The 132118-nt window shown below is 53.0% G+C and overlaps 11 protein-coding genes across 16 annotated transcripts; 5 read left to right on the top strand and 6 right to left on the bottom strand.

The window, feature by feature from the left end:
- The first annotated feature begins 7212 nt into the window (after positions 1-7212).
- ADIPOQ (adiponectin, C1Q and collagen domain containing) lies at positions 7213-11953 on the top strand. The gene is made up of 3 exons (XM_010716497.4): positions 7213-7852; positions 10096-10318; positions 10741-11953. Exons 2-3 carry the CDS (start codon positions 10105-10107, stop codon positions 11265-11267), a joined length of 741 nt encoding a protein of 246 aa, XP_010714799.1. The 5' UTR covers positions 7213-7852; positions 10096-10104; the 3' UTR covers positions 11268-11953.
- A 4779-nt stretch (positions 11954-16732) lies between these two features.
- Positions 16733-18022, bottom strand: COPS9 (COP9 signalosome subunit 9). The gene is made up of 3 exons (XM_003209045.5): positions 17875-18022; positions 17722-17794; positions 16733-17078 (listed from the first exon to the last, which is right to left on the bottom strand). Exons 1-3 carry the CDS (start codon positions 17935-17937, stop codon positions 17041-17043), a joined length of 174 nt encoding a protein of 57 aa, XP_003209093.1. The 5' UTR covers positions 17938-18022; the 3' UTR covers positions 16733-17040.
- Positions 18023-18584: 562 nt separating this feature from the next.
- On the bottom strand, positions 18585-21043 carry OTOS (otospiralin). Its single transcript, XM_031555132.2, has 3 exons — positions 20861-21043; positions 20525-20551; positions 18585-18879 (listed from the first exon to the last, which is right to left on the bottom strand). Exons 1-3 carry the CDS (start codon positions 20910-20912, stop codon positions 18701-18703), a joined length of 258 nt encoding a protein of 85 aa, XP_031410992.1. The 5' UTR covers positions 20913-21043; the 3' UTR covers positions 18585-18700.
- Positions 21044-25369: 4326 nt separating this feature from the next.
- On the top strand, positions 25370-27387 carry PRR19 (proline rich 19). The gene is made up of 5 exons (XM_085233200.1): positions 25370-25383; positions 25578-26733; positions 26850-26912; positions 26984-27226; positions 27322-27387. Exons 1-5 carry the CDS (start codon positions 25370-25372, stop codon positions 27385-27387), a joined length of 1542 nt encoding a protein of 513 aa, XP_085089326.1.
- A 2540-nt stretch (positions 27388-29927) lies between these two features.
- TRPM2 (transient receptor potential cation channel subfamily M member 2) lies at positions 29928-43895 on the top strand. Of its 2 annotated transcripts, XM_010716498.4 has the most exons (33): positions 29928-30179; positions 30722-30967; positions 31180-31265; positions 31713-31881; positions 32361-32541; positions 32731-32897; positions 33187-33367; positions 33484-33545; positions 33932-34132; positions 34359-34461; positions 34657-34778; positions 35157-35507; positions 35965-36102; positions 36453-36582; positions 36777-36922; positions 37078-37190; positions 37309-37522; positions 37768-37886; positions 38190-38322; positions 38434-38605; positions 39090-39273; positions 39414-39595; positions 39688-39820; positions 40024-40111; positions 40363-40450; positions 40596-40744; positions 41102-41178; positions 41285-41386; positions 41614-41700; positions 41813-41918; positions 42137-42238; positions 42319-42435; positions 42856-43895. In XM_010716498.4, the coding sequence occupies exons 2-33, from the start codon at positions 30773-30775 to the stop codon at positions 42979-42981; spliced, it is 4524 nt and encodes a 1507-aa protein (XP_010714800.2). In that variant the 5' UTR covers positions 29928-30179; positions 30722-30772; the 3' UTR covers positions 42982-43895. The 2 variants fall into 2 exon arrangements, with proteins under 2 accessions (XP_010714800.2, XP_019474534.2); XM_019618989.3 differs by lacking the exons at positions 29928-30179; positions 30722-30967; positions 31713-31881 and having other exon boundaries at positions 31177-31265.
- A 1049-nt stretch (positions 43896-44944) lies between these two features.
- On the bottom strand, positions 44945-57124 carry TSPEAR (thrombospondin type laminin G domain and EAR repeats). Its single transcript, XM_085232528.1, is given in 13 exon segments — positions 44945-45796; positions 46064-46165; positions 46422-46609; positions 47099-47328; positions 47569-47755; positions 48558-48667; positions 48670-48789; positions 49217-49348; positions 49657-49813; positions 50221-50311; positions 50389-50627; positions 50714-50934; positions 52048-57124. Coding segments are annotated over 13 exon segments (2013 nt in total). The 5' UTR covers positions 52130-57124; the 3' UTR covers positions 44945-45642.
- Positions 57125-57274: 150 nt separating this feature from the next.
- On the bottom strand, positions 57275-74091 carry UBE2G2 (ubiquitin conjugating enzyme E2 G2). 2 transcript variants are annotated; one of them, XM_085232530.1, is made up of 7 exons: positions 73901-74040; positions 71505-71583; positions 68708-68743; positions 68572-68617; positions 62976-63094; positions 60977-61117; positions 57275-59224 (listed from the first exon to the last, which is right to left on the bottom strand). In XM_085232530.1, exons 4-7 carry the CDS (start codon positions 68610-68612, stop codon positions 59112-59114), a joined length of 414 nt encoding a protein of 137 aa, XP_085088656.1. In that variant the 5' UTR covers positions 68613-68617; positions 68708-68743; positions 71505-71583; positions 73901-74040; the 3' UTR covers positions 57275-59111. The 2 variants fall into 2 exon arrangements, with proteins under 2 accessions (XP_085088656.1, XP_085088655.1); XM_085232529.1 differs by lacking the exon at positions 71505-71583 and having other exon boundaries at positions 73901-74091.
- A 98-nt stretch (positions 74092-74189) lies between these two features.
- On the bottom strand, positions 74190-76502 carry LOC146543610 (small ubiquitin-related modifier 3). Its single transcript, XM_085232531.1, has 4 exons — positions 76280-76502; positions 76025-76153; positions 75307-75378; positions 74190-74885 (listed from the first exon to the last, which is right to left on the bottom strand). The coding sequence occupies exons 1-4, from the start codon at positions 76298-76300 to the stop codon at positions 74823-74825; spliced, it is 285 nt and encodes a 94-aa protein (XP_085088657.1). The 5' UTR covers positions 76301-76502; the 3' UTR covers positions 74190-74822.
- A 488-nt stretch (positions 76503-76990) lies between these two features.
- On the bottom strand, positions 76991-82697 carry PTTG1IP (PTTG1 interacting protein). The gene is made up of 7 exons (XM_085232848.1): positions 82523-82697; positions 81167-81219; positions 79895-80003; positions 78943-79045; positions 78770-78835; positions 78400-78446; positions 76991-77702 (listed from the first exon to the last, which is right to left on the bottom strand). The coding sequence occupies exons 1-7, from the start codon at positions 82617-82619 to the stop codon at positions 77659-77661; spliced, it is 519 nt and encodes a 172-aa protein (XP_085088974.1). The 5' UTR covers positions 82620-82697; the 3' UTR covers positions 76991-77658.
- A 6416-nt stretch (positions 82698-89113) lies between these two features.
- Positions 89114-109222, top strand: DGKG (diacylglycerol kinase gamma). Of its 3 annotated transcripts, none has more exons than XM_085232845.1 (26): positions 89114-89459; positions 92677-92927; positions 95314-95390; positions 96226-96382; positions 96490-96552; positions 96858-97097; positions 97510-97680; positions 98179-98228; positions 98308-98382; positions 98459-98578; positions 99110-99227; positions 99319-99407; positions 99507-99623; positions 99697-99795; positions 99906-100019; positions 100095-100168; positions 100294-100368; positions 100466-100551; positions 100688-100777; positions 100969-101129; positions 101860-101924; positions 102202-102292; positions 105015-105216; positions 106334-106454; positions 106538-106598; positions 106718-109222. In XM_085232845.1, exons 2-26 carry the CDS (start codon positions 92861-92863, stop codon positions 106814-106816), a joined length of 2682 nt encoding a protein of 893 aa, XP_085088971.1. In that variant the 5' UTR covers positions 89114-89459; positions 92677-92860; the 3' UTR covers positions 106817-109222. The 3 variants fall into 3 exon arrangements, with proteins under 3 accessions (XP_085088971.1, XP_085088972.1, XP_085088973.1); XM_085232846.1 differs by having other exon boundaries at positions 89114-89475; XM_085232847.1 differs by lacking the exon at positions 96858-97097 and having other exon boundaries at positions 89115-89459.
- Positions 109223-111067: 1845 nt separating this feature from the next.
- On the top strand, positions 111068-121703 carry ETV5 (ETS variant transcription factor 5). 2 transcript variants are annotated; one of them, XM_085232873.1, is made up of 13 exons: positions 111068-111216; positions 111686-111821; positions 112076-112163; positions 112275-112322; positions 112432-112482; positions 116322-116451; positions 116762-117040; positions 117962-118221; positions 118673-118732; positions 119037-119105; positions 119217-119386; positions 119732-119833; positions 119953-121703. In XM_085232873.1, the coding sequence occupies exons 2-13, from the start codon at positions 111777-111779 to the stop codon at positions 120172-120174; spliced, it is 1524 nt and encodes a 507-aa protein (XP_085088999.1). In that variant the 5' UTR covers positions 111068-111216; positions 111686-111776; the 3' UTR covers positions 120175-121703. The 2 variants fall into 2 exon arrangements, with proteins under 2 accessions (XP_085088999.1, XP_085089000.1); XM_085232874.1 differs by lacking the exon at positions 118673-118732.
- Positions 121704-132118: the final 10415 nt, after the last annotated feature.

Raw genomic sequence — 132118 nt, 5'->3', positions numbered from 1 at the left:
CAGCAACAGCCGTGGGAAGGGATCTGTAATCCCTGCTGGCACCCAGCATATACCCAGCAACAACTAGGAAGGTTCAGTTGTCTCGAATTGCACTTGCAGACAACATTACAAATGCAAGTCTACACACAGCCCCAGCTAAATAAAAAATAAAAGGCAGATCCCTTTTTTTGCTGGAAAATTCTGTGTCACCAGGTTGCAGCACGAGGAAGAAAAATCTCACTTGAGGCCAGGATTCTGCCTAGGGAAGGGCTCAGCACTGAGCCTGTTGGCCAGATTTTCCTCACCTTCTGCCTGCACAGGTGGTGGGTGCAGGCTGGCACCTTGCTTCTGTCAGCTCCTGGAGCAGAACGAGGGCTGGCACTGGGCTTGCTAGCAGCTCAGCAGAGCAGTGCATTCATCAGCAGGCAGCTGAGAGCAGCCCAGCCTTGCTTCTCATGCCATGCTTCAGTTCACGTAAAACCAGCACACATCCAGCTGCAGCCATCATTTCCTTTGTTGTCTTCACACAGGTGAGTGTCCACATCTAGACAATTAACACCCAGACAATCCTTGTGAATGGCATCCCAACAGAGTGATGTATGGTGTCGCTGGTTTTGGTTCCTTGCAAGTAGAAAATGGGAGAAGAGGAACCTGTATATTTTAAAGCCTAACAAAACCGGACTATATGAATGACTTATCTCCCCAAGCTCCTTGTGATCACCTTGCTTAAGGCCAGAAAAGTCCATCAGCCCTGATAACCTAGCAAATAAGGACATCCTCTTCTGCTGAAAAGAAGGCAGCTCTTGGAGTCCCACAGGCTGCACCACAGCATGTAGGGAACATGAGGCCTTTGCTGTTGTTACAGAACCTGCCAGCAGCTGAAAGCCTCTTTGTAGGGAGGTTAAGTTTACAGTGTAACTGAAACATCTTTAAATATCTGCAGCAGCAGCATCTTGCTGGAAGAAAAGTCCAGTCCTGTCCACACTGCAAGCTGTAAAGTGGCTGGAGTAACACTGAGCACAGCTCGGGCGTTCCTGGGCGAGCTGTCAGGAGCACGCAGGGACAGGGAGGATGTACCTCTCCATGAGGTTATGGCTCTGTGCCATAACACAAAGGGCTCACCGAAGGATTAGTGGGGCTGTCAGCACTGCCACCGACCTATGAAATCCTGAAAGCACAAACAGAAAGCAATGATGTAACACAGTCAGGAAAACATAGAATTTCAACACAGAAAGTGCCTCCCGCAGAAAGAGGGAAGAAACAGCAGCCACAGCATCACTTTACCTGCAGCTGGTGCATGTGTGTGCAGAGATGTAGGAGTCTGGCTGAGCTGATCGGATGCAGGGAGGCTGAGAAACCTCTCAAGACATCACATCTAATATTGCAGCTCCTTCCTTCCCCATTGCTATCACCCTGCCCTCCCTGCCTAGGGATGCCAGCACTGCCTCCATCCATGCCCAGTCTCCTACCAGCCCTCTCCTTACTTTCAAGAAACGAAGTGATTGCTTACCTCCCTTTTCAGTGAACTAGAAACAGGCCAACAGACTTCAAAAGGCTGAGGTATATGCCATTCCTCTGTGTTTCCACAAAATGCATCTTTTTGCAGCTTTTCCTTCTATTTACAGCACAGGCAGAACTGGGTGGGACCATGCACTTGGGAAGCAAATCCTCAGGCATGGATGACCAGCATAATTCCAGCTGAACTGGGTCCACTGCAACTGCAGGCACACAACAAAATTGCTGATGACACACAGGGATGTCACGTCACTCCATGACTCCTTCGTTCCAGGCTTAGAAATGTAACAGGAATGAAGGCATTGCTAGAACATGGGAAAAAACAGCAGGAGTCATGCAGGGGGCTTAGGGTAAGGGTGGGAAGGCAGGGTGACACCATAGCAGTGGAAGAGGGCAGGGAAGTGTTTGCAAAACCCAAACCGAGCAAAAAGCAGGAAGCTGTGAGAAGGAGCATGCAAGTGATGGCAACAAGGCTAAACCAGCATCCTACCTGCAGGCTGCCGGATCTGCAAGAAGCAAGGCTGGTTTCACAAGTGTGAAAATAACTACAGAGTTTTGCTGTGGAGGAACTGGGCGGTGTGGTGACCCCTCATTGGGGCGTGCCAGGCTCCGCTCTGCAGCCTGCAGGGCAGGCAGAGGGGAACATCTCCTGTAGCTGCCTGCAGCACTGGGGGTGGGAGGTGGGTGCCAGGAGATGGGTGCCCAGCTGTCCTCAGTGACACAGGGAGGTTGTGAGCCCCGTCTTGCCCCTCTCATATGCACACACTGAGAAACAGAACCTGAAGAAAGGGTTGAAATATGTGGCTCAAAGATAAGGATCCTTCCCCCTGTGTTCAGAGCAAGCAAGTATGCAAAACAGAAAATGTCCCCATACTTAGCACAGACGTGTCTGTGGTGACAGGTGGGAGCTTTGCTCTGGGAGTTGGGAGCAGGGCACAGGGGACACCACCACCCTGAAGTTCCTGTTGGGGAGACCAGAGTGGCAGCAAGCTATGGTGGGACAGAACCAAAACCCCAAATGGTTTGCAGAAGCAGCTTTGGGATGTGCAGATGCAGATGAGCTGCAGCTCAGACCACTTCCTACCCACGCTCCTTGGCCACATCTTTTCCCCAGTGGTTCTTAGCCCACCTGTTTTTAAATTCTCATCATACATAAGGCTCTGTAAAATAATCTGTGCTGGCATCTAACACTGGAAGTGGAAAATGCAACCCAGATGTTTCTTGGTTCGTGTTCTGCTCGAGATGGGCTGCAAATAACATATTATGAACATGCAGAAGGAAGGGGGAAAAAGCCACCAGGTGAGCAGCATAGGAGAGCAAGATGAACAACGAGCAAATCTAGAGAAGCTCTGTGAAAGAAACAGAAGAGAGAAAGAAGAGCATTCCTTTAGGTCAGTGCCTTGGGGCAGCGGCAGGGCTGCTGGGCAGCACCATGGCAAACAGATGCAGAAAACGACCAAGACAAGTCAATTATTTCTAGAGGCAGTGGAAAAGACACCACACACCGAGAGGAAGGTGGAAAGCCCTCAAACAAAAGAGATGACAGAGCTACTGTGCACAGAAGTGGCCTGATTATCTCTGATAAACATATGTTGACGCTTGCAGGCTCATCACAAACTAGAGCAGCTTGCAGAGCTGTGAGCGATGATCGGTGGCGTTGCAGCTGGGTGACAGTATTTGCAGACACAGAGCCAAGCGGCAGCACACACAGCCATGGGAGACAGGTTGTGCCCCAGCCACTGAGCCCCTAGTAACTGAGCAAGCACAAGTCAGAAAAGGAAGTGTTTGGGGGGATTTTTCAGCTGTGCGTAGCCATCTGAAAAAAGAAACAACTCAGATTTTTTTTTTTTATTTATTTTTTTCCCTCTCTTTGCTATTTGGAGAACGTCTGTGTCGTTTGAGAAGAGGCACAGCAGGGAGCTAGCACGTGCTTTGCCAAAGCAGAGAGAAAGAACAGTCTCTATTAAAGTCACTACTCTCACAGGGTATCTAAATATAAAAAGAGGTGAATTTATACCATTGAACATAATCCACAGAAAACAGCACAGCGAGGAGGCTGCGGGCAGCGTGCCGACATGCAAACCATATTAAAATCCTATAAAGGAGCACCGGAAAGCACGCCTTCCTGCAGAGAAGCCTTCAGCCTTGCGGGGTCTCCCTCTGAGCACGGATGCAGGGCTGAGCCCAGATAGGCTGCGCTGAGGCTCCCAGCATTGGCCTCCCTGTGGCCAAGCACCACGCCATGATGCAGGGAAAAACACCTTGGAAAAGAGCCTCTACCTGAGCACTGCGGTGCTCACTGTGCTCTGAATACACCCACCCCAGATCCTACAAAGTCTGCTGCTGTTTGTGCAGTGGTCATACTCTGCTCAGCCTTCCCAGCCTGTGCTGGCATCTAACACTGGAAGTGGAAAATGCAACCCAGATGTTTCTTGGTTCATGTTCTGCTCGAGATGGGCTGCAAATAACATATTATGAACATGCAGAAGGAAGGGGGAAAAACCCACCAGGTGAGCAGCATAGGAGAGCAAGATGAACAACGAGCAAATCTAGAGAAGCTCTGTGAAAGAAAGAGAAGAGAGATCCCAGGGATTGCTCAGTGCCTTGGGGCTCAGTGGCTGGGGCACAACCTGTCTCCCATGGCTGTGTGTGCTGCCGCTTGGCTCTGTGTCTGCAAATATTGTCACCCAGCTGCAACGCCACCGATCATCGCTCACAGCTCTTCCCACAGTGGGGCTGGAAGCCAGCAGGTGCTTTCCAAACCAGCAGAACGCAAAGCACTGGGATAGCCCAGAGCAACTCGTTACAGGCTAGTCACACAATTGTCTTCCTTGTGAAAAGGAGGCAAGGTCTGCAGCAGGAACAAAGTAATTCGATTCCAGGAAAAATAGAACAATTTACTGCTAAAGCCAGTCAAAGAGCGGTTTTGGCTTGCTTGAGTCAGGAGAACAAGCACTTATAAAAATTAATAATTAAAGACATCATAGGCCTTGCTTTAGCCCTGCAGCAACCATAAATGCTTTCTCCTGAGCATAAACACCCCACCAAAAGCGTCATGGATGCAGCAGCCTGTACAACTTCCTGAGGAGCTTTGTGCTGATTTACACCCTGAAAAGCCCAAAGCAAAAACATACAGCTCTCATTTCTGATCAGCTTTACAGCTCCGTGATGAAATATGCATCGCTCATACTCCACAATAATACCAGCCACCCGCCCTACCACCATGTACCACGGTACACGCGTCAGCACATGAGGGGTGACACAGCAGTGATATGCAGAAAAGTGCCAGAGAAAAGGGAACAGAAGAGGTGAAGGATTTATGCCCAGTCTCTAATCCCAATGTTACCCGAGGCAGTCTAAGTGGAAAGAGTCACTGCACTGATGCAAAACAAGCTCAAACCTGTGCCAGAAGCACAGCAAGGAATCTTGCTGTGTGAGCCAGCGCGGAGCAGCACTGGGACCCTGCTCGCTGTGATGCTCCACCACCCTGCCACCTCATGGAAAAAAGCTGACATCCTGTTTCCATTGGCAAGCCTAGCCTGAAGCTGTTCCAGTGACTTCTCCCAGGTTTGACACATCAGTCCCAAAATGGAGCCAAACACAAGGAAGCTGGGTGCAGATGGATTTCTGCCCTGAAATCCCACCTGCTGCCCAGAAGCGCTGCCCTGGGGGAGAGCTGCAACTCCCTCGTGCCTCCCTTCGTCAGAGCTCCCAGGGATGCTCACTGGTGCCTGCAAACTGCCCTGCAGCACCCTGCCAAAAAAGCATGCTGTAAAACCTCATTGATCGTGCTGCAGAGAGCAGCAAATGTATGGCACAGGGCACCGGAGCCTGCAGCCCTGGGTCAATACCTGAGCAAATGGAAAAACGATGGTGGCCAAAAATGACTCCTGCACATTTACACAACAGGAAGAAAAGAGATAGGAGGATGTGATCTTGCAGGAAGGACTGCATGGGGATGGCTGAGTTGTTGGCAGGCACCACCAGCAGCTGCCCCAGCATTCCCACCGAAACTACATCCCCACCAAACCACCCATGTCCATGGCCACCCTCCAGCCCTTTACCTTCCCCACCTGACCCCACACAGAGCTAAGCAAAGCCCCTCACTCTGGCACTGCCAAAGCCAAGCACATAGGATCCAGGCCACTCTTAGCTCCATTTATTGTTCAAAACTCACAGCTAGCTGGGCAACAAGGAAATTCACATCTGCAGAAAAAGCTGTTCTTCTCCATGCTTATGTTAGTCAGAAATCACTCATGAATAAATAATTTGTCTGCTCTTAACCACGTGTTTGAGTGGATACAGATAGGCCTCAGGCTGCAGGATAACCTGCTGCCAGGGGTGGCAGCTCTCACTGCATCTTAGAACCATTATCCAGACTGGAAAAGACCCCTCAGAGCCCCAAGTCTAACCCAAGTCCAACCCCAGCCCACCCCACCATGCCCACTGACCACAACCCTAAGTGCCACATCTCCACAGCTCTGGAACACCTTCAGGGACAGTGATCCCACCTCTCTGGGCAGCTGTGTCAATGCCTCACCACTCATTGCAGCAGGATGGACAAATCCTGGTTTGGGCTGGGAGTGTTTTGGGGGCAGTGCTGCACACCAGATCTCTGAGTTTGTCTTCTGCTCCCTGCCCTGTTGCTCCCTGCCACAGAACAAATCCTGGACATGACTGGGCCGTGCTGAAAGGAGCAGTACCTGGCTCAGCTGCCAGCCTGCACGGAAGCGGGTAGGAGCTGGCAGGGTCTGAACAAACACATCTCAATGTCCCTTTTTGGCATGAGAAACACCAATGTGCCAACGGCCCTTGCCAGGAGCCAAGCAGCACTCCACGGGGCTGGGAAAGTTTGTCTGTGATCCCCAAGGAGGGGGACACACTGTTGCCAGAGCCCGGCAGGAGTGCCCCTGCCCAAACTACCTGTTGCAGCATGGGATGGGCTGACAGATTGGCATCCGTGCTCCTGCACAGTGCTCCACTCGTCCACAGTGCACGGGCTGCACCAAAATAGCATTTTACAGCCTGTCAGCCTGCCTGTAGGATGACATAAACAGCGTTTGCTGTTTTTAGCAAAGCAAGGGCTGTTGTCTCTTGTACGTGCTGTATCCAGGGTGGTGGGGAAGACGAGGGCACAGGGCAAGGCAGCTCGGAGCAGGCGTCCCTGGGGCACAGTGCTCAGTCCTTGAGCTGCAGCAGTGCAGACCGTGCCAAGCCTGGCTGATAATGAGCATCCTGCTTCACTTTTGTAGGTGGCTAAATATAACTCCAAGCTTATTTTTAATTCAAAGGAGAAACTCCAGTCTACTGTCCATCATTGCTGGCTGGGATTGGATCTAAGAGAGCAAGCGAGGCCAGGCTGAGCGTGAGGCTGATGAAGGCTGGAAGCTGAAATCTGCCTAGATCCCAGTCAGGGAGAGTCAGCTAATCTCCAACCAGTTCTATGCTCTGTGGTACTGGATGAGAGAGGACTGATTTGAATCTTCACCCTGCCTGGAAAAATTACTGTCAAGTAAAAAAAAAGTTCAAATTCTTCAAATGCTGGACCAACAGCTCAACCAAAATAGGGAAGAAAGCAAACAAGCAGTTCAATGACGGCTCCGCCCTGTTTCACCCTATTCCTTAACACTACAATTCCTTTCCCTAGCTGAATCCCATGCTTATACATCAGAAAGTCATTTATTACACACATCCTTGCCTTCCCCCAGACAGCCAGCTTTCAGATTGCCACGAGCCCTGCCGCGTGCAGGAGGCAGCCTGTTTGCCCAGCTCTGGCTGCAGTGCAGCTCTGCCAGCACTGCCCCGTCCCAGCAATTCCCTTCTTTGGTGCAGCAGCAGTTCCAGCTGCTGAAAGGAGAAGAACAAACTTCTCACACAGTGATTCATTTATGAACACACTGGAACAAAAAAAAAAATCATGCACATTTGAATGTGTTAATACAAGCCTGTAAACGCCCTTTCTCCATCAGCTGCAGAAAAGTCTTCCAAGTTACCCAGAGCAGTGGCTGTTCACAGGCACCTGGAACAGTTGAGCCTCAGACAAACCAGCTTTCAGGCACTGACTTCCCCAAAACATCACTCCTCCTTGCTTTCCCTGGAAATTCCCAAACTGCTCTTTCTCTTCTTATGGATACTTCCACAAGCTGACACTTTGAACTGGATATTGTAAGTGATCCCAAAAACAAGTGACAGCTGGAAAAGTTAATGGGAAGACCCAACTGTTAAGGCAGCGTGTGCAACAGCAAATGGAAAATAGAGGATCTTAACGAACAGCTCATCGTGCCCTTAGGGACAGTGCTGTGCTGTCCGGACTCCATTCCTAAGGAGACTGCAGCAACAGCCAGGACTCCGAGGAGCGGTAAGCAGGACTTTTCTCCCCTCTTCCTAAATGCTGCCTTTGCTCTTCTTTTCGGCTGAAGCACACGCAAACTTTCCCCCATCACATGAAGATTCCTCTCTGAGCCTTATTCTCAGAAGAGATAACGATCATCTTAATCCGAGAACTGCTCATCTCCCTTATGCTCATCACACTCTTGTTTCCAGAGCCACTGTTTGCAGATCCAAACTCCTCAACCAAAAGCAGTCAGGAACGGCAGCACACAAATGCATAGCCCTGGTGGAGCTACTGCAGGGGCACTTCTGGAGCCAGTTCTTTCCGCATGGAGCCCCAGCAGCACTGGCTTTGCTCCTTGGCACAAAGCTGTGCTACCCAGGGCTGAGCCCCAGAGCAATTCAGCGCTGTGACAGCGGCAAGGAGCGTGCTGCCCGTGCTGCCTGCAGGCACTGCTAAAGGAGCACATGGCTCCAATAGCCCAGCTAACGCCCTTTGAGGGAGCCAGAGGAGATGGAAATGGCATTTTTTGAACCACTTTGTGTAGAGAGTTTGTGCATGTATATGTCTGCATTAAACTTCAATTCTGAATGGTGTTGTTCTTCCACGTGATATTCTGATTTCTGCTGCTAAATGAACACGCTTCCAATAATGCATGTGAGCTTTAATTCTCCTGGCAGTCCCTGTATTTACTGAGCGCTACCAAATCTTCTGAGTTTACCTGTTACTTCTCTGAAAAGGCACCAATGACATTTACATGCCAAAGAATTGCCGTTTCCCAAACAAGAAGAATAGCAGTGAGGAGCACATGGAGCTGGGTAGGGTCCCAAGAGTTGTGTGTCCTGCTCAGCACAGTTCCGTACAGCAAATCAGCCATCCTGCAGTGCACCCAAATATGCACACTCCACCTTGATCCCCAGGGTGCCTGTGGGATGTATGTGCATCTCATCCACTCGCTCCTAAGCTGCAGGTTGTGGTCTCTGGACTGATCCAGGCACAGCACTCTCAGCACCAGAAGTGCCCCCAGAGGGGCCTTGTCCCACCACGGAGTGCCAGAGCCCAACAGCTGGGAGGGCTCCAGGCTGTGTGTGCTTAGCTCCCTGTGCAGGGCACTGCCCACCCAGGTCACTGTGCAGAGCTCTGAAGCTTTCCTGAAAGCCCCGTCACATCCAGAAACAAAACTCATGGTAACCTCTTTGCAATTCAACTTGCATTGAAGCTGCTATGCCATAGATGAGAAACTACTGAAAATATGACATTTAAGTGGTTCACAAAAGAAAAACAAAATCTCTGCAACAGAGTTGCTCTGAAATTCTATCTCTCTCAAAAATTAGAGAGCTAGGGCACTCTAGTGGCCATGCTGTAATTCACATTTCTTCCTCAGCATGCCACTCCCCATAACAGGCTGCTTCTTATTTCAGAGAATAAGTCCTGCATGGGGAGCAGGACAATACAACAATGAGATGTAGATATCCATTTCCTGAATGCCTGATCTAAAGCATGTGAAGGTCCCATCAGTTTCTGAGAGCCTTGGGACAATCTGTCAGGCTGAACACGGTGTGTTTCCCACACCTCCAGTTCTAGACAAACGTGCTCTGATGAGCAGAGCAGCTCAGTTAAAGAAGAGTATGACTCTGTGGTACCCAGAAGCAGTGCAAGATGCGGTCATGCAATCCAAAAACACAATTAACACAATTCAGGTGGAAAAATAACAACAGCATCATAACTCAATACAATCAAAAAAAGGAAGTTTGCATTACTCTGGGGTTAGCATGCTGTAGGTACAGTGACAAAACAACCCATCAGCAACAAAGCTTTTGAGATTTGAATGCAAATCTGTGCTCCCAACCAACTGTTCAGTCAGCCAGGTGGAAGATCAAGCACATCGCTGCTAACTGAGAAGAGCTCTGCACAAAAACCACCCCCAGACATCCCCAAACCCGCCAGCTTAGTTCTGAGTTCCCACCATGCCAGTGCAGCACAGTCAGTGAGCACCTAAGAGCAGCTCTCCAGCTCGCTTGTCTGCATGCTGGCTTTGCTACAGGGCCAACATCCTCACTGCTATTAAGGCCCCATCCTAGCTCTGCTAACTGGATGTGACACCACAGAAAGGCCACTGAGGTACACAGAATTAATTTCCTTCAGATGTGTTGATTCAAACTGTAGCCTCCTGCAGTTTGCTGGTATTCAAAGGTGGAGGTGGGGGGGGTTCATCACTTCTCCTATTTCCTTTAAAACTTTGCAGTTAACAAAACCCTTATCCACTTCAGGAAGTCACCATGAGGAGCTCAGCAGGCTTCCTTGTTTGCTCGCTGCTGCTGCTGCTGGCTTTACATGGCACAGAGGTGGCTGCCCAGGATGACCAGCCTGACCCCAAAATGTCATGCGCCAACTGGATGGGAGGAGCACCAGGACACCCTGGCCACAACGGGCTGCCAGGAAGAGATGGCAAGGATGGAAAAGATGGACAAAAGGGGGACAAAGGAGAGCCAGGTTGGTGAGGAGCTTGAGGTACACGCACGCTGGAGCACATGGGCAGTCCCAAGATGAGCCCCAGGCCCAGTACACACAACACCTGGTGGGTGCGTCCCATGAGCAGTGGCTGACCATGTCCAGATTGCTTTTGAATGCCTCCAGCAATAGAGATTACACAGCCTATGGCAAAGAGATAGGCTGATGGCTGTTTTTTCAATTAACAATTGTTCCCCAGACACACAGCTACCAGCAGCTTGGCACACCTGGGGGATGTGGTGTCCCACACCATGGGGCACAGATGTCACCCAGCCTGCCCACAGGGGAAAGACTGGGCTCCATGCTGCTTGGCAGCTCGTGATGCCACGGGCCACTCTGCAATTCTGGCACCAGGGTAGCAGAAAAGGGCAAACACAGATTCCAATCCAAATTCTGATCCCCAGGTCTACAAGGTGCCAGAGGTGACACAGGTGAAAAGGGTGCCACAGGTGCAGAAGGACCGAGAGGATTTCCAGGACACATGGGGATGAAGGGGCAGAAGGGTGAAAGCGCCTACGTGTACCGCTCCGCCTTCAGCGTGGGGCTGACGGAGCGAGCCCCCCACCCCAACGTCCCCATCCGCTTCACCAAGATCTTCTACAACGAGCAGAACCACTACGACAGCAGCACCGGCAAGTTCCTCTGCAGCATCCCCGGCACGTACTTCTTCGCCTACCACCTGACGGTCTACACGACCGACGTCAAGGTCAGCCTCTACAAGAAGGACAAGGCAGTGATCTTCACCTACGACCAGTTCCAGAAGGACAACGTTGACCAAGCGAGCGGCTCCGTCTTGCTGCACCTCAGCTCGGGGGACGAGGTCTGGCTCCAGGTGTACGGGGAGGGCGACAACAACGGGGTCTATGCCGACAACATCAATGATTCCACTTTCATGGGCTTCCTCCTGTACCCTGACATGGATGACCATTAGAGCAGGGGGGCTACACGGGAGGGGACAAGGCCGCTTAACCCCACATGCCTTCTGGGGCACCGGCACTACAGCTGCACTCGAGTTACCAGAAAATTCCCCTGACCACGCGGGGACCACCGTTGCCCAGGGTGGACCCCATCTCCCCTGAAATCACTGACCTGACACACAGGTGACTTCCGTGGGACAAGAGTTCACTCCTACCTCTGCTCTTGCTCTCCTGATGGAAACCGGGGCCCCAAGTCAAACACCACTCCGGCCACATCATGAAACGGTCGCTCTCAAGATGGGCCGGCCTTGTTTTTAAATTTAAGGCTGATTTTCATATATGTTCAATATCACATTCTACCTTACCCCTTTTTGACACTTGAATCCAGTTGACACAACAGTACCTGTATCAGCCAGCATTACCTCCCTGCTTGAGTACAGCTGGAGCTGCTGGCCAGGCTTTGGCCATCATCACTCCCCACCTTATCAGGGCCTCTGATCTCCACCCATGGTTTGTCCTCCCTCTTCTTTAGCCCACACCTTCCCAGGTATACAACACACAGCAGAGATAGGCATTGCTACGAGCTCAAGACAGCATTAAGGCTTTGACTAAAAATACTTCCTACAGCACCACTTCCCAAACCCCACTGGATCACCACACTGCAAAGAACATCACAATAAAGTGCTCTCTCAATACAGAACTCTCCTGTCTCTTTGTCTGTGTCCTTGGGAAGGGTTTAGAGAAAGGGGGTGGCCTCCCTTCATCAGGCAGCCCAGGAAGGAACATACACACAGTTTGGGCATGCTGAGCTCAGGCAGGTGGAAAAGAACACCAGTACTGCTGCCTGTGCACCAGCACAGCTGACAGCGCAGCCCTGTTCCTGCAGCATTCAGCTCTCAGATGTGTTCTCTGTTTGGCAGTCAGGGCATGAGGACAGCACACCAAAGATCCCTTGGCCTCCTTTTAGCAGAGAATGGCACAGCCTTTCTATACCTGCCCCCCTATCATGCAAGAAGCTCCTATAAGCGCAACAGGACGTATCACTTGGAAACTGCTTTGAACAATTTCTTTCCATGTCCCAAGGGACTTCTCCTGACTTTTCCCCGCTGGCACAGTGACAGGGACTGAAACACCTACACCAGAATTACCCTGCACTGCTCCTGGATCAGCAGCTGACTCAGCCAGCAACTGACCCCTCCGCTCCCCAAACATGACATTCTCACAGAATCACGGCTCTCAGAGCAAACACTGCAGTCACTTCCCATGAGATAACAACCAATATAATGGGTACATCAAGGCCAAAATGCTGTTGTTGCTCTGCAATTAGGGCAGGTTACTAAAAAAAGCACTCTGATTCCTTGATCTTGACAGCTGTGTTTGATTCTTCCCTCCCTGTATTGCCGCTCAATGAAAGGCAACACACTCATCCTGAATGCACAGCACTGAAAGTCACCACACTAACAGTGCAAAATAGCATGGATGCAGCTGGAGACACTGGCCAGCTTCATCCTACAGGGAGACCATCTGTGAAAGCATCCATGCCCCTTTTAGGGACAATTATAGGCTGATCCTAATTGTGCCTCAGCCCCATGTAATCATTTGTGGCAGTAATTAATTGGGATACAAATAGCAGCTGCACCAAGCCACAAAAGGCTGAAAGAGAGATAAGTGGTTTTCCTGGAAGCCCTGTTATCATATTTATTTGACAAGTATAAACGTGCTAGAGGCTTTTTGGCATGGAAGGCACAGGGATGCTAATCTGTCACTGTGCAGTAGCTAATCTGTCACTGCACTTCATGCAGGAAATGCCATCAGGTTCAGTTTTTCCTTTAGACAAAACCAATCCTGAGCACACCCAGACTGGGAGCAAGACTGCTGTGTGTTTTTGACTTGTTTATGCTAGATGTATGTGCAAGATGAAAGCGCTCAGTGCATCAAGCATTGGGATGGCAAAGCAGCAAATCCCTCCCACCACTTAGTATCCCTAGACCCACTCCAGGACACTTGTCCTGCATAACACCATTGCTCTCTGAGGAGAGCTATATGACCTCCCTACAGGTAGCTTCACTACTTGCAGGGTGTTTATCCCCATTGAAATAGAAACATGAAACACAAAACACCAACATCTGTTTCCCCTTGAGGGGCACAACAGACAATTTCAACCCACAGAAATCTGTGTAGTCCACCCAGAAAGCTGTAGGAGAGCAAAGGGCAGAGCAGGAGAGCTCACCCCAGGCTGCCCACCACATCCCTGAGGGGATCAGGACAGGAAGGATGATGGGGAATGAACACACATAGTTTTTTACATGCCAGTCACCATCCGATGACAGGAATCCCATTGCAGTGTCCTCACAGAGGCTTCTTCAGCTGGGCCAAGGGAACCAACAGCAGTGGCAGCAGCTCTTTTCTGTACCACAGATGCCTTGAACGTACCCAAGGATGTACCTGCTAGAAGCTCCAATACAATCCCTTGTTGAGAAGTATTCCCACACCCACGGCACCCAGCGTCCATGTGATTCTCAGCTCTATGTTTATCCATAGCAATATACAGACTCAGGTCTTTTCTCTCAAAAGGGGTTACATGAATTCATGTAACAAGACTAAAAAGGGTTCGTACGTACATATCACAACTGCACATAAGATAGCAGGAATACAGCTAAAATTACAGCTGACTACAAGCAAACTGAATTTTCCATAAAGAAAATATTCACCAAAGGTCCTTTCTGTTAATTTAAAAGCTTTAAAAGGCACTGCTCCTCTGCCCCTCTGCCCTTAACAGCTTGCAGGAGCTTGAGAAAAAGGTTATAATTTGGATTAGGATTCTGATTCTGCTGTTGTGTGAAGATCAATTGGATCAAATACAGAAGGCAAACAAACAAAACAGCTGGAGGTAGAAGCCTAGAATCTTCAAAACTCTTGTCTTCAAACTTACCAAGGACCATCTTACACTGCGCTGGGGCCTTTCCAAGGGGGTCCTTGTTAGCATTCATATCCCAGCCCCATCACTGATAGGGGATTTGCAGAAAACAGGGCTGCACTGCCATCTGCAAAGCACATTTTCACATGCAAAACACCAGCACATTCAGAGCAGGACAATGCCTGAAACCCCAGGGAAGGAGGAAGAACTCCATTTATTCATCTACACTGCTTCCTTCTTTGTTGAGAGATAAATACCTTCTACTTCAATTACTGAATAAAAATACTGTAAGGAAAAATCTTTCAATCCTCCAGAAATTAACAAAAAACCCCGAACAAAAATAACCAAGGAAAACCTGCTATCTCACTTGGCGTGAACTTGCCTATACTTGCTCACAAGAGCTCTGGGTTCACCCCTTAACCAGCTCAGAAACGGCTCCACAGAAGTATTACATGCAGATTAAAGCTAGTTTCTTTTAGCCTTGCTACTTCCTCTCCCTCACAATGACCAGCAGCAGCTGGTAGCTTCCAGCTAGAGGAATACCAGCCTTATCAGCCTTATGAGACCAACAAAGGAGAGGGCAGACACTTAAGTGTTTTGCAGCCTTTGCTTTCTACCTGTGCTGTGCAACCGGCTGTGCCCTTAATAATGCACTGCAGCACTCAGAACCTTGGTCTGCCACATGAGTGTACTGTCCCACTGAAGTCAATGGGACAATTCATGACACTGTATTCAGCATCTCCATAAATCCTTTCAGAGAGCAGCATTTATTTGAACACTAAGATACAAAACAGCATCCAGTGAACTTAACAGCCCTACTTACAACATAATGTTTATCAGCCTAAATATGTGCAAAACAACGCTGAGCCACTCATGCTTTAACTTAGAAAAACCCATCCTGAGTGGTGTCAATATCTACAAGAGGTACAGGAATAGAAAAAGTCACTACATTAAATGGTCCAGACAGGCAAACACTTTCATTTTTATTTGAGACTGACATCTCATATTTATCTCCCGATGACAGGCTGATTACCTGCAGACTAATTAGACTGAGAGACTTGACAAGAAACAGTTTGAAGCTCAAGGGCATTTTGTTTTTCAAATTAGCCCTTCCATTTTAATACTGTCCCAAAAGGCATCCAAAGAAATTACAGTTCCTGATGAGAATTCCTACACTTGAAGAATTCTTCAGAAAAACAAAGTTAAACACAGACTCTCCTTCCAGTCTCACTGGACAAGAGATAACTTCATACTCCAGATGACTAACAATACGTGTACCCTGGCAACCATCCCATTAAACTTGAAGACTTACTTTTTTCTTAATTTAAATTTAACAAGGCAAATGGGAGGAGGAAAAAAAAAATATAGCAAAATAGTACTCCAAGGCAACTATCCTGAAGAATCTGGGCATCAGCAGATGCATGCAGCCAAACCAGCACAAAGGGAACAGCTGTATCTTCAAGCCTTCTCCTCTCATGTGGCACTCGCTCAGAACGCAGTGTCTGTTTACTGGTAACAGCTCACTTCCCAAAGCCTTGCTCAGGGAAAGCGCAGCACCAGAGACAGGAATAATCCAAACAAAGCTGCTAACACTAAGCAGTCAACGTTTATATTGGTTTCAATGAGGAAAGCCTGAAATCCCTCCCTCTTCAAGCAAAGCAAGATCTAAAAAAGAAAAAGGAGACTGCATCCACAACCCCGTTTCCCAGAGGGTCACTTTGTAATGTCAGACACTAAGCAGAATAAATGCCAGAATGCTGCTTTAAACTGCTCTGGACGATGAAACAGAAGAGGTCGAGAAATCCACAAGAAAAAAATAAAAAGACACACAGTTCTACTTACTCATTGTGCTCCCGTTGTTGCTCCAGAGCCAGCAAATGTACAACTAAAGTAAATACTTTTAATCTCCTCTTTCTTAAGATAAAAAAAAAAAAAAGGGAAAAATATATGAAAGAGGTAAGGAAAGAGTTTCATTTTTGATTTTTTCATACAGTTTAGCACATCAATTTCACTCAGAGCATTGATAATTGTAAGTCTTTAAAGAAAGATCAGTCACGGGATTATTTCTGTGATGAGTGTACAGAATTTAGATCTTACTTTAATCCTAAACAATAGTGAGGAAAGGATTGTATTATTGACTCTGAAATAATACATTAAAAACTCCCTGATCCTTTCATCCTGAGAATCATTTTGATCACTGGAAGGTGCAATATCATACAATTACTTCTCTAAAAATGAAAGCCTGAATCAAAAAAATGCTAAAATAACTACTTTTTGTTCCTCTGCTACTTCGGCTGAAACAAAGCACTGATGGTAGCTGAACATCAATCTTGAAATCAGACAAAACCCCCAATTCTTCCTAGTGCAATGAGTCAAAGCCTATTCTGAAAAAAGTAATCATCTTAGCAGCAGATAATCCCATACTCTGAGATGAACAGAACACCTCTAGGCAGAGATATATACTGATACGTATATCAGGGTATATCAGGACATAATAACCAAAAGTAACAGTGGATGATTTCAGAAAAAAAATAATAAAAAAGAAACAACTCAGAACACAGATTTTGTTAGGCTTTTTTTGTTGGTGGTGGTTTTTCCTTGGTTTTTTTCTTTTCTTTTTTTTTTTTTTTTTGAACAGCACATCAACAAGTACAATTTTAAGACAGATCTACAAACACCTTCCTAGAAATAACAGTCCACAGTTCTCGGTTACTTTTAGCCACCTGACTTCCACATTCCCTGGGCAGCTTTAACAGTCTTCTTTTTCACCCCCTACAAAGTTTTCCTGTTCTAATCACTGTAATAAATAAAGGACACCACAGGCGATCCCAGAGAAAATTCCACATCTCAGCACAGCAGCACAACTAAGTTCACTGGATGTCATCGTCATCAAACAGATCTTCAAAATCTAATCAGAAAAACAAGACAGGGTAAAATTAACATTTGAAATCCCAGCTTCTACATATGCAAACACCACACAAGCTTTCACTGGTCTTGTTATTGAGATTAAAGACAAAGTCAAGGTGTATTATGTACATGGCAGCCACCATACCATCAGTCACTACAAATGTAACATCGAGGCAGAAGGCAGAGAGGAACAAAAGCAGACCAGAGCAGCATGCTCACTGCCACACATGAATGCAACTCATTTAACGATGCAAGTTTTGCAAATAAATTAATGAAAGCAGAGTCTTATAAAGCAGGGGGACTTAAAAAAGCACAGAGCAAGCATTGCAGTCAGTCACAACCTGCAGGCTCTGGAACTACACAGGCATTAACTGACCGCACAGGGGCTCCTGTAGAGCTCTGCCTTTACGTTCACAGCATTTAGGCACATAAGCTTTTACATTTTGCAGACATTCACATTTGCGGTTTACCGTAAAAATCCCTTTCTTAAAAGAAGTTTCATTGCCGTGAGGGTGCTTCAAGCGTTTCCCCCACAAGAAGGTCAACACAAACTACCACTACAGCAGGCAACTCGCAGCCGCCACACAACCACACGAGCACTTCTGTACATCCCACCCGCCCCGGGAGGCACGGCGGTCTCTCACCGTTGAAGAAGTCGGCGTGCACGGCCTTCTCGTTGGCGGCCAGGTCCATCAGCAGCCCCGTGCTTCCCCCTGCCTGGAACAGCAGACGCTGAGTGCCTCGAGCCCGTTCCCGGAGCCCCGCTGTCTCTATCCACCCACCCCCTCCGCTCCCACCTCGTCCAGGTCCACGTAGGGACCTGCACCCTCGGGAAACATCTCGTCCACCGCCGGCTTCATGGTGGCCCCAGAGCTCTGCCCCCCTACTTCCGGCCGCGCCGAGCCAACTTCCGGACTCAGCTTCGCCGCTCTACGCGCGCGGCGGTGCCGCCTCTCTATGGTAGCTCTGGAGGCGGAGCCACGGGGAGGCGGTCCGTGCTGAGCTCTGCACCCCGTGGTGGTATTGATACAAGTTGTGACAGCATTGTAAAGCTTGCCCTGCAGTTTGTGTAGGTAACAGGAGGGGCTGTGTCTCTGAGCCGAGGAAGTTCTGCTGAGTCTTTGCACCAAGAAAATGGGAGGCCCTGCTGGGAATCGGTCACTGAATGTGAAATTTACCTCTGGGAAACTTCTGCATACATTACACAAGTAATGCATCTAAACTGAAGATCTTTTGTGTAAGCGATGCATGACAGGAGGATAACTCCTGTGCATCCAGCTCTGATTAAAGAATGTTTGCTTTCTAATGTTCCATCTTGAGTCTTAGCTTTCTGATTGACCGATTTAGGGTAGCACTATGACTGCACATACAGCAGAGCTTGCTGTCCTGAGACATGCCCAGCAGCACGATAACGTAACGGTCAACCCAAACCTCACCATATGATCAAGGAGTTTATTGATTTTGCACAAAAGCACAGCTTGCAAAAAGAAAAGGCTAATTTACCTGCGGCTTTCTAAAGCATGTAACACTACAGAGGCCCATACACATGGCCGCAAGCTACTGAAGGGGCTGCTCCAGCAGCTGCGTGTTGGTGTGATGTCCCAGCACGATGGCGGGCAGTGCTCAGTCCTCATGTGCAGGCAGGTGGAGGCCAAGGCGGCTGCCTGTGGGCAGCTGTGCAAACAAGGCCCTGGCCAGCTCAGCAATCCTGTTGTAGGCTCCCAGTGTCCTGAAGTACTCCATGTAGGACCAGAAATCACTGGAGGAGAAGGGCCAGTATGGCATGGCCACAGGTTCTCGATCTAAAATAAATCAAGAAAAGTTATTATTACAACATGAAGTATTTCTGTTGAAAGCTTGGGCTCAATGTTTGGGGTTCCCCTCTGCTGGGCACGGGCACAGCTACTGAACCCTCCTTTTCCTTCACAGAGGGTGCAGCCACTGTCCCAACCCAGGAGCACCAGATGGGACAAGGCAGAGGGCAAGACTGAAGGGACACCAACAGCATTGCGGTGATTCAGGAATTGCCAAGGTGGCTTTAATTTCCAGAAGGTAGAGGAGTGTTTAAAAGCAAGGAGGAATGGCAATTTGAAGCCATTTTCCCTGTTGCTCTTTCACTCTACCTTCTGTGCCAAATATAAAAAATCATGTCAAAGATTAGATGAACCAAAATAAACTCTGAAAATGCCAAGAGCTGACCTGCCTTGAGCCCAAATCCAGGCCAACACAGAATCTTGTAAAACATAAACACTTGCTGCAACCACATAGTGATAAGTGTCTTTCTGTGCAACAAAGCTAAACCCAGTATTTTGATTTTAAGCCCATTTAAATAAAAGGTAATCATTCCATTCATCAGACTCAGCTTCAGAGCAGGGTCTTCAGCAAGAATTAAGAGCTGTAATCAATCTTAGTGTCAGACCTTCTTGTTGTAAATTTTGCACTGCACAGGCACAGATGGCATATAACAAACCAAACAAGCCAGCCAAATGCTGTCTGCAGAAGAGAACTGTTAGTATCAGCTGAACTTAGATTCACTTTTGCAGTCTGCTGCTTAGTCAGTGTGAATGAATACCCCAATTGTTTATAAAGAGAAGAAGACATTGATGAAGAAAATCTTATTTTAGACTGCCACACTCTTACCTAAGAGGTTGCCAAAGAAATACTTGCTGTGTGCAAATAAAACAGTTGTTCAATCCAAAAACTTTGGAAACAGAGATCATGCATTCAAAAAGGTTTTGGAGCCATAAGGAAAAAAATGGAGCATGAGGTAAAGGAGGATGCTGCTGGTTAGATGTACACCTCACTCAAACAACAACAGCAGTAATCTTGCTATATGAGTTCCTTCTATGCAACTTTGTTTTCAGAAAGAATTTTGTCACCAAACCAAGGTTAACCTACATATTCTTATCTGTAAGCCACTGTGAATATCATTAGGATGTCGAGGCTTTTTCCTAATCAAAAACAAACACTCATCCAATAGGCTAATCACCCAAAGGGACACAGCAGCAGAGAGGCTGTGCTAAAGGATTTATTCCAATATTTCTTTCATCAGATTTGTGGCAATCTGAAAATGTTAAGTTTTTTTGCAGTGCAGGACAATATTTCTTGCCAATAACTGGACAAACATCCAGTATTGCTTATCAGGACAGCCAAAATTCTCGGAAGTCTCTCGTATGATTATAAATCTGGTGCTTTCCAGTTATGGTTTCATAAAACAGATTAGTAATGACTTGACTGTAACCCCTTTGAAGGGGGTTCCTCATACTTGTTACTGTTTGGCTTTTTTCATTTTAAGATTGTAAGAGTAGAAGTTTCATCATTGGACTTAATATATTTGCTTTCCACATTTAAAAAAATTTAAAAAAAGTTCGCTCTTCTTTCAGGGAGTTACAAATGACTCTTTGAATTGTTAACGACACATAAGAAAGAAAAAGATATTCAAATTACCATCTCCTTCCAGGATTGATCGGGCATCTGTAAATAAACAAGAAAAGCATCAGTTCCAACTCTCTCACAGATGAACTTTCTGTTAACAAAAGGTTTGGTGCATAGACAAATGCTGACAACTCTTTTAAGATACGTTTAGAGCCCTCCTTATAGCCTAATATTTTTGTTTCTCCCAGTTTTGCCCATTTGTAGTCAAGAGTACTACAAATCAAACATGCCAGGAAGGAGTTGCAATTAATACACAGGCAATATCTGATACTAAATAGAAGATGCTGTTTTAGTGTGAAAATATTTTTATATTGAAAAATCAACACGAATAAATATAAGTAGTCTTACCTGTTATTATGTTCATCAGCATCCAAAAGAAAAGGAAGCCAATACATTTCATCTTTCCGGCAAGCAACTGCTTGTTTCTGAAAAATAATCTGTACAGCTGGAGATCATTAAAAGAGATGAGGAATTATGCAAAGTATATCATTTCATCTTTTATTAGAAAAATCTGTTCCAAAATAAAGGCTAATTATTACGTTAGTCACAAGATCCAATTATATTGCATTACGTTTTCTGAACTGCATCACAAGAGTATTAAAAAAAAAACTACTGAAGTATTAACTGGTATTTATTTTTAGGCGGCATAAACCCAAAAGGCTTCTCTGTACTGACACAAAATGAAGTTTTCAGAAATGCTTTAAATTGTGGTTGATTTACGTTCACTCTAGAAATTACCTCTCTTCCCCTCCCCTTTTCTTCTTCTTTCAATAGCAAAGGTCTGGAGCTCTGAGTCAGCCACAAAAATCCAAAAGGATTTCTAGTGCTGTAAAATAGCAGCACTGTGTAAGGAAGGGTGGGGGGAAAGTAGAGAAACGTCACCGAGTTAGTACACCAATCTGATTTTGTCACCTTCACATAGTCATTTTAATTGCTCACATTTGCATTATATTTCAACACTGTGCACAAAAAAAGATCTTTGAATCTACTTTAGCAATGACACTTTGATATTTTGAAAACAAATGCAGAAAATCCAAGATCAGGCTCAGATTATTACTACTTTTCCTGACCATCTGAATTTCTTTCCCTCTCTTCAGAAAAGCAAAATTTTAGAAATGTTGCTTGTGCAAATTGTGAAGAGGTTACTGAATTCCTTCTTCACAAGAACATTAAACACTAAACGCCTTCTCTGGCCTTCTCTGAATCCTTAAAACCCAGAACTTAAAATGCAATATGCACCAAGTGCCCACTGGAGACAATTAGTTTGCCTAAAACAAAAAAGCAGGTCCCTGCTGGCAGTGAGTGTATTGCAGCCTTCAGAGAGTCAGGTAAAACAAGCTCCTCTGCTCCCCATCAGCTTTCAGCTGCCTTTAGTCTGGGTGTACAAAAATCATTTATCCATTGCGATTCTAGAGGCTGCTTATTTCTGCATTTCCCTACTGCATCTGTGGCACCTGACTTTTGGTGCCTTTGCTTTACCACAGCCACTTGTCTGCTGTAGGAAGATCATGCAAGGAAAGGCTGCCTGCTCACTCAAAGGCCTGGAATGGAAAGAACCAAGTGAGTGGCCTTGCAGGAGGACCCAGCTTTGCTGGAGTTTCTTCCTATCTACGCACAGAGTTAGATAGTCCTGCCAAGAATTAATTAGAGATGTTCTGAGCAAAGGAAAATAAAGAGCGCTTTGTAGCACACTAAGCTGTGCCAACTCATGTGGAGGCTGAAAAGAAAAATATTATGAAAGCAAAACCTATTCTGTCTTCAAAAAGCCTTAATCCTCCTGTTTAATATTTCTTATTCCTGCAGGACGGGTCCCTCCATCACCCACGTACAGCCAGCAGCTCTGCCCCACTCACCTGGGTTATGGAAGCTGCTGGTGTGAGAAGGCTTGGTGGAGCCCTTTGGTGCAGCCCTGTGCTCAGGTCCACGGACCTGCACAGCTTATTTGATTATGATACACAGATAGGGCTCTGCAGGCTATGAGAAGTACATGATAACATGCTTTGGGTGACGATGAGGGAAAATAATTTTGCAACTGACATAGCCCCATCCTGCAGCTCTCCCCTGCAGCAATTAATGAGGTGCTGTGGGAGGATGACAAAGTCACTGAGGTTATCAGGGTCACTCAGGTCACAGCAGGGTCTGCTACAACACTGGATGATCCTCAGTGGTCTCACCTAACCACTGAGGCTCACACTGACATACACTGGGATGGGGCAGTGCCACACCTCCACCTTCTTTATTTTCTTATCCTTTCATAAACACAGCACTGGACTAGAGGAGAGCTGATGAACTGGAGTGAGCACTGCTCCAGGTGTTCATTGCTTAGCTCCAACGACTGTGCACACAACACAGCACATCTCCTAGGGCCAAACTAAAAGCACAGTGTGCACTGATTTGCAGCATATACCACAAGCATTCCGTATTCCCCTTTCTTTTTGCTCCAGGTCCCTTTGATCAGACTTTACCCAGAGTGCAGTCAAAGCCATGGCACTCTGCTCAGCACAAGTGATGGCACTGCTCAGTCTGCAGAGCCTTCTACTAATGGCTGCTGCCTTGGAAGTTCTCCCACTGATAGGAAATAACTGGAAGTGCCACGGTGCCCACAAATGCAGGTTTGACACAACAGTAACCACATATTCCAGTAGATACTGTAGCACTTAAGAGGGCAACTGCTGGAAGAGTTGAGCAGTTTCACTTCTAATAAGTTTGGAATAAAAATCTCTACCTTGCCAGTCAGTATTTTTAATTTTCCAGAAAGGCTCATTAGTTCCAAAGACTGTTACCAGAATTGCTGGCAGCAAGTTCTCCAAGCAACTTATTCTAAAGATGTTTTTCAGAGAAGGCCATTAATTCATCGAAGCTTGGTTACAGTGAGGAAGCTAATGGTAACGAACGCATCCCACCAACCTGTCCCCAAAGGATCCAATCAATATGTACTTTTCGTAAATAGCTCTCAAAGCCAGAAAATCCCACATGCTTCAGCCAGCTCTGTCAGAGACAGAAATCAATAGGAGCATTGAGGACATCCTCTTCAGAACAGAGGCACGCAGTGTGGGCACAGCAGTTGTTTGTACGATTTGCTCCCCAGTGGGTCCCGGAAGCACCAGTGCCAGGATCTTGCCTTCTGGTCATCTCATTTCTGAGGGGCTGATTTACAGAGCCAGCCTCCGTGGAGCAAAGCAGTTCTCCTTGTTAATTAACTAAAAAAAAAAAAAAAAAAAAGGAATTAGAAAAACCAAGTTTACAGATGCCTTTGTTTCCACAATAGCTATACTGATATTGCTATAGCTGTACTATACTATAGCTAACAGCTCTACTGGTGTTGCACAAATTCGTGTAGTCCTACAGGCACTGAAAGGAACTGTAGATTGTTTTAAGGAACAGAATACACCTTAATGTATGCAGAGCTCTGCAAGAACTTATTTCAAAACCAAATGGCATTTTCTATTCCATCTGATGTGCTTTGTCTTTGGTTTGAACAGACAAAATGTTCTCTGTAAGGCTGCAGCACTTTTGCACATCAGAAACCACCAACAGCAGTGACACAGGGAACGTCCCTGGGAAACAAGTGCTTGATTATTTCCCCCAGCAACTTTGTCCAAAAGAAATCATCAAAAGGAGATCCATGTGATCGAAATTCACTTCCTTTAGACATGAGTTGGCTTCAGTCTTCCAGGCATTCCTAGTTCCACCTTCTTTCCTTTAAGCTCTATTTTCCCTTTTCTGAGGCTCTGAGTTTTCTGACGAGGCTGGGTTACCCAACACTGTAAAACCAAGGGTGGATTAGGAAGAATCAGGTAAGGAACTTTCAGTACCAAATAGCTGAATAAAAAGATGGCCAATGAAAGTAAACAGAAAATGAGGAATTTGGAGAAATATCTCCAGTTTCACTCTAAAGACCCAGGATAATTGACCATTCCAACCCTAAAATTGGATTTGTAGTAAAATGTTGTTTATTGTTGAGACAGATGACAGCAAATCAAATAGGAAAAGAAGCATAGAGGCATAATGATGCCCCTTGGTTGAGTCCACAATTGCTCCAGCTTTAAATAGTGCATATGGATCTGCTTTCTCCATCACAGAAGGACATTATAGAACGAGAAAAGACAGAAAGAAGGGGGTCGGGGTGCTTACAGTCATGCAGTTACGGACCAGCTACAGCAGAGCAGCACCAACATAATTTCAACAAGCATTACACACCAAAGGCCTTCTAAGCAGCTTGGCCTAAGCAATTGTTTTCTGTGTTTTCCTCCAGGCCCATCCAAGCCAGTCCCATGCAGAGGTACTAGGTGGTGAGATACTGCTCACCACCTAGCCAAGAAGCCTGGAGGACTTGGGAATACATCTACTGTGCCCCCTGCATTCCTTCCAAGTCTGTAAGACAGCCAAGGGTCACAAGTTCGTCAAGAAAGAATTATTTTGTTTTTCTGACTCAAATGCTTGCTGTTTAGAAGACTGAAAGGATAAGGGCCATCAGACACCATCCCAGGATGGAACAGCAGTTGCCCACCTAACTGAGCTGAGCAATTTTCTTTGCACTAAGGAGTTGGCTGAGAAGATTCCAGGTCTTAGCTAGGGCTCATGTGCAAGCTCCAGTTAAGTTGGTCAAACCTGCTATAAAAGGTAAACAAAAGTTAACAAATCAATATCTTTAAAATAGTTTTGTTGGCTTTTACATGCTGAAATTCCTCGATGCTTCCAGTTGAACACAGAGCAGGTATTGCTAAGTAGTTCATCATTAGATGATCATGCCCTGAAGCCCACGTTCTACACGTTACATTTTGCACCTGGTTTGCATCTGAACCTGACTTTAATGCGCTCTGTGCCGGTATTGACCAGGACAGCTTTAGCAGGGCCATGGCACGGCGGCAGTAGGGCACGAGGCTCTGGCTCCCTCTGCTGCCACAAGGAGCCACAGTGAAACCAAACCCGGAACGTCGTGTCAGAGGCACTGTGTTACCCCTAGAGACCTTGTTTTCTAGCACTGACGTTCCGATGCACAGCAGAAAAATGATTTATTCCCGATTTCTGCTCTAAGGGATAAATCCCCTTTTTATCATCTCAGCCGCCGTCCTCTTTCAACCCCGCCCCGCCCCTCCAGGCCACCGCAGCCAATCCGCAGCCGCCGCCTCGGCCGGCAGCCAATCCGAGCCGTTCCCCACCCAAGCCGGCTGGTGGCGCCCAATAGCGGCGGGACGAGGAGCGCGTGCAGCCGTCCCGGCCCCGCCCACCGGGGTTGCGGCGGGAGGGCGCGGCCTGGCGGCCGTTGGCGGAGTGTGCGGGTGGCGGGTGGGGGGGGGCAGGCCCTGAGCGAGGCCTGGCGGTACCGTGGGGGGCCTGACGGGAAGCGGTGCCCCTGCGGTCACCCAGCGCCCCTTTGTTACCCCCAGGTCGCAGCCATGAGCCAGCAGCGAGGCCGAGGGCAGGCTGGGGACGCTGTCCGAGAGCTGCGGGCCGGGCCCAGCCGCGTCAAGCGCCGCAAGACCAGGGGCGAGCGCAACCGGGCCAAGTTCGGCCTCGGCGTGCGTGGTGCCAGGTGGAGGGGGGGGAGGCACCCCTGGGTCGGCCTCCCTCCGCCCCGCGCCGCCCAGCTCCCCCACAGCCCCTTGCCGCCCCCTCGGCCTGTCATCATCACCCAGCAGCGCCTCTGTCGTCCCCGGGGGCTCCTCGGCCGGGGGGTGGCCTCCATGGACATAAAGCGGTTGTTGGAGGGTGGGCAAGGGGAACGGCCCCCCCCACGACCCCCTGCTGAGGAGCTCACGGGGCCTTCGCAGTCCCCCCAGCCTGTCAAGGGGATGGAGGAGGAAGGGCAGAGATCACCCTCCCCTCCAGAAAACCCCTCAGAGAAGGCGGTTGGTGACAGAGACTCCCTCAGTGCCGTGACCTCTGCCCGGGAGCTGGCTGCCCGCCTGTGTGCCCTTCTGCCACAGCCCGCCGAGTTCAGGGGACGTGTGCTGGCAGAGGAGAGACGCCGTACATTGCTGGCCGTCCTGCTGGAGCATCACCACACCCTGCCTGACCTGGCCACTCTCCTTCCCCACAAAAGCGTGGGGGCCGCAGGGGGACTCTCCCACGTACAGCCCCCTGTGCCGCCCCCTGCCTCCCAGCCACCCCCAGGGCTTAGCACTGCTGAAGCTGACCTGCTTCCCCAGCCTGTGCAGAGCAGGGACCCAGCACTCCATCACAGCCACCCCCCCACACCCCCACAGGCCATCACTCAGGTGAGTGCCCCAGAAAACATTGTTTCCCCCAAACACCTTTTCGTCTCCTCAAAAGAGGTGATGCCTCCCCAGATAATCAACTTTTCCCTGCTGCCAAACTTGCTCTCCTCCTGCAGTCACCAACTTCTCCATCCCAATTCTCTCCTCCTGTTTTCAACACTGAGACGAAGAAGAGGCAAGTGAGTATCCAAACAGGGGTGACCCCATTCCCCATGTCAGGAGGAATTGATTTATGCTCCCCTCCCCCCAGAGCTTGTTCCCCTGGATGTCAGAGGATGAGGATGACGCACATCCTGAAAACCTAGCTCCGCAGTTCTGGGTCCGGACCCCCCCACCGCCATTCAGGCCCACCCCCCCTGCACACTCCCCCATCTCTCACCCCCGTGTAAGGCATTGCACACCCGAACCAGAGCTGCCACCCCAGCCAAGGCAGAGAAGGGACCCAGCACCGCACTACTGCCGCTGCCGTGCCCCGCTGCAAGCTGTTGCTCAGGTGAGTGCTCCAAAGAACTATTTTTCCCAAAAAACATTTGCTCTTAACCGCCCAGCTCTTTGTCCCTGCTGCCAACTGCACTTTCCCTCCCTCAGACTCCAAGCCCCCCAGCTGTCCTGCCGCCCCTGTTTTTGGTGCGCAGAGGAGGGAGAGGCAGGTGAGTTCCCAAATGGGAGTGCCCACCCTTGTCTCATCCCCAGTAAGAAAAGGGATTGATTTATGCCCCCTCTTCCCTCAGAGCTGGTTCCCCTTGATGTCGGAGGATGAAGACAATACACACCCTGAAAATTCAGCCCCGTTCTGGGTCCGGACCCCCTCACCACCACTGTTTAGAAGGCAGACCCCACCTCGCATCCCCTTGAGGGAGCCAGGCTGCACGTGTGGGGTAGCATGGGATCCCAGGGCAAGGGACATAGCTGAGGGGCATGGCCAGATCCGCCAACGGTCCCGAGTACCACAGTGTCACCGGGCGTCACAGCATCCTTTGGCAGGGCTGCAAACCCCCCCACAAACCCATCAGTGCCGTGGGAACAGGCAGACACTCCCTGCCTTGACCCGGGGGACATGCCCTTGTGCTCCCTCTCCACCACACCACCTCCACAAGCACAGCCCCTGTCTCCACAGCTGGCCACACCCCGCTTCAGACCTCCCCGTGTGCCGCTGCTTGCCCCCCACCAGCTACCGGCTGCAGGGCTACAGGGGTCCAACAGAGCCACGGCACAGGGGATGGCACTTGTCCTGCTGCCCCCGCAGTGCTGCTCCCCGCAGGGCAGGGGATGGGGACTCCAGCCCTAACGCCTGGCTCTTCCCCTGCATGTACTGAGGGCGCAGCAGTGTGGAGGAAGACTCGCTTTATTGGGGTGCCCCTCCCTGTGCTCAATAAAGGCTGTTATGCCCTATGGCTCTTTCTCTGATGTTTCCTTCTGAGGACCTCCCCAGCTCCTCCTCAGTCCACAGCACCAGCGGGTTGGGTTGTGAATATGAGATGGTGAATGTTGACACTCTAGGTTTTTTACTTTGCTGACATCTCCTAAGTGAATCTGCATGCCACCAAAAATGACACCAAAGCATTTATGTGTCAGCGTACATCTGCTGGTCAGGACTTATTTAGTGGGTTAACACCAGCTTTCCATTCCTTGGGTTTACAAGACTGACCACACATGCAGAATGCAGTGAGAACAATTCCTCTACAAAGATGTGTGTCACCTAACTCAGATTTTGGGGGCACTGGAATGTAATGCAGATGCCATGTCTGTCGCCTGATGATGAGGAGTCTGGTCAGCACCTTTGGGTTCAGGCTCACCTTAATACACCAGACTGGTGTATTGTTCCCGGGAGAAGAAAAGCTTCTTGGTGTTGTTTTTATCATTTTCCATCACATTTGCAGAGCCACGTTCCAGACTGTTAGGAATATGAGCATGAGTGAAAAGGCCTGATTTTATTACTGAAGTGATCAAGTACTATTTAAATCGAGACTGGTACTCTAGATGACTGGGCCCAGAGGGGGTCACCAGTGCACAGAGCAGGGGTTCTGCAGAGGGATGTTCCAAGCCCTGCTGCATCTGTCTCAGCTTGCCGGCCTGCACTGGCACAGCTGCTCAGACTGCGTCCAGTGCTGTGCTACTACCAGGGCCCAGCAGCTGCTGTACCAATGGCCCAGAGCCACCATCTTGTGCTGAGGACCCAACGCCGCCATCTTGTGCCTAGCACCCAGAGCCGCCATCTTGTGCCTGGAGACCTGGCCTCAGGGCAGACTCCATCCTGACACAGGGCTGGAGCCACAGCTTCAACAGAAGCAGTGGTGGAGCATTTCCACTCATGCTTCTGCAGTTCTATGGCTGTGTGTGTGGGGCACATAGCCCTTCCAGGCTCCACCACTGTACAGTGGACACAACGCAAGTCCCCACGGGACGCTGCCATCAAGGACAGCTTGTGGCAGCGCAGGGTCCTGCAGGGAGAACCAGGTGCAGGCAACCACATGCACTGCTGCACTGTGCTCTGCTCTTGAGCAGGTAGACAGGCCTCACCTCGTATTGGCAGACCTAATTTCTGTGTGATTAAATGCTTACTGATCCCCTCACAATGCCTTCTCCTGCAGTCTTTCACATGGTGTACAAGGGTTCCACGTGGGTCCCACTGGGCCACAGTGGTTTTGGCATACACAAAAATGCAATAAAAACCTTCTCCAGAGAGCCAGCCAGCTGAGGGCGGATGAACAGTTGCATTAGTGTGTAATTATTGTGCAGTCCTGGCTTCCCTTCTTTTGGCAGTGCAGCATTAATTACAACTGATCTGTAAAACATTGCACATGGATTTTATTTACTGCCTTATTAATGGCATCTGTTATTCCAGCAAATCTCAGCAGTTTGCTCTTGTTCAAGGAAATGACAAAAACCCACTGCACAGAGGGCTGATGCTAACTTACATGCTTTGGCTAGGAAGGAGCTATAGGATGTGGCCAAAACACCACATTTTCACTCGTCTGTGTGCTCTCAATGCGTTGCCCCAGCATCTCAGCCCATAGCAACATGAAGGAGTGAACACAGCTTCGGCCAGCAGATCTGAGGGCTGTGCCTGTGATGGATAACTGGCAGTATCAACCTTCCCAGCCTGCCCACGGCATGACCCAAGAGGCTGCCGGCACTGGGCTGCTGAGCGCCCCCAGACTGCAGGAGAAGCGTGACTCAGGCAGACTCAGGGCTCGCCTTTGTGCTGCAGCTTTCAGCAGAGCACAGGGACTGCTGCTGCAGCCTGATTTGCTGGGAGGCTGCCAGCCGCCCTGTCTTCTCCTCCTCTCTGCAGGCAGCTTGCAGGCAGCTCTGCCCTGTTCTCCACTCACCGCTGTGTCTCGAGCGACGAGATGACCTGCCACAGGGACGTGGCAGGCTGACATCCCCATGGCAGGCATGGAGTGGAGAAGCTGGTGATGCAGGTGGAAGATGCTGTGGGGAAGGTACGGCTTGCGTCTGTGGGGAGCAGGGAGGGGGGCTGGCATGGTCTGCAGGCAGCTTGCAGCGCCTGCATTGCATCCCTGTTCCTGCAAGGTGCTGTGACTATCCTGCTTGGGTGAGGGGTGACCCCAGGGTGAGGGGCTGCGTGCTTCCTGCAGTGTGCAGCCGAGCTGCGGGCAGGCAACCTGCACTCTGCCGTTGTCCCCAGGCCCTGAAGGACACTTTTCTGAGTGCTGCCCTGCGGGTTCCTGGCTGCTCCTCACCTGCAGCAGAGCTGAGTCTGAGGGAAGGGGACCTGAGTGCAGTGCAGCCATTATTCTGCTCCACTGCTCCTTCCTGACACCAGGAAGTCCTCCCAGCCCTTATCGTTCTGGCTGTGATGCAGGGTTCGGCTGGCAGCCAAAATCCTTGTTAAGCTCAGACCTGCTGACCCACTGCTTTGCCACCGCCTTAAAGGAGTGCTGTGCTCACTGTCTAACCGCAGCCCTTTCTGCCCCAGCACTGCCTTCAGCTCACGTGCGTCCTTTTCCTTTGCTGCATTCAGGATGGAGATGTGCAGCACCTCCCCCCTTAGGAACAGGAGAGAGGAGCAGCCATGGCGGTGCGTGGCCGGCACACCAACGTGCTCCCCTCCCAGCTGAACAAAGTGTGCCCTGAGACAGGGGACGACCCCGCCACGCACCCCAGGGAGATGAGCGACTTCGAGGTGGTCCCCAACCTCCAGCAGAGCAGCAGCAGCGTTGGCAAGAGCCAGCGGAAGGCGCATTTCTCCTCTGGCAGCAATGAGAAGGCAAGTTGGAGGTCTGGAGCTGGAATAGGTGGGAGCTGGCCATACATGGTGGGAGAATAGTTGTCCTGGGACACATCGGTGAGGAATCTCAGGCTGGGGGGAGCACTAATAAGGCCCCTAAGTATGCTCAAAGCACCAGCGTCTGGCTCCTGGTGCAAGTTCTGACCCTTTGCAGAAACAATGACCCCTCACTGCTCTTCCTCCTCCCTCAGGAAAATCTCATCTCATGGATTCCTGAAAACATCCGTAAGAAAGAGTGCACGTACTTCGTGGAAAGCTCCCAGACCTCAGACTCTGGGTAAGTCAGACTGTCTGGGGACAAAGCTACCTCACCTTTCTGTTAGGGGAACTGGTACCAAGGGAATTCACGGAGTCCTTTTTGCCTGTGTTCCTTCACCCTGCTCTGTGGCACTGCATGGTCGATAGCCAGCTTCCCAGGCAGTTATCCTTCTGATGCTTGCCATGCAGTCACTTCCATTCATACTTTATCCAGTGCAACCTTCCATTTTCTGTCATAAGCCGTCATAGATGGAAATACCAATGTTTGCTATGTTTTCTGCTAGAAAAAGCCCTTGTTTCTTCATAAGTTCTGAGCTGGAAGTCAGGTTGGGTGGGAGGTGCTGGTGCCTGTGGTGTTTTAATGATGATGCCAGCACCTCCCAGCTAGGCTGAGGCAGGTGAACCACCGGGGCTTTGCCCTTTGGGGTTGGCTCATTTTGCACAGAGCTGGTGGTGTACATTGCAGGAGGGTGGTGTGCGAGTGTGGCTACCTCAGGGAACAGCACCTGGAAGATGCTGCCAAACCTCCCCTCTTCCTGGGGAAGGAATGGGATGCCAGCAGGCACATCCAGGAAATGCCAACAGATGCCTTTGGTGACATCCATTTCACGGGCCTGGGACAGAAGACAGGAAAGGTGATTTGTTTCTCCCCTCTGTGGTACAATGGGAGTCAGTGTTCAGATCTTGCCCGGGAAGTGAAGTGCAAGTATTTCCCTCCTGATGAGAGGAGGTTAGGAAAGCATGGAAATGCTCCAAAGACAGCACTGATTCATGCACAGAAATGTGAATAGGACAACATCCCTCCTCTCTCTGAGTGCTGTACCCGGTCCCTTTCTGAAATAGTAAGACTGGTCTCCATGCTGTGAGGCCCATGCTCCAAGGCATGACTGTTCCCTGTTCAGATACTTAGGTAATCATGGGGATGCAAGCTTCTAGGGATGTGGTATGGAACAGGGTCATGCACTAAGAGCTAGGGCAGAAGCAAGAGACCTGTGCCAGGAAATGGTATGGGAGGCTCCCAGTTCTTTGCTGGGACAGGAGAAAGTCTGGTGGAGTTGCTCCGCTGCTCAGCCCAGTTCTTTCTACCCAAAATACATGTGCTCCCTTTTTACAGTATGTGCGTGTCTCCTCTGACACTCCTCCGCGGGTCATCTATCACCTCATGACACAGCACTGGGGTCTTGATGCACCCAACCTGCTCATCTCGGTCACTGGTGGAGCCAAAAACTTTGTCATGAAGCCAAGACTAAAGAACATCTTCCGGCAAGGGCTAGTCAAAGTGGCCCAGACCACTGGTAAGTCATGCTGCACTGCTCAGAAAGCCTCTCCAGTGCTGGCAGGGCTTGGTGGAAATGGCAGAGAAAATATCTTCTGGGGGATGGAGCATCTTCAAGGACTGGGTGCTCCTGCAGCCATACAGTGGGATGTTAAGAGATTGCTGTGAGCAGGGTCTCTCCATTCCCAAGCCTCTCTCTGACCTTTAGGGGCCTGGATCATCACGGGAGGGTCCCACGCTGGTGTAATGAAACAGGTGGGAGAGGCAGTACGAGACTTTGTCCTGAGCTGCAGCTACAAGGAAGGCGACATTATCACCATTGGCATTGCCACCTGGGGGACTGTGTACAACCGGGAGAGCCTCATCTGCCCTATGGTGAGCCAGGCCAGAAGGGGTGATGGTTCCAGGCTGATGCTTTCTGAAGCCCCTTATGCCCTACCCAGTACCTTGCATAGGTGTTGTGCTTCTCTTGGGAGCAGAGTAGGAAGGCGAGTGGAGCAGAGACAGGAGCGTGGGGCAAGGCTGATATGAAAACTGCAGGGATGGCTGTTCTGCCCCTGCATGCCGTCTTGCTCCCATTCCACATGCTGGTTGATTTGAGCATCTGCTGCTCCCCTTAGCCCCATCAGGCTTTGCCCAGGGTCTCTCCTTCTGTACCTTACAGGGGGGCTTTCCAGCTGAGTACGTACTGGATGAGGAGAACCAGGGCAGCCTCTCGTGCCTGGACAGCAACCACTCCCACTTCATCCTTGTGGACAATGGGACCCATGGGAGGTATGGAGTAGAAATCCCCTTGAGGACCCGGCTGGAGAAGTTCATTTCCAAACAGACCAAGGTGAAAGGAGGTAACAGCAACATATAGCCAGGCCAGAGGCAGGGGAGGGGACGAGGAATAATGGGCCATCTCAGCTGCTCAGGGGGCTCCCTGCAGGAAGGTGACCTGGGCTCTGCTTCCCTACAGGTGTTGCCATCAAAATCCCCATCGTTTGTGTGGTGCTGGAAGGAGGCCCTGGGACACTCGATGTAAGGAACTGCTCCTGGCTCCTCACAGCAGAGCCAAGAGGGGTAGTGGTGGGATGGGCTTGGATTGGGAAAGTCAGAGGACAGAGGGCAGCAGGTCTGCTCCTTGCCTAGGGATCACAGAATCATTAGGGTCAGAAAAGGCCGCTAAGATCAAGTCCAACCCTGATGCATCCCCACCGTGCCCACTAAACCATGCTACTCAGTGCCATATCTCCACAGTTCTTGAACACCTCCAGGGACAGTGACTCCACCATCCTGAGATTTCCTGATGTTGGTGGAAAATGGGAAATGCAGCTGGATAGGAGTATTGTGGTGTTGCAACAATCTCAACAGGGCTGCTGGCTGCTTGGTGATATACTAGGACCAGCTTCCTTGTTTTGTTGCAGACTATCTACAATGCCATCACCAATGGGACCCCCTGTGTGATTGTGGAAGGGTCTGGGCGTGTGGCTGATGTCATTGCACAGGTGGCTGGCCTGCCTGTGTCCAAGATAACCATCAACTTGATCCGCCAGAAGCTGAGTGTGCTTTTCCATGATACCTATGAGCAATTCACCGAGGCCCGGGTGGTGGAGTGGACCAAGAAGGTGAGCCCCTTGCAGGCAGACCTCTCCCTGAGCATGAGGTTTCTGGGGACAGCAAGGCTCCCACTGGGAGCATTTGTTCTGGTAGACCCCAAGAACAGTGTGGCACCAGCCCCAGCTGGGCTGGGAGACAGCATGGTGAGCTGCAGATGACCCAAGGAGAGCCAGGAGCTGCCCCACACAGGAGGAGATGCTGCTGCTGATTGCCTGCCCATGGCTTTCCTTGTAGATCCAAGACATAGTGCGGAGCCGGCAACTTCTGACCATTTTCAGAGAGGGCAAATATGGTCAGCAGGATGTGGATGTGGCCATCCTCCAGGCACTGTTCAAAGGTGTGGAGCTGGGGGCTGCCTGGGGGCATGAAGGAGATGGAGTGGCAGTCACAAGCTTGGCTTTGGAGTCACCAAGGGGCTCCCTAAATGCTGAGCTGACCGGGAGGAGATATTTCTCCCAAAGGACCAGGCCTCCAGGGGGGGCTTCCAGAGGGTAAACAATCCTCTGCTCTAACGTATGTACTTGGCATGCAGCATCCCGAAACCAGGACCACTTTGGTCGTGAGAACTGGGACCACCAGCTGAAGTTAGCCGTGGCCTGGAACAGGGTGGACATTGCTCGGAGTGAGATCTTCACAGACGACTATGAGTGGAAGGTAAGGCAGTACCTGTGCTGCTTGTCTGCTGCATGGCTGTGTGGGAGATACCAGGCTGGGGGCTGAGGCAAAGCTAAGGGACTTTCTCCCATTCCTGACCACAAACAACCAAAGTAGAACTGGGCTCAATTTCCTTCACTGCTTGTAACAATCCTACATAATTTTTCACAAAGGTGGTTGATATTTCATTCAAAACTGGTGTCTTCAAAAGACGATGTACCAACCCAGAGACTCTTGATACCTAGACACCTCTTGGTTGCCCTGCCCTATGGTCTGTGCCAATGCCATCGTGCCATCAAGTGGCTAAAACCATCCCCCATCTGAGCAGAATGCGAGGTGGGGCCATGGAACCCCTCACCTCTGCCTCTGGTCTGCCAGCCCACAGATCTCCACTCCGTGATGGCAGCTGCCCTAATCTCCAACAAGCCGGAGTTTGTGAAGCTATTTGTGGAACAGGGAGTGCGTCTCAAGGAGTTTGTCACTTGGGACACCCTGATTTACCTCTATGACAACATGGCCCCATCCTGCCTGTTCCACAGCAAGCTGCAGAAGATCCTCCTGGAGGAGAAGGAGCACACAGCCAGCTCCAAAATGCCACGAATCCAACTCCATCATGTCTCCCAGGTGCTGCGGGAGCTTCTGGGCCGCTCCACACAACCTCTCTACCCCAAGCCCAAGCACACGGAGCGGCCCCGGCTCTCCATCCCTGTCCCACATATCAAGTTGAATGTACGCATCTTCAGGTTACGTGGTGGCAGGGTTGTGTTCGGGAGGGGGGCACTGGCTGAAGAAACAGCTCTGGAGGTTCCAGTTAGCTCAGTGTCCTTTTGCCCACTCAAAAATCTTACTTAAAGTCCCTTAAAGCTCTTCTCAAGTCATCTGCCTCACTTTTAAGATGCAGCTCGCACTCTCCTACCTGTGCAGCACTGGGTGGTTGTGTGTCTGGTGAGCAGGATCCAGTAGGGTGCATGGGGCAGGCTTCGCACAGCCCCTATAATTATAGTCTTAGAAGGGGAGAGGCTTTTTCAGGATGAGCCCAGCCTTGGCCATTCCTCTCTGCAGCAAAGGCCCTTCCATGCTGGTGGAAGAAGGCACCCAGGGCTCAGGGAGGATTTGTGTTGAGGGGCTGTCTCCTCTAGGCAGTCTCTTGGCAGGCAAACTGGTCTGACTGTTGCATACCTCTCAGGTTCAGGGGTCAAGCCTCCGGTCCCTCTACAAACGCACCTCTGGCCGAGTCACCTTCACCATTGACCCAGTCCGTGACCTGCTCATCTGGGCCGTGGTCCAGAGCCGCAAAGAACTGGCAGAAATCATCTGGGCCCAGGTATTGCAGCCCAAACCCATTAGTCCCAGCTGTAAGGCTCAGCTGAAACCAAACCTCCAAAGCCCAAGAGGCTAGACTGCATGTGGAATCACAAACATCCCATCACCCATGGCTCCCTATTACAAGAGCAGGGCTGTCCCTGTACTCCCAATGGCACTGGGTTACCTTCTGCCCTGCACCCAGAGGGGAGGACAGCATGGCCCTTGCCAAAGCAAGTGGTCCTTCCTGAGCAGCCAGCTTGGGACATGCTCCTTCCCTCCCATGGAAACATCGATGGATGTGTCAGAACTGCCAGGGATTTGTGGGATGAGGCTCAGCATCCACACTCTCTCTGACCTCTTTTGCCCCAGAGCCAGGACTGCATGGTGGCTGCTCTGGCCTGCAGCAAGATCCTGAAGGAGCTGGCCAAGGAGGAGGAAGACACGGACACCACTGACGAAATGCTGGCCCTGGCTGAGCAATATGAGCACAAGGCAATTGGTGAGTAGGAGAGACACCAGCAACCCAGAACACTCTCATGTCCTGTCATGCTGGATGTGTCTAAAGGGTGGTGGGTACGATGGATGGTATAGAGCCATGGTGATGCTCACCTCATGCTGCAAAGCTCTTCTTGGTGCTCCTTTTGCTGAGCAATGGGCTGGCACAGAGCTCAGCCGTATCTCTCTGCTCTCCAGGTGTGTTCACAGAGTGCTATCGCAAAGACGAAGAGAGAGCCCAGAAGCTCCTTGTCCGTGTCTCTGAGGCCTGGGGGAAGACAACTTGTCTGCAGCTAGCACTGGAGGCCAAGAACATGAATTTTGTGTCCCATGGGGGTGTGCAGGTGGGTTCCCAAGGGTGGTGAAATCACTGGGGAAATCACTCATCCCTGATACCCCTGTGGAAGAAGCTCAGGCTCCATTCCCGATGAGCTGGACTTGCGAATCAGCCAGGATGCAGAGGAGGCTCCTCTAGCAGTGCTCCCCTCCCTCCTCACAGGCCTTCCTAACCAAAGTCTGGTGGGGGAAGATGTGTGTGGACAACGGGCTTTGGCGGGTGATCGTGTGCATGCTCTTCTTCCCATTCCTCTACACCAGCTTCATCACATTCAGGTACTTCTTGCAGCTGGGGCACATGCCATATGGAGGCATGTTCTGCTTCAGCTCCCTCCTCCAGCTGACTCATAAACCTCAGACAGCTGAGCCATGCCTCCATCCTCACTGCCCTCAGGGAGAAGAAGATGCAGCCCATGGGCTGCCTGACACGTTTCCGAGCCTTCTTCACAGCACCTGTCGTCATCTTCCACATGAACATCCTCTCTTACTTCACCTTCCTCTTGCTCTTCGCCTACGTCCTGATGGTCGACTTCCAGCCGTCACCGTCCTGGTGGGAGTACCTCATCTACTTCTGGCTCTTCTCCCTGGTGTGCGAAGAGATCCGCCAGGTATGGGGCAGACAGAGCAGGGCTTGGGAGGAGCTGGGAGGGGCCAGGCTGCCAGGGACCCCTCTGGTGCTCCTGGAAGGTCTTGTGCTCCTTCCATGCCCTGGCAGAAAACCCTGTAGGCAGAGGTCCCCTTCAGGTAAGCAGAAGAGTCCAGTGATGGCCAGCAGGTCTCTTCCCCTCTATAAGGCACATGAGTACCCTATAGTGCTTTAACTGGTATTCCATCCCGCTTCTTTTTCCAATAGCTCTTGCATGATCCAGATGGGCTCGGAGTCCTGAAGATGGCTTCCCTGTATTTCAAGGACTTCTGGAACAAGTTGGATGTCGGTGCCATCGTGGTGTTCATCATAGGGCTGACCTGCAGGTGAGTCTCAGTGCTCAGGGCTGAGCTGCAGGCTGCAGTGGGCCCTACACTACTTCCATAACTGTACATCTTTTTAACTCCAATTCCTTCTTCAAAGGACTGAAGATTGTCATAGCCATGTGATTAATCCTGACCGATTTACTGCTGTTTCCTGCCGCTTTTAGGGGATGTGTTTTTCATGCTGCAGCTCTCACTCAGCACTCTGGGGAAGGTCACAGATGTGCAGAAATGCATCACTGTAAAATCAGAAAAAGAACCACGCTGTTGGCACTGAGATATTCCTTTCCTCTGTTCTGTGCCCAGGCTGATTCCATCAACGCTATACCCTGGGCGCATCATACTGTCACTGGCATTTATCATTTTCTGCCTGCGCCTGATGCACATTTTCACCGTCAGCAAGACACTGGGGCCCAAGATCATCATTGTAAAGCGCATGGTGAGGGCTGCCCTGCCCTGCCCTGCCCGCAGGGGATGTGCCACCCATCTCATCCTACCCCGGAGGGCACTGTGCTCCAGGACACAATTTGTCTTCACTGTATCTTTGCAGATGAAGGATGTCTTCTTCTTCCTCTTCCTGCTGGCAGTGTGGGTGGTGTCCTTCGGGGTTGCCAAGCAGGCCATCCTGATTCACAACGAGGAACGCGTGGAATGGCTTTTCCGTGGTGTGGTCTACCACTCCTACTTGACCATCTTTGGGCAGATCCCCTCCTACATTGATGGTAAGGGATGCTGGCCTGTGACTGTGTGGCATAAGCCCGGTGACTCTGTTACAGAGCCACGGGGTGCCACGCTCGTGCAGCCACACAGTTCCTGCACAGGACTTCTCTCCATGCCATAGGGTAAGGCCAGGAGGGAGCAAAGACGAAGTGTAGGGCATGTTCAGAGTGTTGCTACCACTCCAAAGCCAGGGACTGAATCTGCCTAACCACTCAGGACAACCAGTCAAGATGTACAAAGGCACAGGAGCAGGGTACCAGCTGCCAGGAGCTGATCCAGCTCCATGTCACAGCTGTAAATTGCCAGGAGTAAGCAGAGTGCTGAGGACAGAGAGGATGATATGGAGTGGGCTTGGAAACCCTCAGCACACACCGGCTGCTCCAACCCCTGCCATGTTCTTAGTCACCTTGATATCCAAGAGCACAGCATGCTGCTTGAGACACCGAAGGGCTGGCTGCAGTGGAGCAGTGCCATGCTCTCTTGCAGGGGTGAACTTCAACATTGATCAGTGCAGCCCCAATGGGACTGACCCCTACAAGCCCAAGTGCCCAGAGACCAACGAAGACAACAAGGAGCCCATCTTCCCTGAGTGGCTGACGGTCATCTTGCTGTGCCTGTACCTGCTCTTCACCAACATCCTCCTCCTGAACCTCCTCATCGCCATGTTCAAGTGAGTCTGACCTGGAGCCCCGGTCCTGACTGTGAATCACGCTGGCTTTACTCGCAGGCTTGGCCCTGGGCAGGGCAGCAGGCAGACGAGGGGTGCCTCCTTACTCCCCTGCACAGCTGACGCCTGGGCTCTGTCCCCAGCTACACATTTCAGCAGGTCCAGCAGCACACGGACCAGATCTGGAAGTTCCAGCGGCACGACCTCATTGAGGAGTACCACGGCCGCCCACCTGCACCTCCACCCTTCATCCTCCTCAGCCACCTGCAGCTCCTGGTGCGGCGGGGGCTGCTCCGCAGGCCAGCCACGCGCCACAGGCAGCTCAGTGAGGAGCAGCCCGTCCCCTTCCTCGGCTCTCTCCCAGGGAGATGAGGTGTCTGGGGAACTGACAGCCCTGCCGTCCCCTTTCTCCTGCAGAAGAGAAGCTGGAGAAGAACGAAGAAGCCGCCCTCCTCTCCTGGGAGATGTACCTGAAGGAGAACTACCTGCAGCACCAACAGTGTCAGGAGAAGCAGAACACAGAGCAGAAGATCCGAGACATTGCACAGAGGTACCGACGCTCCTCAGACAGGGACGGCCTTCCTGTTCTGGGCAGGAAGGATTTGGGATTGGAGCTGTTGCTGCCCTCCTTGTTATGCGTACAGGGATGCTCGTGGGAATCTGTCTTTTGGAGGTGTAGGCACCCACACAGCATGGGCTGCTGAGCACCTGCAGTGGCTCCTAAGGAGGTTTTTCTCTGCACCATCCTTCCAGAGTCGATGTGCTGGCAGATTTGCTGGACATGGATCGGGTGAAGAGGACGAGTCTGGTGGAGAAGAGATTGGGTGCCCTGGAAGATCAGGTAAGGCAAAAACTGAGCAACTGCTTTGGGAGCGTGGGTTTTTCCAAGTTCATGGGTCAACTGAACCACAAGAGCAAATCTTTCTGAATCAGCTCTCTTTAAAACATTAGAGTTTCCTTGAGAAAACAATAGCCTCAAAGAGAAAAAAGCACGTGGGAAATGGAACGTTGTGGGATGAGCCTCTGTACTGTTCATCCAGCTCTTCTCGAGGGCCTGAGAGGGCCCCCCAGACCCTCACCTGTCCCACGCAGGTCCATCAGAGTGCCAAAGCCCTGAGGTGGATCATGCAGGCACTGCAGAGCAGTGGCTTCAGCTCAGAAGAGGATATGCCGCCCTTGGGTAAGCACAGCCCCAGCAGCACAGCCCAAAGGGATGCCAGGAGCAGAGACACAGCATTAGAGCTAGGCAGTCCCACGGGCCTTGTCATCAGACCCACTGAGGCTCAGCACCTGCCCTGTGAGGCCTTGGTGTCTCTGCCTTGCAGTCTCCAGCAGGACCTCAGAGAAGGAGTTGGACCTGGAGGAGAAGCCTGGAGAGAAGCAGCCCACACACCATGTGCTGGCCCGAAACCTCCTCTACCCAGGGTCCCACACCATGCGCTTCCCCGTGCCAGATGAGAAGGTGCCCTGGGAGGTAGGAGCTCAGGCGGTGGGCCTGGAGGAGGATGGGGGCTGGAGGAGGATGGGAAGTGGGAAAGGGAACAGAGCCATTATTGCGGCGAGAGGGAAAAGTATCATACTTGGGAACTGCTGTTCTCTCCAGCCCTGGGATGAGTGGCTTCTTGAAGACACTGCCAGTGCTCAGTGCTCTGGAGCTGGGTCTCCAATGCACAGAGGGTCCAGGCATGGCCAGAGACGTTTCCCTGGGAAAACACTGTGGCTGTGCTCAGTGAAACAAGACTGGGTTTCATGTGAGGATGTCTGGAGGTGTTCTGAATGGACAGGCACATCTGGGCTGCCAGTGAGGCTGACACAACCATATGCCCTGCAGGTGGATTTCCAGCTCTACGATCCTCCTGCCTATTCAGCTGACCACAGGGACACAGCTGTGCAAGACCCCTTCAGCCCGTGAGTATCTCCTGGGGGGGTCCCTCCCCATCCAGCTTTCTACCTCTGCCCCATCCTCACACATGGCACAGACTGCCCTCACTGCCGGGCTGCCTCCTGTGCCCAGCTCCTTGGAGTCTCTCCTGAAAATCAACTACAACGCCATGGACGGGCTGATCGACAGGCAGAGCTTCCACGGCCTCTACGCTGTGCAGGACGGACTGCCACTGTGAGTGCTCCCACCATGGGGAGGTGGGCGAGGGGGTGTGGGGCAGTGTCTGGGTCATTGATGAAGGTTCTGAAGAGCACCAGTCCCAACCTGTGCCCATGGCAGGGGGTTGGAACTGGATGATCTTTAAGGTCCCTTCCCACCCAACCTATTCTGTGATTCTATGAATTAGGGAGGGTGGTCCAGGGCTTTGGACAGCCTCCAGCCTGCTCACTCTCTCCCACCAGGAATCCCATGGGCAGGACGGGGCTGCGTGGTCGTGGGAGGCTGCACTGCTTTGGGCCCAACCATGCTCTGCATCCAGTTGTGACCCGGTGAGCATGTAGGGATGCCGGGGACAGAATGGAGAAGGGGGCATGAAGCCATTTCAGATCGAGGAGAAGGAGCTGAGCATGGTTTGCAGCATAATATGGGCCTCTCTCACAGCTGGAGAAGGAACCTGGATGGGTCCATTATCAGGAAGAGCCTGAAGAAGATGCTGGAGGTCCTCGTGGCCCAGTATCCCCTGTCAGACGTCTGGGCACTACCTGGGGTAAGAGCCACAGCAGAGCAGCTCCAGCCACATTCTCAAACCCATTGGCAGAGAGCTCCAGGAGCAGCAGCGGGTGATTGAGCACCGCTGAGGGCTTTTGGCAGCAGGAGGAGGGAGAGAGGCCCCGCTGCTGCCAGCTCCCCTCCACCTGAGTCTGGGGCAGCCATGGAATGAGCCATGCTGGTGGCAGCTGAGCTGTGAGAGCTGTTTGGGTGCAGGGCTCACTGGAGCCGGGTGAGACGCTGCCGCTAAAGCTCAAGTGGATCCTGCGTCGGGAGTTCTGGCCTCAGTTCCAAAACCTGCTGAAACAAGGCACCGAGGTATGGGCACACAGAGCTCTTGGTGCTCTCAGAGTGGTGCTTATGGCTCTGCTAATGCAGCAGTACTTCCCTGTGCACAGATACACAAGGGGTACCTCGACGACCCCCGCAACACAGATAACGCCTGGGTTGAGACTGTTGCCATCAGCGTGCACTTTGACAATCAGAATGATGTGGAGATGAAGCGGCTGAATTCGGTAAGAGCCTCTTGCCTCTGCAGCTCCCTGCACTGGCTCTTGGCAGACGTGGGGCAGGTAAGCTCCCCGAGCAAGGCTCCTCTGAGCAGACTGCCAGGCAGTCATCATCCCTGGAGGTGTTCCAGAACCTTGCAGATGAGGGACGTGGTCAGTGGGCATGGTGGGGTGGGCTGGGGTTGGACATGGGGATCTTAGCAGCCTTTTCTAACCGTAGTGATTCTATGAATTCCTTTGGCTCCAGCCCCAGATCTCACTGTCATCAGGAGTAAGCTTCTCCAGCTGTGTGCAGGGGAGGGGGAACACACCCTGCCCATGGGATGGCACCACAGCAGGAGCCCCAGAACCTCAGGGTGGGAGGCTAGCAGTGCTGCTGAGTGCAGCTGGCCTTGCCACAGCACACACGTAATGATCCCCTTCCAGTTCCTCCAGGGCTGCGACCCAGAGCTGTGCATCCGCTGGCAGGTGCTGGACAGGAGGATCCCACTGCACGCCAATCACAAGCAACTCCTGCAGAAAGTCTCCACGCTGTTTGGTGCCTACTACTGAGTTCTCAGGCACAGCCAAAGCTGCTGCAGCCCTGGGCCAAGATCTGGCCACGTGAGGCCATGGGCTGCCATTGGAGGCCAGGCAGCTACCACAGCCACCAGCTCACCCTTAGTCACCCACTATCCGCGTGGGCACTGTGTGTGGGCATGCAGGGCATCCATCAGGCGGTTCTGCTCCCCAGTCTCTGAGCCCCAGGAACCTCAGCACAGCTCCTGGAAGGTTGCTCAGGGTCTCTTGCAAGAAGCTGCCCTGCAAGTTGCTGTGACATCAGTCCTCATATCTTCAGCTGCCTCAGACCCAGTGATGTATTGAGCTGTGATCCAACACTTCTGAAGGTGAGAGCAGCTCTTGGCTCACACACCTATGGCTTTATACCTCCGCACAAGTCCACCCTCTCAAGTTTTTTGTGATCCTATATGTGTATGCTGAGCACTGCATCGTAGCTGATATCCTTTCCTCTGCTAAATGACATCTGCCTGCCCCACCCCCTTGTGCACATGGACAGAAAATGGCATCTTGCTAGAACACACGGGGGTCTGTCCTCTGCAAACACTGGGGCAAGTGGGGACATGAGCAAGGGCACACGTGCATCCATCTCACACATCTCTGCTCACCTTTTCTGCTGCCTGCCATAGACACAGTGAGGCACAGTGGAGATGCTTCCCAGGGCCTCTCAGTAGCTCAGAACAGCCCCATGGAGGTGGATTATGCCTAGGACTGCTTAGGGAGGAATTTCAGCTCCCCACACTCACCCCTCGGAGACACAGACACAGATACAGCCAGGGCTGTTCTCTCCCACTGGTGACCACTGCAGCACAACTGTGGCTTCACCAGTGAGGCACTGGGCTGGGAGAAGGGGGCCAGCTGGTAACGTAGTCAACGCTGCTCAATAAACAGTGTATTGAACAACTCAAGGCTGGCAGCATGTCACTGCTGTTTAAGCACAGCACCCCAATCTTATAGCACAAATCCAACCCACATGCAGATTCACCCACGTTAGGAGCTTTGGGCTTCCTGGTTCCTCCCCGCTCCCATCGCCCCTTACAGAGATACTCAGCAGCTCCTCACCAAGCTCCAGCTCTGAGTCATGCTGCTGTGCCACTCTTTGACCTTAAAAAGCCACCTCCAAATCACTGCTTGGCAAACTCCTTGGAAACGTGACTTGTACCAGCTCATGGACCAGATGGGAAAAGCAAAAGAACTCCAGGTTTTGTTATTTAAACCAGTGATGACTAAGCCAGCCGGGTGTGTGGGGAATCTGACTCACAGCATTTTTAACACTTGGGGTTGATGAGATGGGAATTCATTGCTGCTGCTCCCCAGCAGCTAATCATCACATCCCATTTTGAAGCTGGCTCTGGGATGGAGCAGAAGCTCCCAGGCTGTGCTCAACACTCCATCCTACAGCACCCTGTGTGTGTCCTGGAGGACCCTGACCTGAGCTCCATGCAAGGCATCACTGGCCCCACAGGAGGAGGATATGGTCCTGGGTGCCAATTTCTCAGTTGAGCCCTGCATATAGGAAAAGCCCTTGGGGTTTGCACTGCACTGAGAGCTGAGCTTTTAGAGGCTGATGCGGTCTGGGACCCAGGGAACCCCTCTCAGGTACCTCCTCCTCCCCTAGCTCATCCTGATCTGCAGAAGTTCCCTCCTCCAGGCTTGACCCCTTCTGCCCCTGCCATCCTGCAGCTCCAGGCTCTGCAGTCAGAGCCCCCCAGCCCCTTTGCAGGAGGTCACACTGCTCCTGGAGGGTCCAGGTTTCAGAGTTATGAGCTGGAATGCTCAGGATGCTCTGGGTTTCAGGGCATCAGCATAGGGGGAGGAGGTCCTATCCTCATGCATTCCTTGAAGCCCATGCTGGTCCAGCAGAGCCCAGGGGTGACCAAGGAGCCCTGGGGGGGGGGGGGGCATGGACCAAAGGAAGAGCCCCCGGTGCAAGCAAAGCAGCTCCAGTAGCCACAGCTTGTGGGGGGTGTAGCAGTTTATTTGAGCTCTGGTTAAGCAAAAGATGCCCCCAGATAAAGGCAAGGAAAAGCATCCCCAACCATGTGCAAAGGAGTGCACAACCAGCATCAGACTGGACAGTAGATGCTAGTGATGTGCCAACACACATCTCCAAATCCTCTGAACAAGTGCCAATGTCAGGGTGGCCTGCCCTGCCACCTGCACCATGCTGGCAGTGACACAACACCTGCCTGCCAGCTGCAGCACATATCCATGGCTTTGCACGATGCACACACATTGCTCAGCCTGCAGACACAGCCTGCAGCCAGACACAGAGTGTGGGGCAGCATCAGGCCCATGGGCCCTGGCACACCGTGGCCCCAAGCACTGGGCAACCAGAGTCAGCCTGAAGCCAGCATTTCCCCAACTTCTCATACATCATTTCCTCCCAACACCATGCACCCGATCCAGCGGCACGTTCTCTGCTCAGGCTTCTTCTCCCCTAGCTTTGCACGAGCTCCAGCCACCATAGCAGAGCTCTGGGACCCTTGGCTGGAGATGGCTGACCTGGGAGCTCCCGTCCTTCTGTCCTGTGGCACACACAGCCCCACGGATACTGCAGCTGTGCCCAGGCTCTCAGTGTGCCTCGGTCCGTCCTCACCTCAGTGGCCAGCCCACTCGCATCCTGGCAAGGAAGCTGAGTGTGCCTCAGGCACCTCAGGTGGTTTTCAGCTTGAGCACCTTGGAAAGGGGCTCCTTGGCACTGGAGTAGAGGAGATAGGAGCCCTCTGTGGTGTTAAATGCCTCCCAATCTCTGCAGCCAACAGTGGGAAGGCGGTGAGCTGCCACGAAGCCTTCATAGCCTTGCCACCTGTGTGGGAAGGATAGTCAGCTGGGGGCCTTGCACCTTCTTTCATCATCCCACGGTGGTTTGGGGGTGGGAGATGCCCTTTGTGCCTGGAAGCCTGGCAGAAGTGGGGAGCAGAAGCAGCAGGATCCCCCTGTGCCCATTCTGTGCCCTCTCCGGACCATCCCCTTGCTGTACCCATGTCCCACTACTCCCCCCAGGCACATCCCAACTCCTGGGCTGTGCCAGGTTTGGCAGAGAGCTCGCCCTGCCCCAGCCATGCAGCAGTACCTGTAGATAATGCTGTTAATGGAGAAGGTGAAGCCATCAAAGGAGTTTGCTACCACCAGAAAGTAGTCATCTCCCACTGAGAAGAACTCCCAGTCCAGGGCACTAGGGGATGAAGCAGGCAGAGGTGGGTGAGATGTGCTCAGCCCACACTGAGCTCTTGCACCTGGCCATCCCATCCCCATCTCTTGCTTTTCCAGCTCCACTGGGATCTGCTGCCCAGGACCTGTCTCCCATTGCCCTCCTCCACGTCCCTTTGCACAGGAGGTGAGCATGAACCCTCCAGGAGACCCCTGTGTATTATGGGGTGTTCAGGGGAAGGCCATGGACTGAGCAACACCCCAGCTCCTTGCACAGGTACCTGTAGGTGAGGAGGTCCTGGAATTTGACAAACATCTGGGCAGTGATGTTCAGCTCATAGATGGAGGAATTGATGGCATAGAAGTTAGAGGGCGCTGGGATCCTGCTGTCGTAGCTATGGCTGTTAGCTACAGCCAGGAAGACTCTGTCCCCAATGTGGAAGACCTCCCAGTCAGCAGCCCCAAAAGTCTGTGGAGAAAGAAGCCACCTGAGAAGCTGTCATGGAATGGGCTAGCATATGTGATGCAAGTGCTGGGAAGCAGTGGGACCTGCTGGAGGGGCAGTGGGGAGGTGACCTGCTCTTAAACCCCCCCCCCCCCAAGGAAAAAAGACTCAGAGAATTCAGAGAATCATTAAGGTTGGAAAAGACCTGTAAGATCACCTGTAAGATCTCAGTGCCAACCCACTCCACCACGCACACTGCCCGTGTCCCTTAGTGCCACATCTCCATGACTCTGGAACACCTCTATGGGCGATGACCCCACCACTTTCCAGGGCAGCTGTGCCAGTGCCTCACTGCTCTTTCTGAGAAGTTTTCCCTCATATCTAAACTCCCTTGGTCAGTCCATTGCTGCCTTTCCAGAAGTCTAAGAGGATCAGCCTCTGAAATGATTCCCTGGCTTGTCCCAGCCCAGAGGAAGAATGGAGAAGCAGCATTTGGCGGGTGGATGACCTTACCAGGATAGACTGGAAGAGCTGGAAAGAGCCACTGAGCCAGATGTAGATGTGAGAATAGATGTTTGTGGATGTGCCATTAAACGTGTTGGCCACGGCCAGGAAGGAATAAGGCCCAATAGCAAAAAATTCCCAGTCATAGGCTCCAGAGGTTGGGATTGTCTGGTTGGTTTCAAAGAGCCCCGTGGCCGGGTTCCACCTGTATATCACGCTGTCTATGTTGTGGTTATTCCCTGAAGGAGACAGAGATGTGCAATGAAGAACATCTGGTTTGCAAGAGAAACGAGACCCTGCAAGGAGTCTGACTACACAGTATTTCAGCTCTGGAGGGAGTGAGGGTGGTCCTTAGCCCTGCTTGATGTGCCTGTCCCCCAGAGGGCCCTTCTCTGGTGCGGTGGATCTGATGTCCAGCAACAGACTGGTTTAGGGCCCAGATTGGGCTTGGACTGGCTCTGAGAACAAGGGTTGGGTACCTTCTCTGTGGTTGACTACTGCAAGGAAAGCCTCTCCCTCAATGACAAACGCCTCCCAGTCCCTTGCGCTGTGCGTGGTGATCCTCTGATAGGTGACGAACTTCTCCTTCCTGTGGCTCCACTTGTATATTACAGAGAACTCCTGCCCCCTGTCATTCTGCTCAAAATTAGCCACTGCTAGGAAGATCTGAAAAAGAACAAGGCAGGACACTTCAGTTTTCTCCATTTCAGATGTGGCCCTGAGCAGCCCGCAGGCAGCACAAAGCACCCCAGGGACACAGTGGGGTCTGCAGAGACCCATGGAGATGGGGCAAGGATGAGGTTTTGCTCTCATTGGCCTCCACAGTTGCCCAAGGTTGGGCTGAGGACCAGCACTTTCATGGCAGGTGTGGCAGCAGCAGCCCACCCAAGTGTTCCAGGCAGGGTGACCACGGTGTCTTGGAGCTCAGTGGGGACAAGGATGTGTGGCTGAGTGTGTCACCATGCTGGTGACACTGGCTGGAGGGGGCAGGGGAGGTGGGCATGTGAGGGCCTGAGCCACAAAGTTTCCCATGGGGTAAAGTAGATCAAATTATGAAAATAAGAATCACAGCTATAATAACCAGAGTCATGATAATGGTGCCCTGAAAGAAAACATTTTCCAGGCCAAAAAAACTCCACTGCTTTTGACATGTTGGGCTGCTTCTTCCATGTAAAGCCCAAAAACACACTCAGAATAAGAAGGGATTTGGTTTTCTTCTTTGGAAACAAATGCAGACCCAATCCCTGACCCTGAGCATGGCCCCAGGATCCCTCCAGGTGGCTATGCTCCCTATGGGGGCTGCCAGCTCCCCCCCATTTCCTTTCCTCATGCCCTCACCCAGCGCCACTGCAGGTTTCCCAGCCCTTGGAAGCAGACAGTGCCCTGGAGGAAGCTGGGTGAGGAGAAGCTAATGTTGGGCACCTGATATTTGGTCCAGCCCTGAAATAACCTTTCCAAGCAGCCTCACCTTTTTGCCTATGGTGAAATACTTCCAGGACTGAGCTTGGTAGGTGGGGATGTTCTGGTAGAGTACAAACTTCCCATCGGTCCACTTATAGATGGCTGATCCGGGGGGCTGTGCCGGTTGGCAGTGGCTGCAAACAGTCCAACCCTCGGGATGGTGAAGACCTCAACACCCATTGTCTCAGAGTTGGTCACCAGGTCCTGGTATTCTTCCACGTAGTCCAGCCGCTGCTTGACTGGAAGACCACAAAAAGGGGTCAGGTTCAAACTCAAAAGCCCTGCAGTTGGATTTAAGCGATCCCTGTGGGTCCCTTCTAATTCAGGATAATCTATGAATGACTGGAACCCTTTTTGCAGGGCCTGGTTGCCCCGTGACTTTGTGCAGCAAGGCCACCACAGCTGGAAGGACATGGACTCACTGTTATTGCACACACTGTCGTCTCCGGTTGTGATGAGCACAGAATCACAGAAAGGCTTGGGTTGAAAGGGACCTCAAAGACCACACAGTTCCAATCCTGCTGCAGCACCCCCAGCATGTGTGGCACAGCTCTCGGTGAGCCTGGCTGTCCTGCCCCAAGGTGCTGGCAGGGTGAATCCCAGGCCCTGGAGGAACTCCCCCTGCCCCACAGAGCTGGGTGCTCACAGCATGAGGCTGATCATTACCTTCCAGCACGGAGATCCAGGCACTGCCATCACAGAGGTACAGCCCTCTCCGGGAGGCGTTGAACCAGAACTGTGCCTTCTCCTGCTTGGTGCAGGGTGGACGGGACCCCAGGGTCACCTTCATGTTGGTTCCTGGGCACAGATGGAACAAGGTGGGCACCCTTAAGATGGAGGAAGAACTGGGCATGCCACTCTGATTCTGATGGGCATCGGGGAGCAGGGGGACGGCATCCCGGCACAAAGCCAGAAACCTCGCTGCTCACACCCCCAGGAATCAGCAGTGTGAGCCCATCACTGCCAGGTTACCCAGGGACATCAAACCCCATCTCACCCGCTGGACCCAGTCCCATTCTCTCTGCAGCTGTGCCCACCACCTGCCCCGGTTCCCCCACCCTTCCTTGTCTTCCTAAGCTCAGAGCAGCCCACAGCTTCCTACTGACCATGCGGGTACTTCAGCACCTCGTTGCTCACTGCCTTCACCGGGACATCCTGGAGAACTGCAGGGATGGAGAGCGCTGTGGCTTGATGGTTCAGGGCTGTGCAGATGCGAGGGGTGGCATCGGCTCCTGGCAGCAGGACGAGCTGCCGCAGCAAGCCCTGCAGAACAGGATGGGCAGCATATCCAGTGGGACTGAGGGATGGGAGCTGCGGGAATACATCATCTGAGCTTCCCACCAGAGGCCCATTCGCTTCCTTCTCCACTGGGCTGCATTTTTCAGTTGTGTGTTAGGTACCAAAACCTCTGCCCTCGGGCAATGTAACAGCTGGCAAGGTAGTAGCATTGGCAAGGGCTGTGTGAGCCGCAGGTGACTTTCCCTGCCACCATGTTTCCCAATCACCGGTTAGGACTGGACATAACCCTTCTATCAGTAAGAACGTGCCATCAGCTGGCTCTGTGCTTCCGAGTGCCACCAGCCTAACAGAGGCGTCCCCACAGCCACGTGTGGGGTCCCTGCCCGGGGACCTCCATCCCACAGCCATCCCGATGCCCACCAGGACCCTACCGTGAAGAAGCCTTTCCTCCTCCTCCTGTTGCCCAGGTAGAAGCTGGCTCTCTTCACTGACAGAGAAGCGGGAAACGGCGTCTCGACCACCCTGCGATGGGCAGAGGGCAGCGTCACAGCAGGGTCAGAGGAGAGCCCCGTCTGCTGCATTCCCACAGCCCGACCTACACGTCCTTGGGGAGGCCGCAGTCCACCGACAGCGAGAAGGACTGTCCGGAGACGGCCAGCACCAGCGTGTGCCAGCGGCTGTCGGCCAGCGAGACATTGCGGAAGGTGACGCGGTTCTGCCAGCCGCCGGCGCGCTCCGGGCTCCAGAAGAGGAAGTGCAGCTTGCTGGGCGAGTAGCGCAGCCCCACCAGCACGCCGGGGCTCTCCTCTGCCATCAGCGTGAAGATGTACTCGTTCCTCTGCGGGAGGACACGGCACTGAGGCCGACACGCTCCACGCCCGGCCTCGTGCCCGACGCGGGGCCAGGCCCGCCGGCAGCGCTCACCTTGGTAGGGACGGCGAGCACCCGCAGGGTGACGATGATGGAGAACTCCTCGGGGAAACGGTCGCAGTGCAGGAAGAGGCGCGAGGCGGGGAAGGCCAGGGCGCGGGGCCTCGAGGCGCGGAGCTGGAGGCCGCTCAGCCCCTGCGCCTGCAGCACCCGCACGCCGCGGGCCGGCCCGCTGCTGGGGAGCAGCTCTGCCAGCACGTCCAGCGGGCGCAGCTCTGCGGGAACACGGGCGGGCAGGGTGACAGCGGCCCCAAATGCAGGCTGCCAGCCGGGCACGGGCTCTCCCGGCCCAGCCCTCGCTGCACACACGCACACATGCTTCCCTGGCAGAGCCTAAAAACCTTCATTAAGTAATTATCCCTTTTCCCAGAGGAGAAAACAACATGCGCAGCCCCGGGGCATCATCCAGATGGAAAAACTAGCACCAGGAGACAGAGCTCTGCTTGCACACATCTGGGAAGCAGCAGTCCCTGATGCGAGCCATGGCCCTATGCTCGTCACAATTCCCACTGATGGGCTTTGGGCTCCTACAGCCTGGTCTGCGTGGGCTCGGGGCAGCCAGGCAGGAGGGGCTGTGAGCGAGGCTGGCCAGCACATGTAGATGCTTTCCTGCTCAGCCTACAGTAGAGAAACTGCATTAGCAGATTGGACTCAATGAACTCCAGAGGTCCCTTCCAAACCCTATGATTCTCTGAACTAGAACCAGCTCTGGGGGAAGCACATCCTGCCTTGGGCACCTTGTTTTCAGAAAGGATCAAAATGAAATGCACGTTTCCCACTTCATCCAGCAAAAAGCACAGGCTGAGTTCAGTCCTGGGTTTGCAGAAAGGTTTCACAGCCCCAGGATGAGCCTACAAGTGGGAAGAAGGGCTGGAGCTGGGCTGGAGGCTGTGCCCACATTCAGCAGCCAAGGATGCGACCTCACCAAGGTGGTTTCCTGTTGGAATCAAAGCTGTGAGTCCCACTTTCCCTCCCACATCAGTTGTTGCTACCGATCACAGCTCCCAGTGGTTTGAAAAGCAGCTGGAAGCAGTTTCACCCTAAGACAAGCCATGAGCACACCGAACCTGGGCCCAAGCACTTAAGGAGATGGGACAGAATGTTCCAAGAGATTTTGCCACCGGGAGGATGTAGGATGCATCTTTCACCCAGAGACTCACACCACCTATGCAGCCCAGCTCCGAGCAGAGGCTGATGATTTGCCCTCGTGGGGCTCCCCGTAGAGCGTGCTTCCCAGGGTCTGCCCTGGCAGCACAGGAGTCCTGCAAGATATCCCAGCATCACCAACCTCTGCAGCTCCTGCCCGCACCGCCAGCCCCAGCTCCTACCTGTGCAGTGCTGCCAGCTCCTGCCACCCCTGCCACACGCCCACTGGAGGAGGACAGCCCAGAGCAGCAGCGGGGCCAACATGGGGCTGCCTTGGGGGTGCTCAGCCCTCTGGGTGCTCTTGCATCGTCCGTCGGAGCAGGGCTGAGGGCCGGCTCTCCCTGCCCCTGCGTGGGCACTGCCCGGCTGCAGGCTGTGCTGGGCTGGCCGCGGCACACAGACATTTAAATGGGAAGACGGCGGTGGGAGAGGAGGAGCCCCGTTCCTTCAGAGAGCTTTTATCTTGTGCCCAGCCCTCTGGAAGGCGGCTTTTGGGAGGGATTCTTTTTTTTTTTTTTTTTTTCTTTCACTTCCTTTCAGTTTCAGTGATTCATTTTTCTGAGGTCACATGGAGGAAGGCAGGACATCGGCCCCTGCCCACAGAGGCCAAGGTGAGCACCATGCTTCCCCCAAACGCACCAGGCTTTCGGCAGCAATCCCAGCCTGTACTGGGCAGATCCTCCAGTTTGCTACACCCTGCTCCAAGAGCCAGACCCTACGAGGGACATTTCCCTCCTTTGCAGGTGATGTCTGGTCACTCTGCCCACGCCCGGGGCACAGCTCCCAGCCTAGGGCTGGGCATCGCAGCTGGACCTGCTATGGGGAGGGCAGAGATGTGCCGAGTACCAGTTTAGAAATCCTCGAAGTCACAGCGCTCAAACAGGAGACAGCAGTGGAAAAACTCTCTGCGCACTGCGAGCGCTGCTTGGTTCCTCTTGCCACAAAGCAAGTCACTTCCATCCTCCGAACAATTGAAATTAGCTCCCCCCGCCCCAAAGTTTTCCTGCAAGGCAAACTGCAGAATGAAAAGCTGACGGCCAGCACAAAACGACAAATCATCAAGAAGCAAAGCAGGACTTTTCTGGAGACAAACCACCAAAGGTGCACATGCCAACACAGCCCTCGGCCCGATCCTTACAGTGACCACTGTGCCCCACAGCCCTGCAGTCACCCCACGTGGCAGTGCTGCACACGTGTGTCACGTTAGCATGGCCTGGGGAGCTGGCAGCATGTGGGGACATGCGTCAGCGGCCAGATCTGTACGTGCTGCCTGAACACCAACAGGGAAGGCTTCCCACCTGGGGACTTCTGGGGGGACTGGGGACTTCACTGGCTAAAACACCACTGGCAGCCAAGGAGGACATCAGCAGACTCAAAGTCACAGTTGCTTCTGCATCCTGCAAAAGCAGAGAGATGCAGGAATGTCAAGAGATGGGAGAACAAACCTCACGTGCTGGCCATACAGCTTGAGGTGGAAGCTGGTGAGGAGAGGGACAGCAACAGCCCCAACGGGTTTTCACTGTTCTTCAGCTTGGGAACTTGTAGGTGATGTGCCCTGGGGAACTAACCTGCGTTGCTGAACAAGGGCTTGGGAGCACCTACGCCCATGGCTGCGCTCAGCCCAAGACTTGCTCCTTGTCCCTGCAGCACTAGGAATAGGGCTGCAGAGCTGTTTCTAAGCACACATGCACATTCCTGTGCTCACAAGCAACTGAGAGAGGACAGAATGAGACAAACAGAGGAGATGTCTGCCCAGTTCCTACGGGTTGTAAATAAAACCATGTGGCAGCTCTGAACAAAACGATCCTTGGACTTCTCCCAAAAAAGCTGGGCCATCCCTGGATGAAGAAAGGTTGAGAAGCATGTCTGTGGACAGCACATTTCAAGCAGAGCTCACACGCAGAGAACAGAGCGAGAAGGACGCATGCATCACTGCAGGGGTCCTGCCCACAGCCTAACTGCTCCCTGGGTGCTCGGGAAGGACCCAGGTCCTTCCCAGGGATCATAGAGAAGCCCAGTGAGGATGGAATGCATGGGTTTGCTCCTGGCTGATGCTCCCAGCAAACATGAGAGACAAATCACCACATGGGAGCAGGCAGAAAACCCAGTGCTGGCATCCCCCTTCCTCAGCTCTGCTCTTTCTTCCGAGTCAAGATCCTTTCCCACGTTCCGTGGAGCGGCTGCGGCTCCCCAAGGCCAGCCCGCAGAAATCCCCACGCCAGTAAACCTGTCAGCAGCACCCAGCAACTGCAGCTGCCGTTAACTCCATCCCCACTTAAAAAACTTCATTCCCAGAAATTTTGGAGGGGTTCTGCCAGGAAAGTTTTGGCGAAGGGCCACGTGGATTGCAAAAGGCACCATTTTTAGGAATGCCACTGCAAAATCACAAAGCGCTCCGACTGCATGCATTGCTGCTGGCTCCCAGAAGCAATTCTGGTCCCACCTTCCCAACCTGCTGCAGCACCAGCACTCCACGGGCTTCCAGACAGAGCTAACAGCCTCCTGCCCTACATGGGAAGCTCTCGGTGTTGGCCTTGCAGCAGGCAGCCAATGGGTGACAAATGGATGGAGAAACCAAAGCAGGGAAGTCCCAGGACTTGTGCCCACATGCCCAGGATGTTCTGTGGTTCTGGGATGTTCCCTGATCCTAAATCACACCAGCCCTACCAGTAGCCGGAGATTCTCTAACCCAGGCACCAAACCTGGTCAGAGCCACTCTGCTCTGCTGCTGCAAGAAGATATCCTGCCCTGTGCCATAAAGCAACTCACGGTGCAACTGCACTGCTTTCCCCATAGACAGCTCATGTTATTGTTAGTGATGATTCAGGCTTTGTCAGCTCAAGCTGCCCATGTTTACAGACCAGTGCCGAGGCACTGCCCGACATCCAAACACACTTCTTGGAAGAAGGCTGAGGGCAGCACGGTGCAGGGGCAGCACACTCTGCCCACCCGCACAGCTCCTTCTTTTGCAGCATCCGGGGAGGGAAGGGAACAAAGAAGGAGAACAATTGCTATTGTTTCTGCAGACGTTCTCAGGGCTGGTTCCGCTGCTGCCCAGAGACGCCGGCCACACAGAGGCCCTGCTGTGCTTGGAGCTGCACTGATGGCAGCTTCCATCCCCATCCCAACCTGCTCATGGAGCTTAGCATGGAGCACCATGAACTCAAGGGCTGGGCAAGCTGGCCACCAGGCAGCATTGGTCCTGAGCTGACCCAATAGAGAAACCCTACTGGGCCATCCCCCCAGCAGCCAAGCATCCCCAAGCTATGCAGATTCTGCAGGGCCTCCTGGGGCTTGGCTGTACCCCTAGGTCCAGGAGCCTCCTGCAAGAAACGCCCAGTCCTGGAGAGCCAGAGAGCAGGGCAAGCCTTGCCCCCACATGAGATTTCACCCACCTGAAGTTGTTGTCACGCCAGCCCAAATTTGGGTTGCAATTTGCCAAATTGTTTTGGCATGGGAAAAAAAAAAAAAAACCTGCTTTGGGGCAAGACAGCTAACCTGGCCGTGGGCGGAGAGATTGCCAGCACCCGGCCCAGCATCCAAAAGCGTGGGTGCCCCACACCCCCCGGCATGCTGCATCTTGCAGCCTGCTGCTTTGAACCCACCTCCCACAGCCCCCAGCCTCTCAGCCCACAGGTGCCCGCTTCTGTGCAGCAAGGGGAGGCCGGAGCTCACGCACGGCAGCTACCCTGTAATAACCCACCGTCCGTATCATTACCATTAATTATATATTAACATACCCCATAATCTGTGTTGCTGCTGCAGTTCCATCCCAGGGTGTGAGCTGCTTTCAAAAGCCAGTCACAGTATGGGACTGAGTCAGCACAAATTGTGTCACCTGATTCAGGTAGTGGCGATGGACGCTGAGCGCCTTCATCCTGTTGGTCTGTCAGCCACGGCCTGTACTCAGAGCAACACGATGCAGTGCCCTACAAAGTGGATGGTGCATGGTCAGGAGCCCCAGGAAGAAATACTGCAGGAATTGCTCCTGCAAGCCTGCCCTCATATTAAACTGCTTATGCAAGTAAGAAGTGCTCAGTATTTAGAAGTCTTGTCACATAGTTTACATCTTATAAACAGTTAAATAACAAATACATGCTGAATCTAACACTCCGTTGTGCTCCCCTGATCTCCAGCCGAGGCCACGCTGCAGGTAGCTGTGCCTCTCTGTTCTCACGGAGGCAGAAGACACACAGCATCCTTCCCGAGACACAACACAAGTCAGGGGAAAGCAAGAACCTTCCAGAGATGCAGAGCTCCATCCTGAAGGCAGCACACCGCCTTCCTTCCATTCACATCCAGCCAAAAAAAAAAAAAAAAGCAGGAGAGCACCCTCTTGATTGCTCTGCCCTGGAGCTGCAGCCCTTTCATGTGGTTCCAACGCCTCTCCCGCAGCAGTTTGCACTTTCAAAGAACAGCGTGCATGCACACACACACACAACACAATTACTGAATGGCCTGCATCCCACTGTGTGTGTTCTGACACTGCTCCTTTTGCCAAGAAGAAAAAAAGCACACGCATGTATATGTACCCATACACAAAGGCTCTCAAAAAGACACTGCTTGCATTTTTACAGCTCTGTTGAAGCCTTTATATACAGATAGATAGATAAAAGCCTAAGGCAAATATAACCCACAGAAAGAGTTTTTGTGTCTTTTTTTTAAATCTTTAATACTTTGCTTGCACGCGTAACACCTGTAGCATTCTGACACTCCCCAAGGAATGTATTTTATAGTAACTGTTGCAGGCAGAAAAAAGGCAACGGCTCAGAAAATTATTGCTACTGGCTAGCATTACACACCTTGCTAGCGTGAGTACTCTTTCAAGGAGAGGATTAAGCTTTCAGGGGAGGCTATTGCAGCATCCAAGTGGCAGCTTTACAAGCAGGAAGGCCAGGGTGTTCCCCAGCCACAAAGAACAACTGTCTGTGCATGGAAACTCTCAGTGCAGGCTGTGCTGAGCTCTGCTTGAGAGCTCTGTTTTGGGGGCACTGTCCAATTCCTCCTGAGAATCTCCAACTAATTGTCCTTCTCCAATCTGACATCTGGTATTGGCACACTCAGGATGATACACAGCAGCTCATGATTCACCTGTTGCCATAACAAGACGTTCCTAAGCCCAGAGACTTAGATCATCACAAAACCTTTGTTAGAGGCAAACTGAGTCACATCTGCTGGCTGCCAGATTTTTAGTTTTCTTTGAAATATCAAGTGATTGCCATCACTAGAGACAAGATACTTGCCTGGAAAGACCCAGCATCTGCATCAAGTCTTTCACATCTCTAAAGCATCCCCAGAGTTTTACTTGCATTACCACAACTCTTCCACTCCATTGGCCCACAGTGAAACTGGACTCTTGACCAGCTGTTTACCCATTAAAAACACTTACTGAAATACATTAGCATATACTTATTAAAGGAAAAAACAATCACTTTATTTTCAGAATACAGACTAAATCCCACTGTAAAATAATGAGCAAACACACATGAATAAAACACTCTGCACTTAAAAAGAGCCTCACTTTGCCATGTCTGCCGAGCACAGCGTTTGCTCTGCAGTGCACACAGCTCTCCGACAGCAGCTGAGGTACTTGCAGGAGCTACACTTCATATATTACAACCCCCCAAACCACTCTCATTTTGCATATAAATGCTACATTTTCCTGTATGCCTTGAAATACTAGTTAGGTACAATACTATCTTGTCATCTCTGCTCCCACGCTACGCTGGGTCCACCTTGCACCCTCCCACCAAAGTGACAAGAATTACTTCTACAGGGGTAAGCTCAGCAATACAAACTCTGAATTTAGAGATGAGAAAGGTGGCACCCAGCAATCTACAGCCTGTGAATAAGCAGCATGTGCAGCATGATGTAAATACTGACAAGTTCAACACACACACACACGCATACAATCTCTTCCATAAAGCTTTCTGCACAGTGCAGCTCCTTCCATTCCCAAGCTTCCCCTAGAAAAACAGTCCCTCTCAAATGTAGCTCATTTAAAGGAGCCAACAAAATTTGATTTCACATGCCATCAATTGGCGCTGCTGCTTGTAATAAATTGGAGCAGATTTGGCTTTAAACAAGAGACTCACTTGCAAAGCACAAAGGTCACCGGCGGTTCCTAAGCAGCTTCACAAAGCATTGCAGACGGTCATCTCCTGCCACCAGAAGTGGCCTACAGTGCTCTGCCGTTTTAAACAAGCATCTCACCATCCTCCAGAGAACACAACTGAGGTTGCCCGCGACTCCTACTTGCAGCATTCAGCATAAAGAAGCATTGCAGTCCATTTTACAAAACTCATTGGTGGCAAAGGCTCCTTCACCTGAAAACTGGGTGACCTGGGCTGTGGTGGCGAAGGCCAGCGATGCCTCATTTTCTGAGCGTCCAAATGGCTACAGGAGAGAAGAGCTGACGTAACTGCAGAGATATCTTACATCCCCCATGGAGCAGGAACAACCTCATTGCATTTTCAGGCTGCAGATGACATGCCTAGGGCTGACAGCGAACCCTGTATGTATTTAAAAACTCAGTCTTTACATCTTGCACCTCCAATTGAATGTAAAGTTTATACTGAATGTCTTCAAGGAGCAATAAAGCAATTCTTAAGCTTTCTTCCAAGCAAACCCTAACGCAAAGGCTCAGCACAAATTCACAGTGTGATGCAGGAGTACCAGCCAGTTGCTAGCAATGACCACGTGGATCTTCAAGTTAGGTGGTGCTGAATCACTTCCTATGTTAAACCATTCTGTCTACAACCCTGTTTTATAGCTTCTCTGGTTAACCACTCTTCAAATCAATTCTGACTGCAAATGCTGTCCTTAACTTAGCTGGTATAATAAAACTAATAATTATTTTCTGCCTACTGGTGTTCCCAATGCAACGCTGCCTATACAAATGTAAAGCTAGTTCCTCCAGCAGGTGATCTAACTCAGGGCTGCTCTCCAATAGCAGATTGCAAAGTCTCCAAGCTTTCCATACCGTAAGTGAGGTAGCAAGAAAGAGCCTTTCAAACAGCACTGTTCCCATTATTTTCCCCTGCAATAAATCCCTTTCCCATACAATTTAGTGAGTAAACTAGAGGCTTCTGTGCAGCAGCGGAAGCAGAAAAGAGATGGCAAATAAATAATGAAGGATAAGAACTAGACCATGAGTTTTGCAAAGTTTTCCTTTTTGGTACCAGCACTGAGCACTGCTCTTTTTCAGGTGGAGAGAAATACAAAACATTTCAGTCTTTTTGTGAGCTTAAAGTCCAAGTGACTTCTGCACAATCTGCTTGGCAATTTTATTAAATTGTTCTCTGTCTTCCCGCCACATCTTGGAGGCATCTACATTGGCTCCACTTTCATCGTTTGGCTCTGAAACGAGAGAGATGGAAAGGTCTGTGGACAGGCAGGGGACTAAGCAACATCAGCTCATTTCTTCAGCAACGTCTCTGCCTCTTCCCTGTGGCTCTGGAGAGCCCTGTTGCTCTCCCCTGCTCGACGCCATTAAAGAAGTTATAGTTGTAGCTGCTGGACTCCCTAACAGTTCTCATTTAACTGATCACAAGAGAGCACCGCAGCAAGGTAGGCTTCAGGCAAGAAACAAGTGGCAGAGGAAGACTCCTTCACTTTGCTTTGTGGAGCTGAGCCCCAACATGCCGGCAGAGTACCACTGTGTGTCACCAGCAGTGCTGCCAAAGGTTTGTAAAACTGCACAGGGCTCCCTGCTACATATTTGTTCTGGTTCTGTGGCTTCACAAACACAAAGCCCCACAAAGCAGGCCACCCAAACAGGCTCTGCCCCTCTTCTGGATGGTTTGTTCTATTAAAAAAAAAAACAAACCAAACAACACAAAACTCATCGCAAAATGCTTTCATTTCTGCAATATCTTTCATCTGAGGATTTCAAAGTGCTTTACAAAGTACACTAACACCCTGCAACTCAAACACTTCTTTTTGTAGAGTGGTAAGCTGAGGCATGGAATTTTTCAGGTTCATGGTCAGCATGCAGCAGGACAACTGTCACAGGATCATACAAGCCACTCAAAACATACTCTACTCATTCTTCTTCCCATTCTGGTCCAAATACACAACTCTACGCTACCCTTAAAACCCAGCAGTCAGGATAGATGCACAAGACACTCTGTTTGATAAATTTGGGTTTGCTCTGTTGGCAGATCCAGGGCTGAGAGCTTGCCAGCAGCCTGGAGGAAGATAACAATTGATGTTTTACGCTAATCCCTCTAAAAGCCATGGGGAAAACAGGATCAGAAAACAAGAGAGACCAGATGATTCCCCAGTACAGCAGTCTAGGTAAGGTTGTACAACAAGCCATGTTCCTGGAGGGCACTGGGAGCCCAACGAGGCACTGGTCTCTGGACAGAATCCATCAGCAGGTTGCTATTTTGAAGCTGACAGTCACAGATAAGAATCTTTTGCGTGTTCTTTGATCAGCTTTGCTGCTTCTAAAACCTAAACCTTCATAATTCCAAACCAATTCTTGGGGACACGGTTCTGCCCTTTCAGGCAGTTAACAGCACTGTCCACAACATGCAAAATATCCGTCAGGAAGATGTGCATGAGAAATCCGATCCATAGTTCTTGTAGGATTTAAAGTAAGAAGTTGCACTGTTTTCACCACACTCTGCTTCTCAAGGAGGCTTCCTTTATATCAGAGATGGCAGAATGGGGTACATTTCCCAGGCTGCCAAACAAACAGAAATCAGGGAAACTGGCTGGGGAATAGAGGCCATGGACTCTTATCTAGCATACTGATTTATCTGCCTCATAATCCTTCAGTTGCTAAAGCCAAATCCATTACTGCTTTGTGCAAGAGCAGCTGAACTTCAGGACCCATTACCTGACCATCATCCTGTGCCTGGCTGCTGCTGACCAGAAGGAACACAGTGCAGACATCAGAAAGCTGGAAACCCGTTTACTAATTCAGTCTTCTTTTTTTCCCCCCCAATTATTTTAAGAAAATTGGTTTATTGATAAATAAATATTAGGGCTTTAAGTACTCTGATTGCTGCCAAGTAGCTTAAGTGCAAAAATGCAAGGAGAAGCATTAGCTATGTATCAAGCAGAAGCTACCTGAGCTCCTGCTAATAAAACCCCAGCCCTTACCTGCCAGCATGCTAACGACAGACAAGAGGATCTTTTCCACACTCTGCACAGGACTCCACCGCTCAGCACTGCTCTCATATCCCATGGGATCATCCCCAGGAGCGTGAAGAATAGAGATGCAAACTCTCCCATCCGGGTAAACTGTGCAAGAAGTACAGGGGATTAACTATTACTCTAAGGAAACACTTGGCCCTTCTAGATCTTTCAGGCTTTGCCTACATATGATTGATATCAACCCAGTTTAAAATTTCCTTTTGCAAAAAACCTGAAGACAAAAATCTAACAAAAACTTCTGTTAACCAAATTTACAAATCATCTTCCCCAAGGAAAGCTTGCTGGAAGCACTCAGATCACTTAGCAACCAATGAGAGTTTCCTTGGAACAAGTAAAAGCTGCAGCCTGGTAGAACAAGCCCAGCATTAGCGCACAGCCAGAGCTCCAAGTAGGTCTAGTCCTACTTCAATCTAGTCCTGCTTAAATCACAGGGTAACAGTCATACATCACTGAACGCATGCTGGAGTCCTCCATTGGACCATGACTGTAAAAAAGAATAAAGCAAACTTCTCTGCTGCTTGTGACCTTGAATTTTCATTAACGTGACCTAGCATCATGGAAATGCCCATGTGTAGCTGAGCCAGGCTGCTTGGGCCTCTAACAGCCCACCCCCTCCTGGCTATGCCAGGCTATTTCTGTGACACAACGCAGCTCCTAGCACAGATCTGCAAGCCAAGCCCAGAGCTAGAATCACAGCATACTGCATGGATGCAGATCTGCCCCACCAAGAAGTCTGGGTGAATTAGTCCAGCTGGAGCAACAAAGTGATTTGGCCATGCAGTTTCCATGTGCCAACAGCTGCTGCAGATGTCAGAACTGCAAAGGTGACTTTGAACTGCCTCAGGCACTTGTGCACAGTTCTGTGCTGTCATGTGCAAACAGATGTGCCCCCCACATGAGAACAAAAATAAGGGCTTATCTGTGGATTAAATGGGCAAGAATCTGTGTCAATAGTGCTTCGGGAAGAGAAAAGTAAAGGAACTTCAAGTCAACGCAAAATTCCTTGGAATAAGATAATAAATAAATAGCTTCCCAGCTGAGACTAAGATTTGCATTGTGCAAGTGTCGGAATGCCAGCTGAGAAGGAAACCCTAGGCAGCAGGGCAATGTTTGCTACTTATTGGTCTCAAGTGGCAGAGGCCTAATAGCTTCAAACATGGGTCCAGCTCATCAAATCTGGGTGATGACAACAATCTCATCACAATCCATGCTGATTTGGTAGATGTATTAACAATTGTACAGCAAATACCAGGACTGACTCCAGAAAGTAGCACTCTGGGTTGTAAAAAGGAGCTTTAAGGTTTTTATCAGTCCAAAGGAAAAAGTTGTACTCATTGTTACTTCAATTCCTTCTCCTTAAGTCTCAAGAGAAATAAAGCTGAGATACAGTCAGCTCTAGATTTGCAGCAAAAAGGCCAGCAAAGTCTTGAGTATTGAGGCCTACAGGTGTACCAGCTGCATGGACAGAGCACCCTGGACTTCAGAAAGATCATGCCTTTGTTTAAGGGGAAAAAAAGTCATGCTGCCAACAAAAGCTGCATCCAAACTTTGGTCAATATGAATAAATTTTCACCTGAAACAAAACTACTTAAATACAAACCACAGAGCCATACTGGAAAGAGTCTGTATTGTTTTACTAAATCTTACACTGTGTACAAAATGATTTTGTTTGTTTATCAAGTAGTTACAAGTATTCCTGGAATGATCTTCAAGGCAGTGGAACTGTTGGAATCTACTGGGCAGTTTAACATCATAAGGTATATAAGGACTAATGTGACAAAGAGAGAGATCCTCGCAAAGAGCAGCACTGCTGTGTAGCTGCTCACGCCTACTGAACAGACAGGGAGAGCACCACTCATTCCTAAGTCAGGATGCCTGCTCTCTCTCTGCAGAAGCTGCTTGTTTATGGTGTAAAAGCCCCCCGCTCCCCATGCAGCAGACTCACTGTTTGGATGGAACATCTCACACGTGAACCTCATCTTCGGAGGACTTAGTGGATAGTCAAGTGGGAAACTCAAAATAGCAGGGAAAACCCCGTACTCGAAACAGGTATCTTCAGGACCCCTAGAAAGAGACAAAAAGAGATTCACCTGAGTTACGTATATTTCTTTCACCAGCTTCTTGTCTAATGAGACATCTTAGGTTTGGATTATATCATCTACTCCAGAATACTAAGAGTTAAAACACTCTCATCCCACATCTCATAAACTTAAATCCAAATTTGGGGTTTGGGAGGGAATGGGGGAAAAAAAATAAAAAAAAAAAATCAAAGCTTGCACACTAAATTACTAGGAAGGTCACAACACGGCTTAATTAGCAGGGTGTGTCTGGCTATAATTGGAGTATCTGGCTCCAAGGCATGTTCCAGGATTTGAGTGTCTGCACGTCAAGAGAAGGCAGAGGCAGGTGTGGGACTCCCGTGTCTTTGAAGATGCTGTTAGGCTGCAGAGACAGAGATGTCAAATGCTGTAGCTCAAAAACAGCTTATAAAACCTAGGAGGATTCCAACAGCCAGCATCGAGTGCAACCGCACCATGTTTTGTAAAAATAAAAGTGCAGCCCAGGAACCAAAACTGCCAGATGCAGGACAGCCCCATGCTTTGCAGACTTCAGGCATTTAGCTTTCCCACCCTCAGATAGAGAAGAAATAACTTCATCAAGGCTCCTGCAGAAACGTTTCCTTCTTGTGTTCAGCATCCAGTTCAAAGCACAATCAGGTGAGCATACAGCTATTTTATCCTCTCTACACAAAACATTTTTGGAAGGTAAGCAAAAAAAGTTTACTTGACATGATTTATTCCAACTAGATGAACCCCCTGGAAGTTATAAAACAAACTCCATCTCCCCTGATTGGAAAGATTAGGGAACAGGCTTCGTCTCTTAACATCTCAGCCAAGGAAACCTCCTGGCTTTACTAGACAGCTTTTGAAATGAGGATTCTATTGCCTGGGAAGACCTGGGAAGAAAGATTTAGGAATATATTCGTGCCTGCACCTCCCAATCCACCAATGCAATCTCCATGCCAGAAGGAACAAAAAAATCTCAAAGCCAAATGGTCAAAACCTCCGTCCAATTCAGATTGCATTGGTAATCTACAGAAAAAGAAAAGGGAGGCAGGCAAAACCTAAAGCCCTACAGAGGGCCACTGCTAAACCCTGCAATTCAGAAGGCTTGGCTGACAGATAAACACAAGACCTCAGGTGCTTTAAACCTGAGCACTGACTCGAGGTGAGATTAGAGAAATGCAGCTATGCAGGATGAGCTAAAGCATCTCAACCATGTATGCTCCCTTTCTGTCTTTTCCTTAAATTTAGTCAGGATTCAATATTCACATCTGAGGGTAAACTGAATGCATTTTTTCACAAGTATTTTAATTCCAGCTGCATTTTCAAGGCTTATTGTTGAACTTCTAAGAGTATGTACATACAAGCATTGAAAAGCTGGTGGGTGTCTTCTGTTCTGAGAGCAAACACACAGCCTTAAGGGCTCTTCTGTCAAACAGTTAACCCAACATGCTCCATTTTAGGCCCTGCATTAAGAGAGCACACTGCTTTTGTTTCAGCCATTCATTGCTGCCAGGGTCAACTTCAAAGAAATTATTTAAGTTAATCCAAGACAGCGTTTGCAACTACAAAACACGCTGAAGACCACAACGGTTAAACTTGCTGCTTTCAGTTCTAAAAGGATTATCAGCAGGGCCAGCAAGGCAAAAAACACAGCACTTCTGCAGCCACACCACCTGCTCGGTAGGAATTTCACAGCACATCACATTTTCAGGACCTCTGTGCCTTCTGCAGGGATTTTTCCTGACCTTCTGCCTCCGATAAGGATTTCCCCAAGAAAAGCCCAGACCACAGCAGTGGCATCCTCCCCATTGAGCTAACAGGGCAGCAAACATCCCTTTTTCCCATGGGATGCCCTTCTGCAAGTTTCCTCCAGGCCCTGCACACCCAGACTGCAAGCTGTAGGGAGCTGCCAAGGGCAGCACCAAGCCCAGGAAGGACCCAAGCCATTATTAGTAATTAACATTTACTTCCCCTTAGCCCTCTTCAGTCTCAAGGATCACAAAGCTATTTCTACCTTTCTGTAGTGTAAAAATCAGCATCTAGTCAGCTGCCATAGCACTTCACCTGTGTTACTCTTGGGTGGCCAGGCCAGATGGGGCTTTGGGCAGTATGACCTGATGGGAGGACAGAGGGTTGGAACTGTATGATCTTGAAGTCCCCTTCCAATCTAAGCATTCTGCAGTTCTAGAATCATACAAGGCACTGGAACAACACTGGAACAACCAGAGCAACGTTCAGCTAGGGTCAGAGGGAACTTGTCACCTGCAAGTGAACCAACTGCCTTACATCTGACTCAGCACTGCTGCATGCATTTGTTTCTTTCCTTTCCTGTCTCGTTCCCAGCAGCTATGGCAAAGACATCGATACGAATTCCAGAAGTTAACAAAAAAGTTGTATTATTCCTGCAGTGCCTGTGCTAAACGTAACTATGCTGACACCAGAGCAGAGAAAATCATGCTAGGAGCAATTTCTGTGAGAAAGACATTAATATGAGATTAATATGAGATTAACATGAGATTCTTGATGTTATTTAGGCAAGGGAAAAAAACCCAAGCGTAGTGTCTGCCAAAATAGGAGGGAAAACTGAAGTGATAACGACAATTAATGCCATAACCATGGCTGTTAAGTACATTTGTAAGTGGTTTCTCATTTGTAAAAAGAGGGTGGAAAAAGACCAGACCCCACAGTCATCAGATGCTGAAAAGGGGAATTCCATGCTAGAGGACAAAACTTGGTCTTGAAATGTTAAATTCATGAGCTTGAATAACATAACACAGCCTGTCAGACCTCACGCAGTGTCAAGGTATTGAGCTGATAAACTCCATTGACATGCTGGGGCTATTTATCACCAGGAATGAGGTACCTGGCTGCAAAGGTTTGGTTTTTGTAAATGCTCCAAGTCAGCTACTGTTTGATGCCTTATCAGAAGGGCACACTGAACACCAGGCCGTAAGCTTTCACCATTCAGAAAAATCACCACGCTCTATTTCAACCTACAGCTCTAATCCATAAGCATAAGACCTGTCCTATCATTCAGTCACGTCAGTGCAGAATGTTTATGCTCAGCATTTATCCAGCACTGCTGCTGCAGGCAAGAACATCAGGAATACAAACAGTATTGTTACTAATTATATTAAAAAAAAGCCTTTTAAAACAATCTCTGGGCCAAGCTTCCAAGAAGTCTCTGTAACATCACCCAGCCCCCCTACAGATTGATAGATGGGCAATGTCTTTTCCTCTTAACTCTCTTTTTCTTCAATTTTGTTTGTGATGATGTACTCTAGCTTTCTAGAAAGTCTGTGGAGAGAAGAATATTTTGCTCTCTTTCCATCACTACAGCACTTATCTACGTTTTGCATTTCATCCTTCTCAAATGTAAGTCAGCCTTACTTTAATCACCTCATCTGCACTTCTTTCAGTCCCACAGTCTCACACAGCACATTTCAGATTACAAAACACTCAAGAAGATTATCACAAACATAAACAAGTCATGTAGCTGTACTCAAACATGTTTACCAATAGAGTATTGTAAAGAGATTAAAGTAACCCAACGTGCTTAGGGTAAACTTGTTTCTATTGTACCACAGCTTCAGAATTTAGCAGATCTTAAAATATGATTTTGCTATGACACACACACAATTCAGAAACTAAAAGCACCTCCGCCTCTCATTTAACGCTGACAAAGACCTGGAGCTCAACACTCAGCACTTTAAAGGGCTTTCAAGCCTGCAAGCTGATCCTCTGCTGTTTAAGAATTTATTAAGGGAAACAACAGAAAAAAGCTATTTTCTAGGTAATTACTCAAAAACAGAAGTATTCTGCGTGCCCCCCATGAAAGCCGTCATCAACCACAAAATCTCTGTTACTAGAAAGTAGTGATGGACAGGAATTTCCTTCCACATTCCAAGAGCAATAAATCCTCTGGGGTTTCTAAACACCGAGAGATGTACAGCTTTGTGAGCTGGCAGTAGGTACATCACAAAATGCATGTTTTAGAGAAGTGGTAACTGTCCCACTTACAGAAAGAAGAGTAAGATTCCATGGTTGCCTAAGGTGACAGGTTTTGACTGCAGTCATCTACCTAATTCCATGACTGGTGTTTATCTTCAGGAGACTGAGCTCCCAGGAAGGGCAACCTGTTCATCACAGAATGTCCTGCTGCAACCAGCTCTGTGTCAACCCACAAACAAACAGTGGTAATCCAAATCTCTACCAAGGATTAAAATAACTTAGAGCCTCATGCTTGCAGAAAAGCAGGATCACCCACGCAGCTCGTACAGAATAGGTAATACACTACAGCTTGATAGGAATGGCACTGTTTGTGTGCCAGCTGCTTTTCCACCCTTGGACAACACTCTCCAAGGGGTCATGCACCACGAGGAGCTGTGCTGAAAGCCTGCCCAGTGCCCAGCCCCAAACAGGGACAGCGAACACTGCTCTTACCAAAGAGCACAAGAAATGCAGTGTGGATTAGCCCTACCGACAGGTTATCAGCTGGACTGGAACTTCCTCATCTCATCGTTATGTGTCACGTGTATAAATTATCAGACCTGTTCCTTCCCCTTCAACAGCTTTGTAGAACTTTTATCTTGTAAAAATCACCACGCACCCAAAACTCCCCAAAGCAGGATATGGACAGGATGAGTAAGGCAGTAGAAGCGAGAGAGGACTTGTAAGCTGCTGGGTAAGACCTTGTCTTTTCAAGGTAACTTCAGCTGTGAACAACTGTACCCATCAGCTCAGGAACGGAGGGATGCAGCCTTGGAAGAAGTCTGTCAGCCTCCAAAACACAGCAGAGAGTGATCAGAGCTGCTCACCAGCAGAAGAGTTCTACAAGGAACCACCACACCCAACATCTTCTCAAGAGCAGCTGTTCCATGACATGTAAAGAATTTTAAAAGATTTTTAAAGTGTTGTTTTGCTGTTGTTTTTTTTTGTTTGTTTGTTTTTTAATTTCAATGCTATCTCAGATCAACCCTCTTTCAATTTTCCTACAAAAAATTTGAATAGTAAGTAAGTAAACTAATTTTAGACAATGATTTTTTTTTTCCTCCTACCACTGATGGTACATCTGGCCGTTTTGCTCCCCTTAAAACTTGAGGAAACCTGTCCTGTATTTGCAGTTGAGCAATGTTTGTGTGATCCACAAGCAATTTATGGTTTCCTGCAGTGTTTGTATACACAATATATCCAGTGGAGCCCGAATGATGACTCTTGTAAAATCTGCAAGTTACATGCCAAGAGTTTCTTATGATGACACCTGCATGATAAATCATCACTTAAGCTGCCCCGTCACAATGTTTAAATTCCAAATATAATTCCCAGTTTGAATCAGAAGTTTCCAGCCAGAGATAGGCCAAAGTCAATCTAATGCAAAACTAGGAAGATTTTTTTTTTTTAAATATTCTTGTTCTCCCAGAAAGTACTCATAGAGTACAAGTGCTGCTTTCAGAAAAAGAGGCAATATTGACTCACATAATCAGAGCTTCCCACTCAAAGAAGTTTTCTTCGTTCATAGGACCTAAGAGGAAAAAAAAACATGAAACAATGTTCAGAGCTGCCTGAAAGTAAGGCTCCAACTTCACAGTGCACAAGTTGGTTGGCATCTCACCTGCTACTATGCCTTCTGGTGGGTTCAGGGTCAGTTCTATAAAAGAAAAAGGACAAGGAATGTTAACACAGCCTAAGGAAACCACAGGAGGAATCTTCTGGCTTTGCTTTTCTGGGCAAGGTCTGACATCCAGAAGGTCAATGCAAGACAATTTTCTGAGCAAAATGATTACAGAATCATAGAATGGTTTGGGTTGGAAGGGACCCTAAACACCATCAAGTTCCACTTTCCTGCTGTGAGGGGCTGAACACAGTGCTTCAGGTGGGGCTTCAGGAGGGCAGAGAGGAGAACACCGCCCCCCCAACCTGCTGGCCATGCTGCTTTTAATGCAGCCCAGCATACAGTTGGCCTTCAGGGCTGCAAGCTCGCAGTTCCAAAACAGACCCAAGGGACAGCACATGGACATGGGGCTTCTGACCACAACAGTGAGTGCAACCATCCAGCTAACTCATCATCCACTGAGCAGTCCATCCATCACATCCATATCTCTCTGCTTTAGAGACAAGGACATTGTCTGAGGTCCCGTGCTTTTTCAAGATCTCAAAACTTGTCTCCCCAGTGCAAGAAAACTGGGAAGGAAGGCAAAAAAAATCCCTTTTCACAAGCATGGGGCACTGTGCTACTGGGTATAAGGGTATACACTCAACAAACAGGTTGTACTGCTACAGCCTATTTGCACCAACTTAGACTTCACAGCACGTCCACACAAAACCCAAAACAACACTAAAAGGTGAAGGAGCAGAAGCAAAGAGATAATGACAAGTGCCTCTGCGCTGCAGATCTAAACCATCTCGCCCCATACGGTCTGGGGAGTCCAAGTTGAAAAGAGACCAACAGCACAGCTGTGGATGCACACAGAATGCTCTGACTGACCCACCCTGGCTCTGTATAGGAAATGGATGCAATTCCCAATTCATCAGTGAACTTTTACCAGCGACTCACATCATGCAAACACCAACCACAGAGCACCACATGCATTCTGCGACCTGAAAACAAGCAGCAACGCATCACCAGGGAAGATGAAAAGTCATGAAGTGCTGAATGAGAGGCTTAACCCAATTCCTGCTAGGCTGAAAGCGAGAGCTGTGGGTAACGCTGCACAAACCAGAGCACAGATTTTTGTCTCAAAGTGATGATGGATTCAAAAGCTACTGAGATATGCTGGCAGGAAAGGCAGCAAAACCCTCCGGCTCATCAGATTGCCATCAGCTTCGGCACAGATTCAAGTTCAAAAGAAGAGCAGCAGATGGAGGTCAGTACCAGGGCTGAACACATCCTGAATACGAGAACAGGGACATTACAGAGCAGGTTTTTCCAGCTTGACAGTGGGTCTGCAGCAGCTCTGCTTGTAGATGGTTCCAGGCAGATGGAGGTGTCAAACCTGGGTGCTCCTGGAGCTGTTTGGACCCATACGGGGCTCTTTCTTTAAGAGAAAACAAACAAGACCCCTCATTTCTGCTATTTCCCACAATTTTCCCTAAAAATCCAGGGAGCTCTGATATTTCAGATCCTATGCTGATGGAGCTGGACGTACGGGCTGGCAGCTGTGCTGAGGGGTTCTGTGCAGCTCTCCAAGCAAAGCTGGGTGCTGGGAATCATGAGGCAAAACCCCAGAGCGAGAAACCTGCAAGGTGATGGAAGCTCTCTTCTTCATTTCTCCCTGCTCACCTCTCCCCTTGGACATCAGTCAGAGGTTTCCATCCTGAAGGACCAGGCAAAGCAGAAACTGGGCAGTGAACGGGTGCAGGAGCTTTGATTTGGAGGAGATATTTAGGAAGAAAGGCCTTTTATACATGGATAATCACATCCTACTGTATGGTTTGTCTAGAGCCACTCTGAAGGAAATGGGGTGCACTGCATTCAAGAGCTGCAAAGTACGAGCTGCCAGGAGCTGGCGTGGCAGCAGCTGCTTCAAGTCCCACTGCAGCTTCCAAAATAGAAATCAAAATAGGACAAACACCCAATCAGCAGAGTCCTGCTGGAGGCCTTTGAGAGGCTGGAGGATGAAAGGCAACGTGGCAAAAAGGAGAAAATGGAAATTCAGAAAAGGAATTAAAAAAAAAAAAAAGTTTTTGAAGAGGCAAACAAAGAGGCAAACAATGGAGCAGAGAGGCTCGAGGAAAAGCTGAGGCTGGCAGGTAAGGCACTGGGCATTCACACCCCAGTAAAGCTGCACTGGGGTGTCCCAGGAGCCTGGGTGGCTGCAGGCCCTCTGCCACGCACATATGGCGAGTGCATGTGGGAGCAGCCCATGGCAGGCAGCCCACCAGCTGCCTCAGAACAATGCCTCTCTTCAGCACTGGGAGCAGTTGAAGCTTTGCATCCTCCACAAGGCGTCCCATTCGATTTGCACAGCGTCGTGCTGCACACAGTCAGGGGATTTGCTTCCAAATGCAAACACAATGAAGTCCCAGCTTGCAGCAGAGGAGCTAAGCCTTGTTTTAAAGCTTCGCTTTTAAGCCGAGACCAAACGAAAGGGAAAAGCTGGCACAACCAAAGTGCAGCGCTTCTGCTGGGAACGTGGGACAGATTTGGGTGCACACAGACTCAGCGCATCCGTTTCCATTTCACTGCCCCACCCCTGCTGCTCTGCTTGATGCAGATCTGCCTTATCCAAACCTCCTGGTTTTAACCCTGTGCTGCTCCCAGTGATACCTGCCAGAGTTACAACCCACCGCTCAGTCACCTCTTTGCTTTTCTGTAAGCATAAAACCAAACACTGCACGTCCTGTGCACCTACAGCTTCGACTGAGTGCTTCCCAAGTAACCCATTTTAGATTTAAAACGCACAAGATACCTTCAAGAGCATGCAGCAAGGAAATGATAAAGGCAGAAACAGCAGGTTTCCTTCTCTTAGGTCTCGCAAGCACAAGCTCCTATTGAGAGATCAATTTTAGGCTTTATTACTATTAAATATGCTAAACTGAGATTTTAACAAACATACACACCAGCAGGAATTACATGCTTTTTTATATCTGATTTTTGAAAGCTTTATCTAGTGAGTATAAAAACACTTCAATACGTGAGACAGCAAACAGTCGTCAGCCTCCAAACATGCAAACAAAGCTCTAAATGAGGACAAAAACGAAATGAAGCTTGTTGGTGCTCACAGCCACCTTCCCTTCAGCTCCACCTGGATGGGAAAACATTGCCATTTCACAGCACTTCCCCGAAGGAAGTAATGCTTTTCTGCTCCAACAGATTGAAAGCTCTCACAGCATCAAGCATTTTTCACATACGGTAACAACAAACAGATTTAAACACGCACACACACACACAGAAAATTAACAGTCAAAACTTATTTAAAAAAAAAAAAAAAAAGCAGGAAAGGAAAGAATCTGCAATCTGGTAAACAAAACATAACCGCCAGCAAGGCACCGACTGCCAAACATCTCTATCACAACCAGAAGTACATAAAGGGAAGAGGAGAGAAAGGAGGAAGAAAACTTCAGCAGAGCAGAACAAATTCTGCAAGGCTGCAGGTTGGCAGCCTGCTGGGAAGCACTAGGGAGGGGCTGGGCTGCTTGGTGGTGAAGCTGGACAAGAGCACCCACCAAATACATAACCCCAGCCATGAAGACAGCACAGGGCCATGCAGGCGACCACAGGAACTGAAAGCTCTGCTTTACTTCTGGAATTCAGGTGTGCAGAAGGAGTACTGTGCCCTCAGTCACAGTGCATTATTTTGCCTTTCACAACACTCCATCCGACTACTGTTGGGAAAGTACTAGAGAGAGTAATAAACAAGATGGTATCTCAGGTCACGTCAAGTGCTGTATCAGGACACAGTGCAAAGAAGATTCATGCGATGCCTGCCTGTAGCATTAAGTAACATCCTTTTCAATGTTCTTTAGTTAGTTAGTATCAGTTTTCTCTTAGCAATTCATTCACGTATGGCTTTTTAGTAAGATCATGGAGCTTCTCAATAACAAAGTATCAGAAGTACGCTGGGGACAGAGGGGATTTACACAGGAGAGCAGAAAGGAGCAGAGACCAGTCCTGCCGCGGCTGGTTTTTGGGTCAGCGCTTCGAGATGACGACAGAGAAAGGTAGCGTGTCTAGGACACCATGTCAGCAGGCCAGGGCTGGCTGTCACCATCACATAGGTTAGAGCTCATGCCCTGCAGGATGCCCCACGACCAAGCATGGGGTTTTGTCTGAAAACGTGTACTCAGAAATGCTATTTGGTACAGGCTGAAACCATCCACCAAGGTAAAGTGAGAACCAGCTCCACATCCCGGAAGAGCAAACGGCCTTCATATAGCACAAAGCAGGCGGCCAGCTCTTGCGTCCAGTTCTTACAGCTCAACACCATCCTCCACTCAATAAACAGTGGATTTTCCCCTATCCTGTTGCCTTTTGTTATGTACAAAGCTAGAAAACGAAAGACTAAAACCAACTAAACAAAAAGCAAATTGCCTATCTCTCAAAAGAAAGCCACTTTTGATCAACTCATGAGCACACTTGGAAGCAGGCTGTTTGTTCTGGCAGAACCACCCTGAGAGGGCCCCATCCTTCCAGCATCGGGCACCAGCAGCTCCCGAGGTCGGCAGAGGCTCCCGGCTCCCTCTGGTGGGTGAGAGCAGCAGTGGCTCCCCTGGCCCCGCTGTCTGCTAGCCACAGCTCATCCAACTTTTACGCAAACAAGTCGAGGTCATTCCTCATTAAATTGTATTCAATTGCGTCCACCAGCTGCGCACACCTTCACCTTTTTGAGTCGTTTTGGGTTTTGTGTTAAGATGCCGGTAAGCCGCGCCCGCTGCCACGGAGCTGTGCCGTGCCCACCGCCCTGTGCTGCAGAACCTCTCCCTGCCCCCAGCCGCCCCTCCCCAACGCAGCTCCACGCCGTTCCCTCAGCACGCAGCTCAGCGCTGCCCGTCCGCTCCCTGTGAGGAGCCGCAGCCGCCACGAGGCTCCGCTCGGCTCCCGCGCTCCGGGCCGAACCCACCCCGGTCCCTCAGCACTGCTCGCACACACACCGTGCCCTCAGACCCTCCCCCACCTCCGCACCCCCTGAACCCTCTATCGCAGCCGCTATTCGGAGATCAGCCCCACAGCCCCTCTCGGCCCCAGGCAGCCTCCAGGCACTGAGGCCGCCCCCTCTCGCAAGACCCCCGGCCCCACAGCCCAGCCCTCTCCCCAGCCCGGCGCCCCGCACAGCCCGCAGCACCACGGCCCGGCCCCGCTACTCACGCTTGTACTCAGCCATCAGTCGCTTGAGCGCCGTGCCCGCCATAGCGCGGCCCGCAGCGCCCCGGCCCCGCGCCGCTTCCGGGCGGGCTGGCGGGGAGGAAGAGGGTAGGGGGCGCGCTAGCGCTCCGCCTCTATGGTGCGAGCCGAGTCCTCCCAGCGCCGGCCGCGGGTCGCGCAGGCGCAGTACCACCAACTACTTGTGGGAGGGGCCGAGAGCCGCAGGAAGCGCGAGGCACAAAGCGCGCCCCGCTGCTCCGCTCAGCCAACACCTGATTGATGACACTTCTCGTTTCTGCGTTAAAAAAGTATATTTCAGACAACTTTATCAAATCATGACAAAGCACATGTAAATCTGCAATATTCCAAACTCTGACTCTATACGAAGCATTGCATCTGCACGTACAGACCTCGTGTCGTAGGTTTCCCAGTAACTGTTTGCAACGCACACTTAAATCAGCGTCTTCTTCCTCCTCTTCGGCGTGTTTTATAACAAAACAACAAAACTTGTAAGCTTGCGATCGGCATGAAAATATACTGAATTATTTACAAGGTTAGGATGGAACAGAAGGGCAGGACCGACAGCCAGGAATGCACTCCATGTCCTCAACACGGACGGATATTTAGGCCACAGGTTTAAAGGAAAAAAAGGAAACAGCAGACATACAACGTATATTACTGAATCAGAACTTAAATCAAATGGGCCCAATTTAAGATATAGATATAATCCCTGCAGATACTGTTTTGACTTGCACACGCAGTACGTCAAAGACAACAAGCAATTTTGGTAAATGTCCTCTAAGGTTTCCAAGAATCCCGTGTGATTGGCATGTTCATTTGTTTACTATTTAATAGCAAATCCAAGGACAGATGAGAGCGAGGTGCAACGAGCCTGGAAGGCCTCTGCTCCAAAGGATGGCATGTCTTAGCACAGCCCGCCCGTCTGCTGCTGGAACACATCGATAGTGTCTTCATCTTCCATCTCCAGCTGTGAGGTCGATACAGAGAACACGAATTCACAACCACAAACTTACAGAGTTACACAGGTTTCGACATCTCTATTTCAAACCAGATTCAGAAGCTCGCCCTCTAAAAGCAACCACCCCAGTCATGTGTTTCCTCTGCTCCTCACCTCAGGCCTCATCAATGCAAGAAATCCCCCAAATTCTCAGCACTGATAGTGCTGGCAGCAGCTACAGCATTCAGCTTCAGTCCCGGCTTTAACCAGAAGTGGGACAGAGCTGAAGAGCTCAGCACTTCCTCCAGGTCCTGCCCACAGCAGCACACAGGTGCCAGCATGTTTGGCACCACTGCTCGTGCAGATCTCCCACCCCAGCCAGGACAAAACACACAGGGAAGAAACTGAAGAAGCGTTTTACAGCCATTTGCAGTAAAATCATCTTTCATACCTGTGCAGGTGTGTCTGCTTCATTAATTGGCTGTCCGTCGAATCTGAATCTGATCTGTCTCATAGACAAACCCTGCAAATTTATAGAGTGGTACATGTGAGAAACCATACTCTTAGTTTTGAATCCAAAAAAAAGCATTCACTGATTCACTATCAGAACAGACAACAAAATTAAGATTTACAGAACACAAACGAATGGGAAACTTCATGCCTCTGCTGCTGTACAAACGGAAGGAGCCGAGTTGCTCGATGGATGCTGTGCTGCTGCTGTGGCAGCAAGGGCTCTGCAAGGAGCAATGGTGCTGGGCTGCACCTGGCTCTGACCCACAGCACCGTGCTGCTCTGCAGGGCGTGCACGCGTGTGCGAGGGCCAGCTGCTCCTCATAAGGAGAAATGAGAGGCTTTGCATTCACTCAGCAGCCAACGCTCCCAAAACACGTGCAGAAGCCCCCCGCCCACAGCGCCCGCTCACACCTCACACAACTGCTGGGCGCCCGCTCCCAGACCCGACCTTCCGATGAAAACAAGGACCCACGCCGCGTTTGAGGCACGGGATGGGGCCGAGCCTTCGGCGTGGGGAAGCAGAGAAAGGGCCCCACGTGCACCAGCGAGGCACAGCGATGCCGGCAGCCCGAGCTTCCCCCCTCGGAGCGCCGCGGGCAGGAATGCACACGGCTGGGATGCGGTTGGCCCCGGCGGCCGCGGGGCGATGCGCGCACCTGCCGCTCGCAGTAGGCCTTCATCAGCTTGCTGAGAGGCGTGTGCCGCTTGATCTTGAACTGCACGACGGAGCCATCCTGCCCGGCCACCTTCAGGTTGATGTGGTCGTTCTCTGTCTTCACTCCTTCCTAGGAAAAACCGGACGGGCGGAGATCAGCGTACGGCGAGGCCCGACCCTCCCCCCCGCTCCGCCTGCGACCCGCCCCGCGCCCGCCGAGCCCGCGCCGCGCCGCGCCGAGCCGCGCCGAGCTCACCTTGGGCTTCTCCTCCGACATGGCGGCAGGACGGGCCCGGAGGGTCCGGTAGGGGCGGGGAGGGCCCGGCCCGCGCGCTGCCTCCCGCCTGGCTCCCGCCGCCGCCGCCAACCGCCCGCGAGAGCGCGCGCCGAGCCGCGCCCCCACCGCCCCGCGCCAGCAACGCCGTGCTCCGATTGGCCGCCCGGCCGGTCACGTGAAAAGAGGGTGGGGGGATGAGCGACCGCGCTCAGCGGCTCTAGAAAGTGCGTCACGGAGCGGCGGAAGCGCCGTGAGCGAGGGGCGGGACTCCGAAGGAGGGAGGGGCGAAGCACGGCGGCGCGGGCCCGGTCTTATGGCGCCCCCTCGCGGGCGTACCGCAAACATCACCCCGCGCTCAGGAGCCGTGCCCGGGGCTGCAGGGTCCGCGCTTTTCGCGAGCGCCACGTGTGCCGCCAGCCCCACTTGACTTTGTCACACAACTGCATCTGCGGGTGCTACCGCATGCACGCAGGGCTCCTTTGTACTGCAAATCCACTTCAGCCCACTGTAAGCCCCGATCCTGGGTTCCTCGCAGGACATAAATACATAGCCCTGTGGCCCAACTCTCCTTGCACAGAAGAAACTCAATCCTACCCCTGCCCGCCCTCCCCTGCTCATTGCCACAGTGGCACCCAGGCTCAGCTGACAGCCACACTTGTAGGGAAGCAGAATGAAGCGTTCACACTGGGATAGTAATCAAATCAATTTAATACGTCTTTACCCTACTGCATATGCATCAGAACCCCACCGTATTGCTATCAGCAACAGGCACTGAGCCCAGGAGATGATCAAGAAAGGCACAGAGGTAGAGGGGCTGTGGAGGGATCCTGGATTAGTTGCAAGTGAAGTGTGCATGTAGGCCTGCCCCAGAGGCCCAAGGCAGCTAGAAACCAGCGCTGTGACAGGGTGCTGGTGTGTGGGAACATGCATGCAGCTGGAGACAGCCAGGCCACCCCCGAGTCACTTCCACACAGAGGGAGATGATAGCCTCACGCTGCACGTACCCAGCTTTGCATGAGAAGGAAGACACACTGGGCCACTCAGGACCTCAGCCAGGCACCGTATTGCATTGTGCTGGGCTGCCACCCCCAGCTGGGTTAAGGAGGAGTGTGAAGCCCAGCACTATTGCCACCAAGTTTTCAGGCACAGAATGAGGTTTCAGCCTGACCTGGCGCTGATGGCTGGCTGCCTGCAGCAAAAGCCCAGGGCAAACTGAGAACTGGAGTAGGGAATGGGGGAGTCACTGAGCAGGGCTCATGGCAGCACGTTGCACCATAGGGGTCTCCTGGAATGTGACCCAGAGGGAGGTGGGTCCACAAGGAGGATGCCATTCACCAGGTGTGACAGATCCAGAGAGGCTAGTTCTCAAATTTTGCATAAGGGTTCTCCTCCTTGAACAGGCCTGGAAGAAAAGAGAGTCACGAGAGTCACTGAGAACCCCAGGAGCAGCACTCACTGCTCTGGGTGACAATTCTTTGCCAATCATCCTCTGCTCACCCTCCTGTTCTAGAATGTACCAGTGTCCTCCTGGAAGGCTGTGCCCACACCACCCCATCTCTTATGCCTCATGGGATACACATCAAGCAGTGTGTTCAGTCCTGAGCCCCTCACTACAAGGAGGGAGTGTGTCCAGAGGTCAGCAGAGCTGTGAGGGGTCTGAGGCACAAAGTGTGATGGGGAACAGCTGAGGGAACTGGGATGGGTCAGAGGCAGCTCAGGGGAGACCTCATTGCTCTGCAACTCCCTGAGAGGAGGTGGTGGTAGTGAAGTGGGGAAATTGGCCTCTACTCCCAGATTAGTGGGAGTGGGATGAGAGGTGATGGCCTTAAGATGCACCATGGGAGGGTCAGGTTGGATTTTAGGAAAACATTATTCCCAGAAGTAGTGATGAGGCACTGGAAAGGTATGATCTGCACAAGGAGGTGGAGTCACCCACCTGGAGATGTTCAAGAAAAGGATAGATGTCACACTGAGGGACACAGTCTAGAGTAGTCAGATACATGGGTTGATGGTTGGAGTAGATGTCAGTGCTCCTTCCAACTTTAAACGATTCTACAATTCTAAAGCATAGTGCTATTTGCTAGTGCAAGCCACTGTACCGTATTTTCTTCGGATTTCATCATGCCGTGACTTCATCTCTGCTCTTCTGCAAGAAACAAACAGGAAAGAAACCACAAGTCAGTGACCAGCAGAACAGAGCCAAGGAGGAGCAGCTCCAGCTCCCAGCTCCCTCCCAGGCTGGGAAGCTCCATGCCGGCAGCTCTGCTCAGAGACTTCAGGCTGCTGGCCTCCCTACAGCCCCCCTCCCACAGGGGAGGAACTTCAGGGTGGATACACACCATCATCACAAAGCTGCACCCACAGATCCCAGCAGGGATCCTGCTTGCAGTACAGACCCTCATCAGAGGCTGCAGCACCACGCAATTGGCACAGCACTGGGTCAGCAGGCACAGGGCAATGTAACCTCACCTCTCCTCCTGGCGCACTCGCCTGCGCTCCCGCTCCCGGGCGGCTCGTTCATCCTCCTTGTCTGGCCTGGAGCAAAAAAGAGCCCATCAGCCCACACTGACCCACCTCCAGCAGCCCACAGCTGCACCTTAGGGACTCTTTGGGAGAACTGGGAACAGCCCACCGATACTTGCTTTTTGCTCTTTTTCTTACAACAGCAGCAGCAGCAAACAACAAGCATGACGAGGATCATTCCACCCACCACAGACATGGCAATGATCAGGGCTTCAAAATTCACTGCAAGATGCAACAAAACACACTTAGCACACCAGTGTACGATTGCCTGCTGACAACCAGACTGGGAGCATCAGTTGCTGGACTTGAGGCACGCGTGACAGCCTGAGAAAGCAAGACAGACATCATCTACAGGTGTGCTCAGTGTTGGCACCAGCATGAAGGCACTAGGCACGTTACTGCCAACCACAGTGCCTGCATAAAGCAGCCTCAGGGCTCACCCGAGGCAAGGCTGCTAGGCTGGAGGCCAGGTATTGGAAATCAGCAGCAGTAGGCAAGAAACCTAGCCATGCTTTTCACCTCCAACGGGAGTTTCTTCACCAGCAGCAGCCCCAAAATGCACAGCTCTGCAGGGCAAGCCAGGGCTTCACATGACCCTGCCCACACAACACTCTCCTCTGCCCGGTGACGAAGGCCGCAGTCACACACCACAAACACAGCTCACAGCTAATCTCCTGGAGGACTAATCACCCCCAAGGCTCGTTTTGCAAGGTAAGGAATGTGTTCTTCCACAATGAGACCTTTTATGAAGCTACTCACACACAAACTAGTATTTCAGGGTCTTACACAAGGTTCAGAAGAGCACACAGCGGTGCTCACAAAGAGCAGACTCTTCCTCTGGGAGGTGTGGAAGCGGTTCTCACTCCCCCACGGGCAATGAGGACAGCCCGGCCTCCAGAACAACAGCTGGCCACAGTTCAGCTGTGCTGCACCATGGGGACGGGTGATGGAAACTGAGCCCCAGCTCGTTCTCCCACCACCCTGCTCCCCAAAACCCAGGCTTTGTCCATGCACCAGCGTGCCACTGTGGCCCAAAGGAGACACCAAGCAGACAGGTCTCCCTCCACTCACCCCAGCAGACACCCCAGCGTGCGGAGCGGAGTTCGCAGAGATCAGCAGAGGGGAGGATCCTCCGGACAGGGTATGGCACACACCTCCTGCTGCTGGCACACCACAGGCACTGCAGCATGGGAAAGCACAGCATTACTGCCAGCTCCTAAGTACCACAGCTACCCAAAGTGAGCGGCAGCAACCATTCTGTTCTGCAGCAGGTTCATCTCAGCAGGGAATGCGGGTGTGGGGAACGGAGATTTCCATAGCAAACGAAGATGCTGAGAGCGCTTCTCCCGGCTTGCAAGGAAGAATCATTAAATCCTTTGTGTTCATTCTGCCCAGATTTTTAGGGACAGGAAGGCCTTTGAGTACCCCTTGGTACAGAACTGCTGGTACAGAAGATGCCCACCTGTGCCATCACTGCTCCCTCCCAGCCAGACCAGCTGCAGTGCCTTCACTCAGCCAGCTCCAGCCCAAGAATCAGAATCCCTACAGGTGAACGTGAGTATCTTAGGGGTATTTTCCAGCCCTAACCCACCCCACCATGCCCAGCAACCACATCCCTCAGTGCCACATCTCCACAGCTCTGGATCACCTCCAGCGATGGTGACCACCACAACCTCCCTGAGCAGTCATGCCAGCGCTGCCCACAGCCCCCAGGCCAAGTTGCTTGGCTTTGGCCAGAACTTCCTGGCCAAGTCAGCAGTGAGGTCTGTCTCAAGCCCAAACTTCCTGCTTTCAAGGAAGAGTGGTGGAGGAGGTTTGCAGGAGAGCACACAGCCCACAGCTGCCACCCTGGCAGCCTATCCTACCCCCACACACCTGTGGTGTGGCTGCATACATCAGGAACACCAAGAGGAAAGCTAACTGCTCAAGTGGGAAGAGGCCTCTGGAAAGACCCTACCCCGATCTGCTGCATGCAAGGCAACCTGCAGAGCTCAGGGCACTCAACCAGCAAGCATCTGCTTGTCATGCTGGGCAGTCAAGTGCTCCTGCATTCACAGGACTCACCTGAGCACAAGCAGCAGCTCACATTCTTGAGGAGGAGCCCAGCATATTAAATGACTCAAGCAGCACACCATGAGACTCAATCACTTTCTAGCAGCCACTCCCTGAGCACCAATGGGGACTGGTCCTCACGTTACCATGGGCAGATGGGTGGTACCCACAATGTGCTTGGGGTAGGGACAAAGGAGCTCCAACAGGGAAGCAGCTCTTCATACAGCCCCCCAAAGCACACACTATGCTTCTGGACATTAGGGAGAAGTCAGAGTTACTCCAGCTACTTACAGTGACATTCTTCAGGCACTCCTCGCAGCTTCTGTTTGTATACTGCTGACATTCTGTAGAAAGGAGAACAGAATGAGACACCTGAGGAGCTTGTCTGTGTTCTAAGCTCTGTGCTCCTTGGAGCCTGTTTTTGTCCCACGCATTGCAGGGACCTGTGCCCTAGGACATGCTGCCACGCATTAAATGCTGCTCCCAGAGCTGCAGGCATGCCAACAGAGAGCCTGCTGCATCTGCAGTAGCACCCTGGCTCTGGAGACAGCTGCTGCCCCATGCCCTCCAGAAGCCACCTGAGCTACAGCAGATAAGAGCTGATTTCAGGGAGACTCAAAGGCAAGCACTAGCCTGGCCCAAACTGACACAAAGCATCGAGCTGTTGGCTGCTCTGGATAGCTGAGCAGTGCTACAGATGGGCTGTCCAGAGACCTACTGGGCAGGGACAGACTGCATCATCCCCTACCACTGGGTGAGAGGGCAGCTCAGTCAAACAGAACCCAGACAAGGAAGTTGCTGTAAGGAAAAGCAGCAGAGAGGCAGAAAGGAGCAACTGCAGCCCCACAGCAGAGCAGCCCCCCAATAACTGCAGCACGAGGAGCAGTGCTTCACAAAGCCCCAGTCCTGAGGTGCCCCACGTGTGCGAGGAGCAGAGCTGCATGCTCCCCTTGCAGCTGGGAGGAAGCCTCAGCTGCGGCCCAGTGTCAACAGCCGGTCACATGCTCTGCACAGCCCTCCAAACAACCCAGCGATTTATTAACACGGCTCAGATAAGGCTGTTTATGCACCGCGGAGAGGCTGAGATTGCACGCTCCCCACAGCCCTGCAACGCTCTGGGAAGCCGCATCCTCCCCATTTCCCCAGCCAAGGCCGGGAAAGCATCACAGCCGTCGGGCTGCCTCGGCCCGTTTGCTTCCAGGGCGCTTGGAATCCACCCTTTTGCCCCGGGAGGCGATCGGACGGTTTACCACATCACCATCAGCACCGCTCTCCCCGAAGCATTCCCACTCGGGAGCTCCCAGCACTCCCAACCCCACGCCGCCCTCGCGGCTCTGTGGGATCAGCGCAGGACCCCAAACCCCGCGGCTCCAACCCCTTACCACCGCAGCAACCCAGCTCCCAGCAGCGACAGGCGTCATCTCAGCCCTCGACAGCCTCTCGCCGGCCACACGCCCGCTTCCTCCAGCTCACACTTGGCCACATTCTGCTTTCGGCAGCGGAACAGGAGGAAGGCGGCAGTCACGCCGCACCCACGCGCAGCCGCTTCCCGGAGCGGCCCCTACCCGCGACCACCGCCCCGCGGCACCCCCAGGACGGGATCAGCGCAGCCCCCACCCGATCCCCGCGCCGTTCCCCCCCGCTCACCTCCCGCCGCCTCCCGTTGTTGCGCGGCGGCCGCGAGGAGCAGCAGCGGCACCACGAGCGACGCAGCGCACAGCCGCAGCGCGGGCGGCGGGGCCATGGCGGCACCGGCACACGGGGGCGGTGGGGCGGCCGCCGCCTTTCTAGAGCCGTCGAGGCGGGGCGGGACCGACGGGGGCGTGCCGGGGGCGGCCCCGAGCCGCTCGGCACCGGGGCGCGGAGCGCTGCTCGACTCCCACGCGTGGCCGCGGCGGGGCGAGGCGCGTCCCCGCTGCCGCCGTCCGTCCCCTCGGCGCCGGTCCGAGTGCGGTCCCGCCACGCGTGGACGCCGCCGCTCGGGTTTGGTGTCGGCACGGGGAGAAGCGGCGTTCGGGGGCTTTTTCACGGAGTTGGTCGGCTGCGATGGGACAGAGAGGTGTGTTCCAGCGTCCCCCGGTTCGCCCCAAAGACCCCGCTTCGGCTGTCGGGTTGCCGGGTTGGAGCATCACTTGCCACGTTTGTGACGTCGTTCCAGCCCACCAGAAAGCAAAATATGGGGGGAAAAAGCCCAAATTCTATAGCTTGAACACGTGGCATCGTGCCTCTGCGCCGCTGGCTTCGTCACAGAGCTCGTTGCCCGCTCTGAAGGCTCCAGCGATGTGTTCCCGGTGATGGAGTCCCGCTGGCTCGGAGAGGTCTGCCAAACCGCGCAGCAGGCGGAGGTGCAGAGGAGGGGGGATTTGGCAGCTCCGCGGGAGAAACGTGGGGCCCCTCGCATGGAGCTGGCGGGGAACCGCGGCTGTCCCGAGGCACCGAGGCTTCCTCAGGAGGGAGTGGTGCTCGACGCTGGATGGCAGCGGTGCCACCCGTGTGCCTTCCAGTGCCACCTGCGTCCCCCCTGCACCACCCGCGTCCTCTCCAGTGCCACCTCTGTGCCCTCCAATGTCACCGTATCTCCTCCCGTGCCACCCCTTTGCCCTCCGGTGCCATCACTGAGGGTCAGACACTGCACATCCCCTTTTGGGGAGCCCCGAAAGCAACCGGGAGGGGAGCAGCTCCCGTCCTGCTGTGTGCCAGCGGGGCCTTCCTGTGCACTCTCCTTATTTGTCGATGAAGGGTATTTTCGCCCAGCTTAAGATGGCCTCAAGTGGTTTCCAAGGCAACAGTGCTAAAGTCATCACTGCCATGGAAACCCTCTCTTTGGCATAATATAAATATTTTCCTTGTGGAGGGAGGCTGGATGAGTGGGCGATGTGCTATTTTCTAGCGCTCGCTGGCTGCAGCAGGACAATCTCCAGGAGATGGGGGGGCCAGGGAGGATAAAATTAGCTCAGCACGGCGGCCGGCGATGGAGAGGGAGGCTGCCAGCGTTGCGCTGGGGCTCTTGTGTCTCAAAAAGGGTTACTTTGCAAAGAGAGAAAGGAAAAATATGTCTGAGAGGGCAGAAGCCACTGCATCCATCATCAGGGCCATGTGGGAGCTGGGCTTTCCTGACAGAGATGCTGCTCCCATCCCACCGTTCCCATCCCTCTATCCCCATCCTACAGCTCCCATCCCGCTGCCCCCATCCCATCAATCCCATCTCAAAGCTCCCATCCCACAGCTCCCATCCCACTGTTCCTATTCCACTGCTCTCATCCCACTGCCCATGGGGCTGAGCTCAGGCAGACCCCATTGCTCACTTTGGCACTGCCCTACAGTGCTGCCCTGCTGGAAAAAGACCAAATCCCACAAACAGGCAATATGTCTCAGCTTCTCACTGGATCCCAGATAAAACCCCAAGGATCTGCAGGCTAAATATAGCCTGAGCCCCTGTAAATTAAACAAAAGCTTTTTGCCAGGCTCACAGAAAGCTGGTTCCAGTGTTGGTTTTCTCTATGTAAGGTATAACTCCAGCAGTATCTGTTATTGTTAGCTGGAGCTCCCCGTGCTGCCGGCCCCCCTGGCATGGCTGTTTGGGAACCTGCATCACTTAGGGCTCAGCTTCTCCCTCCCAGCTGCTGCTCCTGCCTGACCCCCCACCCTGCAGTGATCCTCAGCCCCTCCTGCCCCAGCACCATCCTGCTTGTGCATCCCAGGTCCTCCGTTTGCACACACACCGCTGCCCGCCTGCTTTCAGTGAACTCAACAGAAAAAAGTCATCCCGAGCCTGCCATGGCTATATTTAGTTGGAACTTTTCTGTCCAGGATTCAGACTCTATTTGGAAACCTTGTGTCTTGGCTCACCGCCAAGCATCCTGGTTTTATACAGTAATCCCTCAGCATATGGCAAATGGTTCTCATCTCCTCACGGCTGCGGCACGGCCCAGCAGTGCGACGGCACAGCTCTGAGCTGAAAGCGAGATGGGCTGTGGTTGTGGCCCTGCATCCCTAGACTAGAAGCTCTTGGAATAGGAATATCCTCCTTATGTTGCTTTCAAGCACCATCAGAGCTGCCCGGACCCCACAGTTTCCCAGAGCTCCGATGGATGCTGGGCTGTGCATCACAGCACCCATACATTTCTCCATAGGTTGGTTTGGGTGAATCAGGGTTTAGCACAACCCTGTGTATGCACAGGGCTTGGTGCAGCCCCTCCATCTCCACCTGTTTGTGAGGAACTCCCTCTGCAGCTTTGCAGCACTGCAACCCTCATGCGAAAAGCAAAGCGAGAACGTGGCCTGGGAGTCCCCCAAAACTTTCAACACTTTCTAATCAGCCCTAGGAGTGCTGGGGAGGCAGGAGCTGAGGGTTTGTCAGGAGGATTTCAGCCCCATGAGTTCGGCACTCAGCAAAGGTTCCAGCTCTGCACATAACTCTGTGCATGCGTAAGTGTATTACAGCATCTCTCTTGGAAACCCTCAGCACTGATATTCCAGCCCATGGAAAGCAAAACCAGAGGTTCCCAATGATGTGCGCGTTTCTCTTCTTATGAGACACGGGAAGGGATGGAGCCAGCTGGGAAAGGTGATCCCATGGCTATTTATACAGCGCTTCAAAACGGTTTAGCTTCAGGACGGGAATGATGATGTATAACAAAACTATCCGCTCCAGAACCTCCAGACCTAAATCCCACACTATTATTTTAATGCAGCAGGTTAAAGGATCTGATAGAGTGTGTACTCGAAGTGATGCTTCATCTCACTCCTTGCGGCCCGCAGTGGGAGCAGCTGGGAGGTGCTGCTGGGTGCCAGGTACCTGTGGGATGTGTGGGCTTTGGGAGCCCGGGGGGTGGAGTGAGAGTCCCGCAACGCCCCAGCACTGCTGGAGCCCATCCAAGCTGTATGGCTTTGCTGAGACACCCATGAGTGTGCTCCCTACAGCGCTGTGATTCATCCGCAGCCACTCGATTCAGCTGTAGCCTTTCATCTGCCGAGAATGTGGCATTTTCTTAAATCACATGGGCTTTTTGTGATGCTATTACACACCTACGGGTCCAGCTGTTCCATCCTGGACATTTTTTGGATGGTGCCATCCTGTCTGAAAGGCACCAGGTTCTCACACAGCTCGGGTCCTGCAGCATAGGGTGGCACTGGGTCACGCCACAGCCCAGCAGCAGCCCAGGGCTGTGGGCTGTCTGCAAGCAGCAGCGCCGTGAGTGCTGAGCCCTGCCTGCAGGCTGTGCGCATCCACGCATCCCACAGGGTGGGATCATTTCACATCTATTTGCCACGGCTTCTCTCCATCTCAGCCAGCCAGCCTGCGAGTCGCAGCTCATGGTGCCAAACGCCGCCCCGCCGTGTTTATTAACGATGATTGTAAAAACTTGGCAAACGCTTCTGCCAGCAGGTCTGCAGAAACCCCGCCGGATGCAGTGCCTCCGAGCAGATGGGGCTGGTTAGGAGGTGTCACGCTGCTAACAGCACCGCGCAGCCCTGCGCTCGCAGCGCGCTCCGAGCCAGCAACGAGCTGAGCTGACAGCACGGGGAGAGCAGCTCTGAGTGCCCGGCCGGGCAGCACCTCCTCCTTCCCTCTTCTCACCGGCTGCAACTTCTCCTCCAGCCCACCGTGCCCGAAATCGTGCACATCACCACTGCTGTGCTCAGCGGGCACTGCTTTGTGGTTTCCCCATCACTTCTTCCATTTGCTCTGTCCTCCACCGCCAAAAACCTCCCCGAGGTGCCCAGGGGCGTTCAATGAATGCTCACTGACGACATCAGCTGTTCAAGGCTGCACAGGTGCACAGGGAACCTCTGTCTCCAAGCAGCCTCCACGACTGTTTTTCCATATATTTTGGTGAGAGTGTGATTTTCTAACTATGCTGGGTTAAAATAACTGCTGGGAACTGTCACCCACAGCACCATTTTCTAAACGTTTCAGTAGTGTCGTATCACATCAGTGTTAGGTGAGACAGGCACAGCGGGGCTGCATGGAAGCATCCCTCTCTGCTTTGTCAAGATGTAATTCCAGGGAATTCCATGACTGGGATACGGGTGGAAATCCTTAGCAAAATATCCCCCTTTGCACACAGCTGTCCCCTTCTGAAAGCTATGCATTGTTGTCTTCTGCAGAGGGCTCAGGGTTGCTTGCCCACCCCAGCACCCAGGTGAAAAAGCTGCACTTCATCCCTGCTTCACCCACACCATCCTCCCGCAGCAGCCAGCTCCTGGCTGCATGGGAGAGCTCAACAAAGCGGCCGGCTCAGGAACACTCCAGCACCATGCCCGAGGGACACCCCTCCCCACAGCATTTTCTAATTTGAGGCAGATCTGTCACTCCCCATGCCGCACGCCGCGTCTCGCTGTGAGTTAATATAAAGCTGCGACCACCCGCGGGCAGAGCAGGAGAGCGCGTCCTTCTCACGGCCATGGAGAGCAAAAGTGCAAAAAAAAAAAAAAAAAAAAAAAAAAAAAACCAGCCTGGAAGTTTCTCCCATGGGTTTTTCCCTTTGAAATCTGACATCTTTCCTCTCTCAGTGAGGAATACACTGGGGAGGCAGGAGGCAGCCCGCTTGTCTCTGCGCTGCGGGACGGGCTCGTTTTGTTGAATCTCCTCCGGGCTGCCTGTTCCTCAGTGCCACAATGGGCTCTGCAGTTCCCATCTCCATCATATATCTAGTAAAATAATGGGGTTGTAATGGCTGGGGATCCCCTCATGCCCGTGTGGCAGCACACAGCAGGGAATGCAATAGAGCAGAGCTGTGGCAGAGCCAATGAAGCACGAGACAAGGCAGCACCAGGCTGGCAGGCTCACCCAGTGCAAGCCATCCTTCAGGTGGCCCTTGAGATTGGCCTTCCAACATCTCCCCCTGTATCTCATTTTCTGAATGTGAAGATCCAGGAGCTGCCAGCAAGCACTGATGCTTTCCATGAGCTCTTTGGGGTGAAAAACGCTCGGTGCAAATCCCTGGCATGCAATGATCTTTCCAGAGAGCCTGGTCCTGTTCTGTAGCTGGGCTGCCCCTCAGAGAGCCCTGGGGCATCGATAACCCCAAAACAGGCACCTTCCAGCTCCATGGAGAAGTTTGCCATCGCTTTCTGGGCTGAGATCCGAGCCCCGTGGGCAGCTGGGCCCTGCTGGGGGGAGCAGCAGAAGAAAACAAATTGTCAGGCGTCAGAGCAGGGAATTGTCGGTGACTCAGGTTTAAGAAGGAGAATTTTTGCCAAGCAAAATGTGATGGCTTTTTTGGACGGAGCTAGAAGATGGGACTGCAGCTCTGATCAATGCAGTTCTCAGGCTGCTGCTTGCGTCAATCTGGAGGGAGAGGCTCTGTGTGACCGTGGTGTCGGTGCGGGGGTGCCCATATAGGGGGCACACAGGCTGTTCTTTCCCTCGGGCATGGCAGGACGGGGGCTGGCAGCCGTGCTTTGTCTCATCTGCCCACATTTGCCACCCTGAGGTTCTTTTTCATGAAGGGAATGTAGGGAGAAGCCACTGCCCCAGCCCTTGAGGAAGGCAGCAGTGAGCAGAGAGAAATCACCAGTGGGCTCCTGAATAATCATAATTTTATCTTTCTACCATTTTAATTTACTAATTAATCCTTGGAAGGAACATCTACTTGGATGCAGGGAAAGAATGGAACTCCTCCATCTGCGTGTGCTCGGCGTCTCACCAGCAGCCCAGGCAAAGCCTCAGCAGCACGGTGAAGGCAGCGTGGTGTAGCAGCCGGCCCGCTGGGTTTTGTTCTGCAAACCGCAAAGGGCTCCAGGCAGAGCCGTTCCCAACCCCCGGCAACGTCTCGAGAGCTCCCTTGTCCTGGAGAGCCCTGGGCTCTGCTGGAGGAGTGCAGACGGAAGGGGACCGCGCATCCCATGGGCATCGCTCTGCAAAAAGCTTCACCCGCTGCGTGGATTTAGGTAATTTTAGGGGAAAGAGGGGCTGGAGCATCGCAGCCCCGGGCCCCGGGCACACAGCTGGAGCATCGTAGAGGTGACACGCAGGACGCAGCCATGCCGTCCGTTCTGCCCCTCTCTGCCCGTTTCTCTCAAGAAAGTTCAGTCCCGGATGCCAGTCCCCTTCTGCTTTTTTCCAAGTCGGAGAGCTACGTGCACGTATGGCGTCTTTAATTAGTATCAATAGAGAGAAACATAAATAAGAGACATGCCTGAAATAGTGTCACCCCCGAGCAGGCAGGCGGCCGCGTCATGGAAAGAAAATAAAAATGCTTTTTATCTCTTTTGGGCCTTTTCTGTTTGTTTGTTTGCTTGTTCCGCTCCGCAGGAAGCAGCACCCCGGAGCTGCGGGGCGCCGGGCACCGCGCTCACCCGGCCCGCGGCTCCGCACCCTCCCGCTGCCGGCGGCGGGGGCGGCTCGGCGGGGCGCTGCCCGGTGCCCGGGGCGGGGGCGAGGCGGGGGGGGCTCCTCCCGGTACCCGCCTCCCGCCGGTGCCGGCCCCGCGCCCGCGGCCAGGCTCCACCTTCCGAAGGGGCCGCGGAGCTGTCAGGCTGCAGCGCCGGGTCCGCGTTCGGGAGCTCCGCCGATTGCTCCTCCTCCGCCGCCGGTCCCGCGGATGGCCCCGAGCGCCCGCCGCCGCCTCGCCTCCCCGTAAGGGACCCGAGGGGTACGGGCTGTGGGGGGCGGGAGCCGCTCGGCCGAAAGGAAAGCTTTGGGTAGGGATGGAGAGCGAGCGTGGGAAAAGCCCGAGCCCTCGGGAGCGGCCGGCACCAACTTTGCGGCGCTGCCCCCGGCCCCGCAGCGGGGCTCCGGTTGTGCGGGGGGGGGGCTCCGAGCAGCCCGTGCCCCCCCTCCTCCGCGGCCGGCCCCGACCCCGTCCCGGGGCTCGGGTTTGGGTTCGGAGAGCTTCGGGAGCGCGGGGCGGGCGGGGAGGAGCCGCGCTGCTTCGGGCATCGCTGGCGACGGGAACCGCGGGCGCCGGGGCCGGGGCTCTAACCCGGGGAAAAGGTGCACGGGGAGGTGGCGGGGACGGGGCAGCGGCTCGTTTTCCCCCGGGGCTGAGAACATGGCTGCCAGCGAGCCCTGAGCACAGCCTGCTAATGCCCGCGGAGGCTGCGTGCCGCGCTGCCCTCACTGCTGTCTGAACGTGCGTCGGGTCTCAGCTCGGTACCAACCTGCGCGCTCCGATGCTGGCAGAGCCGCGCTGCCGCTCCCGGGCAGCCCTTCCGGCGGGCGAACGGCGCCGGGGCTGCCGCTGCGCGGGGCAGGAGGTGCGGGAGGAGGCCGTCTGGAACTTGTTGTTCGGGTTGTTAGCGGGGATGGAAGGGGAGAAGGGCAACCTCAAAGCTGCGGGGAAACAGCGCCGTCCCACTCAAGGTGCAGCTGACCCTGGGGACTGGCTGCTGCGGGGTTCCTGGGGCTGTCCCGCTCTCGTGGCTTCGTGCGTGCAGGATGCTGCTGCCTCGGGCTGGGGCTCTTCCACCAGACGGGCTCTGCGGTGGTGTATGAGCAGAGATCCAGGCTGCACTGAGAGAATATCTGGGGGAAAAATTGATGGCAATGAGAGAGCGGCGGCAGGTGTCTGCCCCTCCGAACGCAGTGCTCAGCGAGGGCGAAGCATCTCTTGGCAAAGTGCTGCTCTCTGTCCCTGCCCACGGGTGTGAGGGGCTTTGGGTCGGTGCACCCGTGCACATCCCCTCAGTGCTGCGGGGTGCTGGGATCCAAAGGGAGCTCTGGTGCCTGCAGAAAGCGCGTTGAGGTTGACTCAGTCTGGGTTTGTTTGCTGCAGTGGGACAGGAGGGATTTCCACCCAATTTAATGCCAGAGGGGCCTCTCAGCTGGATGTCGCAGGAGCAGGCAGACCCTTAGGGAAGGTGGGGGCACTCAGACTGAAGGTCCTGCTTTGGGACTGGTGGGACACAGCCACCACCTCCTGTTGGGCCCCACGGGGCATCCAGAGGGCAGGCGAGGTGCTGGGACTGCTGGAAAACCCTCTCCTCGTTCTTTGTACTGCTGGGAGGAGAGCTATTTTTAGGAAGAGGCAAGTTTGATTTAATATCGTGTAATTTGCTGCTGACAATTCAGAGGCCGTCCAAATGAGCAGCAGCTGGATTCCCGAGGAGGTTTTTTCCTTCCCTCCCTAAGACCCGAGGCTGACATGCCAGAAGTGGCATTTGCTGTTCTACAGATTGATGGGGGAAAGCCTCTAGGAGCGGCCCAATCAGGGCCATGTCCTGCCCCACTATCTCTGAGTATGGGGACAGATAGAGGGAGCTGGGAACCACAGCCAGCCCCCCCTGCGCCTTTCCTTCTGCAAGCTGAACTGGCTCCAGGCTCCTAGTATAGGTTTAAGATAAAAAACAGTTTCTGGCCCAACTAAGCAGCTCGTTTGCCTGGAAACAGAAAGCACTTGTGGGGGGGTTTCAGACAGAGCCTCTGGAGTACCCAGAGACAAGCTCTGCATCCTGCAGGGGTTTGGACACAGCTCTCCCACTTGCGCCTCCACTGCACCACCCCCAGCGCTCCAGTAATTCCTGCTGCAGGGTTTGCTTGACATGCATGTGTCTATGCGGAGGAGATGGGAACATCCCCTCCCTTTGCCTCTGCCTTGGACCCTCTTGATGTGGAAGGAAATGGCTCTCTTCTTTTCCCCAGTGATTGGTGCCTTGTTATATCATCTGAGCACCCCAAGCACCATCCGAGCATCCCATCCCAAAGCACCAAATGCTTTGCTCGCACCATTCAAGCATCCCAAAGCACAATTTGAGCATCCCAAAGCACCAGTGTCTCAGCACCTCCCCTGTTCATTGATGCGAAGGGATGCCAACAAGCATACACAAAGGGCATTTGGCCCTGAATGGCCATCACCTGGCAGCAGTCATTCCCTGTCCTCCACAGGTCCAGCTCCAATGCTTTGCCTTGAGCCACGGCTCCCAGCTGCCAGGCTGGGCACACCTCTCTCACTCAGCGCTGTGTCTCTCCAGGCATGCAGGTTATCCTCACTCTGGTGCTGGAACACCACTCCCCACCAACCCTGGCTCTGTGTTATCCAGTTGCTCTCCACCTGGCAGTCAGCACCAAACCAGAAGGCAGCCCTAAAATCGAGATCTAATTGCTCCCGTCTGCTCCTTGAAGAACAAGCATCTCCAGGGCCGGCTGCATGTCCTCGGGAAGCTGACATTTCCCCTGGACTTTAGCCACCGATTCGGTTAAGTGAAGAAGCTAATAAATTTTGAAGCCTGCAAATTGATCGGCTGGAGACTGCCACTTTGCTTGAAGCCCTCTGACATTTCCTCTGGGGCACAGCCTTCCCCAGCACTTTTCTTCGTGTAGGTTCCCCCTTGCCTGGTTTAAAACATAGATTTTCATTAGAAAAGATTATCAGCTGTGGGAGCCAGTGAAAGGTCAGGGCTGGCTCCGTGGATGGAGCTGCAATCTGTGAGTTTCCATTCGTTCACATCCTCTGCCCTGCAGGCATCGTGAGCTGTGTCTTCTGTAATTAAGAGCCTCGTTCTTTCTGCCTGTATCGTGTTGAATTCCCTTGCAAAATGCTGATGGGGAAGCTCTGGCTAGGAGCAGTCGGATGTGTGTCACTGAGGTTACACATGGAATCCCCCCATTTGAGGCAGCTCCTCCAGCAGGTGTTGAGCCCTGGGGTGAGCAGTGGCTTAGGGAGCCCCGTGGGTCCCAAAGGGTTGGGGAGCTCCGTGGGTCCCAGCAGGAACACACCAGGGGGGATCTGCTGCTGGGAAAGAATCTCACCCTCTATTTCCAAGCTCAGGAGCCCTAGTGACGTCAGCCAAGGCTGTCCATCTGGGATGGAGTCTTGGTGCCACTGATGCCATCCTCTCTTTCTTTCCCACTGCAGGGAGGAGGGTACTGGCCAGGTGCTCCGGCCGTGGCTGCCCTGAAGCTCTCAGCCTCACTGCCGGAGCGATGCTGTACGTGGGACCAGAACCCCCGTGCCCCTCACAGTGCCGACGTGAGCCAGCATGGCGATGAGCCCAGGCAGTTCCTAGAGTGGTGGCCGGTGGCCCCGCAGCGGCCCCAAGATGAGTGACGGGGGCTGGATCACACTCAGCCCCGCTGAATTCGCCCAGCTCCAGCAGTACACTGACTGTGAGTAGTGCTCCTTGCATGGCCCGATTCCCAACACCCAGCTCTCCTCCGTCCTGCCCCTTTGCAGCTTCACGGCCATGGGGACTGGCTCACAGTTCCCTGCCTGTAGTTTAAGCATGGACAATTTGTCCTCTGAGATTTGGCTCAGTTTGGATGGCGCTTGGGACAAGGAGGCTCGGCGGGGTCCGTCACCTGCAGGGATGCCCACCCTGCAGCTCCTGGCCACCGCGACGGAGAAAACATCAGATGCATCCACTGATGCTACTGAAAAACGAGAGCAGAGCTGCTGTGCTCCCCTGGTGTCCATCACCTCCCTGCAGTGGGGCTGGGGCCCCAAGGACCAGCCCAGTGTCACTCAGAGCACTGCAGCCCCATCCCCAGAAAGCCCCCGTGCCGGGGGGCAGCGGCGCAGACGTGAGCACAGCTCCATCCCTCTGCAGGCACCCACATTTGTCGGCAAAGTGAAATGCCAGCGGGGAAAGCGGGCGGGCTTTTCCCAAACACACGGAGCTGCGCTACAGCTCAGCTCTGGCTGCCAACCCTCTGCGATGATTTTGCTTTTGCAGAGAAGGAATTTTGCTTTTGCAGAGATGGAATTTTGCTTTTGCAGAGACAGAATCACGAGCCTCGGGTAACTTTTATAGAGTCATAGAATCACAGAATGGTTTGGGCTGGAATCCCATCCAGTCCCCAACCCCTGCTGTGGGCTCCTCCAGGGATGGGGCACCACACTTCTCTGGGCAGCAGTGCCAACGCCTCACTGCCCTCTGAATATAGAATTTCTTCCTAATACCTCATCTAAACATCTTTTAATTTACAGCCATTACCCCTTCTCCCATCGCTGCACTCCCCAATAGGCTTCTCTCCAGCTTATCTTCCATAGCCCCCGTTAGGCACTGGAAGGCTGCTGTGAGGTCTCCCCTTCCCGTGTCCAGACTGAACACCCCCAGCTCTCAGCCATAGCAGAAGTGCTCCCACCCTCTGAGGATCCTCATGGCCTTCTCTGGACCCACTCCAACTGGTCCATGTCCTTGTGCTGGGGGCCCCAAGCTGAATGCAGCACTGCAGGTTGGGGTTCAGACAATGGAGCAGAGGGGGGACGCTGCCCTCCCTGACCTGCTGGCCATGCTGCTTTTGATGTAGCCTGGAATACAGTTGGCTTTCTGGGCTGCAAACACACACCGCTGGTTCATATTCAGTTTTTCACTCACCAGCACCCAAGTCCTTCCCTGCAGCTCTGCTCACCACCCTCTCATTGCCCAGCTGACATCTGTGCTTGGGGTTGCCCTGACCCTGTGCTTGGGTTGCAGGACCTTGCACTTAATTTATGTGGTTCTCAGGGCTCACCTCTGGAACCTGCCCAGTTCCCTCTTCACAACAGCCCTTACTTCAGTGCTGAACACATCTTCCCTGGGCATGGTGCTGCAGGTGAGACGGGCTGTGGGCAGGGGTGCAGCGTTGCTGCCGTCACCTCATCCTTCCTTTTCAGAGAACGAGCTCTGCGTTATTTAATCACAGACTATAAAACGCCATCTGTAATGCTGAGTTTGTGCACAGCATCTTCGTTGTGTTAATCAAAGTTTGGCAAGCGAGGCTTGCTCAGGAGGTGGGGGGCGGCTGCAGCAGGGAGCTGGGAAGGAGCTGGTGTTTTGTGCAACTGCAAATATCCTTCCCGTCTCCAGACACTGCTCTGCCATCCTCATACGATGCACAAGGGGCTAATCATGGGAATGGAAGCGTTTTGAATGACAGTGCAACTTGTGAGCAGGCAGAAGGGATATTTTCTAGCAAAAGAAATACAGCTGCCACCCGAAGGGCAGGGGCGTGACAGATGAGCCATCCTTCCCCTCCCTGAGGCAAGGGTGCAGAGTCCAAACACAGCATTTTCCACAGCCTCCTTCAAAGCACTTGGATGCTACTTAGGGCCAGCCCAGGTATTGGCTCCAGAAGATGAACAGGGACAGAGCGAGAAGCCTGACGCTGGACAGGAGCTGTGCCGCAAGGCTGGGGTTGTCCCATGGAAATTGGGCTGACCCCAAATCCTGCACATTATGGGGGCCAAGAGCTCCCCAAGGTCCTTCCTGTCCCAACCACCAGCTGCATTGGCCCCACATCATGTGTCTGTCCCATAGCACTCGTGGCCCAGCACCCCCAGTAGAAGAGCAGGAAGTAGCTCCATCCTGCATATAGAGAGGAATTAGCAGCAATAATCAGGGATCGTGTGCCCAAGAGCCACTTAAATGTCCCCCCAAAAGTGGGGCACAAATAGATCCTCCCAGGGCATACAGGGACCTGGTTGTTTGTCAGTGAGGAAGCTTGTTGCCACCTGTAGTTGTCAAAGGGGGCTTGCTAGACCATGCTCAGTGCAATGCTTTTGTCTCCCCAGACTCCACTAAGAAGCTCAAGGATGTCCTGGAGGAGTTCCATGGGGATGGTGTCCTCTCGAGGTACAACCCTGAACAGGTACAGTCCTTTCCCATCCAGCCTTCCCCACTGCCTGCTCGGCCACACAGCACAGCAGATGCTGCTGGGAGACCCCAGCTCCCTAGTCATCTCCCCCATCATATCCCATCCCATCCCTCCCATATTGTCCCACTCCATACCATAGCACCCATTCTACTCCCTCCCATCCCATCTTGTCTCATCCCATCCCATCTCTCTTGCCATCCCATCCCATTTCATCTGTCCCATCTGATCCCATCCCTCACTGAGAGCATTTTTGGCACTTTCTTGCCAGGCGGGAGCAGAGAAGTGATTTACTCTCACTTACCCCTTGCACTTCCCCCAAAGCAATTTGTTTTGCTGTTGCCAACCTGGAGACATGGGCAGACCCTATACCTCATCACACTCACCTGGGGAAGGCTGGGGTTGTTTGTTCCAAGTGGTGCTTTTAGTGAGAGCTATTATTGTGCCAGCACGACAGAGCCTTTCAGGAGGGCCGTAATCACTAGAAACGAGGTGAAACGAGAAAATCAGTGGGCTGAAAGCTGCAAGGAGAAGCAGCAGAACCACCTCGCTATTCACGCTCACTGTGGGACCCCACACAGAAGGAGATTTCCCCATGCGGGAGGCAGTTATGTCGGCACGGGGGAGTGTGGCTGGAGGTGCAATCACCTCACCCCTCCCCTGCCCTCTGGGAGCCTTTCACCTCCCCCAGCACATCCCCAGTCCCCATAGCCACCAGCCCATCGCTGAGCAGCAGGACGCAGTGCTGCAAGGGCAGGATGCAGGCACTATTGTGCAGAGCAAACCCTGCCCCGTGTGCAGCCTCAGCCCACAGCCCCCTGTGCCCCCGCAGCCCATCGACTACGAGGGCTTCCGCCTCTTCATGAAGACCTACCTGGAGGTGGAGGTGCCCGAGGAGCTCTGCCAGCACCTCTTCACGTCCTTCAAGCGGAAGAGCTGCCAGGCAGCCCCCGAGGCCCAGCGCCAAAGCCCCAGCATCTCGCAGCTCGGTGAGCCCGCTTGGCACGAAGCTGGGCACTGCAGCCTGGCTCTGTCCCCATCGGCTCTCCCTGCCCTGGGGAGGACAGAGCTTCATGGTGCCGAACGTGTGTTTCAGAGCCCAAGTCGCTTGATGCCGGCATCTCCATCCAGACCGAGGTGGCCTGCGCTCCTGTCACAGGTACCGTGTGGGGCCGTCGATGCGGCCAGCGCTGCGTCCCCCCACTGCTGGGTCTGCAGCGTGCGGAGCCATCTGCTGAGAGAGCACATTAAACTGCAGAAGCAATAGGAAAAACACACAGAGGAGGGTGTCCTCTCCATCCCGACCCCAGCACACATCCCGAGGGCTTGGGGGCTGAGCACGGTGCGGGACTGACGGGTCAGGATATCGGCCTACTGGTGGGCTAGTGAAGAGGATGAGGTGGCTAGTGATGGGAGGGGGGCTGCTGGAGGCCGGTGGGGGAGGCAGCCGTGTCTGCTTTGCAGGGATCAACGGGAAAACGCTGCTCAGTGCCCTGGGACGGCACACGGCTGAGCCCAAGGGCTGCCCCAGCACAATGGCTGAGCCGCAGCCGGCGGCGCTGAGCCCAGCCTCCATAGCCGCTGCCTCCCCCAGCTGGTCCCGGTCATCCTCCCAGAAGTCCACTACTGGCACCCCCTCTGCTCACAACTCCTCGGGGTCCTCAAAGATCTCCTCGGGGTCCCTGCTCAGCCCCCAGTCGCCAGGTGAGCTCGGCTGGGGCTGTGCAGGGGACAGGTGACAGGGGTTGCCCGGTGCTGTCTCCGGAGCAGCAGTGGTGACCTCTCCAGCCAGGCAGCCTCCCGGTGCCTCAACACCTTTGCTTTGCAAACTGAAGCCATCGCTCCCATCCCGCAGAGCTGCCGCTGCTCAATGTCTTAATTACCTGGCAGCAGCTCCTACGGAGAGGGATTAATGAAGTGCCTCCCCGCTGCCCGAGGAGCGAGCGGCCATCTGCTGCGGGTAGACCGCATGGGCTGTCCCCTGCTCTGGGCACAGGTGGCATCACCCGGCCCTGCTCCACGTCCTCCACATCACCTGAGTCCTGTGGAGCGTCCTGCAGAACCCCTTGGCCCCCTCCCGATGCACAGCCCGGTGTGTGCCCCTCCCTCCCCGCAGGCTCCAGGAGTTTGGAGAAGAGACTTCCCTTCAGTCTGCGGAAAAGCCACAGCGCCCTGAAAGCTGCCCCCCAGCACCCTCCGGCCCCCCTGGCTCAGGTGGTCTACCTGAAGGACATCGTCTGCTACCTGTCCCTGCTGGAGAGAGGACGGGCAGAGGACAAGCTGGAGTGTGAGTGGCACCCCTGAACTACAGACTGCTGGTTACTGGGTGAACTGGGAGGAGTGGAGGGACCAAAGCTGGGCTGGCTTCAAACTTATGGGGCTGTAGGAGTCAACGTCCGTGGCAGTGCCCTGTTTCCATCCCTGTTTCTATCCCCTTTGGGCTGTAATCACTGGGTTAGGTGGCTCGGGTACCTGGCAGCAGCTGTTTGGGGAAATGGGAGTTTAGCTGGGCTCAAAGTTTGTCCCAGGTGGGACCACTGCAAGATGCTGAGCAGTGTGAGGCCACATCCCTTCCCACAGGAGCCTAAAGGGAAATATGAGCAAACCACAGGGCCTGCAGCAGCTCCACGGGTGCGCGTGTGGGATCAGTATGCCTTTCTCTCTGTTGTAAGCCCTTCCCCAGCAGAGGGGGGAGTGTGTGGTGTGAGTGTGAGGGGGGCAGGGAACCAGAGTGGCTTTTGGGGACACCGAGTCCAACCTGCAGCGGCTTTTCTTCTCCCTTCAGTTATGTTTCGCCTGTATGACACCGATGGGAACGGCATCCTGGACAGCTCGGTAAGCCTGAGGAGGAGAAACCGAGGGCAATTTGGGATGCAGGGCAAGGGCACTGACCCGGCCACTTCCCTGTGTACAGGAGCTGGATCGTATCATAAACCAGATGGTGCACGTGGCTGAGTACCTGGAGTGGGACTCCACTGAGCTGAAGCCTGTGAGTGCCCAGCGGGGGCTCGAGAGCCCAGGGGCTGCGAGCTGCACCCTGCTGCAACCTCCCCTCCTACCCTCAGATCCTGAAGGCGATGATGGAGGAGATTGACTACGACCACGATGGGAACGTGACGCTGGAAGAGTGGATCCGGGGCGGCATGACCACCATCCCCTTGCTGGTGCTGCTGGGAATGGAGACGGTGAGACGGGAGAGCTGGGCACGGAGCGAGGCCGCGGCAGCAGCAAGGCTGCAGGAGCCACGGGAGGGCAGCCTCCCCTCGGCAGCCCACGCGGGCTGCGTTTGTTCTGCAGCATTGCAGTGCACTCCGGTGCTGCGCGTGTTCAACCCAAATGATGAGCGGGGGTGGTTTTCACCCCCCTTTATTTCCACGTCTCATTTTTTCATCCTACTGAGCTTCACATCCCCAAGCTGCATCCGAGTCCTTATCCAAGTCCCCTTCCGTGTCTGATTTGCAGGGAAAATTTGTCCCCAGTGCCCATTCTAGTGTTTGCTTTCCAAGGAGGGGCGGGTAGGCAGATTGTCAGGCAGGAATTTGAAGTGGCTCCTTGAGAGTGCTGGTGCCCAGACACAGATTCAAGAGGCGTGCTCTTCCATGAGGGGCTCAGCCTGGAGCCGGCTTTATTTGCGCTTGGTGGCAAGGATGTAGGAGGGACAACATGGGGAAAGGCAGGAGGGAATGAGCCTCCTGCTCCTCTCGGCTGCCCTGCAGAATGTGAAGGATGATGGGCAGCACGCCTGGAGGCTGAAGCACTTCAAGAAGCCCGCCTACTGCAACTTCTGCCGCACCATGCTGCTGGGCGTCCGCAAGCAGGGCCTCTGCTGCTCCTGTGAGTCATGTCCCCAGGGCACCCCAACCCTGCTGGGTGCTGCGGGGCTGTAGGGGAGAGGGTCGCTCACCTCCTCCTTCCCTCCCACCAGTCTGCAAATACACCGTGCACGAGAGGTGCGTGTCCAAAGATATCGCCTCCTGCATCAGCACCTATGTGAAGTCCAAAAGGAACACCAATGTGAGTAGGAGGGACCAGCCTCTGAAATCCCAGAGGAGTCCATGGAGACAGAACAGCTGCCGGGGGTCTGCGGGTGCAGCATCCCTTTTCCTCTTGCAGGTGATGCAGCACACCTGGATTGAGGGCAACTCCCCCGTCAAGTGCGACCGATGCCACAAGAGCATCAAGTGCTACCAGGGCATCACCGGCCTGCACTGCGTCTGGTGCCAAGTCACCGTGAGTGGGAACGGTCGGGGGATCAGAGGGGGTTGTCACCTTTGTGTCACCCCGCTGACGTCCCCCCCTTTAGCTCCACAACAAATGTGCCTCCCACGTCAAGCCGGAGTGCGATGGGGGCCCTCTGCGGGACCACATCTTGCTGCCTTCCTACATCTGCCCAGTGGTTCTGGTGCGTGGCCACCCTGTCCCCACACCCCTCGGTCCTTGCCCTGTCCCCACGCCCCCCGGTCGCTGCCCCATCCCCACAGCCCCCCCACCCGCCCTCGCTGTGTCCCGCAGGAGCGGCAATCCCACTGCCGCAGGTCCGACAGCGAGTCCCCAGCCGGCACCAACCCCGAGGATGGGCAGAGCTTCAAGTTCAACTCCACCACAGTGGATGGGCAAGGGCTGCAGGTAGGATCTCCCCCCCAGGCTGCGGTTGGCCATGCTCTGCTGGGTATTTCAGCCTTCATCCTTTCTGCCTTCCAGATCAGCCCCCGGCCTGGGACACATCCCCTGCTGGTGTTTGTGAACCCCAAGAGTGGAGGGAGGCAAGGAGAACGGTAGGTTGTACCCCTGCCTGGTGATAGCATTCCTCCGTGGCTCCACTGCCACCAGCTCGTTGGGATGCCCCAGCCACCAGACAGCATCCCCTGTGGCATCTCTCACTTCTTTTCTTTTCCTGTAGGGTCCTCCGAAAGTTTCACTACCTGCTTAACCCGCGGCAAGTGTACAACCTGGATCGTGGTGGGCCTGCTCCTGGGTACGGAGGTGCTGCGGACACTCGCCAGCCCCCACAGCCCGTGCTGATGCCCGTCCATCTCCTGCATAAACCATTTTCCTCTCTCTGCCCCGTCCAGTCTGAGCTTTTTCCGGGACACTCCAGATTTCCGTGTTCTGGCCTGTGGAGGGGATGGCACTGTGGGCTGGATCTTGGACTGCATAGGTGAGCAGGCTCTGTAGCCCCTGAGTACAGAAAACTACTGGGTAGAGGAAGGACATCAAGAGGAGTATGAAACAAGCCTAGCCAGGGCGCAATCCATCCATCACAGCCCCAAACCCTGTTTCCCCTTGTGTTGCAGACAAGGCAAACTTGCTGAAGCACCCACCAGTGGCCGTCCTGCCCCTGGGAACAGGCAATGACTTGGCCCGGTGTCTGCGCTGGGGCGGAGGTGAGATTAGGCGAGCATCGCTCTGCTGGGATGCAGCCCATGGGGACCGTGTGTGAATGTGGGGTGCTGTCCTGGGGCTGGGAGGCACGTAGCTGGGGCAAGGGCAAATGATGTGCCACGTGAGCAGCCCTCAGCTGCACCCTGTCTCATTGGCATGGATGCGCTCCCTTTCATCCTCCTCCAATGTGCAGGCTATGAGGGCGGCAGCCTGATGAAGGTGCTGAAAGACATTGAGCACAGCACGGAGGTGATGCTGGACCGCTGGCAGATAGACGTGATTCCGAGTGACAAGGAGGCCAACGGGGACCCTGTCCCATACAGCATCATCAACAACTACTTCTCCATCGGGGTGGTGAGTAGTGAGGCCCCTCAGCACCAAGGGGGAATGGGGAGGGACGTGGTGGCCAAGCTGAGCAAGGAGCAGCAGAACCCATTGGAGCATCCCTGTGCTGTTGTTGCCCCAAACCTGCAGATCAGGGCCTTTGGGGTGATTTGTCTGCCCTGTGAAATAAATGCTTCTCAGCTGCCAGGAAGTCAGGGAGTGGAGCAGATGGGAATGGTTCCCGTGCTTTCTGATCCTGTCTCCTCTCCTCCTGTACTCACTTGAGTCCTCTCTGGGGCGTGAGCCTTGTAGGAGCAGGGACGGCTGGCTTGTGTCATTCCACAGGGACAATAAAAGCCTTTCTCAGAATTTGGTGAAACTCTCCATTTGAGCTTGGGTCCCCCACCCTGCAACTCCCCCTCCCTGCTCTTCCTTGCTTGTGTTCCCAACCTCCCTCTTGGCATTGTCTTTCTGTTTTTATTGTTGTCTGAAATAGCAGCGCTTGAATGCAAAAATATTCACAAAATGTCTCTCTTCCAAGCTGAGGGTGCTGCAAGAGCCAAAGGAGCTCTGACACAGTTCAGGGAAGTTTGGGGTCCCAGGGGTGGGTCGCAATCTGATGGAAGCTGTGTGGGAGCCCCATGCTATGGGGCCAGCAATGAGGGAGGGCAAAGGGCTGAGCCCCTGTGTCCCAGTGCACACACAGGGAGGGGGATTCTGTTTCCCAGCCCTTTCCAACCTGCACCACCTCTCCTTGCAGGATGCCTCCATTGCCCACCGCTTCCACATCATGCGAGAAAAGCACCCTGAGAAATTCAACAGCAGGTAAGGGCTGTCCAGCTGCTGTGCCACAGCTACAGGGCCATTCAGTGTCCCCCCGAGCCACTGTCCCCAAGCCCCTGCATGCTCATGCCTGCTGCTGGCCCTGTACATCTCACTGGGTGCTGCTGGTGCACCTTAGCCAGCGTCCATCCTTTGGCATGCCTCCAAGCAAGTGGGGGAGGCTGAGGAGCCTCGTGTCCCCAAAGGGGACACCTTGTGGGGTGGGCCGGGGGAGTTGCTGCTCACATGTGGGATGCTAACACCACTCCCTGTGCCCTAGGATGAAGAACAAGCTGTGGTACTTTGAGTTTGGTACATCAGAAACCTTTGCAGCCACCTGTAAGAAGCTCCATGACTACGTTGAGGTGGAGGTGGGTTTCCAAGAAGTGAAAGTGGGGATTTGGGGAAGGCTTTACCAGGGTATCAGAATTCATAGAATCAAGGTTGGAAAAGACCACTGAGATCACCTAGTCCAACTCTAGCCCACCGTGCCTGCTGCCCACATCCCTCAGTGCCACATCGCCACAGCTCTGAACACCTCCAGGGATGGTGACCCCCACCTCCCTGTGCAGCTGTGCAGTGCCTCAGTGCTCTTTTTGAGAAGAAAGGTCTCCTGATACCCAAGCAGTCCATGCCTTTGGATAGAGCTGCGGTGCCCTGGGGCAGCAGGGAGGTTGGGAATGTTGTTGGGTGCCTGTCTGGGGGACAGGTGTGTGCAGTGCCCAGACCTCCGCAGCCCACAGAGCTGGAAGGATGACAATATTCAATTTTTGATAAAGAATCAAATCTGATTCTTTCATAATCAATTATTTACTAACTCAAGAACTAATTACTGCTCGATAACCAATGAGCAGGAGCAAGAGCTCGCTTCTCCCCAGCCAAAGCATCCCACAGCCCTCCCCATGGCCAGCCCATTCTGCCGGCGTGCTGAGGGACACTGGCAAAGTGGGGAGGCTCAGGGGGGGCCGGGCACACCAGGGCAGTGCTGGGTGAGGGGCTGCGTGCCGGCTCTCCAAGCCCAGCCTGCACCTCCAGCGCAGGGCTCACCGCGTGGCCGGCCAGCTGCAGGCAAAAGAATAGCCCTGTATTTTTTCCCCTTCCAGCTGTATTTGAGAGTGTGCCTGGAATATTCTCTCTGTAAACTCAGTGTCTGCTCGCAGCCGTCTTTGGATTACATGGAAACAGCCTTTAATTAGAGCAGGGAGGAGGGACCGCTGCGTGCCAGCGGTTGCTAAGAGCTCTGTCATTTTGCAGTTTGCATTGGTGGGGTTTGTGCCGTGCTTTTCTGCAAACTTCCGGCTCGCCTTATCTCGGGATAAATGCCCCTTTTAGAACTTATTCTGGAGGGCTACAGAAAGAAAAACCCGCTGGCGTGCACTGGGCCACGCAGCCCCAACGCTGGGGCACTGTGGTGTTGGAGCCCGTTTACATGCCGGGGTTCTCTGCTCACCCTAAAGCTCGGCCCACCGTGCCGGCAGGAAAGCGTTAAGGCGACGGCATTTTAAGCTGAAAGTAGCAGCTCTTCGGCTCTGAGGCAACTGTCGTCCTCACAGAGAAATGGCAGTTTTGTTTTGGAAATTGGCACTCGTTCCAGTGCAGCTCCTGGAAATGAATTTGCTTTTCCCCCAGCTGCAAATTTCTCCTCCCAGCGCCGCTGCCAGCACGCCGCCAGCTGCCCCCGCTCAAAGAGCCCTTTGTGGCAGGCTGGCACGTGGAGCGGGGCTGCAGGGCTGCAGGGCTGCAGGGCTGCGGGGAGAGGGGCTGCTCCTGCTCCAGGGGTCCCACAGCACATGGTGATGCTGAGGTCCCATCCCATCCCATTGAGGGAGATGATTGGTGCGTTGGCCACAGCACGGCCAGCTTGCTGTGCACCCGCTGCTCACGGCAGTATGGTTTGCATCGTTCACAGCAATCATCATGTTATTAAAATGCACCGAGAAATAAGGGATGGAAGCCCAGCCTCGGTGAGGCAGCTCTTTGCCTGCAGACCAGAAGCCCTTTGCATTTCAAGGCAGGGCCAAACCGTCTCTGAGCGGGGAGAGGGCACAGAGCTCTGAGCCTACAGAAGTGCCCACTTGTTCCTATCCAGCCCATACCCCATACCAAAAATAAGCTCGAGCCCTCCACTCCAGCTCCAGCAAAACAACTAGAGTGTGGGCAGCAGCAGGGTTCTATCAGCCAACTCACATTTCCTCCTGGCAAAGAGACACAGGGGACAGAAATTCCTTCGCATCCCCAAAATGCAAGAAGAAAAGTGCTCTGGTGTTTGCTGAAGTGTAGGCTGGCAGGTAGGGAACAGATGCCTGGGGAGAAATGCAGATGTTCAAAGGGAAATACAGATGCTCTAGAGAAAATGGAGTTGAAAGTGAGAGACGGATGCTGCCCACAGCAATCCTGACTTCAGAGGGATCCAGACAGAGGAGCCCTTGTTTCTTCAAACCCAAGACTCCATTTTTTCTGGTGGAACTGCGTGGCAGCACCCACAGATGAGGTCAGTGCCACGTCCTGGGTATCCTGGGCGAGAGAGCTGAGATTAAGGGATTTAATTCCATTTCTGTGTCCTGTGGGACAGCCATCAACAGCAGCTATTTGGCTTTCCATGGAATTTTCAAAGCCATCAGTCCTAGTGTGTGCTGGTGGATCCAGAACACCCATCTTGGGCACTGTCCTGTTACTCTCTCCCAAAAAACTGCCGTCTTTTTCTCTATAGCCTTTAAGGCACTGCACAGCTGCACAGGGAGGTGGGGCAATCACTGTCCCTGGAGGTGTTCAGAGCTGTGGAGATGTGGAGCAGAGGGACACAGCCAGTGGGCATGGTGGGGTGGGCCAGGGCTGGACCTGGGGATCTTAGAGGTCTTTTCCAACTGTAGTGAGCCTATGATCCCATAACTCTGTAACAATTTATTCCTGGTTTCCAACAAGCACTTTAGCCCTTTTGCGTCAGCCTTTGTGTAGCCAGACTGCAATTTGAGGTCAGCTTAAGCAAGGGGACGAGGAAGGCTGGCGCTGCAGGAGCCCATGGGGCTGCATGGCACAAAGGGGTCCAGTTGGAGCAGGCTGCTGGGTCCTGATGTACGTCTGTGTGCCCGGCAGTGTGACGGGACCTTGCTGGATCTGAGCAACGCTTCCTTGGAGGGCATCGCCGTCCTCAACATCCCCAGCATGTATGGTGGCTCCAACCTTTGGGGCGAGACCAAGAAGCAGCGTGGCTACAACCGCCTGAGCAAGAAAGCACCAGAGAAGCCGCACGCAGCGGTGGTGACCGACGCCAAGGAGCTCAAGTTCTGTGCACAGGGTGAGTGGTGGGGACGACGGTGCATGGGAGGGACTGGCAGCAGAGCTGCAGCGCTGGCATCAGGGGCTTTTTTAAGCTTCTGCTGCCGCAGTGCCGTCAGCATGCTGCCTTTTTGTGGGAACGCAGCGATGTGTGCGAGCTGCAGGCAGCTGGGGGAAAAACCCCAGCATCTCTCCTCCAGTGTGCTGTGCTCCTGGCACTTCTGCCCAGCACTCTGCCCCTGGTGCCCCTGGTGCCTGTCTCATCTCTGCCAGCACGGGCACAAGCAGAGGCAGAGATAGAGGCGAAGGATGGTGCAGGCAGCCCAGCTTGCCCCCAGGAGAGCAGGCTGTAGGAGTTATTCAGCAGGGAGAAATCAACTGGGAAGCAACGTGCTGCTCCTGGCAGCTCCTGGTGGGATGTGCCAAGTGCCCACTTTTTTCACAGTCCATGGTGGGAAGCTGCTCCCAGTGAGACTCCTGCTGTTGTTTCCCCTGGTGCACACACCCCATCCAAGGGCTGGAGGGGGATCTGTGCCAGGATCTGGTGCTGTCTGGCACCAGGGGGATTTTTGCTCTTGCAGTTGTGTGGGAGCAGCCACACCGAGCTGGTCAGAATGCCTCAGGATAGCAGAAGGCACAGGGTCCCTGGACAGCCTGCATCACTGTTGCAGCTCTTCCATCTTGTTCCCTTCCTGCCTGGCCCAAAGAGGAAACCTTGAACCCATGGGACAGGGGCGGATCATGCAAGGGGGGGCTGATTTTTACGTATGAGAGCTCAGGCTGCGCATGAATGAAACCCAGACAGGTTCAGGCTGGAGAGTTCAAGCTCGACTGATTTCCTGGAGCGAAGGCATCCTGCCAAAAGCGGGGACAAAGCGGGAGCTTTGCACCACAGGAGCTGGCCGTGGAGTTTTGCTGCTGTATGCAGACGGCTGGCTGTGCCCACCTGCAGCCAGCTCCCCGGTTCTGGGGGACTTTTGACACCCGGCTCAATATTAAATCATTTTGAAAAAAGGAGCACACAGGGGCTGGCAAAGTCCGAGTCCCCCACTCCATCAACAAAAAGGAATGCACAGGAGTCCCTCGAGACATGGGGACGTGGGACCTTGGCACTGACTCAGCTCCATTTCTTGCAGACCTCAGTGACCACCTGCTGGAGGTGGTGGGGCTGGAGGGCGCAATGGAGATGGGGCAGATCTACACAGGGCTGAAGAGCGCTGGGAAGAGGCTGGCCCAGTGTTCAGCCGTCACCATCAGGTATCAGTGCCCATCCCACACAGGGCATGCCCTGATGGGCTGTGAAATCTGGCGGCTGCGTGATCCCCTATTCTCTCTTGCAGGACCTCCAAGCTGCTGCCCATGCAGGTAGATGGGGAGCCCTGGATGCAGCCATCCTGCACTGTAAGCCCCTGGGGGGACGAGATGGAGTGGGAGCCGCTGAGGCGGGGGTGCCCAGTGCCTGGCCAGAGCATGACTCACGGCTGTGAGCTGCTTGCTGAGCTGCATTTGTTTATTTTTAGGTCAAAATTACACATAAAAGCCAAGTGCCAATGCTGCTGGGCCCTCCCCAGAAGAGCAGCTTCTTTTTCCTGAAGAGGAGAAACCGAACTCGAGATTAAGCTGGGTGAAAAGAGCCGCAGCCCAGAGGCAGCCAGACATCCTGGGCATCCTGTGGGCTGCAAAACTTTATCTCTGCACGTCCTGACTCTTCTCCCTGCTTCACAAACACTGCGCTGGAAAGTGGGTGCAGGCTGTGCAGGGCCGGTCCTGCTGCACCCGTGCTGAGGTGGGGAAGGATTCCAGCCCAGCCCACTCAGCCCAGCGGGATGCTCCATCTCAGGAACGTTTGGGATCTCCTTCCCAGTTACCACAAGTATTTTCTTCAGCCAGGATCGGAGCAATGGGCAAAGGCAGCTTGGCGTGCAGGCGTGCTAGAACTGTTTTTTTTTCCCTTTATTTAAAGAACTACCCCCTTCCTGCCAGCAGAGCTGCAAACGAACACGTTCCTGAGAAAAAGCCGAGCTTCACTTATTTATTTTTAATCCTCCTGAAGGACACTTGGTGTTTTGCTGCACTGGCTTTCTTGTCCACCAAACCTGCACATCTGAGAAGTTATTTATTTCCTTAGCCTCGAGGACTCGGCTGCCCAACCCTCACTTCCCTTGCTGCTCTCCAAGCAGGATTCCATGCCTTCAGCTGGCTCTCCTGGCTTGCTTCAGAGCAGATGCAAACACAGCACTCGCTGTCGGCTCTGAAGCACGATGCCACAGGGTGTGAAGCAGGCTGTGTGGGGACACAGCTCACCTGGGACATGGGGCTGGGCTCAGGGCAGGCAGGAGAAGGCATCACTGGGAAGTGGGAACAGCCAGAGGGGATCCCAGTGGGGAGCTGCCAGCCCAGCTCTGTGTTTGGACCTCGCATCTGGATTTGTATTTATGTATTTATTGAACAAACTTCAAGGGGTCACTTCCCTCCTAATGGGATGACATTGGACACAAATGCCACCCCCATTTTGGCTGGCCATCCTTGTGGCAGTGCGCCCGGCACGGGCTGCAGCTCCCAGCAACTCCATCCTCGCTCCGTGCAGCTGCTGGGAGAGCGATGCAGCATTTCCCACCACCTAAAAGCTCCTCCAGCTTGGAAGCATCACCTTTTCATTCATGCCAGTGAGGAGTCACTCTGCTTCAGATGCTGCTGGGTTGCCACAGGGAGCAATGTGAGCAGCCAGCCCTCGGGTTTGTTGCAGCCATGTCTCTCCCTGACCCATCCCAAAGCCAAGGACGCGGCTTTGAAGCCCAGCTCCTCCCCCAGAAAGCAGAGAAATGCATGACATGCCATGAGCTGAATGCATCTCCTGGCTCCGAATAGCTGGGAGCTGCCAGCAGTGAGCCTAGGAAGGTTTGCTGATTTCTTCTGCCACCACACACTGCCCCCCACCCTCTCATGGCCCTGCACAGAGAACCACGGCTCCAAAATCAGCCTCCTCCCCCTCCAGCAGCCCCCTCGGGATGCTCTGTGCTGCTGAGAGCAGCATTCCCCCAAGTGCAGAGCTGCTGCCGTCATTAGGTTTCAGAGTTAACAGCACACTGAAAAGTGTTTGTCACCCCCCCAGGCACAGACACTGTAGGCAGCACCGTTCAAGTGCAGCGACCTGCACACTCCCTGCGGCACATAAATCCACCCTCCTCTGCTCCTCGCCAGGGGCAGCCATTAATGAGTAGCCAGGTGAAAGCTTATGGGACGGGTGCCAAAATAAACCCTGAAGTTCTCCTGAAACGGCAGCCTCCGTTTCTCCCAGTCCCCTCCCTGATGTTATCGGCAGACCTCAACACTGGCACCTGGGGAGGATTAAAATGAAACAAAACAACAACCTCAAAGCCTGCACCGCTCTGCTTGGGGCGCAGGATGACAAGATTGAGGGCAGGGAAATTCATAGAGGCAGGTTTGGCTTCCTTTCACTCCCCACTTAGTCTCAACCTGTTGTTTTGTGCTGTGACCATGGCAGAAGGTGTCTGTATGCAAGCAGCAGCATTTTTCTCCGCAGACTGATCCTTGCACCCGGTCATGGTTTGGTGGGCTCATGCTTTGGGCAAAGATCAGTGCCAGGGCCGTTCTGCTTGGCTTTAGCAATAGTGATGGCAGAGCAGGGGGGCAGAGGTGGTTCGGGCTGCCAGGGCTGCTGCCTCCTCTGTGGGATGCAGCATGGATCATGCCAAAGGCATCGCACAACAGGACCTGCAGCTGGCAGCCACCTTAGCCCCAGGCTCCACCCTGGGGGGCTCACAGGGACCACGATAGCCGTCTGGCTCAGCCGGTGCCTCTCACACCAGCCCCCATTTATACCCCTGAAGGCCATAGGATGGAGCTCCCAGCCTCTCCAGGGCAGCCTCTGTTCCCATCCTCCTGCTATGTCTGTAGCCATGGTTGCCTGCATGGAAATAGCGTGGTGTCCGTAGCGTAGCGTGTGTTGCCGTGTACACCTGGCCTGCTGTGGGCTTGTGTCAAATAAAGGTGGTGATGAAACACTCAGCTGGTCCTGAGCATCAGGGTCCCCATTTCCCAGCCATTTTGGGGACACAGTGAGATGTGCCCCTCTGTGAGCACACAGGTGATGGCGTTTTCAGCTGCAGCAAGATGGAACCATGTTCGGTGGGAGGCGCAACAGGCTAAATTTGGAACCTGTGATTTGTTGGTTGTTTTTTTCTTCCCCAAGTAGGTTCTAAATTTAGCAGGTGCCGGTCACCAGCCCCCTCCCAACCCTGTGTGTCCGTGGCCGCTGGCTCATCCCAATGCACCATAAGGAGACCCCATGGCAGCTGGCCTGTAGCATGGCTGGGGTCTGGCCAATTGCCCCCAAAGGCAAAGGCAAGGCAGGGAGAGCCCCTACACCTCTCCATCTGCAGCAGCCATCAGGTCTGACACGGGCTGTTTGTGTACTACTGCTGCTGACACTCCACAGCCCCCGGTCCACCTGCCCAACCGTGTCTCATCTGCTAATTTTACTAGCGGTGATTTAATCCTCCTCACCCTTGTGCAAAGGGAAACACGAGAGTGCCAGCTCCTGCAGCGCCCCCCAGGAGCGTCCCCAAAGGCAAGGACACCCCGTGCCCACCCCACATGTCCCAGCAGCTTGTGAATGAGACGTGATGGCAGCTGCCCTGGTGTGCAACATGGGAGCCAAACTGCTCGCAGAGATCAGCATCAACCCTGGGGGGATGCTGACAGCTCTGCAGCACTCTTCACTGGTACAACACCTCCTGAAAAATTAGTAGCGCACCTCTGTAAGGCCACCTGCAAGCCTATGGCCCCCAAATTGCAAGTCTCCAGGCACCCTCCCTGGGTCCCAAGCTGTGCAGAACTGTGCAGAAACTTGCTGAGCACTCTCTTTTAACCTGCTCCATCAGGGATTTCCTGGGCCCTACAACAGTGGTGTGGGGATCCTGAACCATGGTAGCAGAGTGCCATAGTCGCTGCTTACTTTTATAAACAGGGAAACTGAGGCATGCAGCAGGGCCATGCCGGGTGCTGGGAAGTTCGTGTCCTTGTGGCTATGTCCTGAGCTAATTCCCTGTCCTCTGAGCCATTTGCAATCCTATATGGGCTGTGCTGCAAGTCCTGCTGGGGGCCCTGAGGGTCTGTCCAGGGTATGATTCCAGCCCACCTGAAAACCTCCTCCTCCTCTCTGTGCCCCCGTTCCATCCCCTCACACTCCTACTCTGCCTTCCAGCCCCGGGCATCACCATCCGCACACGGCCATTTGGGAAACCCGCAGCAACCCCTTCCCAGCACTCAAATTCCTATGCAGATGGGAATCTCTTCCCACAGCCTCCTCTAAAGAGCCCTTTGAATGCTGCGAGGCGCGCATGGGTCAAACACCACAGCGGCCGCTTGGGATAGCTCAACTCGGGGTCCCGAAGGGAACGGAGCCGAAGAAAGACCCCACCAATACCACCCATGCGCACCACAGCTGCATGAAGCCCGAAGGACCCCTCACCCGCCGGCCTAGCTCTGCAGCGCGAGCTCTGCAGGACGCTGTACGTTCCTCATGAAGATCCCAGGCTGGCCCAGCACCCCCCGCTTAGTTGCCCTTGAGCCTCCTACCCAACCCCCTCCTGCGGAGGGCCGCGGCCCCTTTAAATCCTGAGCTGCCCCCGCCCCACCCGCCGGCCTCTTCCCCTTCTATTTTTTTATGAATGAAAAACGCTCTCGGCGGAGCCATGCAAATCACTCGGCGTCCATTGGCTGCCTTCCCCCCTCCCACCCCGCCGTTCTCAATGGTGCCCCGCGGAGCGGCGCGGGGGGGCGGGCCCTCGGGCGGCGCCTAGACCAATCGAGAGGCGCCGGCCTTCGGCTGCCGGCTCCCCATTGGGCGGCGCCGAGGGTAAACAAGCGGCGCTGGGCGTGGCGTGGCGGGGGCTGCTGGCTCGGGAGCTGCGGGCCGGCGCAGAGCGGCAGCGCGGTGCCCGGCTCGGAGCTGCGCCGTCCCGGCACGCCCGGCCCCGCTCCCGGCCTGCAGCGGGTGAGCCCGCGGTGCTCCGCCGTCCGCGCGGGGCCAGGCGGCTCGATGCGGCTCGGTGTGGCGCGGCCCGGGGCGGGGGCGGCGCTTATGAATGGCGCGGGCCGCGCGGTGTGAATGGCGGGGGGCGCGCGCGAGCGAGGGCGCGCGCGCGGGAGGGGGAGGGAGTGAATGAGGAGGAGGAGGGGGGGAGGAGTTTATGAATGGGGCGCGCGGGGCGGCGTGGGAACGGGCCCGGCTGCGGCCCCGCGGCGCTGAGCAGCGGCACGGACGGAGGGGAGCGGGAGAGCGGCGCGGAGCTGGGACGGGGCCGCTTCCCCCCCCCGCGTGATGTCACGGCTGTTTCTATAGAAATTCGGTGACATCACGGCCTGGGGGGCCGCGACCCGCTGCGGGTCCCACACCGGCACCCAGCCAGCCCTGAAGGGACCCGATCCCGATTCTGATCCTGCCGTTGCCTCTCCCTCCGCAGCCTCGCACCTGCCGGAGCCCAGGCGGGAGCCCCCTTCCCGGGCCGCTGTCGATGCTGAGCGTGCCGGGGGCACTGCCCGCCTCCCTGCACAATGGATGGCTTCTACGACCAGCAGGTCCCCTTCATGGGCCCTGGGGTAAGTCTGCCCAAAGCCCCTCCGGGTCCCTTGAAACACCTGCTTGTGATCCCTTGGGGACACCTTCCCTTGGAATGCCTCCCCTTGGGTCCCTGTGAGGTGCCCCTCCCTTTTGTACCCATTGTGGACACCCCCTTTGAGGCAGGCACTTTCTGTTAGTCTGCTTTGGGGCGCGCCTCACCCCCCTTTGAGGCACCTCCTTGGGCTCCCACATCTTTTTGGGGGCTGCCACCCTCACACTGTGGCTGTTGCAGAAATCCTGTGCCGAGGAGGGCCGAGGCCGGTTGGGCTCCGAGAGGAAAAGGAAGTTTTTGGAGACCGACCTCGCCCACGACTCGGAAGGTAGGCAGCACTGCAGGCCCCTGTGGGTCCGCTCCCCTTGGGGTCAGCCTGCAAATAGCAGCACGTTTGGTCAGTGTTCTGTGGGTGCATAAACCTCTCTCTGTGTTCCAGAGCTCTTCCAGGATCTCAGCCAGCTGCAGGAGGCCTGGCTAGCTGAAGGCAAGTCCTCATCTCTGCTTTTTGCCATGTAAAATCTCGTCATGTGCATTTTTTTTGAGAGCTGAAAATGCTATAAAAATGCTTTTTTTTTTTTTTTTTTTTTCTTCAGCTCAGGTCCCCGACGATGAACAATTTGTCCCAGATTTCCAGTCTGACAACCGTAAGTAACCGTCCCGGCGTTTGCTCTGTGGGGTGGAAGCATTTGGGGCCCTGCATGCAACAGTGTAGGACCCCTTCCCTGGGAAAGAGACCAGCACCAAACCCCTGAGGCCTCGAGACCTTCGGGCTTTGGAGAGGGAGCACGTGTGGGTTTGTGCAGCTGGGGCTTAGTGTCCCGTGTCTCATAAATCTGGACCAAACGCAGGGAAGGGTCTCTGCCTGAGCCCTGGGCTCCCCTTCGTAGTAGCGTCAGTTTGCTCCAAAATGCTGCTTTTCGTTTTCAAGTGGAAGCGAGAGCTCGTGCTGGGCTTGTCGGTTAGCCACAATCTCTGCACTCCTGCAGCTTTTTCCAGTCCTGGCCTCGTGCTGCTGGCGAGAGCCAACCCGAGCGGTGAAACTTGAGCTGCTTTAAGCAGCATTAATCTCTGGCAAGCGAGCATGTTTAAAAGGAGGCCAGTGAAAATGCAGTCCCTCTTGAATTGCATAATAGAGAGAGAGTTGTTTCTTAGCCGTGGTTCACTGCCCGAGCCAGGGTCTGCCGCACAGCTAATGGTGCACTGTGCGTGTGCGGAGAGCTCTGGCATTAATTCTCAGATGGGGTTGGGGGCTTTGAGTTGTTACCTGGAGAACACGAGGAACAGCCCGGTGCTGGGTTTGCAGCTCAGGCAGAGAGCTAGAGAACTTGAAGGAAATCAAATTTAGCCTGCAGTCGAACAGATTTTTCATTCCAGCTTTGTCACAGCATGCATCAGAGTATCTTATACTACAGTAAATGCATGTTAATTATTGCTCTTTGATTACTTCTGAATGGGAAGCTTGCCATTAAACTGTTCCAGACAGCCTGGGCTTCAGATGCGCCTTTTTTCCCCCTTTCTCTCCCGAGATAAAAGGCAGAGCCCCGAGGCAGAGCCGCAGCCGCTGCTGCCATCCGCGCTCAGCCCAGCAGCTCCCGCTTGGAGCGGCACAAACTGCAGCGTGCGTGGGAGGCTGGCTGCGGAGCAGAGCTGCTTCCAGAGCCTTTTGGCAGCCGCCGGCTTCCTTGTAACCTGAACGGCTCAGGGAGAAGAGAGACAAACTTCTCTGGGCGATGCAGGGGGGAAAAAGCATTTGGTCGAGGCTTTTAGTGAGCTCCTTTCTCGCTCAGCCTGTGCGGCCTGGTGTCACTGGGGTCAAAACAATTTTGTCACCTGAAGGGTGATGTCCCTGCGTGACTTCCTGCCGTAATAACCTTCCTGGGGAGATGAAGCAAAGGTCTCCTCGCTGGCTGGGGTGTTTGACCCCAGAGTTCCCAGTGATGGCAGCTGCCGTGGGGGCATGATGGGATGGGTGGCGGTTCGATCCCAATGCCCCCATGCACTGTGCTGAGTGTCGGTGACACCCATCGTTCCCACCTTGCTGAAAGCCCTGGTGGTGTGCAAGCTGCCTGCAGAACGGCTGATAAAACTCTCATGGGTCACGATGTCATGGCAGAAGTTGGGTTTGGCAGCATGCAGACAGGTGTTGGCCAACACATGGCACGTGTCTCCTGTCCTGGGGAGGAGGGCATGTGCCCAGCACCTTATCTGGGGCAGTTGTTTACATAGGCGCAGGGCGATAGGACTGTGCTGGGAACAGCGAGCGCTGGCGGTGGGAAGGTGTAGGGTCCTTTTTTGGTAGGGAGGAGTGTTGTTCCCTGGGGAATCGTGTCCCCCCACATGGATGGTTCACAGCGAAGGCGATGAGCAGGCGCTTTTTTTTAATTTTATTTTTTAGACACCCAAATGAAAGCAGGAGGTTTGTTTTTGAGGAAGGAGAGCTTAAACAAAGGAAAGCAGGAGCACAGCTTCTATTTCTGGCTCCTCTCCTGGTGTGACCTTGGGTGCGTCCTGTGCCGGGGGGACAGAGGGGCTGGCAGGGAGCTGGTGCCCAGGTGACGGCTGCGGTGGTGCCAAGGTCCCCAGCTGGTGCCTGTGTTGGAGCTGTGCTTGGGGCATGAAGCTGCGTCCTCCAGGCTTGTCATGTGCCATCCAGATTGGGGCTCAGGATTCAAAGCCCCAAAAGGCTTTGGGGTGTCCCCTTCCCTGCGGGAGCTGTCAGCTCTTTGGTGGCATCTTGGGGCCGGCCTGGCTGGAGATGCGATGCTGTTCTCCCCCAGCCTCTGTCCATCCTATGGGACCAACGCAGCCCACCGAAGGCCGTTGTGGGTGCTCCCCCCACCCCCTCCACGTGGCCCCTGCAGGGCCGTGCTCAGGTTGCCCAGCCCCCAGAGGCAGCGTGGTTTGGTGCTTCCCCCAGCAGCCGCTGGCGGTTATTTTTCTTTCTCCTGGCTCTCGCCAAAGGGCTTTCCGGCCTCACCACCTTGCACAATCGCTCTGCTTTGAATGAACTTGGCGGAAAGGCCGAGCTGGGAGCGCAGCGCGCCCGGCCCCGTGCTGTTTGTGTAAGGAATTCAAACGTTGCACAAAGTCCAGGCTTCTTTGCGAGGACAGCTGGTCTCTGTTATGATCTTAAGTATCGTTTCCCTTTTCTTGAATGGCAGCACTAAGCTCTGGGGAAATTTTTCTTTCTTTTTCTTTTTTTTCTTTTTTTTCTTTTTTTTTTTTTCCCCTTCCAACCGCATGAATGGAGCGCTCCAAATTGTTTGTGAATGGAGGGTGGTGCCCGTTCGGAGACTTTTTTCAATGAATAACCAGACCCCATTGTGCGGCTGGCGGAAAAACAACCCGCTCGAACAACACGGAGACTGTTAGGGAGAAACATGCCCGTGATCGGCAGCTGGAGCCCTTCCAAAGTGCCTTCCCCTTTGCTTTCTTGCGGCGTCGCAGCCTCCACACCGGCCCAAAATGCACGAAGGGAGAGCACAGGGGGAGCAAATCTGGCTCCGGGGAGGCTCCAGGCAGCGCAGGGGCTGTGCTTGCTCAGCCCGGGCTTCGTGTTTCAAATGCTCCTTTGGGTTTTTCCTGCCCTTGGTACCAGCTGTGCTGGGCTGCGGCGGGGGGGAGAGAGGGGAGTCAGCAGCTCTTTAAAGGGTTTGACAAATTAGGGGAGCAGCTAATTACCTGGCAAGCTGTGAACAGTTGTCCTGGAGCTATTTGCTCCCCTCTGGTGTAGCTGGGCTGTGTTTAGACTTTGCATGAAGCTAATACTCCACTTCCGATTAGTGTTGGCTCTCCCGCTCAGGCATGATTTAGGTAAAGATCTGTGACGTGCTTTCCCTTTCCTAGAGCACCCGCTTTTAGAAATTAAAGAGGTTAAGCGTATATTATTCGGTTTTAAATGTATATATAGTGAACGGGCTTGGAGCTGGGAAGGCTTTGGGTTTAAAGGGCTGTTTGTCCCTTGAACTCGTGCAGTCATGGCTCCCGTCCCCCAGTGGTCCCGGCACTGAGCACAGGACACGTGGTGCTGGTTGCTGCTCAGCACTTCTGGCCGGCTAATTTGGGGCTGCGTGCAGGCAAGCATGTAGAGGCTTCCATAGATCTGAGTCTGGATACGCTCAGGGAAAGGTCCATGTGTGGCAAAGGGCGGCACTGCAGGGCTCATAGCTGCTTTGCAGGGGCTGGTCCAGGTGCACTGCTCATTGGTGATCACCCACATCCCTGTCACAGCCCATGCTCTGCCCCCACACATCATGAGAGAAGCAGTTCCCCTCTGCAGGTATCCCTATAGTCCTTGCTGAGGGTTTTTTGTGCTGTTACGCTTCTCTGGTGCTCCCGTGGAGGGGATCAGCTCCTGGTTTCCAAAAGGGAGCACCCACACAGCTGCTCCCCAGATCTGTCTGTGCCTATGGCCTGCTCCCACGCAGCTCAGAGTCACGGCTGGAAGTCAGCGGTGCCCATGTCTTCCTCCTTCTTGTTGCAGTGGTCCTGCACGCCCCACCTCCGGCCAAGATCAAGCGGGAGCTGCACAGCCCTTCCTCGGAGCTGTCGGCCTGCAGCCATGAGCAGGCTCTCTGTGCCAGCTACGGAGACAAGTGCCTCTACAACTGCTGGTACGTCCCTGCGAGTCCCTTTCTGACATCCTCTCTTTGGAAGCTGGGTGATGGGGAGCATTCCATGTCAGCAGCCAAAGCACCGGTGCCAGAAGGAGTTTGGGGTCCCCTGTCTGGCTAGTCTGAGCCCCTTGCAGGTGGTCACACCACGAGAGCTGTTTCCTGATGCCAGTGGGTAGCGGTGGCCGTGTCACAGGCTCTTGTCTCATGCGTCAGTCTCCTCTGCACTGTGCTTTCCCTGGGGCCCGCAGCTGTCTGACCACGTTAGCGTTGCCTTGCCCTCAGCCCCCGTCCCCTCTCCCCATTGCAGTGCCTACGACAGGAAGCCCCCCGCCGGGTTCAAGCCATTAACACCGCCCGCCACGCCGGTGTCCCCCGCGCAGCCGGGTTCGACCCTGCCACCGCCGCCGGCCCCAGGAGTGCAGGCAGCTGCCCATGGCGGCCCAGCCGCCCCACTGCGCAGCACGGCACCGGCACCACACCTGCTGCAGGAGCAGAGACAGCAAACCTTCGCCGTGCCGCGGCCGCCCCACCCGCCCGTGCACATGCCAAAGATGATGTCCGAAAACCAGTACCCCACAGAGCACAGGTAAGGCTCAGCGGCCTCCAGAGGTGGGGACATAGGTGGGACACCTGTCGCTTTTCGCTGGGGCTGCAGCGAGTGTGAACCCCAGCACCTCTTCTGGGCTCGTGGGGATGGTGCTCCCTATGGGAGGAGGGCCTGGGGCTGGATGCAGCGCACAGGGAAGGTCAGGCTGCATCCCTTCCTGGCACAGCAGCCAACTCCGGTACGGAGCTCGGTTCTGGGCGACCTTGGAGCTATGCGGGGGACTGGCTGCGACCCATCTGGAAGTGCCATACCAGCACGGGGCTTGGGTTTCACTCAGGAAGGGCAGGGGGACGCGGGTCGGAAATGGAGTAATCCCAGCCCGTCAGCTGGGAGGGATCTGGTTACAAAGCTGAGCAGCGCTCAGCGGCCCCGAAAGGAGCGGGCGCCCGGAGATCGCCTTTCACGGTGCTGCACCGTGCAGGGGTCAGCAGCACCCCTCAGCCCACTCCCATACCCCGTGCAGCACCAAGCCTCATGGGAGGGCACCGGCCCCTCGCTCCCAAAATAGTGCTGTCCGTACCCAGTTCAAGGTTTAATCCCGGGCAGATTAGTGGCCAACTGGCTGTGCGGCGCAGCAGAGGGGATTTGGCTTTGCGTCAGCACCTGCCCCGTTGCAGTGGCCCTGGGCCCCAAGCAGCACTGCCTCACCTGCTTTGAGCTGGCTCCATTTTTATCTTACAGCATTGGTTTTGTTGTTTTTTTTCCCCACGCTTACCCCAACATCCCATAGGATTCTTGCCTTATGCAAGGTGGATCTCCATCCCTTGGCCTGGGGGATCGAGCACCCTGCCAGGCACAAACCCAGGTGATGGCCATGCGCTGTCCTATCCCACATGGGGACATGTAGCACTGGCTGAGCTCATGGGTGCCCCTGGTGACACCATGTCCCTTTTTCTCCAGGTTCCAGAGGCAGATGTCTGAGCCCTGCCACCCCTTCCCACCGCAGCCCGGCGTTCCCGGGGACAGCCGCCCCGTCTACCACCGGCAGCTGTCAGAACCTGTTGGCCCCGCTGCCCCCCACCCCGCTCAGGGATTCAAACAGGAGTACCACGACCCGCTCTATGAGCACGCCGGCCCCAGCCTGCCCGGCCCCCCTGGGCACGGCTTCCAGTCCCCCATGGGCATCAAGCAGGAGCCCCGGGACTACTGCATCGACTCAGGTAGGTGGGAGCGGGATGGGCACACCGGGGCCTGGGTTCATCCCACTGCAGCTTCTGGTGGCTGGCGCCAGACTCCACGAGCATCACGGAAAATCCTCTAAGCGCCTTAGGGCCTAAAAATACCACAGCCTTGGGCTGGGGGGTGGCCGTTCTGTGCAGCCGAGCAGATGGCTGGGAGGGAAGGGAGGTGGCCAGAAGCCTGGTGCTGGTGATGGGCAATTGCTTTTTGCCATCATGTGTGGCCTAAATAACTTGGTGAAAATCCGGTGTCAGCCGCACTACACGCAGTTGTACGAGTGAGTCCCAGTGCAGTAAATTGTACTTTCCCTTAGAGATGGGAGTGGGGCTGTGCGGCATGTCGGGTGGAACAGGGCAGCCTGGGGCGGTACATGGGGTTGCGCTTGGGGATGAGGATGCACCAGGCTTATGGCTGCCTCTGTTTCCCTTGCAGAAGTGCCTAACTGCCAGTCCTCATACGTGAGAGGGGGCCTCTTCCCCAGCAGCCATGATGGTGAGAAATGTGGGATGGAGCCTGCTAGCATGGCCCTTCCCATCCCATCCCTCCCTCCCTCTTTCCCCTGGCAGCTTTGCTCCACGCCTGGGGCTCTCCCTGCTCCCAGCCTCTCCCTGCAGACATGGGAATGATGTGCCGCCCTGTATAATCTGGGATAACCACCTGAAATAGCTGCTAAGAGGGCTTTGGCCGTCCCAGCTCCCGGGTGAGGGGAGGACAGAGCCACGTCTCAGCAAGGCCCATGGCAGGAGCATGGGTACCTGGGGAGGGGGCTGCTCACAGCAGACTGTTCTTCCCTTAGGATTTTCATACGAAAAAGACACACGATTGTATTTTGATGACACGTGCGTGGTACCAGAGAGACTGGAGGGTAAGCAAGGGTCTGGTGGGGGGCACGCTTGGGCTCAGCGCTGGCACGAGCTGGGCCCGAGGTCTGCTACTGCCCTGGGGTCCTGCATGGCTGAACGCCATCTCACCACAGGTAAGGTGAAGCAGGAGCCCACCCTGTACCGTGAAGGCCCTCCCTACCAGCGGCGCGGGTCGCTGCAGCTCTGGCAGTTCCTCGTCACGCTCCTGGATGACCCTGCCAACGCGCACTTCATCGCCTGGACCGGCCGTGGCATGGAGTTCAAGCTGATTGAGCCCGAGGAGGTACGGGTCGGGTACGAGGCCATTCCCTCCCGTGCAGGCGGTGTGGAGGAGGTAGCCAAGCAAGTGAGAGCAGCTGTGGCTGTTACCCATAATATCCCCAACACCATGCATGGAAATTGTGGTTTGGAAGCAAATTTTGGCAGGCTCCTCTCATCAGATGCCTTTTGATTAGGCCTCCAGCTCCGTGTGGGCTGCACTGCGGCAATCCAATGGGATGTGGAGGGGACGGAGGGGATGGGGGAACACTGTGGTGGTGTGAGCAGTGCCCTGGGGCTGGCAGAGCGCTCGTGTGGTTTGGCTTGTTTGAGGCACCCGTGCCTGAACACAGCTTTTCATCCCTTGCAGGTAGCACGGCGCTGGGGCATCCAGAAGAACCGGCCGGCCATGAACTACGACAAGCTGAGCCGCTCCCTGCGCTACTACTATGAGAAGGGCATCATGCAGAAGGCACGCAGCCCTGCACCCATTTTGGGCACCCTCAATGTCACCCCGGCACGATGGGGTGACCCCGCTGTCGCTCCAGCCGAGCTCCTCATTCCCCAAGCTCACGCTCTCTCTGCTTGCAGGTGGCCGGCGAGCGGTACGTCTACAAGTTCGTGTGCGACCCCGATGCCCTCTTCTCCATGGCATACCCCGACAATCAGCGTCCCTTCCTGAAAGCGGAGCCCGACTGCCACGTGAGCGAGGAGGACACCCTGCCGCTGACGCACTTTGAGGACAGCCCTGCCTACCTGCTGGAGGTGGAGCACTGCGGCAGCCTGCCCTACGCGGAGGGCTTTGCCTACTGATGGCCGGCTGGCGGAGCGACCAGCGCTAGCACGCACGTCTGCTGCGGGCCAATAAGGGCAAAGGTTTTGTAAAGAGTATTTTTTGCCATTTCTTTTAAAAATGAAACACAACAAAAAAACAAACAAAAAGAAAAAAAAGAAAAAAAACGCGTGCGCGCACACAAACTGGCCTTTACCTTTAAGCGCAATTGGAGGAATCTAAAATGCCCAGTGTGTGTCAGCGCTGAGCTCGCAACCTTACTGTCCAAGGGCTAGTGCATAGGACTGCCCGAGGCTGGCACCGAGCGTCCCACAGCTGTGTTGGGGAGCTGGGAGCTAAGCACCAAGTCTCTGACCCTGGCCACGCTTCTCGTGAGCATGCGATGGCTGATGGCTTCAGCAGCGCCTGTGGGACTGGTCTAGACGGTGTGACTGTAGCGAATTGTCACGACAATCTGCTTTGCATCGATCACAATACGCGTAGCTGCCTTGTGTGTTGGAAAGGGCTTTGATTTGCACAGACGAGGGGGTGTCGGGGGGCTCGGTGCCCCGGGGCTGATGTGTGCGGCGTCCCACCCCAAGCTGGAGGAGCCTTCTGCCTTCTTCCCAGACACAACCTCCCCGTCCCTCCTTGTTCCCAGCAAGCATTACTCTCCAATATAACAATTTGTCAGCCTGCCCCGCTCCTTTCCACGTCCCCATCACTTCTCCCCAGCTCAGGCTGTATGCGATGGGTTTCATTTCAGAAGAGGGGGGCTGCTGTGATGCTATCTCCCTCTTTTTTTCTTTTTTTTTTTCTTTTTTTGGGGGAGATACGGGGGTGGGTGATGTTTCTGGGGAAAAAAAAACAGATTTCTAACTGATTTTTGTAGATTATTTTGTATTTTAAGGCAAAGCTATTTTCTGCAGCCCGGCTGCTGTGCCGATGTCCCCTGCGGCTCACCAGGCTGCCTGCCGAAGTACCTGGTCCACTCCATTTCACTGCTCACATCCCTGCCCCAGGGGCTCTGCTCCCCTCTGCGTATAACAGGGCCAGGCTGGGGTCCCCTCCCTTCAGCCCCTGCCCACCACAACTCCCTACACTCCTCCACCTCTCATATATACGTCCCTGCCTCCCCCCCACCCCTAATGGCTACATGTTTTTGTTGTAAATGCTGTATAGGAATTTTTTTCTCATCCTTAGTTAGCTTTGTTTGGATTGGTTTTTTTTTTTTTTTTGGTTGTTTTTTGGGGGGTTTTATTTTGTTGGGAGTCTTTTTTTTTTTTGGTTGTTTGTTTTTGGACTGATTCATTCTTTTTTGGGGGAAGTATGAAGATTAACCCTTGCAGGCTGGCTGGTTGTCCCTGCAGTGTGCAGCGTGCCCAGCGCCGTCAGGCAGCGGTGACTGCAGGCATCGTGCCTTGGGGATGGCTAGGAACATTTGCTCAGTGCAGAGGGGGTTAATCTGAGGACTGATTGAAATAACCTTTACTCAAGCAGGGCTATGTATCTCCTGCAAATCCGCATTACGTTCTGTACTGTGTACAATAAAGAATCTTGCTTTCTGTTCCTCCCAGGCTGTGCTTTGTGTGTGCTGCCAGATGCTATACTGGGGGTTTTCTAAGGGGCAGATGGCAAGCTGGGGGCTTCTTGCCTTGCTTTGGGGTAGCATGGAGTCTGTGCCCACTTGCTCATTCCCATTTTCAGGACTTGCAGGGCTTTCACAGAGCTGTGTCTGGCACGAGGATCCGCTCTGATGGGGACTATTTGTCCCCCAAGGTGGTGCAACTTAATATTGCTGCTCCTGAGCAATAGGTACAGCAGTGTCTGTCCCCTTCACTCACCTCTGGAAACCTGAGACCCCACCAAGGGCACTGGGAGCTGGAGCTCAGCTCTCAGCAGTGCTTTTCCTCAGGATTTTAACAGCCAGCAGGCTAAATAAGCTGCACCATGTAACTTAACCTTGGGCTGTCTGTATGGGGTTGTGCCATGAGGACTTGACTTGAGTGAAAGGACATTATCACTACCACGAGGCTGCAGAAAAGCTCAAAGGTGCTGGGAGTGCTGCATCATCCCTGCTGGCATCGCCTGGATGCCTGATGGCAACCGGCTGTGTTTTGGCAAGCAAGCTCACTATGAAAGCCCCACCAATGCTCAGGTGTGCACTCCGGGGAAGGAGCAGTGAGAGAACAGTGCAGAACATTCCCCACTGTGCCAGCATTTGGGGAAGAAATGGTCTCTTGTGGCAAAAAATGTAACTCCCAGCAGCCTGATGGGGGGTATTTTCCAAGTGCATTCTTTATCTAATGATACACACACATATACAGGTGTACATCCTTTTTGCCAGGCCTCGTGCTGAAAAGCTCAGCTTCAGACACCGATGCCCAGTAATCCCATTTTGATGGGAATTGCAGCAGACCAAGTACCAGTGCTGAGGGCAAAGCAGAGGAAAACCAGGGCACGGGCAGCCAGCAAGCAGATGGCCCTGGGGTGGCAGGACCCAAACCTGGGGAACAGTGAGTGGGTGGGACTCACACAAGCACCCAGTGTGTCATGATGCAACCCCCAGGAAGACCCCTGTAACTCCCTGTTTGGGATGTATCAGGACAGGATGGAAGGATGTGAAACCTCTGACGGTTTGACGCCACATTGGTTTTTAATTACGCAGAGCATCAAGAATTTGCGGGTCTCTGGGACCAATGCCTCGCCCCTCTTCCTCGTGGGACCACCTGCCTCCTCCTGATGAGGATAAAAGAGCTTGGTTTCACCAGACACATAGCTCAAAAGCTGCTCTGATGTAAGGCATATATTCATAACTGCCTGGAAAAGCACAGATCACAAAGAGGAGAACATCACCACAGCCCTACACACATACATAATTTACCAAATACATTTCTGCTCTCCCTACCTCAGGATGTAGTTAGGCTGGAAATTGTTCAAAAAGCAATAGATAGCCAAAGGTCTGCCTGGCTTTTGAAGAGGAGCATATATATAGACCAGCACTTCCATCTGCAACCTGAGTTGTGGCTTGGGGACTTCACATTTAATAGCCCACAATGGAGTTTTCCATCCCTGGCTGGAAGAGCATTAGTGGGAAGCACAACTGACACCGTGGGGATCCCCCATCTCCCAGCTGCAATGGCACCGTGTAGACCTGTAGCACAATAGAGCATGCAGAAGAATCTGGGGAGCACAAGCATGGTTGTTTCTGCCCAGGCTCCTGGTGCTCAGCTCCATGCCCTGCCAGGTACACAGAGCAGCTCTCTCGGAAAAAATCCTCCTCTTCCTTCCATCAGGAGGAAAGCAGGGGCTGCACGGCTGCTTCTGGTGCTGAGCTTCCACCCACTCACACCACAATAAGCCACTAAGTGGCTTTTGAAACCATTAGGCAGCTGCTGCACACAGGGCGCTCTGTGCTGCACGGGATGCTCTGTCATCCTGCAGACCCTGGGCAGGCACAGTTTGGAGAGACCAACGCAAGGAGGATCTCTGGGTCACGACATTTTTGTCTCTATGCGGGAAAGCTCAGGAGAAGTCTGAAAAGGGCACTGAAAACGCACAAAATGAGGCACCAGGGTGGGGAGGAAGGAGGCAGTGGGGCAGCCGTGTGGATGAGGCCATGCTGTGCTCATGGGGCACAGGCCAGCTAGGTACGAGCTTGCAAGAATCCCTTTTGGGAAATGGACCCAGGCTTGCAGGATTCTCTTTTGGAAAATCTCGGTTTCTTGGCACTGTCAGAGCCAGGAGAGGGCAGCAGCAGCCCAGGCTGCAGGTCAGATTCCCGTCCCAACACAGCATTTTTTTTTTTTTTCCCCCCTCCAAGAAAGCCACAAAATAAAAGCAACACATGTAGGCGGCAAGCAGAAGGCAAAAACCTGCTAGGCAGAGCGATGGTACTCATTTGATGCTCAAAATTGTTTGCTTTCTTTGTGGAAGAGGAAAAAAAAAAATTATTTGAAAATCAATTTGGAGATATGAAATACCCATAGCGATTTTTCAGGCTTTTGAAGCTAAAGGAGATCTAAAGGTATCACTCAGAGCACTGCACATTGAGACACGGGCACTATGTTTCAATCCTGGCTTCTCCATACGGCCTTGCCATCACTTGGGCTCAACTGACTTTTTTTTTTTAAATAAAAACTTCACACCCTCTAAAATCACAGCAAAGCAAAAACTGTGGCTTACTGACGCCACCGTTCTGAAATGAGTCATTAGAAAGGAGCCTGGTAGCCTTTCCAGACACATCCTGGTTGCTTGTCTCTAAATATAATGACAAGAGAGAACAGCTTGCAGCTCGTTAGGCTTCAGCCTGCATGCACCTGGGTTCTGCTCTACACCCACCTCATCTGCCAGGTGGGCAACCAGCCCTCTTCACCCCACGTTTGGATGGAGGCCCTGTCAGCTGGCTCTGATACCTGTCTTTCGTTGTACCTCCCACCAGCACCTCCTGCACTTCTCCATCTGGCATGGAGCAGGTTTGCTGGGGGAGGGGGTTGCCAAAGGCATCCACACTTCCCATTGCATGCATTGGAAGTACCTCTATGAGCTTTGGGATGCAAAGGAACTGGGCTGATGAATGAAGTGGCCTTCAGTGCTTGCCTCGAGGGGTTCTAGATGCCCTAACCTTGGAGGCATTCAAGGTCAAGTTGGCATGGGCCCTGGGCAGCCTGATCTAGCAGGTGGAAACCCAGCCCAGGGTGGGGGGGGGTACGAAGTCAGATGATCTTTGAGGTCCCTTCCAACCCAACCATTCTGTAACTATGGTCTGGCTTTCATCTGGAACCCCACCACACAGGCTAGGTGTCACCTCTTCTGTCCATCCATCACTTCTTCCTCACAGGCATCACAGGCTGAGGGAGGAAGTGGCATTGCTGCCTCTAAACTCTCCCCAGCAAGTGGTGCACTCACACCATCTGTTGGGTGGTACTGCCAGGCTCACAACCAGGCTGCAGAACCCACAAGATGCATGCACCACAGACCCCACTTTCTCACTGAGACGATGCCAAGTTTCTTAAGGTTACCGAGGCAAAGGGAACTTTGTATTTTTGCCACTGATGCATGAAATTAGCATTACTGCAATCACTTTGAACTTCTTCTTCCCAGCACACTGGTTTTCAGTTTCCTTCTGAAGTCAGAGAGGATAGCCAGATACAGGGCTTATAGAAACACACTTGTAATACCACAACACAACAGAAAGCACAGCAACAGCAGCATAGTAGCAAAGTTCTAGGCAGCAGCAAAGTAAGGATATGCTCAAATGCAACAGTTCTAGACGCAGAAACAAAGGAAATAATCTGCTTACCTTTAGAAGGTCTCAGGAGGGCAGGGATCTCCAGCAAGATACCCACACCTCCTATAGCAGCCCTTAAATGAGGTCTGGGTGGGGGTGGGTCCTGGCTCCATCCCTTCCAATCACTCAGGTACACTGCATGCACCTGAGCTCCCCTGGGTTGGCCCTGCCTGCCACCAGGTGCTCAGTCACTGCTTCAAGCCATGACTTAGCATTTCTGCCACAGTGCCCTACAAGCAGGGCACACGTGAAGCATGAGACACCCCATACACAGCTTCCCACGAGTTGAGCTTTGTGTTGACATCAGCTTTTGGACAGGAGCAGGTGTGGGTGAAACTGAGACTTGTTAGCTTCATCTTTTTTCTTTTTTCTTTGTAAATGAGAGTTTTCATCCCCCAGGTGAGAGGATTTGACAAGATCTAGCTGGACAGCCTGATAATTTTTTTTTTTTTTTTTTTAACTTGAAAACTGCTGATTTTTTGCAGCACTGCTGAAACACGTCCTGGGCTGCACGCCTGCAGGCGGTGAAGGCTTACAGGTACGCCTATGTATTTGGGTGAGGGTTTCAAGATGATTTCATGCCTTTGTCATGGCCACAATCAGCAATATGATCACATCTTGAAGCACACAAGCCAGCCTTAGGGCACTGTATGGTAAAAAGGAGAATGGGACAAACAAAGGAGGTACAGAAGGGCTGAGGAAGTAGAGCTCCTATAGGGCTGCCAGAATGGAGCTGACACCACAGTGAGCATCACCTGGGCTTCCCTAGGGAACATCAGCAGCCACCTGAGCCAACATAGTCATTAACAGCTTGTGGAAGATCAGTAATTCTCCAGCTTTAACATGGTGTGTACTGTGTGCACATATCAGGAGCTGGTGCACATATCTTATGCTGGCTGCTGGTGATGGAGCTGTCAGCTGTGTGCTTTTTAGCCTGGTTTCCAAAAGGAAACAGAGCTCAAGCAACCATGTTCCATCTTGTAGTTCCCTCTAAGCCTTCAAATGGAGGCTGCCTCCAGGTCCCGCTCCCAGGAGATGTCCTTGTGCACAGACACAGCTAGCCAAGAGGAGAAACCTGTGGATTTGTCTGTGGGGAAGAACAGAGAGTAGCTGTAAGCACCCAAATTCCTCCTTAGCAGAGTGCCTGTGCTGAGCTCCTTCTTTCTTTTTCTCCAGCTGTGCGGGCTCAGCAGTGCTGTAGCAGTAATGTCATTTTTATTCCCATGCAACATGGTCTGGATGACCACGTACGCAACCGAAAGGTCAATCAAGTATTTGAGCCTTGACTTCCGAGGGGAAAGAAGAAATCTGTCACGCTGTTGCCTCCAGCAAGTAACATACGGAAAAGGCCAGCTCTGCAGATAAAGAAGATAGCATTAAGAAAAGGGACAGAGGGCAGCCCCAGCAGAGGTCAGGCAGCCCAGGGGAGCACTGCAGCCAGCTGCTAAGGGACCCAGGAGCCATGGAGCATTTCAAGCTCCAAAAGTAATCAATGGGGCCAGGCTGTGTTAAAGGAGAACTGCCTGTTTATGACTTCCAACCTTGACTTTTTTTTTTTTTTTTTTTTTCCCCTGTTGCCTGAAGCACTGATGTGTCTGGGCACGGAGATTTTTCTTTTAAGTCCGCATTCGTTATCCAAGTTCTATGGATGATCATTTGCTCGAATAAAACAGTGTTCCCTCCAAGACAAGACTGGGCTAAACACAGACTTTTTGCAGCAACAGCATTTTTTGGAGCTGGATTCCATGCACCCCTCCAGACTAGAAATAGCTTCACCCATGTCCAACTGGATACAAACAAGGCGGCCCCCAGGGAGCTTGCTGCAATTTGGTTCCAGGCTTCAAAGGCAATCACAGCAATAACAGGGGAACACTGTTAGTGTTAAAAACACAAGGTTGCAGAGACTAGCAAACTCTTTCAAGCCACTCCTGGTGTTTCTGCCCATGCAGCAGCAGCTCGGGAAGGCACGGCAGAGCAGGTTTGGTGCATGGAGACCATGAACACATCTGAATACTGCCCAGACAAAGAGGTGGCAGCAGTAATACCAGTGAGCTCTCCTGCTCTGCCCTTTCATTTTACGTTGCTTTATTTTTTCACAGCATTGTAACAGGAAGAGATGAAAGCAACATATATGCTTCCTTGCTAAGCACCTCCTCGCAAACATCCCATGAATACCCAGCAAGTCGGCCATCCCAGAGAGCAGCCACTAAAGAGGAGATAAAACAGTCGTTAGGTCCTGTGACAGCTTTTAAGTCAACTAACATACTTTCTTCAGCAGGTTGAGTGGTTGCTAAACGAGGAGAGGAAGGTGTCAGGATTATTTCCAAGCAAATTGTTTATCTTCTCCCATGAGTGCCTGGAGAACAGGCACATGTGCACATACTTTCTGAGCTTTTTCTCTGTGTTCTGCACACTCTTGCTGCTCCTGGAAAGTGAGGCCGGAGCAGTTGTATCACAGGAGACGTAAACGTAGTAAGTGTGCTTGGATCTCAAATTTTCTTCTGGAAATCATTCATGCATCTTCTCAGATCAAAACCACAAGCTGTTTTTAGAAATGTTTTAAACACACCCAAGTAAAGCTATTCCTCCTCATTTGGATACATATGAATGGCAACACCACACTGACGTGTGCGTTGATTTAGCTGGCCTCTGGGAAAAGCTGCATGATGCCCCAGGGAGCCACAAAACCCTGCATGCAACTTGCAGCAAGAGAGAAGCTTGAAAGTCTGACAGTGGGATGTGCAGGACCAGCCAGCAGCATCCCATTACCCTCTTCCCCATAGTTTTCCCCTTCACATCACGAACCAGACAAACCGCTCCAATTGCATCAGCTGGAGGGATCCATTAGCTCAAACAGAAAAAGAGTGGAGGAGTTCTTATGAGTGAACCTCTCCCATATTTCCCTCTAATTGCACCAGTTTTTGGCTCCAGCACTCCTTTGAAGGGAATTGAGTTTGCAGTGTGGCCGCTTGGGTTGGATTAATGGCATAGATGGCAATACCCACAGCACCCAACCCCTGTATGGACATGTCTTGGAGTAACCTTGATACTAAGTGCTAAAATACGAATGTGAAAAGATTGGAAAATGTCAGAGAGATTGCAGCAGAAGTACAAGTGTTGGTGCTGGGGAGGCTGGGGCCGAGACTTAGGGCCTATGAGGAGGACTCCTGTCCCCCAGCTGGCAACTGCTAGCTTTAAAAATAAGAAAAAGCACTCTGTGTTTTATTTCTTAAAGCCTGAGAGTGCTTGGAGACACTGCTGAAGTAAAAGGGAGGCACTTTGTTAAATCTTTTAAGTGAAAAACAGCAGGATTAAATCCCACTTTTGATGTAAGCCTCTACTCCGTCTTCAAGGGCAGAAGCAAGTCCCCTCCAGCTCTGCCCGGTGCCTCCGTATTGAATCACTCCAATGCTAACGTAAATAAAGCCCTTTGAAAAAGGGCAAATGTTTTCTCAGCTGCTACTACGCCTTTCAAAAGAAGGAGTGATTGAAATTTTTATGTCTGTAGATATAAATATATACAGTCAACAAACGCTTCTCAGTAGGAAGCTATCTCCACAAGACAACCGTTTTCTGGAAATCACGCTGTGAATCCATGGACACTGTTTGACCACGCCGTGCTCCTCAACTCTTTTCACTTTCCCTCAGCGCCTCACCTTTCACAAACTCCTAAATGGGGCGATGTAAGTAGCAGCAAATCAATCTTGCTCAGCACATTGTCAGCCCAGGCTCCTGGTGTCCCCAAGACATCCCCTTCGTGACGGCATGCAGCAGTGGGCTGAAGGGCCGAGGTGATGGGGGCTGCTGTGCCCTCAGGTGTGTGAACGCCCTCTCAAAATAATACAGAGCATGCTACTAAATTGATTTTTTTCCCCTTAATTAGTCTGCTTGAATTTAAGCAAAGCTACTGTGCTACTTTTCCAGTCTTCCCACCTCTGTGCTGTAGGCTTTGGAAAGGCTGGCTTATAATTTAGAGCACGCCAGCTACAGACTCCAGTAGGTTTATTGCTTGTAATAATATACAGCTTTGGCTTCACTTTGTGAGGCCATTGCTCTCCCTCAGAGACAGAATGCTACACTGAACATGTAAGTATTTTTAGCAGTGCTGTTCTCCTTCTCCAGCTAAGCCATAAAAACCAAGGACACAGACATTTGAAGCATCTTTTCACAGCTTTGGATAATTTAGCATCAGCCACAACCCCATGGCTTGCAGCATGCATCAGCCCAGAGAATGCCATCAGCAAACAACAGCCTATGCTGCGAGCACAAGCGCCAGGCATGCTCTCTCCTGCGTAACTGACAGAATCATGGAATATCCTCAGTTGGAAAGGACCCACAAGGATCACCAAGGCAAACTCTATGTGTGAGAGCCGTGTCCAAACGCTCCTTGAGATTGGGCAGCTTGGAGATGTAGACTGCCATGAGGGAGATGTAGACTGCCACGAGTACTCCCCTCTGCATCCTCTGGGACAGAAAGCAGCCTGCTGGGTTACTGGGATGGCCATGGGGTCAGGCATCATTCCCTAGGAGCTCTGACAGCCCCTCCAGCACCAAACAGGACAGGGATTTTGCTTGTGGAAACTTGCCAGGCTTCAGAAGGCACTCAGTATCTCCTGGCTGAGGAACTGAGAGCAGTGTTCTAGCAGCTTAGTGATGATTCAAATTTTCCTTTCAAGTGCCAATGAGATTAAAATAAAAGGCTTCTTTTTTTTTTTTTAAGTCTTCAGATTACCAGAAAAATCAGGTTTAATTCTGGTGGGAAACGGGAACAAAACCGCCTCTGTGTTGACCACAGCACAGCACTGTCACACGAGGTGCAAAGAGGTGACATTGTGAAAGTGAGAGCACTTCAGATTCAACCTTACAGTTCCTCTTCTTGGCTGTGCTGGGGACCAAGAGCTGTGTGAGGCTTGTCCTGCCCATCCTCTTGCCTCCCGGCAGATCAGTGACGACAAAGCTCTCGGTACCTCACAGAGCTCTAGTGTGCCATTCAGTGGACTGGAAGGGACTTGGGATCAAGGTCATGTTCCAGTATGGGATGTTGCATTCTGGAGGTGGGAACTCACTTTATCTAGCTTCGGTGTGGAATAATACAAGTATGAGAGAAGGTCATGAGATAGGACCAGCAGTGGAAACAATAGATTGGTTTCTTTAGCCCTTTGTTTTGAGCTCAGCTTTAGCTATCCAAGCTCTGACAAAAGTAGAGATATGACATCAAAGGCCTGGAGCACAAGCGTTAAGGGAAGCGGGTGAGGGAGCTGAGATGGGTAGTCTGGAGAAAAGAAGGCTCAGAGGAGACCTCATAGCTCTCTGCAACTCCCTGAGAGGAGGTTGTGACAAAACAGGTCAACTGGGTTACAGCAATAGGATGAGAGGTGATGACCTTACGCTGTGCCAGGTTCAGGGTGAATATTAGGAAAAACTTCTCTGAAGGAGCACTGAGGCATCGGCATGGGCTGTCCAGGGAGGTGGTGGAGTCACCATCTCTGGAGGTGTTCCAGAGCAGTGGAGATGTGGCCCTGCAGGACGTGGTTTAGTGGGCAATATTGGTGGTTGGACCTGATGGTCTTAGAGGTCTTTTCCAACTTTAACGATTCTATGATTCTATGATGGAGAATGAAAGCTGTAGTGCTATCATTAGCTTTGGGCCAAGGATCGAGATGAAGCTTCTTCTGAGATTGAAGTCTGAAATATGTTTGTAAGGAAGTTGGAAACCATTTTTCCAACACATTTTTTAATTTTTTTTTTTGTGGAAGGGAAATCTTTTTTATATGACCTTGCCTGGACGGTCTCTGGACCTTGCCTCTGGGTCAGTCGTGTGGTTGACCCAGGAGTACTCTATTTCCCACAGACTCTGTTTGAACGTGCAGTGCACTTCCAGGTCTTGCACGGTGGTGTAAAGTTCAGCTGAGGATCACTCTGTTTAGCTCTGTTGCAGGCTCATAATCCCAGTGGGTCAAAATGTTTAGAGTTGAAGAGGTTACAGGCTTTTCTGAGGGAGTATTTAAACTCCATCTGTCAAACCACTTGGATAAAAGAAATTTATAGACTCTGCCAGCAGTATATTAAGTTAGCTGTTAGCTGTTTCCTTGTCTTTGGTTTGGTGAAATGTATTGTTTTCACGTTGCCCTGAGAAAATAATTAAACCATGGCAGATTTATGGCTACCAAAAATTACAAAACCTAGATTGACAGAAAAACAGTATCAGTGAAGAAATGGAATTCAAGGAACCACATGTGGGTGAGAGGCATGTGAAGAAACTTTTTGGCAAGGCCATCGGAACAACTCGGGGGCCTGATCCTCTCAGAAAGCCATCTGAGAGACACGAGACCTGCTTCATCTTCAACTTAATTGCACACAAAATCCACACAAGGAGCTTGCACACTAGAAGATGAATCACAGAAAATGAGACAGACTCTTTTCTCAAGCTCCAAACAACAAGACTGAAAATGGGGAAGTTTGGTAATTCAATTTTGCAGAAAACACTGATGTCCCTCCCTGACTATTGTTTTGTACTTCAGTATAAAATACAGATGCAAGTCTGATAAATTCAGGGCTTCACAGGCTGTTTTCTTTCCTTTTACAAGAAAAATGGCAGTGCAGGAGCACGTGATGTCATCTAGGCAACTGTGAGACCACTTCAGTTCCTCCTGGCACTTTGAAGAAGGTCAACCGAGTGCCAGTGTTTGACCAGG

This window comes from Meleagris gallopavo, chromosome 11 (assembly GCF_905368555.1).
Source record: "Meleagris gallopavo chromosome 11, MGAL_WU_HG_1.1, whole genome shotgun sequence".
NCBI lineage: Eukaryota > Metazoa > Chordata > Aves > Galliformes > Phasianidae > Meleagris > Meleagris gallopavo.
This window is presented reverse-complemented; position numbering and strand designations above follow the sequence as displayed.

Coding starts and splice junctions, on each gene's coding strand:
- ADIPOQ (XM_010716497.4), top strand. CDS start 10,105: ATGAGGAGCTCAGCAGGCTTCCTTGTTTGCTCGCTGCTGCTGCTGCTG. Junction 10,319..10,740: donor GGGGGACAAAGGAGAGCCAG/GTTGGTGAGGAG, acceptor TCTGATCCCCAG/GTCTACAAGGTGCCAGAGGT.
- COPS9 (XM_003209045.5), bottom strand. CDS start 17,937: ATGAAGCCGGCGGTGGACGAGATGTTTCCCGAGGGTGCAGGTCCCTAC. Junction 17,795..17,874: donor CCTACGTGGACCTGGACGAG/GTGGGAGCGGAG, acceptor CTGCTGTTCCAG/GCAGGGGGAAGCACGGGGCT. Junction 17,079..17,721: donor GCACGCCGACTTCTTCAACG/GTGAGAGACCGC, acceptor TTTTCTGATTAG/ATTTTGAAGATCTGTTTGAT.
- OTOS (XM_031555132.2), bottom strand. CDS start 20,912: ATGAAATGTATTGGCTTCCTTTTCTTTTGGATGCTGATGAACATAATA. Junction 20,552..20,860: donor GCTGATGAACATAATAACAG/GTAAGACTACTT, acceptor GTTTATTTACAG/ATGCCCGATCAATCCTGGAA. Junction 18,880..20,524: donor ATCAATCCTGGAAGGAGATG/GTAATTTGAATA, acceptor GATTTATTTTAG/ATCGAGAACCTGTGGCCATG.
- PRR19 (XM_085233200.1), top strand. Junction 26,734..26,849: donor CCCCACAGGCCATCACTCAG/GTGAGTGCCCCA, acceptor CTCCTCCTGCAG/TCACCAACTTCTCCATCCCA. Junction 26,913..26,983: donor CTGAGACGAAGAAGAGGCAA/GTGAGTATCCAA, acceptor CCCTCCCCCCAG/AGCTTGTTCCCCTGGATGTC.
- TRPM2 (XM_010716498.4), top strand. CDS start 30,773: ATGGCGGTGCGTGGCCGGCACACCAACGTGCTCCCCTCCCAGCTGAAC. Junction 34,779..35,156: donor CAGACGACTATGAGTGGAAG/GTAAGGCAGTAC, acceptor CTGGTCTGCCAG/CCCACAGATCTCCACTCCGT. Junction 37,191..37,308: donor ACCAGCTTCATCACATTCAG/GTACTTCTTGCA, acceptor CACTGCCCTCAG/GGAGAAGAAGATGCAGCCCA.
- UBE2G2 (XM_085232529.1), bottom strand. CDS start 73,943: ATGGCGGGCACGGCGCTCAAGCGACTGATGGCTGAGTACAAGC. Junction 68,744..73,900: donor ACTGATGGCTGAGTACAAGC/GTGAGTAGCGGG, acceptor TTTCTTTTATAG/AACTGACCCTGAACCCACCA. Junction 68,618..68,707: donor ACCAGAAGGCATAGTAGCAG/GTGAGATGCCAA, acceptor TTTTCCTCTTAG/GTCCTATGAACGAAGAAAAC.
- LOC146543610 (XM_085232531.1), bottom strand. CDS start 76,300: ATGTCGGAGGAGAAGCCCAAG. Junction 76,154..76,279: donor TGTCGGAGGAGAAGCCCAAG/GTGAGCTCGGCG, acceptor GGTTTTTCCTAG/GAAGGAGTGAAGACAGAGAA. Junction 74,886..75,306: donor AAGCAGACACACCTGCACAG/GTATGAAAGATG, acceptor TCGACCTCACAG/CTGGAGATGGAAGATGAAGA.
- PTTG1IP (XM_085232848.1), bottom strand. CDS start 82,619: ATGGCCCCGCCGCCCGCGCTGCGGCTGTGCGCTGCGTCGCTCGTGGTG. Junction 80,004..81,166: donor AGTGCCTGAAGAATGTCACT/GTAAGTAGCTGG, acceptor CCCATGCTGCAG/TGCCTGTGGTGTGCCAGCAG. Junction 78,836..78,942: donor TGTAAGAAAAAGAGCAAAAA/GCAAGTATCGGT, acceptor TTTTTGCTCCAG/GCCAGACAAGGAGGATGAAC.
- DGKG (XM_085232845.1), top strand. CDS start 92,861: ATGAGTGACGGGGGCTGGATCACACTCAGCCCCGCTGAATTCGCCCAG. Junction 95,391..96,225: donor CGAGGTACAACCCTGAACAG/GTACAGTCCTTT, acceptor GTGCCCCCGCAG/CCCATCGACTACGAGGGCTT. Junction 100,552..100,687: donor CTGGATCTTGGACTGCATAG/GTGAGCAGGCTC, acceptor CTTGTGTTGCAG/ACAAGGCAAACTTGCTGAAG.
- ETV5 (XM_085232873.1), top strand. CDS start 111,777: ATGGATGGCTTCTACGACCAGCAGGTCCCCTTCATGGGCCCTGGG. Junction 112,164..112,274: donor CCTCGCCCACGACTCGGAAG/GTAGGCAGCACT, acceptor TCTGTGTTCCAG/AGCTCTTCCAGGATCTCAGC. Junction 112,323..112,431: donor GGAGGCCTGGCTAGCTGAAG/GCAAGTCCTCAT, acceptor TTTTTTCTTCAG/CTCAGGTCCCCGACGATGAA.